The 144,179-nt window shown below is 41.8% G+C and overlaps 2 protein-coding genes across 3 annotated transcripts; both read right to left on the reverse strand.

The window, feature by feature from the left end:
* Positions 1–276: 276 nt before the first annotated feature.
* Positions 277–23,216, reverse strand: LOC132819178 (volume-regulated anion channel subunit LRRC8C-like). The gene is made up of 4 exons (XM_060830614.1): positions 23,159–23,216; positions 16,709–16,858; positions 1,295–3,602; positions 277–301 (listed from the first exon to the last, which is right to left on the reverse strand). Exons 2-4 carry the CDS (start codon positions 16,854–16,856, stop codon positions 277–279), a joined length of 2,481 nt encoding a protein of 826 aa, XP_060686597.1. The 5' UTR covers positions 16,857–16,858; positions 23,159–23,216.
* A 20,561-nt stretch (positions 23,217–43,777) lies between these two features.
* LOC132819177 (volume-regulated anion channel subunit LRRC8D-like) lies at positions 43,778–99,019 on the reverse strand. 2 transcript variants are annotated; one of them, XM_060830613.1, is made up of 3 exons: positions 98,931–98,969; positions 92,111–92,208; positions 43,778–49,876 (listed from the first exon to the last, which is right to left on the reverse strand). In XM_060830613.1, exon 3 carries the CDS (start codon positions 49,872–49,874, stop codon positions 47,316–47,318), a length of 2,559 nt encoding a protein of 852 aa, XP_060686596.1. In that variant the 5' UTR covers positions 49,875–49,876; positions 92,111–92,208; positions 98,931–98,969; the 3' UTR covers positions 43,778–47,315. The 2 variants fall into 2 exon arrangements, with proteins under 2 accessions (XP_060686596.1, XP_060686595.1); XM_060830612.1 differs by lacking the exon at positions 92,111–92,208 and having other exon boundaries at positions 98,931–99,019.
* Between the last annotated feature and the right edge of the window lie 45,160 nt (positions 99,020–144,179).

Below are 144,179 nucleotides of genomic sequence, written 5' to 3' on the forward strand. Positions count from 1 at the left end.
AGATTAGGTGGATTGGCCATGCTACATGGCCCATAGTGTCCATGTGTTGGTTAAGCTGATTAACCATTGAAAATGCAGAGCTACAGGCATAGGAAGAGGAGGTTGGATCTGGGTGGGTTGTTTTTCAGAGGATTGGTGTGGACGCAATGGGCTGAATGGCCTGATTCCACAGTATAGGGATTCACTGAATGAGCTGCAAATGTGTTGCTGGTCAAAGCACAGCAGGTTAGGCAGCATCTCAGGAATAGAGAATTCGACGTTTCGAGCATAAGCCCTTCATATTCCTGATGAAGGGCTTATGCTCGAAACGTCGAATTCTCTATTCCTGAGATGCTGCCTAACCTGCTGTGCTTTGACCAGCAACACATTTGCAGCTGTGATCTCCAGCATCTGCAGACCTCATTTTTTACTCGAAGATTCACTGAATGACCCTAGTGTTTCCACACATCCACATAGACCAGACTTGAGTTAATCATTCTGGATCTTTGTTCCAATTTCCATCACCCTTAGTAAACACACCTCTTGCATGAGATCCAGATCTTGATACTCTGGTCCCTTCCAGACCCAAAACCCTCTTGCTCCAAAGCTTGCTGACATGGGAATTCATAGATCAACTAGAATGTTCTCAAACGTAGTATTGACAAAAATAATAAAATACTGGCCAGGACCACAATTTATCTCATTATGCTTCAGCAACTTTTTGGACAGCTATCAAACTAGTTCAATTCAGTTTCTTTCTTTCTCTCCATAATCCTGAAAATTTCACTAAGTCTATTACCACGCAACCTCTGTGGCATGTCTCTGTTGAATACCTATTCACGTTTGTCATCTGCAGCATTCTACAACAATCTTCTCATCAACACTACAGTCTCCACAAATGGCAAATATCATTTGCCTGCTTACTAATACACTGAATTTTCAATCTCATTTATAAACACCTGTCTTTCTGCTTCACCCCAATCTCTAAGTCCTCAAATTCTCTCTGCTGTTCCTGTTCTGGGTCACCCTCCGTCCATCTTTAGCAGGATCTAAAATCAGCTGAACATCATACTTCTCTGCTCTTGTTCTTTCTTCTCCCTCATAACTGTTCTGCCACAGCTGGCATTTTTTTTGACAGAATCAAGTATCTTGAAATATTTTACTATTTTAAGTGCAGGATCTGGTTTAGAAAATAAAAGTGTAATTGTTGAATAAAATACAAGGATCTATTGCAACAGTTACATTTCTGAAGTGCACAAAAATCTAAGAGAAACTATTCATTTAATTAAAATAATGAATTTTACACACTGTTCACCTAGATTCCCTGTTTAGAAACTCTTCTCTAATGTCATATGGCAGTGTGTTGAAAATATCCTCTTCTACATTCAACTGACTCCTCTTCAAACATTGGCACTTCACTAGCTCAGGTGGCAAATACTGCAGTTTGTTCCCTTTCAGATCCAATTGTCTCAGTTGTGCCAAATTTTTCACCTTAGGTGGAATGGAAGTCAAAAGGTTGTACGAAAGTATCAACACCCGAAGTTTTGTACAATAAAACAGCTCCAAAGGTAGCTCAGATATTTTGTTACTTTCAATGTCAAAATAATGAAGATCCTCCAGCTGTTCGATTTCAATAGGAATGCTTGTGATATTATTATGACCGACTTCAAGATGTCGTAACCCAGTAAGCTTGAAAAGATTTGAGGGAAGAAAAGTAATATTATTTTTAGTTAAAGAAAGCATTTCCAATGAACTAGCCTTGGCAATATATAGAGGAATCTGCGTAATTTTGTTGTGATGGAGTTTGAGCGTGGAGAGTTTGTGAAGATGCTGGAAACTAGCCAGTTCTTCTAATGTCCTCAGGTTGTTGTCTTTGAGATCCAATTCCTGAAGATTGCTCAAGCTAAATATAGCACTTGGGATCCTCTCTAGATCACAGTTATACAGCTTTAGAACTGACAGGCAGAGCATTTTCCTGAGGCCATTAAGAGTGGTAAGTTTTTTGCCCTGATTGTGAATTGTGAGGTGTTGAAGGTGATGGGCAACATCAATAACTGCAGCAGGTACTTTGGTGACATTGGACTTAAGGTGCAAAGACCTAAGACGTTCTAAATCACATAATGATTGCAGGACAATTGAAGTTTTATTGTCAATTAATAAGTTTCCTTCCAGATACAGTACACGGAGATTTTTTAGACAGTACATCCACTGTGGTATTTCAAAAGCATTTGCAAATCGAACTCGTAAAATTGCTATCGTGTCTTTTAAAAATGCAAGTGCTCGATTTTCAACTTTTATTATACAGTTGTACACCCACAGTTCTTGGAGTGATGTTTGCTGTGAAATGGCTGCACTAATAGAAACATCCTTGATATATTCCAATTTTAGTACTTGCAGGTTATAAATATCATAAACATTATTAGGAATACCAGGAAGCATAAAGAGATGTAATTCAGTTTTGTTGTCTTCATTAGTAACGATACGTTGCTGAAGCTTCTCGTGTGTCCATTCATAGCTGAGGTTCAGTTGACGGAGTTTGTTTTCACTAACATCAGAAAGAAATACAGCAAACTTCCTAGCATACAGTTTATCATATTGGTCAATCAAATGCAGTAAAAATGCAAAATCATTCTTCACGTCAGGAATGTCATCAATCCCAGTTTCTTCTCTGACATATGCAAATGAGTATTCTTTAAGTTTAAAATAGAAGATCCAGTACAATGTGTAGATACAAGTTATACAATAAATGAATATGACAACTACATACACGATAGACAACATCCTGAATATCCTCCAAAGACCATGGATGCAAAAAAATTCTGTGAAGCCTGTGATATGAATTTTATCTATGCAGTGCACAATGTGCTTCATTTGAGGAATTCGAGTTACAAAATAGGCAAGAACTAGAATTGTTTGAACAGTGCGTAAAATAGTTTGTCTTATGTACATCATATAAAGAATATGACCTTCTTCTGTGTGCAGACGAAACTTTTTGACCTTTTCAAACAATGCTTTTGCTTGTTCACCCTCCTTTTTATCTAGGATTTTCACTGCAGCATGACCATAAACACCACCTCCAACAGTTTTGAAAGTCTTCGAAGGAGGTTTGCACAATGACGCTTGTGCATCATTCTCACATACTCTGTCACTACTGGATTCCTTTTGTCCCAGCAAAAGGACGGTATCAGAGGACTGCTGTAAATTTAAAGAACAAGACACAGATGGTTCTGTTGATAAAACAGTTCTTTGTGGAATCTGCAGATCTGAATCCTCATAAACAGTTTCTGAAAGTGCCTTAGTAGTCCATTGAGAGTCTAAACATTTTCCAAGTATTGATATAAAATGCTCAATTTTGGAACTTGTTCCCGGAAATTTGAACCAAAAGTTACTGCTAATCAAAAATATAAGTGTGTGAATGATAGCTATGTATGGGAAATATTTTGAATACCATTGAATTGCATGGTCATAACAATATTGATCCATTAAATTGTATTGTTCACGATCCAAATCAGTCTTAAATCCAGAATCAAAACTATTTAGTTTACGACCCTTAAGAGCACTTTTGTTCCACTGCATAGTTGTCATTGAGAAGCCTTCTGGCACAGGGACACAGATTATCTTGTCTGTCGATATCTGTTTAAATACAAAAAAATACATTTTGGATAAAATAAATTTGCTATAAATCCAACAAACTATACAGAACTGTCATTAGATGCTGGAGATATCTACTTTTGGTTTAACAATATTTGATAAAGAGATGAACAAAGTTAGAGCAATAAAAAAACAACAGCAATATGGATGCAAAATTAACTGAATGACTGAAAACAGGATAGTGATAAACTGTAGTATTTATGGACTGGAAGGAAATGAGGCTTCCAAGGGGTGGATATTATGATGCTTGCTGTTCTTGATATATATTAATAACATGGGCTTTGGTGTGCAGAGTACAATTTCAAAATCTGTGGATGACGAGAAACTTGGAAGTATTGTGAACACCGAGGTGGATTGTGTTAAACTTCTTAAAAGCATAGACAGCTTGGTGGAATGGACAAGTAAGTGGTAGATGAAATTTAATGCATTAAAAGGAGAAATGCTTAATTTTCATGGGACGAAGGGAAATAAAGGGTACAGTTCTAAAGGTGGAGCAGAAGCAGATGAATCTGGGGATAAACATGTACAAATTTTGAAGGTGGCAGTGCAAATTGAATGAGAGGTCAAAAAGTATTTGAGATCCTGGGCTTTATTAGTGAGGGTATACAGTACAAAATCAAATAAGTTATAAACCTATGTAAAATACTAGGTCAGCTTCAACTGGGATAATGTGTCCAGTACAGGACACAACATTTTAGGAAGAACCGTGAAGACACTAGAGAGGATATAATAAACAGCCATGAGAATGAATCCGGGAATGAGACACTTTAATTATGCAGATAGATCGGAGAAACTGGGATTGTTCTCCATGGAGAAGAAAGGTTGAGCAAAGATTTGATTGAGGTATGCAAAACCATGAGAGGTCTGGACAGATTAGACAGGTAAACATTGATTCCATTAGTGATAGGATCAAGACTAGTGATAGAAAACACTAATTTAATGTGAAAAACAAACAATGGCAACTTGAGGAAAAATCTTTTTATGCAACACATTAGCTAAGATCTCGAATACACTGCCCATGATTGTGTATGAGGAAGATTCAAGTGTGGTTTTGAAAAGAGATTCGGATCATTATCTGAAGAGGAAGCATTTGCATGATATGTAAAAGGAAGTGGAGTGGCACTGAGTGAAGCCAGCACAGACCTTAATGCCCATATGGCCTTCCACTGTTCTGCAAATACTCTTTGATCCTATATTTCTATGTCTTAACAATGTGGCATCTTTAAAGTACTGCAATTTTGACGAACTTGTGATCTGCATCTGCATTTCCTTTTGCATTTATAGCAAGAACAAAGAGGAACCTCCAATTTGTATGTAACACAGCCATGATTTGTCTTATAAATATACTGTATGTATTCATCTGATGTCAGTTTTACATTTGAAAATATAAATATTTAAAGGAGTTTCATTAGGACCACTGACCGTTGTAGACCAGGAAGACAATTCAGCTGCAAATTACATTCAAAATTGTGCTGCTTTTGAGAAATGTTTTTACATAGTAACATAAAATCTAGGAGCAGAAATAGATCATTTGGCTGACCAAACAAGCTTTGCCATTTTTTTTGATCATGTCTGATCATCCAACTCAGTAACCTGATCCCGCTTTCTCCCCATATCCTTTGATCCCTTTGGTCCTAAGAACTACATCTATATCTTTCTTGAAAGTCTTCAGGGTTTTGGCAGAGAATCCCTCAAGCTCACCATTCTCTGAGTGAAGCAATTCTTCCTCAAGTCTGTTCTTAAAAGGCCTACTCCTTATTCTTAGACTGGGACCCCCGGTCACAGTCATCATGTCATCTACCGGTCATTGGGCACATCTTCCTGCACCTACCCTGTCTAATTCTGTTAGAATTCTATTTGTTTCTCTCAGATTCCCCTCATTCTTCTAAAGTGTTGTGAATATAGTCCTTACCAATTGTTTCTCTCTGACTGTCAGTTCTGTCATCCCAGGAATAAGTCTGGTAAACCTTCTTTGCATTCCCTTCTATTGTCAGACAGGGAGTTAGTTGTTCAGTTGGTTGGATGGCTGTTTTGCAATACAGAGTAGTACAAATGGGGTGGATTCAATTCCTGTACTGAATTAGGTTATCATGAAGTCAAGTCATTCTCAACCTTCCCCTCACCTGAGGTGTGGTGATCCTCAGGTTAAACCCCACCAGTCCTTGCTGTCTAATGACATAACAGCCCTATGAGCAAGTTGGACTCTGAAAACTTAACTTTTACCAATAGCCAGAAAATCTTTTCTCAGATAAGGAGAACAAAACTGCACATGAAACTCCAGGTTTGGCACTACAATATCCTGAACAGGTGCAGCAACACATGCCTGCTCCTGTACTTAAATTCACTCTGCATGAAGGTCGACATACCATTCGTCTACTTAACCGCCTGCTGTTCCTGCATGCTTACTTTCAGTGACTAGTGCACAAGGACAACCAGGACTCCTTTCAGTTCCTCTTTCCCAATCTACCACCATTTAGATAATAATCTGCCCACTTATTTTTATTCCTCAAATTTATCCCCAAACCGGCCCTGAATGCTTGCGGTCAGTTAGTGTCTTTGAACATCATTTAAAAATAAAACATCACATTGAAATATTCTGTGATACATTTGAATAATAACTTGGAGCTTATCAATATAGCTAAAAATGGGATGATCACAAGATCAAGCATTTTAATTTATGTTAATCACACTACCCACAAATGACCTAGCTTTAAATATCTGAAAATGTCTTTAAAAATCAACAAATTTCCATTTACTAGTGAAATTGGTATGGTCAGTTTTTCAATAGTGTGTTCTTTATAAAAAAACATTAGAAGCGTTTAAAAATTGCCTTGCATCTAAGAAAAATGTTCATTTTAAGAGTTTTAATTATATTGTCATTATCATTCTATTGTGACACATTCATTCATTGTCCATCTCTTTTCAACTTACTACTTGATCATTTTAGTCGATATGATTCAGTTTTGTAAGATGACAAAAAAGTGTGCATAATAAAGTTGAACCCTGCAAGTAGTGTTTTGTAAGGCACTAGGAGGCAGCATTACCCTTCACAGCAAATTCCAATTTCAACTAAGACTCAAAATCAGTATGGCTTTTCTACTAAGGAATAGAGCAAACATGTCACTTCCAGCTCTCTTGTTCTAATTTATCTATCTGATAAAAAGAATGAATAAACCTTCTTGCACTAATATGGCATGATTTGCAACCTCAGGACATCCCAAGCACTTAAGGGCAAATTAAGTACTTCTGAAGTGTAGTCATCAAGTGTAGTAGGGAGGGAAAAAAAACACACACAAAGGAGAATTACAAGAGTTTTAGGACCAGTTCTGTTGACTCAGTGTATAGTACATAAGGAGTTGGGGGATAAATAAAAAATTTAACCAGATAGTGTTCCACAATTTTTTTTAAAATAGAGTTTCTCCAACATCTCTGTTTCAGTAAATGACTACATGTAATGAAACCCCGAGCAGGAGGTGATCATAGACAGGGAGGTGCAGAGCAAGGAAGTGAAACTGTTGTGTTGGGACCTCCAGCAACATGTGGCAATGACGACAGAGGGCACTGTGCAGGGCAGCTGGAGCAGTTCAACAGACTTTGTCTAGAAGAAAGGATGTCTTTGGGAAGAGGTCTTATGGGAAAAGAGATCAAACAGGTCCAAACTAAGTGTTTAATTCTATTTAAGTAGTGCCTTCCTTCTTAAACATTAATTTTCCTTAATGTTTGTGATGATCTGATGCCAGTGGAATAAAGACTCCTTGCTTCATTATCCTTGAATTGTCGGTATACTCAAATTTCTGATGTAGTTGGCTGTATTCTATAATACATGAATCAAATTATGGCAAACAGGTTGTAAGGTGCCTGGCCAAAACAGAGTAGATGATTCAAAAGTTGAAACTGGCAATGTCCATGAGGGAGGCTGAAGTTGCTTTAGTATCATTGGAGACGCAAGGATTGCCAAAGCAAATTGGCCCTTCAGACAAATCCAGACAGAGGCTTCTGGATACATTCCTTAATACTACAAAGGAAGGATGCAGCATACCTATTTGTATATTTCACTTACTAATGAGTAGGAAACTGGACTGATTTGAGGGGAGATCAGGAGAACCTGATGATCCACGTTTGAAGACTGGATTGAGGATACAATGCTGGTATGGTGTCCTGGAGCCTTAACATAAGCAAATAGGTATGTTTGTAGTGGAGCATCTGTGTAGGAAAGCTCAGGGAATGCTGGGCAGAGGATCATAGGAAGAAATTGGACTTACAAGGCCAGAAAAGAAGCTACGATCAAGGAGATGAATGTCAGCATTGACTGGGATGTAGACGTTTGGCTGAAGAGACAGGCAGGGCAGATTGTAGCACAACAAGGGCAGAACTAGTCCTTGCTCCAAAGAGATGCTTGAATTGTGACAGGGATGGGAACTTCGAAAAAGACTTCTTGCAACAACCACAGCTATCAATGCCATTATTGCAAAGGCCTTACCTTCTCAACAGACATTAAACTATTTGGCCTTCCCCGAAGAGCCAAGTGGGAATTTGGACAAGGTTCCTTCAGGAAAAGGTTCAGTCTTATGTACAGAAATAAAGACTTACCCTACAGTGAATGTGAAATTTGGCAAAGTAGAAGCACTGTGCCAAATTGACACGGGATTGAGGATGTCAATCGTTAACAAGCAGTATTTTTTGTGAGCATTTTGCTGAGGCTGTGAACTGATTGATGTTCCTTTAGCAGAAAGTAAGGACTGCAGATGCTGGAGATCAGAGTAAAAAATGTAGTGCTGGAAAAGCACAGCAGGTCAGGCAGCATCTGAGGAGCAGAAGATTCGACGTTTCAGGCAACAGCCCTTCATTAGGAACAGCCTCATTCCTGATGAAGGGCTGCTGCCCGAAACGTAAATTGTCCTGCTCTTTGGATGCTGCCTGACCAGCTGTGCTTTTCCAGCACCACACTTTCAACTCTGATGTCCCTTTAGTCATCCAGGTCTGTGCTTCATGTGGATCAGACATTCACTACCATGGCGACATCAAGCTCTCCATATCTGTCCTCAATCACACTTTTCATTCCCTGGGGTTTCTGTTAGTTCATGATCCAATCAATACTCCAGTGAACATAAGGAAGTCAAAGCAGGAAGTCAAAACTATCCATGATGTTGAGGTTAAATATGTTAAGACATATCCAGATGGCAGTTTGCAAAAGAAGCAAATGTGAAGTGGGGACAAAGGTTTCACACAAAGTGGTTCTGGGTTTGTAATGTGGTACCTGCAAGTATAGTGGTAGCAAGTTCAACTGAGGTATTCAAGAAAGGACTGGATGATTATTTAAACAGAAACAACTTGCAGGGTAATGGAGAAAAGCCAAGTGTTTGCAGCAGGTCAAGAAAGTTGACACAGATACAATGGGCTGATGGCCTCCTTCTGCACTCCAACAATTCTATGATTTTGTACTCCAGGAGTCCTTGGGAAGAATGTGTGGTGATTGCTGTAAGCAGGACATTACAAGGTTTTCAGATAGTGCTTCGGTGTCTTTGACCTTGCTCTGTGCACTCAAGGCATATCAGCTGTAGGGACCCTAGAACTGTTCACATAGAATTAGAACGGATTAGAAATTTATTGTCACATGTACTTTTACATGAAAAATAGTAATAGTCACCCTCCATGACCCCTGTATTAATTGCGGAAGTTATACATAATTAAAAAAAACTTAAGAAAAAGCTCATCCCAGTTGAATTAATGGCTCCTGGGCTTGGGGAAAGCCGATCAAGAAACGATGAAACACCCAGAGCTGCCATTCCAGGATGAGAACGCTATGCTGGCACAAGACCTCATGTCAGGCTGCTGGAATACGGGGCCAGAAGAGTCTGCCAAAGAAGACTGCCATACCGGGCTGAGACCACTTCTCCAAGACAAAAGGTCGCCCGGGCTGCTGGAAAATTTGGAAGCTGACACCAAAGAAGACCAACAGGGACGAGACCTCCACACTAGGACAAAACCGCCACACTAGGAGACCGCCGGGCTGGGCCAAGACTGCCATGCTGGGTCGCTAGAAGCCATCTTGTTGCTTTGATGACACTATGGTTTTAAGAGGAGTATTTTGTCCTTCTTTGAAATGAAGAGATGTTGGGACAGAGGTGATGAGTGGTCTGCACAAAGCCAATAAAGTAAACAGCTTGTGAGGCCTTTTGTGAAGTTTTTAAAAAAAAGTTGGACAATAGAAGCAGCCTGAATGGATGGGGTCAAGCTCCTTTAGAAAAGTATTTTTAGTTTTAGCTTTTGGAAGTTGCTGGAGTCTTGAAGCTGAATATAGAAGCTTTTAATCCTCTCTCTCTCTTCCTGCTGCTAGAATTGCATATGAGACAATCTGTTTTACTGAATTTGCTTTTGTCAAGGGTATGTTTATGGGATGTTACCATTGTCAATTGTCAATTCGTAGTAGTTAATATAATATTTTGTTCAGCATTTCAATAAAGTTCCAGTTTAGTCAATTCCTTTCTTTTATTTTAATTTGGTCTGTATTTTTACTTTTAAAATGAGAGGACATTAGGTCTAGGCTATCTTCTTAATATATTTTGAGGGGGTTTGGTCTGGTCTATAACATTGGGCTGGCAGAAGCTTTCTACTGAAGCCATTATAAGAAGGTAACATGAATCATGATAATAACTCAGTAACTGCAAGCATTAAAATAGCAGAGCGAAACAAAAAGCAAAAGTGGACAAGTAGATGAGGTCCAGGGTCTGTTTTATTTGCCTGTTCATGAAACCATTGTTCATCTAAGCTAATGTTGGGAGTTGAATCTGAGAAGTGATTGCTGGGCCTCTTGCTGAGATATTTGTATCATCGATAGTCACAGGTGAGGTGCCGGAAGACTGGAGATTGGCAAACGTGGTGCCACTGTTTAAGAAGGATGGTAAGGACAAGCCAGGGAACAATAGACCAGTGAGCCTGACGTCAGTGGTGGGCAAGTTGTTGGAGGGAATCCTGAGGGACAGAATGTACAAGTATTTGGAAAGGCAAGGACTGATTCGGGACAGTCAACATGGCTTTGTGCGTGGGAAATCATGTCTCACAAACTTGTTTGAGTTTTTTGATGAAATAACAAAGAAGATTGATAAGGGCAGAGCAGTAGATGTGATCTATATGGACTTTAGTAAGGCGTTTGACAAGATTCCCCATGGGAGACTGATTAGCAAGATTAGATCTCATGGAATACAGGGAGAACTAGCCATTTGGATACAGAACTGGCTCAAAGGTAGAAGACAGAGGGTGGTGGTGGAAGCTTGTTTTTCAGACTGGAGGCCTGTGACCAGTGGAGTGCCACAAGGATCGGTGCTGGATCCTCTACTTTTTGTCATTTACATAAATGATTTGGATGCGAGCATAAGTGGTACAGTTAGTAAGTTTGCAGATGATACCAAAATTGGAGGTGTAGTGGACAGCAAAGAGGGTTACCTCAGATGATAACAGGATCTTGACCAGATGGGCCAATGGGCTGAGAAGTGGCAGATGGAGTTTAATTCAGATAAACACAAGGTGCTGCATTTTGGGAAAGCAAATCTTAGCAGGACTCATACACTTAATGGTAAGGTCCTAGGGCGTGTTGCTGAACAAAGAGACCTTGGAGTGCAGGCTCATAGCTCCTTGAAAGTGGAGTCACAGGTAGATAGGATAGTGAAGAAGGCATTTGGTATGCTTTCCTCTATTGGTCAGAGTATTGAGTACAGGAGTTGGGAGGTCATGTTGCAGCTGTACAAGACATTGGTTCAGCCACTGTTGGAATATTGTGTGCAATTCTGGTCTCCTTCCTATCGGAAAGATGTTGTGAAACTTGAAAGGGTTCAGAGAAGATTTACAAGGATGTTGCCAGGGTTGGAGGATCTGAGCTACAGGGAGAGGCTGAACAGGCTGGGGCTGTTTTCCCTGGAGTATCGGAGGCTGAGGGGTGACCGTATAGAGGTTTACAAAATTATGAGGGGCATGGATAGGATAAATAGGCAAAGTCTTTTCCCTGGGGTTGGGGAGTCCAGAACTAGAAGGCATAGGTTTACGGTGAGAGGGGAAAGACATAAAAGAGACTAAGGGGCAACTTTTTCACGCAGAGGGTGGTACATGTATGGAATGAGCTGCCAGAGGATGTTGTGGAGGCTGGTACAATTGCAACATTTGAGAGGCATTTGGATAGGTATATGAATAGGAAGGTTTTGGAGGGATATGGGCTGGGTGCTGGCAGGTGGAACTAGATTGAGTTGGGATATCTGGTCGGCATGGACGGGTTGGACTGAAGGGTCTGTTTCCATGCTGTACATCTCTATGACTTTGTGTGAACACTTCTCCTACACCCTCAAGTAGGGTTGTCTCATCACTTGTCCTTAGCTACCAGATATCTATTTCCTTTATTGTAAACCAATGTCAATTTTTCTTGGCCAAGGAGCAGCAATACCACATGTTGAACAGCAGAAAAGAGGTTGTAGTGGTGTGCCAGTCGGGGTCTCAAGCCAAATAAGAATATGAAGAATCAGTCTAATATGAAACATAAATTGCTAGCTTTAACGTGGGTAACTCCAAGAAATTCAGAGACTTTCTGATAGGTGCAGAGTTTGCAGTGTTTACTAACATCTGCCAAGCTAGAATCAGAGACTATAATGGGCCAATAAACATCCTCAATTCAGTTGCAGGTTCAGTACAGGAGAGACAAAACTAATTTTGATGCCCTTAGTCAGAGATTGATCAAAGAAGGACAGACTATGTCTCATGCCAATCACAAGCCCAATTCAAAGGCAACATTGCAACCCTGATTTCCTACACGTGGAATAAGATTCGGCACAGTGCTACCGATTCACTTTTGAATGAAATCCAAACCAAATCTAGATAAGTAGATTTCATCTCAAAAGAGGTCCTCCAATGGTGTACTAACTCAGGAAGCATGACTTGAAAGGAACATAATTTATTATTGAACACCAGAATAGAGCTACTACTCTAGGCTAGTCTCAGCCGAGGACAGATAGTTCTGTAGACCCATCCCTGGCTCTACTTTATAAAAGGCCCAGTTCATGGGCAGGCCTTTGCCTGTTATCCAAGGGCACTCGTTCTCAACTCTCTTCACAGAGGGATTAATTAGTGATTCTCCATGGACCTTTTGAGATTATCACTGATGGCTTCAGCTGATTGATTCAACATCAGCAGACAACAGCATTGCTGAAATAGTCAGGAGTGTGGTGCTGGAAAAGCACAGCAGGTCGGGCAGCATCGAAGGAGCAGGAGAATCGACATTTCAGGCAGAAGCCCTTAATCAGGAATGAGGCTTGTGGGCCAGGGCTGAGAGATAAATGGGAGGGGGATGGGGCTGGGAGAATGCGATAAATAGATGAAGGTAGGAGAGAAGGTGATAGATAGGAGGGGAGTGTAGAGAGGATGGATGGGAAGAATGATGGATAGGTTAAGAGGGCAGTGCCGAGTTGGAAGCTTGGGACTGGGATAAGATGGAGAGAGGGGAAATGAGGAAACTGGTGAAATCCACATCAATCACTTGTGGTTGCAGGGTCCCAAGAGGCAGAAGAAGAGGCATTCTCCCTCCAGGCGGTGGCTGGTTAGGGTTTGGTGATGGAGGAGGCCCAGGATCTGCATGTCCTGGTGGAGTGGGAGTTAAAGTGTTCAGCCACAGGGTGGTGGGGTTGGTTGGTGCAGGTGTCCCAGAGATGTTCTCTGAAATGATCCGCAAGTTGGTGTCCTGTCTCCCCAATGTATAGGAGACCACATAGAGTGCAACGGATACAGTAGATGACATTAATAGAGGTACAGGTAAATTTCTGATGGATGTGGAAGGATCCTTTGGGGCCTTGGATGGCAGTGAGGGGGGAAGGTGTGGGCGCAGGTTTTGAACTTCTTGAGGTGGCAGGGGAAGGTGCCGGGAGTGGGGTGAGTGCTGGTGGGTGGGCGTGGATCCAACAAGGGAGTAGCGGAGGAAACGCTGATAGGGGTGAGGAGGAAAATATATCCCTTGTGGTGGGGTCCATTTGCAGGTGGTGGAAGTAACGGAGATGATGCAATGGAGGTTCGTGGGGTGGAAGTTGAGGACCAGGGTGTCCTGCCTTGTTGCTTTGGGAGGAGTGGTGTTCAAGGGCAGAGGAGGAAATGCGCTGGAGGGCATTGTTCTTTACATGGGAAGGGAAATTGCGGTCTTTGAAGAAGGAGGCCACCTGTGATGTTCTATCGTGAAATTGGTCTTCCTTGGCAGAGGCCGAGAAATTGGGAATAAGGGATGGTGTTTTAGAGGAAGCGGGGTGGGAGGAGGTATAGACCAGGTAGCTGTGGGAGTTGGTGGGTTTGTAGTAGATATCCATGGTTAGTCGGTTGCCAGAGATGGAGATGTCCAGGAAGGGGAGGGAGGTGTGCAAGATGGTGCAGGTGGATTTGTGGATGAGATGAAAGGTGTTAGTGACGTTGATGAACTGTTCAACCTCCTCATGGGAGCATGAGGTAGCGCCGTTACAGTCATCGATGTAGCAGAGGAAAAGACGGTGCCAGTGTAACTGTGGAAGATGGACTGTTCCACATACCCGATAAAGAACAGGCCTAGCTAGGGTCCATATGGGTACCCATGGCTCCCTTTTGGTTTGGAGGAAGTGGGAGGATTGGAAGGAGAAGTTGTTGAGGGTAAAGACTAGTTCAGCCAGTCGAATGAGTGTGTCACTGCAAGAGTACCGGTTGGGATGGCGTGAGAGGATGAAACGGAGGGGTTGGAGGAATTTGTCGTGGCGGACAGATGTGTACAGTGACTGGATGTCCATGGTGAAGATAAGGCAGAGAGGGCCAAGGAAATGGAAATCTTGGAGGAGCTGAAGTGCGAGGGTGGTGTCCTGACCGAACGTAGTCGGGGAGTTCATGGACTAAGGGGGACAGATTAGTGTCAAGAGATGAGTTTGGTGGGACAGGAGCAGGCTGAGATAACGGGTTGACCGGGACACTCAGGTTTGTGAATCTTCGGTAGGAGGTAGAATCAGACAGTGCAGGGTTCTCGGCTGATGAGGTTGGGGGCTGTGAATGAGAGAACCCCAGAGGTGATGAGGTTGTGGATGGTCTGGGAGATGATGGTTTGGTGATGGAAGGTGAGATCATGGTCAAGGGGGCAGTAGGAGGAGGCGTGTGTAAGTTGGTGCCTGGCTTCAGCTTTGTAGAGGTCGGTGCACCAAATTACCACATTACTGAAATACCAAAATCCAGCACAACAGCTGATGCGCAAGTCCAAACAGGGATAAAAACTGCTGAGATTCTTGAAAAGGATCACGGAGAAGGATAAGTCCTCTACCAACTGGTTCATGACAAGGAGAGAGGTGAAGCAAATCAACCTTCCTGACAACCTCAAGTGTCAAATGTTGGTGGCAATTCATGATCAACTAACACACTAGGCTACTGAAAAGGTGATTGCCCTGATCAGAATGGAGTGTTACTGACCCAGGAAGGACAGATGATTTTGCAGTCTGCCACAGTCAGCTGATGTTATGGCTTGCATCTGCACATGCACAGGGGCCTTTCCATTAGTCTTATCACTTCGCTATATACAGGGGTTCTTAAAATGAACAAATCTTAGGGTACATTTGCAGCAGGATTTTCTTTTGAAGATTGCTTACTAGAAACAGTGTTTATCTTCCTAACTGTTAAAAATATTTTGTTTGGTAAACTGGGTTTTGGGGTGCATGTCTCAGTGGTTAGCCCCGCTGCCTCACAACACCAGGGTTCCAGGTTCAATTCCAGCCTCAGGCGACTGTCTGTGTGGAGTTTGCACATTCTCCCCGTGTCTGCGTGGGTTTCCTCCGGGTGCTCCGGTTTCCTCCCACAGTCCAAAGATGTGCAGGTCAGGTGAATTGGCCATGCTAAATTGCCCGTAGTGTTAAGTGCATTAGTCAGAGGGAAGTGGATCTGGGTGGGTTACTCTTCGGAGGGTCGGTGTGGACTGGTTGGGCCAAAGGGCCTGTTTCCACACTGTAGGGAATCTAATCTAAAAAAAACAAATAGCAAACATATTTGATCACTCTCCATTAACATATTTGCTATGCCTTGTACTATTTTTCAGGCCTCTTGAAACCGGAGTGACAACTACAATTTAATTTGATTATTCGCTTTCTAGGTCACAAGGTCAGGAATCTAGTTTATAATAGGTTTTCTAGTATTTCTTGACTAGCTTCACTTGTTAAGATGGCTCATGTCGTGGTAGCTCCTTTTTTGAGATCCTGTCCTTTGCAACCTTGTACTTTACCCTATGCCTTCTTTCCTCACCTGAGTGCCCATTTTCTTGGACCATAAAAAATTCTGAACATTTTGGTGGATTTAGCCTCAATTTAATACACGTATAATACACATTTCAGAGTATCTATCTCCTTTCTTGGTTTGTGAGAAAGAGACAGTGATGCTGAGTATACATTAAACACTGTATAGCTAATGGTATTATGCTTAAGACATGTAATACATGGTAGTAATCAAAATCTATCCAACTGCTCCCAGTATCTATTGCTGTTTATGCTGTATCATTGTGAAAATCATGTGATAATGTTATCCTCAAATGATAGAGTTGAAGTAGTCAATATTGACTGATTTTACATTTTATTGAGACATATAAAGATAAGAACAAATTGTGGATAACACAAAGCAGACAGGGTTGGAACTGAATCCTTAATTCCAGTCTCTTGTTTTATAATGCCTCATGAACTCAAAAATAATTAATATCAAGCATTTAAATCCACATTTGAAAAAACAAATCTGACAATCAGTTAATGTACACAAGGTTAATCTCCCAGACTATATGCATTAAAATGAATGCCCACTATAGCTGAGTTAAAATGGTTATTTAAATTCAGTATTGTTGTAACAGATGTAGATAAATTACTCACTTATGATAGGCACATGCTACATTTTTCATTGTTTAAGGCTTTTCAAACACTCTGCAGGTAAAAATTTATAAAATCATTTTGAAACCTGGCATTTTCTGTGAAACATCATTACAGAAACAATCTGGTTGGAATGGACATTTAATCAACCAGATAAAGTGGAACAACACAAATCCTATATTATATACATATGTGCCAATACAAACAATGTGTTACCTGCAATGTCCCACCAAAAACTGCTACCATAAGCATCATAATAGTTAAATAATCTGTGAAAACATCCCACCATGGTTTTAAGATTTTAAATGTAGTTCTTTGGTCTCCAAAATACTTCAGCTCAACCACTGAAAACATACCTAAAATGAACAAAAAGATATTGCTAGTTACAGAAATCAATGTCATCCAACATTTCATTACAGCAATGTGTATTTACATAGCATCTTTAACAGACAAAACAACCCAAGATATTTCATTAATGTGTTATCAAACAAAATTTTACATTGAACTATTTAAGGAGATATTAAGGAAAATGACAAAAGTCTTATCCAAAAAGGCAGGTTTTAAGGATGATTTTTGTCATTTATATAAATGATTTAGATGTGAACATAGGAGGTATGGTTAGTAAGTTTGCAGATGACACCAAAGTTGGAGGTGTATTGGACAATAAAGAAGGTTACCTCAGAATACAGTGGGATCTTGATCAGAAGGGCCAATGGGGTGAGGCGTGGCAGATGGAGTTTAATTTAGATAAACATGAGGTGCTGCATTTTGGAAAGGCAAATCAGGACACGACTTGTATACTTAATGGTAATGTCATGGAAAGTGTTGCTGAACAAAGAGATCTTGGAGTGCACGTTCATAGGGTTCCTTGAAAGTAGAATCACAGGTACATAGGACAGAGAAAAAAGGTGTTTCATATGTTTGCTTTTATTGGTCAGTGCATTGACTATAGGAGTTGAGAGTCATGTTGTGGCTGTGCAGGACAGTGGTTGAGCCACTTTTTGAATACTGCATGCAATTCTGGTCTCCCTGCTATTGGAAGGATGTTGTGAAACATCAAAGGGTTCAGAAAGGATTTACAAGGATGTTGCCAGGGTTGGAGGGCTTGAACTATATGGAGAGGCTGAATAGACTGGGGCTTTTTTCCCTGGAGCATCAGAAGCTGAGGGGTGATCTTATAGAGGTTTATAAAATCATAAGGGGCATGGATAGAATAAATAAACAAAGTGTTTTCACCAGAATGGGGGGAATACAAAACTAGAGGGCACAGGTTTAAAGTGAGAGGGGAACAATTTAAAAGGGACGTTGGGACAACTTTTTTAAGCAGAGGGTGGTCAGAATGGAATGGGCTACCAGAGAAAGTGGTGGAGGCTAGTACAGTGTAACATTTAAAATGCATCTGGGTGTATATATATAGGAAGGGTTTAGAGGGATATGGTCCAAATGCTGGCAAATGGGACTAGATTTATTGAGGATATTTGATTGGCATGAATGAGTTGGACTGAAGGGTCTGTTTCTGTGCTGTACATCTCGGTGACTGAATGCCTGTCTTAACATAGGAAAGAGAAAAGAGGCAGAGAAGTTAATGGAGGGAATTCAAGAGCTAAGCAACACCAGCAATGAGTTGTGTAAAATCAGTGATACTCATGAGGGTTGGATTTGTAAAACACAAATATACCAGAGGTTTGTGAGATGTGAAGAGATTGCAGAGTGAGGGTGAGATAGAACAGGTAGGAATTTGAAAGCAAGGGTTAGAGTTATAAAAATTGAGTTCAGTTGTGCTCTTCTCACCTTGTTTATTTAATTGTTACAGTCATACTCTAAACATTGTGCAGTGCTTAGTGTACTACTTTCAAAAGGACATGCCATGTTGGAGGTCTAGAGTTGAGCAAGAATATTTCTATAGAATTAGAGGAATGTAGGAAACAGAGTTTTAGGAAGAGAAATTTTACAACGTAAACTTATTTTCATTGGTGAAAACAAAGTTGAGAGAATATGCACCTTGGCCTTAGAATGCTGAATGGAATGGATAACACAAACATAAGCTGATTATTTAGAATTCTAGAATCCCTACAGTACGGAAAGGGACCATTTGGCTCATCAAGTTTGCACTGACCCTCCAAAGAGGATCCCATCGAGACCCAGCACCCTACTCCATAAACGCCTCATTTACAATGACCAATCACTTCATTTGCACATCTTTGGAGTGATGGAGGAAACCAGAGCACCTGGAGGAAATCTATTCAGACAGTCACCTAAGGTTGCGATTGAACCTGGGTCCCTGGCACTGTGAAGCACCTAATTTAAATTCTAGCTACAAATCTAAGAATGAGTATAAAGCATAAGTCCTGGACAAGATTCAGAATATTCTACCCATCACCAAACCATTCCTAATGCAGAACAGACTTCCAAGTAAAGAGATAATGGCATTACCCAGGAGATAGATTGATTTATGAAGGCTATGTACTACAAATGATAATCATGCTTCATTGATTTTTCACAGTGCTTGGAAAACAAGAAATTATAGTTATCTTATTTTAGTCATTTTACCAGACAGGCTGAAATTAAATACAATTCACAAGGTCAAAAACTGTACACAGTACATAGAGATCTCAATGTGAAGTTTGACATAAAACAGAAAACACATATGTCACCCCAATTCAATAAAGGCCTGAATTCGTTCTTTTCACAAATTCATTGACCTGGGTTCAAAACTTACTGGGGCAAATGACTTAACATGAAGACAGCATGCCAATTATCTTTCAGAACAGGTAGACAACAAACAATCTGTACACAAAGGACTGTTAACAGTATATATAGACCTTATGCATGGATGCAAATCCTGACTAACCTCCTATTGTTCCATTATTTGTTAATGCTTCTGTCAGCATTTGGCTTTGAAATTGTCTTGCTAATATTGGGAATGAAAATCATGCACATAAACCTGTAACAATCTGAATATAAACTCTGACCTCCAGGTAGTCTGGAGATTTAACTCTCAAGTCTCCCTAACTATTGCATATAAAGCTTGCATTTATCAACTGGTTATGATAAACACTGTATTAAAAATGGAGATGATTGAATATAGGAAAAAATACAGTTAAATATATAACCAAGTAAATATGTGTAATTCATTACACATAACATGCACTATGACGGCACACACAGAATAGAAATGAGAAATCAGTTAAACATTATAACATAATCTATATGAGCAGACAAGATTTACAATTATGTTACTGAAGGATTTGAGTTATAAGGAAAGGCTGGATAGGCCTTGAAGTGTAGGAGGCTGAGGGCATGACCTTATAGAGGTTTATAAAATCAAGAGGGGCATGGATAAAGTGAATAGCCAAGATCTTTTCCCCAGAGTAGGGGTGTCTAAAACTAGAGGCATAGGTTTAAGGTGAGAGGGGAAAGATTTAAAAGGGATCTGAGGGGTAACCTTTTCACACAGAGGGTGATGCATATATAGACAATAGACAATAGGTGCAGGAGTAGGCCATTCTGCCCTTCGAGCCTGCACCACCATTCAATATGATCATGGCTGATCATCTTTAATCAGTATCCTGTTCCTGCCTTATCTCCATAACCCTTTAATAAACTTGAAAGCTCTATCCAACTCTTTCTTAAATGAATCCAGAGACTAGGCCTCCACTGCCCTCTGGGGCAAAGCATTCCACACACCCACCACTCTTTGGGTGAAGACGTTACTCCTTATCTCTGTCCTAAATGGTCTACCTCTTATTTTTAAGCTGTGTCCTCTGGTTCGGGACTCACCCATCAGCTGAAACATACTTCCTGCCTCCAGAGTGTCCAATCCTTTAATAATCTTATATGTCTCAACCAGATCCCCTCTCAGTCTTCTAAACTCAAGGATATACAAGCCCAGTCACTCCAGTCTTTCAGCGTAAGGTAGTCCCACCATTCCAGGAATTGACCTCATGAACCTACACTGCACCCTCTCAATAGCCAGAATGTCTTTCCTCAAATTTGGAGACCAGAACTGGACACAGTACTCCAGGTGTGGTATCACCAGTGCCCTGTACAGCTGCAGAAGAACCTCTTTGCTTCTATACTCAATCCCTCTTGTTATGAAGGCCAACATACTAATAGCCTTCTTCATTACCTGCTGTACCTGCATGCTTACCTTCATTGCCTGGTGTACAAGAACACCCAGATCTCTTTATACTGCCCCTTTACCTAACTTGACTCCATTTAGGTAGTAAATTGCCTTCCTGTTCTTGCCACCAAAGTGGATAACCATACATTTATCCACATTAAACTGCATCTACAATGCATCTGACCACTCACCTAACCTGTCCAGGTCACCCTGTAATCTCCTAACATCCTCGTCACATTTCACCCTGCCACCCAGCATAGTATCATCAGCAAATTTGCTACTATTATTACTAATACCATCTTCTATATCATTAACATATATTGTAAAAAGCTGCGGTCCCAGCACTGATCCCTGCGGTACCCCACTGGTCACTGCCTGCCATTCCGAAATGGAGCCGTTTATCACCACTCTTTGTTTCCTATCAGCCAACCAACTTTCAATCCAAGTTAGTACTTTGCCCCCAATACTGTGCGCCCTAATTTTGCTCACTAACCTCCTATGTGGGACTTTCAAAAGCTTTCTGAAAGTCCAGGTACACTACATCTACTGGATCTCCCTCGTCCATCTTCAGAGTTACATCCTCAAAAAATTCCAGAAGATTAGTTAAGCATGATTTCCCCTTCATAAATCCATGCTGACTCTGACCTATCCTGTTACTACTATCTAGATGTGTCATAATTTTATCCTTTATAATAGACTCCAGCATCTTTCCCTCCACTGAGGTCAGACTAACTGGTCTATAATTTCCTGCTTTCTCTCTCCCACCTTTCTTAAAAAAAATGGTACAACATTAGCCACCCTCCAATCCTCAGGAACTGATCCCAAATCTATCGAACTCTGGAAAATAATCACCAATGCATCCACGATTTCTAGAGCCACCTCCTTCAGTACCTAGGGATGTAGACCATCAGGCCCCAGGTCCCAGGTCCCAGGGGTACAGCAGGGATCAGTGCGGGTACCGCAGCTTTTTACAATATATGTTAATGATATAGAAGATGGTATTAGTAATAATAGTAGCAAATTTGTTGATGATACTAAGCTGAGTGGCAGGGTGAAATGTGAGGAGGATGTTAGGAGATTACAGGGTGACCTGGACAGGTGAGTGGTCAGATGCATGGCAGATGCAGTTTAATATGGAACAAGCTGCCAGAGGAAGTGGTAGAGGCAAGTACAATTGCAACATTTATAAGACATTTGGACAGGTTCATGGATAGGGAAGGTTTTGAGGAAAATATGCCAAATATAGGCAAATGGGACTAGTTTAGTTTAGGATACCTGGTCGGCATGGGCGAGTTGAACTGAAGGGTCTGTTTCCATGCTGTATGGCTCAATGACTCAATACGGAGGTCATATAAAATACAAAAGCAAAACTATAGAAGATGGAAAAGCAAGATGCTGGAAATCTGAAATATAAACAGAGATGTTGGGGTGTAGGTTTGCTCGCTGAGCTGTAGGTTTGATATCCAGACATTTCATTACCTGGCTAGGTAATATCATCAGTGGCGACCTCCAAGTGAAGCCCGCAAAGCTTGTGAAGGTTTGTAGCTCAAGTTGAGGTTTAGGGTGTAGGTTTGATATCCAGATATTACCTGGCTAGGTAACAGCATCAGTGACGACCTCCAAATGAAGCTTCATTTCTCCCTCTGAATGTTTCAGATTACATTAGATTCCCTACAGTATGTAGAAACAGTCCCTTCAGCCTAACAAGTCCACACTGAGTTTCCGAAGAGTAACCCACCCAGACCCATTCTCCTACACTATATTGACCCCTGACTAATGCACCTAACACTACGGGCAATTTAACATAGCCAATTCACCTGACCTGCAGGTCTTTGGACTGTGGAAGGAAATTAGAGCACCCAGAGGAAATCCACGCAGACACGGGGAGAATGTGCAAACTCCACACAGTCGGCCGAGGCTGGAGTTGAACCTGGGACCCTGGTGCTGTGAGGCAGCAGTGCCAACCACTGAGTCACTGTGCCACCCCATCTTTTTTTTTAAAAAAATCAATTTCCTACTCTCTGACCAACCCATAATTTATCAAAATGAGAAAATCATACTTTGCTGTTTTCTGAGCACTGTAAAAAATCAATGAGACATGATTATTGTCAAACTCTAACATGGGAAAGAAAGCAGCAGACCAGAAAGAAAAAAGTTCTCTGATTCGATTATTTCTGCAATTTAATCTATATACTTAATCCCCTTTCAACCAAGTAAATTAAGTTAAATCGGTGTAACCAAACATTTTATTTTATTCGTGACAGATTTAGTGACTGTAAAACGTCAATAGTTCAGGATTCCTCATGTTGGATCCACAATGTAACTATTATTTGTTGTACTTATACCTCATAAATCAACTCCTAATCAGCTATTCATCTAATTCTCTCCTTGATAATGTCATTACTTCTTTATTTGGAGATCAATTGATGAAATATAAATAGATTGGCAAAATAACGTTTCTCTTATGTTGTGGTCCTTATTCATCTCCGTAACAATGCCGTTATCTTTCTATTTGGAGACGGTAAGAGATTACCTTGGGACCTATGTTTCTCTCTCTCTCTCTCTCTCTGAGCAGCCTTATGAACCGAGTGGCCTTCACCCGGCTCTCGCGCGCGCCGCCGGCCGACGCTCTTTAAATTTGAAATCTAACGCTTCCCCTCGCGCCCGAGGGAAAGAGGGAAAACGTAACGCAGTCATTAAAAAGGCACGCGCTGTTCCCCCCTCGGTGGCTGTGACGAATTGAACGAACCACCTCCGCCATCTTTTTGGCGGGCAAGTCAGTCGCCTGCTGATTGAGGGTGGTGACGGTCATATCAAAACAAAAGGGCGATTCTGGCAATGCGACATGTGACAATTTGAACCAGCCGTTTCCGCCCTCTTTGTTGCAGGCAAAGGGGGCTGGTTGTAGATTGACTTTGGGAAGGCACCTTGCCCATCAGGATGTGAGCCAGGTACAGATGGTAGGCCCCACCTTAATGTAGTGATAGAAAATGTTGACCTGCATTTAGAACCGCATACATTTCTTCATGGTATAGACAAATAGAAGGCCAAAATGCCCCAAATTTGTCCGGTGTCAAAGTTCTCGAGGGATGGGAACCTTTCCCCATTGCCTCTACTCAAGTATTTTTCTACTTCCTTTTTGAAAGCTAACAAAGTTGATCCTGGGATGGTGGTACTGAGCTGTGAAGGTAAAGTTGGGTAAACTAGGCCAATATTCTTCTGATTTGGAGATGCCAGTGTTAGACTGGGGTGTACAAAGTTAAAAATCACACAACACCAGGTTATAGTCCAACAGGTTTAATTGGAAGCACTAGCTTTCGGAGCGCTGCTCCTTCATCAGGTGGTTGCTATTCTTCTGATGCTCTTCTTGCTATGCTCAGATATTCTTCTAAGTTTTGAAGAGTGAGAGGTGATCTCATTGAAATGTACAAAATACTTACAGGGATGGACAGGGTAGATGCGGGTCAGGTGTTTCCTCTGGTCTGAGAGTCTAGAAATGGCAGCACAATATAAACATCCATGCCAAAACCACTGAGGTTTGAGATGAGGGAAAATTGTTTTACAGAGGGTTGTGAACCCTTGTAATTCATTACCACAGAGGGTAATGCAGATCAGTATTTGAGTAAGTTTAAGATTGATAGATTTATGGTTGCCAGTAGTGCACAGAGTTATGAGGATACAATAAGTAAAAGGTATTAAAATGTTTGATCAGCTATGATCACAATGAATGGTGGGGCAGACTTGACAGGCAGAATGATCTACTCCTGTTTTTGTGTTCTTCTATTCCTAATATAAATTGTGTTCATCAATTGTTTGTGGACTACTTCATGCTCACCATACACAAAAAAAGCCCTTCAAACTGTTGTTATGTTGACAAACAAAGAACAATACAGCACAGGAACAGGCCCTTCAAGCCTGTGCCACACATTTTGCCCTTCCATATTAAAACTGTCTTCACTTACAGGATCCACATCTCTTTATTCCCTTCTTATTCAAATGCTTCTTGATGCTGCTGTTGCTTCCACCACCTCCACTGGCAGTGCGTTCCAGGCACTTTGTGTGAAAAACGTGCCTGTGTCTCTTTTAAACCTCCCTCTTCCCCCCACCCCCACACACACACACCTTGAACCCTTGCCTTTTAGTAATTGACCCCTTTACCTTGGGAAAAAGCCTCATTCTTTCCACTATATCCATGCCATTCACAGTCTTATAAACTTCCATCATGTTGTCCCTCAACCTCCTGCATTCCAGTGAAAACAAACCCTGTCTATCCAACCTTTCTTAATCACTAAATGATCATGTAAAACTAATCCTCCACTCCAGCTGCCTATGAATGGACATGAGCTTAAGGACACCATTACTCCAGCAATCACCATCGAGATTCAATCTAAAATATAAGCATGAATCAAGGCTTTCAGAAGAAGACTTGCTAGGAGGAAGTGAGCATTCTGTTTTCCTGCAAATTATTTGTAGCATCTGATAATCAAAATATTCCTTTTCAAAATTTCTTATTCTTTTATTTGCCATAAGATTGCCCATCATACATCATACAGAGTCAGATTCTTGTTGAGACAGATACCTTCAAGTTTACTAGCAAGATTAACTCTTTGCACAGCTCCAGTGTCACAAACACAATCTGGAACAAATTACTGCAGATACTGGAATCTGCACTGAAAACAAAAAATACTGGAGATCACAATGGTTCAGGTAGCATCCATGGAGACAAAGCAAGCTAACATTTTGAGTCTCAATGACTCTTCATCAGAGTCATTGAAATTGCTGATGAAGCTCTGCACTTCACGTCAGCTCTGATGAAGGATCATCTAGATTCAAAACATTAGTTTGCTTTTTCTCCATGGATGCTGCCTGACTCGCTGTGATCTCCAGCACTTTTTTGTCTTCACACAGTCTGGAGTCTGTGCTTATTGATGTTGCTGTACATTATTGGGATTGGAATAGGTGTATATTTTTAACCAGTGTAGAAACAATGTGCCAAAGGGTTTTTTCTGTGCCATTGATCTCTATGACTACACACATATAACTGACTGGCTGAAAACATTACAATAATTCTATTATACAGAGAGAGTGACTGAGAGGCACCTTTATACCAGAATGTCACCTATCATGATGCCATGTAACTGCCTTGATGATACAGGACTATTTGGTCTGGAATCTTTGCCACAATACAACATTCCCATTTTTCCCCGTTAAAGAATGTAAACATGTTGGCATATTGCCTCTATACATTCAGATAATGTTTTAATGGATGTACAATGCAACCATACCTAATCCTTATAAAGTTATGATTGGGTGATGCAGCTTCACTGTCACTGTAGATGGATGTACATAATTTGTCATACATACACGGTTATTGTCTGGCATGATATCTTCAGATTCCAAGTTGTCATGTGGAGACTTGATAATCATTTTAGATAAATCATCTATTTTGTTGCAGACCATTGCACATTACAACATCACCTAAGCAGGACACAATGACACTCATTCCTGATGAAGGGCTTTTGCCTGAAACATCGATTTTCGTGTTCCTTGGATGATGCCTGACCTGCTGTGCTTCTCCAGCACCACTCTAATCTTGACAATGACACAACATCTTGTCATGAATTCATGTGTTCATGCAAAATTTTGAACTCCTATGCTTTGTTCAGATTCAATTTGGGATAACTGTCTTTATTATTTGGTCTTTTTCCAACAATATCTTGTGTACATGTGATTGGCTGGTGAGAATGTGCGGGGGAAGAACTGCATATATCTGTCTCCCAAACATGGGAGCTGCCACTGAGGGTAAATATTGTCCAAACACAGTAGCATATAGATTTAACAAAGCAATTTCAAAATCTTGACAAGATGTTTTACATTTCATAAACACAGATTTTACAATACAAACAGTACTGCTTTCTTCATTCTTGTATGGATATGAGGATTGCTGGCAAGACTGACATTTGTCACCCATCCCTAAACTGCCCTTGAACTGAATGGCTTGCTAGGCCATTTCAGAGGCAGCTAAAAGTCAACTACATTGTTTTGAATCTGGAGCCACATGTACACTGAACCAGATAAGGGCATCCAAATGGGTTTTTACAACCCGTAAGACATGGGAGCAGAAGCATTTAACCCAGAAGCATTCGGCCTATTCAGCTTCAGCACTCAATAAGATCATAGCTAATTTGATAATCTTCAACTCCACGTGCCTGCCTTTTACCCCTAACCCTTGATTCCCCTACTGATTAAAAATCTATCTCATCTTTGAATGTACTTAAAGACCCAACCTCAATAGCCCTCTGAGGTAAAGGATTCCACAAATTCACTACCCTCTGAAAGAAACAAATTCCTTCTCATCTGTGCCAAAAAAAGGAAGACCCATAATTCTGAGTTAATACTCTCTGGTCCTAGACTCTCCCACAAGGAGAAACAAGCTTTCTGCATATAACCTATCAAGTTCCCAACAAAGTTCAATAAAGTTGCCTCTTGTTCTTCTAAATTCCAATGAGTACAGGCCCATGTTACTCAACTTCTACTCATATGATAGCCCTCCATATTTGGAATCAGCCTAACGAACCATCTCTGAACCGCCTCCAAAGCCAGTCTCTTTTCTTAGTTAAGGAGCCCAAAACTGTTGACAATATTCCAGCTATGAAGAAAGGAAGAAGGGAGTTTGGTGAAAGTCACCAGAATGTCCTTGGTTATGTAAATTATGAGTCACAACCTTGCACCACTGCTCAGATGGAATCTTATTTGGAAGGAGAGTTTCTCGAAATTGTTGGGTTGACAGAGTTGACTTGATTAGTTGATTGATGTCCAGATTAATACCAGTCAATATATGGATTAATTCATCTATCCCTTGTTTATTTTCTGCACCCATGAGAAATATGTGTACATGATCCAACGTGTCTTGATGCAGCTAAAAACTGGATGATCTGTGTGGACAGTGGAAATCAGAAACAAAAACAGAAATTGCTGGAAAAGCTCAGCAGGTCTGGCAGCATCTGTGGAGAGAAATCAAAGTTAACATTTCAGGTCCAGCGACCTTTCCTCAGAACTCTGAGTTATGTCTTGTTATAGACCTTATGGAATTATGACTTGGTTGCTTTGAAGATTATATTCTTCAAGAGTTTTAGTTTGTTTCTGAATGACCAAAATGAATATAATAACCTAGGGACCTACTGGATGTGTTCAGGCCACTTACCCAATGATGATCTTTTTGAACTGTTGCAATGGTCATCATCTCAAAATCTATGAGATCGCTGCTGCAGTCTGGAATCTTTGGTGTTGCACCTGACAGATTTGTTACCTCTTGAATCATAATAATATGTGGCTGGTCATTTTGGCCGGAGACTTTAACTGCATCATTGATGTGACTGGATGATCCAGAGGCATTGCCAGCAAATTAGACACCATATCCAGATTCCTGATGGAAACAGTGAAAGACGGCAAACTGCATGATGTATATAACACCCCTGCAGATGGAACGCAGTGCAAGATACTCCTTGTCGTGGCCAGACAGGATAGATATCTTGTTTCTGTCTCAAATATTCTCAGTCAGATCCACTAACATCAAGCCAGTATTCTTCTCTGACCATTGCCTCCTGTTAGCCGACTATCAGCTACAGCGGGCTGGTAAGGAAACGTGGAAGCTGAGTGTGCAACTTGACCCCAGATATATTAGGGAGCTAAAAAGGGATTACACAGGTTGGAGGACCATGAAGCCCCTCTTTGAGTCTCTAGCAGATTGGTGGGAAAATGTCAAAGGGAACAGCAAGAGGTTTTTCATCCTCCAAGAAGTTCAGAAAGCAAAAGAAAGAAACAGGGAAAATTCTCCAAACTACAGCAAAGCATGCAGATGATGGGAGTTAATGTCATGAAGGATCTCCAAGAGATGCAGAACCAGCAAGCCTCACTCTTTGCCTCAGAGACCTCCAAGTAATCTTTCAGTCCAGGGTCTGCACCATGGAGTATGATGAGACCTGCTTGCATTTCTTCCAGAAGGTGCCCAGGGAGACCTCTGTGCTCAGTGGCCTGAAATTAGCTCGGTAAGGTCATCTCAGTCTGACATCCTAAGGATCAGCAAGTTATAACTAATGAGCTGACCAAGACCCTTGAGTCCTTCAAAAAAAAACTCCTAGAAGCAACAGCTTATGGGCAAGTTGTATTCAGTTCTGTTGGATTTGATTGACCAGGACCTGCTACAGGTGTACAACAGGACGCTGCAAATCCATGAGGAAAGTTATCTTCACCTTCATCGACAAGTGGAAGAGGTGAGGGCAGAAACGATAAATTGGCAATAAATCTCACTGTTGATTATGGATTATAAATTGCTGCCTCAGGTCATCGCCAACTGGGTCAGGTCTGCTCTGGGACTGGTGATTCACCCTGACAAATCCTCATAACCATGATATGTCACAGTTATGGCTGTCAGAGTTTTCTATTTGTATTGTCAATTCATCTGCTTTGTTATGAATTCTAGGTGTATTCAAATACTGTGCCTTTGTTTTATCATTTACTACTTTTGTAATCTCTAGCCCTATCTACTGGTACACTCTTAGGCTTCTACACTATGTCCCTTTCTGTCGTGCTCTGATCAACATTTCCTTTACTACTAACTTCCTATCTCGCCATGTCTTAGAACATAGGAACAAGCCATTCAGCCCATTGAGCCTGCTCTGTCATTCAATAAGATCATGACTGATTTGTGGCATAACTCCATTTGCTTGCCTTGGGCCCATATTCCATGATACCCTTGCTTAATTAAAAAATATCTATTTCATATTTAAATTTAACGATTAAATTAGCATTGATTGCCGTTTGAGGAAGAGGGTTGATTTTCGTACTATCCCAAGGCATAGTCTATGTGGGGTTTAACTAGTATTTTGTATGTTTGCATCCTTATACTGCAGCCTGTTAAATATGAAGGCCCACATTCCATTAGCCTTCTTGACTACGTTCTGCACCTTTTTGTGGTATTTTAAAGAGCTTTGCACCTGAATTCCCAAATCTCATTGGACATCCACTGTATTTAACTTTGCGCCTTCTAAAAAGAATGCCCTTATCTATGCTTTTTCTGTCCAAAATGGATAACCACACACTTGCTTTTATTAAAAACTATCTGCCACAGTTTTGCCTTTTACCCAATCTATGAGTATCCTGTTGTAAGATTATGCTGTTGTCAACACTGTCTATAATGCTGCCCAATTCTGTGTTGTCAGCAATTTTGGATATTTGACTTTTTAAGCCATTGTTTTAGTCAATAATGAATATTGTGAATAATTGAGGCCCCAGGATCCCTGCAAGACACCACTAATCAGGCCCGACCAATTTGAGTACTTACCCAATATTCCAATTCTCTGTTCCCTGCCACTTAACAAATTTCCTATGGATTAATTCACCTATCCCTTGTTTATTTTCTGCACCCATGGGAAATATGTGTACATGATCCACTAACTTGACCCCAATTCCGTGGGCTTCCTTAGCTAACAGTCTCCTGTTTAGAACTTTGTCAAAAGCATTCTTCCCATATAAACAACATCCATCGACTCACCTCTGTTCACCAACTTTGTCACCTCTTCAAAAAACTCAAAGGTTTGTCAGACATGACCCAACCTTCACGAATCCTCCTGATTAACACATTTTTCTAGGTGATCGATTATCCCATCCTTGAGTATAAACACTAGTAATTTCTCCACCAGGGATACCGAGCTAACTATACAGACTATATGAGGCTGTCCATTGGTAAAGCTCCTACTTTCCTCAGTATTGGTGCCAATGCCCCAGGAATTGAAATCCTGAGATTATTATCTCTGATTCTATTTTTAATTTAGCCCCGAGCTGCCAAATGGCAGCAATATTACCATTATTTAAATGGTTCCTGCCCTGATTTGCCTTTCCAAAATGCAGCCCCTCACATTTATCTAAATTAAACTCCAGCTGCCACATCTTGGCTCATAGGCACTTCTGATCAAGATCCCGTTGTAATCTGAGGTAACCTTCTTCGCTGTCCACCACACCTCCAATTTTAGTGTCATCTGCAAAAGTATAAACCAGACCTGCTATGTTCACATCCAAATCATTTACGTAAATGACATAAAGCAGTGGACTTAGCACTAAGCCTTGTGGCACTCCGCTGGTCACAGGCCTCCAGTCTGAAAAGCAACCCTCGACCAGGCCAGGCTAGGATGGCAGTCCCCCTCCCTAAAGGACATCAGTGAGCCAGATGGGTTTTCCTGACAATTGACTATGGATTTATGATCATCATTAGACTTTTAATTCCAGACCTTTATTAAATTCAAATTCCACCGTCTACCATGGCAGGATTCAAACCTTTGTCCCCAGAACATTACCTGAGTCTCTGGATTAATAGTCTAATGATAATACAACTAGACCATCACCTCCTCTCATTCAATATGATCTGGCTACGTTCTCAACTCTACTTTCTTGTCAGTCTCCAAAATCCTTTACTTCCCAATTGATCAAAAATCGAACTCAACTTTAAATAAATCCAATGATTCAGCCTTGATCGTCTTCTGGGAAAGGAATTCCACAGGCAGCGTGCATATAACATTGTCGAGAGTGTGGTGCTGGAAAAGCATAGCCGGTCAGGCAGCATCCAAGGAGCAGGAGAATTGATATTTCAGGCATAAGTCCTTCATCGGGAATCAACATATAACATTAGTTTGGGCTCACCTAGAGTAGTGTGTTGAATGTTGATCATTTTATTTGGAATAATGTGAGGGCATTAGAGCAAGTGCAAAAGGCCATTTGCAGTAATGTTCCAGAGATGAAGTACTTCAGTTATATGAATAGATTGGTGAATCTGCAGAGGTTCTGTTTAGATAACAGAAGCTTGAGAGGAGTTCTGTTTTCGCTGTTCAAAATCATGAAGGGGTGAGCAGATAGAGAAAAATTAGAGCCAATTAAAGTGATTGGCAAAATAATCAGCTTGAGGGTATGGCAGGAACAAATTCAAATGTGTCTTTTGAAAGGAATTTGGATATTTATTTGAGGAGAATGAGGCTACAGGGAAAAGGCAGAGAGTGGGACCTGCTGAGTTGCTCTCACAGAGTTGTCATGGACAACTGGCAGAACTGCCTCTTTCTGTGCCGTAACCATGTGATGATTCCACTGCACCATAATGGACCAGATATTCCGACGGAATCCTGAGGCAGGCTGCTCCTCAGTTAAAGTCCCTCATTTGTAATTCTACTTATCACAAAATGGGAATGTAGGGGAGGGAATCGTTTGGAGGGAATGATTAAGAAAGCAGTGGTAACTGGGAGAAGCACAGTCAAAGCGATAATCTTGGTTCTCTGCTGCCATTAGCAGAGTCCTGGAGGCTGTGCTGCCTTCCTGTTATCAGACTTTGGGATATGTGCTCTAGGCTAGAAGGATTGGGAACGTTCAGCACTCACGGTCATCATATCAATTACACAGTTAGAACTAAAAAAGAGGTTCTGGTGAGAGAGCATTGGCAGCTCGGGGCTAAATTAAAAATAGAATCAGAGATAATAATCTCAGGATTTCAATTCCTGGGGCATTGGCACCAATACTGAGGAAAGTAGGAGCTTTACCAATGGACAGCCTCATATAGTCTGTATAGTTAGCTCGGTATCCCTGGTGGAGAAATTATTAGTGTTTATACTCAAGGATGGGATAATCGATCACCTAGAAAAATGTGTTAATCAGGAGGATTCGAAAAGGTTGGGTCATGTCTGACAAACCTTTGAGTTTTTTGAAGAGGTGACAAAGTTGGTGAACAGAGGTGAGTCGATGGATGTTGTTTATATGGGAAGAATGCTTTTGACAAAGTTCCAAACAGGAGACTGTTAGCGAAGGAAGCCCACGGAATTGGGGTCAAGTTAGTGACATGCATAGGAAATTTGTTAAGTGGCAGGGAACAGAGAATTGGAATATTGGGTAAGTACTCAAATTGGTCGGGCCTGTCTAGTGATGTCCTGCAGGGATCTGAGTTGGGGCCTCAATTATTCACAATATTCATTATTGACTAAAACAATGGCTTAAAAAGTCAAATATCCAAAATTGTTGACAACACAAAATTGGGCAGCATTGTAGACAGTGTTGACCTCAGCATAATCTTATAACAGGATACTCATAGATTAGGTAAAAGGCAAAGCTGTGGCTGATAGTTTTTAATAAAAGCAAGTGTGAGGTTATCCATTTTGGACAGAAAAAGCATAGATAAGGGCATTCTTTTTAGAAGGCACAAAGTTAAATACAGTGGATGTCCAATGAGATTAGGGAATTCAGGTGCAAAGTTCTTTAAAATACCACAAAAAGATGCAGAACATAGTCAAGAAGGCTAATGGAATGTGGGCCTTCATATCTAACAGGCTGCAGTTTAAGGATGCAAACATACAAAATACTAGTTAAACCCCACATAGACTACTGTGTGCAGATCAAGGACCATGCCTTGGGATAGTACGATAATCAACCCTCTTCCTCAAACGGCAATCAATGCTAATTTAATTGTTAAATTTAAATATGAAATAGATATTTTTTAATTAAGCAAGGGTATCATGGAATATGGGCCCAAGGCAAGCAAATGGAGTTATGCCACAAATCAGTCATGATCTTATTAAATGACAGATGGGCTGAATGGCCTATGCTTGTTCCTATGATCTAAGACATGGCAAGATAGGAAGTTAGTAGTAAAGGAAATGTTGATCAGAGCACGACAGAAAGGGACATAGTGTAGAAGCCTAAGAGTGTACCAGTAGATAGGGCTAGAGATTACAAAAGTAATAAATGATAAAACAAAGGCACAGTATTTGAATACACCTAGAATTCATAACAAAACAGATGAATTGACAATACAAATAGAAAACTCTGACAGCCATAACTGTGACATATCATGGTTATGAGGATTTGTCAGGGTGAATTACCAGTCCCAGAGCAGACCTGACCCAGTTGGCGATGACCTGAGGCAGCAATTTATAATCCATAATCAACAGTGAGATTTATTGCTAATTTATTGTTTCTGCCCTCACCTCTTCCATTTGTAGATGAGGGTGAAGATAACTTTCCTCATGGATTTGCAGCATCCTATTGTACACCTGTAGCAGGTCCTGGTCAATCAAATCCCACAGAACTGAATACAACTTGCCCATAAGCTGTTGCTTCTAGGAGTTTTTTTTTGAAGGACTCAAGGGTCTTGGTCAGCTCATTAGTTATAACTTGCTGATCCTTAGGATGTCAGACTGAGATGACCTTACCGAGCTAATTTCAGGCCACTGAGCACAGAGGTTTCCCTGGGCACCTTCTGGAAGAAATGCGAGCAGGTCTCATCATACTCCATGGTGCAGACCCTGGACTGAAAGATTATCTTGGAGGTCTCTGAGGCAAAGAGTGAGGCTTGCTGGTTCTTCCCATCCTGGAGATCCTTCATGACATTAACCCCCATCGTCTGCATGCTTTTCTGTAGTTTGGAGAATTTTCCCAGTTTCTTTCTTTTGCTTCTGAACTTCTTTCAGGATGAAAAAACCTCTTGCTGTTCCCTTTGACATTTTCCCACCAATCTGCTAGAGACTCAAAGAGGGGCTTCATGGTCCTCCAACCTGTGTAATCCCTTTTTAGCTCTCTAATGTATCTGGGGTCAAGTTGCACACTCAGCTTCCAGGTCACTGTTGCTGATAGTCGGCTAACAGGAGGCAATGGTCAGAGAAGAACACTGGCTTGGTGTTAGTGGATCTGACTGAGAATGTTTGAGACAGAAACAAGATATCTATCCTGCCTGGCCACGACAAGGTGTATCTTGCACTGCGTTCCATCTGCAGGGGTGTTGAATACACCAACAAGGTGTATCTTGGGTGTTAAATACATCATGCAGTTTGCCGTCTTTCACTGTTTAAATCAGGAATCTGGATATGGTGTCTAATTTGCTGGCAATGCTCTGGATCATCCAGTCACATCAGTGATGCAGTTGAAGTCTCTGGCCAGAATGACCAGCCACATATTATTATGATTCAAGAGGTAACAAACCAGTCAGGTGCAACACCAAAGATTCCAGACTGCAGCAGCGATCTCATAGACCTGCTGAGCTTTTCCAGCAATTTCTGTTTTTGTTTCTGATTTCCACTGTCCACACAGATCATCCAGTTTTTAGCTGCATCAAGACACGTTGGATCATGAAACATATTTCTCATGGGTGCAGAAAATAAACAAGAGATAGATGAATTAATCCACATATTGACTGGTATTAATCTGGACATCAATCAACTAATCAAGTCAACTCTGTCAACCCAACAATTTAGAGAAACTCTCCTTCCAAATAAGATTCCATCTGAGCAGTGGTGCAAGGTTGTGACTCATAATTTACATAACCAAGGACATGGTTACATTTTGGTGACTATTTCACCAAACTCCCTTCTTCCTTTCGTCACAGCTGGAATATTGTCAACAGTTTTGGGCTCCTTAACTCAGAAAAGAGACTGGCTTTGGAGGCGCTTCAGAGATGGTTCATTAGGCTGATCCCAAATATAGAGGGCTATCATATGAGAAGAAGTTGAGTAACACGGGCCTGTACTCATTGGAATTTAGAAGAACAAGAGGCAACTTTATTGAAACATACAAGCTTTGTTGGGAACTTGATAGGTTATATGCAGAAAGCTTGTTTCTCCTGGTGGGAGAGTCTAGGACCAGAGGGCACTAACTCAGAATTAGGGGTCTTTCTTTGTTAGGCACAGATGAGAAGGAATTTGTTTCTTTCAAAGAGTAGTGAATTTGTGGAATCCTTTACCTCAGAGGGCTGTTGAGGTTGGGTCTTTAAGTACATTCAAAGATGAGTTAGTTTTTAATCAGTAGGGGAATCAAGGGTTAGGGGTAAAAGGCAGGCACGTGGAGTTGAAGATTATCAAATTAGCTATGATCTTATTGAGTGCTGAAGCTGAATAGGCCGAATGCTTCTGGGTTAAATGCTTCTGCTCCCATGTCTAACGGGTTGTTGTAAAAACCCATTTGGATGCCCTTATCTGGTTCAGTGTACATGTGGCTCCAGATTCAAAACAATGTAGTTGACTTTTAGCTGCCTCTGAAATGGCCTAGCAAGCCATTCAGTTCAAGGGCAGTTTAGGGATGGGTGACAAATGTCAGTCTTGCCAGCAATCCTCATATCCATACAAGAATGAAGAAAGCAGCACTGGTTGTATTGTGAACTCTGTGTTTATGAAATGTAAAACATCTTGTCAAGATTTTGAAATTGCTTTGTTAAATCGACTTGCTACTGTGTTTGGACAATATTTATCCTCAGTGGCAGCTCCCATGTTTGGGAGACAGATGTATGCAGTTCTTCCCCCGCACATTCTCACCAGCCAATCACATGTACACAAGATATTGTTGGAAAAAGACCAAATAATAAAGACAGTTATCCCAACTTGAATCTGTACAAAGCATAGGAGTTCAAAATTTTGCATGAACACATGAATTCATGACAAGATGTTGTGTCATTGTCAAGATTAGAGTGGTGCTGGAGAAGCACAGCAGGTCAGGCACCATCCAAGGAACATGAAAATCGAGGTTTCGGGCAAAAGCCCTTCATCAGAAATGAGTGTCATTGTGTCCTGCTTAGGTGATATTATAATATGGAATGGTCTGCAAAGAAATAGATGATTTATCTAAAATGATTATCAAGTACCCAGATGACAACTTGGAATCTGAAGATATCATGCCAGACAATAACCGTGTATGTATGACAAATTATGTACATCCATCTACAGTGACAGTGAAGCTGCACCACTCAAACATAACTTTATAAGGAATAGGTATGGTTGCATTGTACATCCATTAAAACATTATCTGAATGTATAGAGGCAATATGTCAACATGTTTACATTCTTTAACGGGGAAAAATGGGCTAGGGTTTCTGGATGTGTTTTTTCTGCTTGTTTGGGTTTATTGCTGAAAAATATTGAACTACAGAAGCATTCATCCCAACATCCACAAACAAAGCTGCATCAGAACATTATTTTAATGAGCCAACATGCCCTGCAGCACAGAGGAACTACACAGAGCAGAGGAAAATCACTTATAATATGTACTAAAAAAGAATGGGTACCCAATGAACACAGTCTGCCAATTTCTCAGGAACAAACCCAAACAAGAAGACAAAACACGCCCAGAAACCCTAGTCACTCTACCCTACATCAAAGACATCTCTGAAATGACTACCAGACTACTCAGACTCCTTGGCATCATGGTAGCCCACAAACCCACCAACACACTAAAACAGCAGCTAATTAACTTGAAAGACCCTATACAGACAACAAACAAAATTATTGTCATTTCCAAAATACCATGAAAGGACTATAACAAACAGTATATTGGACAAACAGGCAGAAAACTAGCCACCAGGATTCATGAACATCAACCAGCCACAAAACGACATGATCCTCTCTCACTAGAATCCTTACATACGGATGAGGAAAGACACCACTTTGACTGGGACAACACATCCATCCTAGGACAAGCCAAACAAAGACACACACGAGAATTCCTAGAAGCATAGCATTCCAACCGTAACTCTATCAACAAACACATTGAGTTAGACCCCATTTACCACCTGCTGTGAAAAAGAACGGGAAATGAGATCACTACCAGAAATTACGTCACCACAGGAAATGATATTACCACGCAAAGGCGGTTTATGGGCGGCACGGTGGCACAGTGGTTAGCACTGCTGCCTCACAGCGCCAGAAACCCGGGTTCAATTCCTGCCTCAGGTGACTGACAGTGTGGAGTTTGCGCATTCTCCCCGTGTCTGTGTGTGTTTGCTCCGGTTTCCTCCCACAGTCCAAAAATGTGCAGGTTAGGTGAATTGGCCATGCTAAATTGCCCACAGTGATAGGTGCATTTGTCAGTGCTAAATTGCCCGTAGTGCTAGGGGCAGGGGTAAATGTACGGGAATGGGTCGGTGTGGACTTGTTTCCACACTGTAAGTAATCTATAAATCTATCTATATACATAAAAAGCAGGAATCAGCAGCAGTGCTTCGCCAGAGGCCCACTGAAGATGTTACCAAGTAGGTTAACAAAACTCTGGAAATGAACCTTCTAGCTCAGCGAGCAAACCTACATCCAGGTTGACTATCCCAGGCAGTGAAGGCCTGCAGGTCAAACCATCCCTATGCATGGATGACTTTGCCATTTCCTGCTCAGATCCCCTGTCAGTGCGCAGGCTCACAAGCATCTCTGATCAGTTTAAATTGAACTCTGGAGCAAAGGTAAAGCAAGAGCAAGGCCATGTTCTTTGGGAAGTGGAAAGGACCTCCATAGTCAGCATGTAACTGTGTGCAGGATTTACCCATCACTCCCACGAACGTGGGAGAGCTGCAGGCAATCATTTTTGACTTTGTTGGCATTCTGGGTACTGCCCATCAATGCAGCTATGTCTACATCCAATCCTGGCTACCTCTGATAACTTCTCATCAACATCTTCATTTTGGAAACCCCAGATTCTGATGGAATTCAGCCAGAATCTGGTAGTGACCTTTGCTTGGTACAATCACTCTTGCTCCCTATTATAATATATGCCCATAAAGGTATTGATGGAGCTTCATGACTGAAAATGTGATGCCAAACCTTCTTCTCTATCTGGATGTAGTTACACTCTGCATTAGCCAAAGTCCTGGATGCATACGCTACTGGGCATTCCTCTCTGTTGGGCCACCTATGAGCTAATACTACCTTGATACTGTATGGGGAGGCATCACATGTCAATACCAGATCTCGCTTGGGATCATACTGTGCCAACACCCTCGAGGTTAATAACGGTTTCTTCACTTCCCTGAAAGTTATGACTTGGCTGCACAACCATTTCCAAAGCTGACTCTTCTTAAGAATTCATGCAAAGGTGCCAGGATGGAGGCCAGGTTATATATGAACTTAATTCACCAGCCCAAGAAAAGACCTAAGCTCTAGTACAGATGTGGCAGGTGAGGCACATTCGATCCCACTCACTTCTATGTGGATGTATCACTAACTGGTATGGCACCTGTACCATACAAGATCGGAGATGGTAACAGAGAGTGGTGAATTCGGTCCGGACAATCACAAAGGCCAACCTCCCATCTATAGAATCCATCTACCAGGCCCACTGTCAAAGAAAGGCTACCAGCATTCTTAAGTATCCATCTCACCCTGGCAATGCTTTTCTACAACCTCTACCATCAGGGAGAAGGTACAAAAGCCTGAACACATGCACCAGCCGGCTTCAAAACAGTTTCTACCCTACTGTTGTTAGAATACTGAATGGACTCACAAACTCTTCGCCTGTACCTGTGTTTTTGTTTTTGCCACTGTTTACCTATTATTTACTTATCTATGATTATCTGTTTGTTGTTAACTCTGTGATCTGTCTGTATTGCTCACAAGACAAAGCTTTTCACTGTGCCTCATGTGACAATTAATTCAATTCAAATTTATCATCCAACGGGTGTTTATTTAATTCTGTCACGAGATGAAGGCGGCGCTGGCTGGGCCAGCTTTTATTGCCCATCCCTGTTTGCTCAGAGGATGGTTACGAGTCAACCATATTGCTGTGGGTCTGGAGTCACATGTAAGCCAGACTGGGTAGGGATGGCAGTTTCCTTTCCTAATGGAAATTAATGAATCAGGTGGATTTTTTCTGACAATGAACAATGGATTCATGGTCATCATTAGACTCTTATTGGCATATAATTTTTATTGATTTCAAATTCTGCCATCGCCTCTCCTAAGGGTGTTACCTGGTATTGTCCACTCTGTAGCCTATGGAGGTCACTTCGGGGTGCCCAGAACACACATTTTTCTCTTTTGAGGTGTTTGCTTGCCTGGGAGAAACATCTAAGGTCTATGTCCAAGTTCTCTAAGTGTTTTTTATTGGTCTTCCTGGTTATTAATATGTCATCTAGATAAATGGCGACCTGCGGTAGATCTTGGAAACTGTTCCCCAACGTAGCCTGAAAAATTGCAGAAATGAACAATACGCCCAAATGGCAGGGTTGTACTTTGGTACAAACCCTAATGGGTATTGATTCTACATTACTTCAGGGAATTGCAAGTACTCATGGCTCATGTCCACCTTTGTGAAAGACAGCTCTCATCCCACCCCACCTCGCCTGTTTTGCATATAAATCCCCTATGTTAGGGATTAGGTACTTAACCACCTATGAAAAACAGATTACTGTTTGTTGAAAATCCCTATAAAGGGCTTCACAATCAGTACAACAGATGCTGCGCATTCTGGACTGGGATGATGATTCCTTCACTTCCCCGCCTCTGATTTCAGCCTCTACTTTTTTACAGAAGGCAAAAGACACTAGACGGGCCTTGCAGAATCAAGGAATTGCTTCCTGGTCAAAATGCAAGGGGGCCTTGGCTCCTTTGATACTTTTTAGGCATCCAGAAAAATTTCTGGATATTTAATAAGGACTTCAGTAAGGCAGCCATTTTCTAATTAAAAAGTGTTGAGCCGATCAAATGAATCTTTCTCAACAATTTCACCCCACTGAGCATGGACTCAAGCCTCTTACCACAATCAGTGGTAAATGAACCAGCTGCTTCTCATTAGATTGGGTTGTGCAATTTGTGTAATTCTCTTCCTCAGAAAGCTTTGGTGGCTGCATAATTGAATTTATTCAAGCAAAATTCGACAGATTTTCGAGACAGGGGAGTCAATGACAATGGGAGGAATAAGGAAAATGTGGTTCAAAGCATCACCTGATTAGCCAGATTCAAAGAGTCAAATGGCTCAAACCAATGACTAAATACTATGTAAATTCATCTTTGAATTCCTCCAACATTCATGTCATCTGAATGTCGAAGATGCAGAAGAATTTTAATTATAAAATATTAAAGCTGAAAAGGGATTCTTTTCATCAAAAGAAAACATCTGATTGAGGTAAACAATATTGAAAGGCTTTCACAAGGTAGATTTGTGAAAACATATCCACTTCTGAATGATTCAGTAACTAGACAGTATAAGCCTATCACAAACAAAATGGTTAGAACATATTTTCTCTATACTTCAGTGGTTAGTACACAGGAACTTTTTAGGAAGTGCATAAAGTAGAAATTTTTAAAGGAACAAGTGACTAAATATTTGAAAATATAAAAGTTTGTAGAGAAAGCATGCAGAATGACCTGGAGAACCAACCCAGGCACTTCTCTATTTTAAACAGTTTTATTATTGTACAATACACGCAAGGTATTTTTTGATGGAGGGTGGTAGATGCTTGGAACACACTCCTGGGGAGGTGGTAAACATTGTCATCATACCTATGTCTAAGAGGCATTTAGACAGACTCATGAACAGACTAGAATAGAGGGCTATGGAACATATGCAGGCAGATGGAATTTGTTTAGAATGGCATCATTGTCAGCAGAAATGGTGGACCAAAGGGCCTGTTCTTGTGCTATTAGATTGGATTCCCTACAGAATGGAAACAGGCCCTCCCACACTGACCCTCTGAAAAGCAACCCATCCAGATCCATTCTCCTACTCTACTCTTGACTAACGCACTTAACAGTATGAGCAATTTAGCATGACCAATTCACCTGACCTGCACCTCTTTGGACTGTGGGAGGAAACCAGAGCACCTGGAGAAAGCCCATGCAGACATCCAGGGGAGAATGTCTATGTGGAGTTTGCACAGTCTCCTAAGGTAGGAATACGAACCCGGGTCAGGCCACAGTGCTAACCACTGAGCCACCATGCCACTCTTGTCATACAATCTGGATAATTTTTTATCTTTATGGGTACAACAACACAGATTACTACCATGATTAATTTGCCCACACCAAAAGCAAACAATATAATGAGTGGGCCGTTGTCAAAGCTTTGCAAATCAGTACTTCACGGAAAATTCCAATGGTCAATTTAAACTCTGGCTTACATGTGTTTGATTTTTCCAGTAGCAGGGCTATCCCAGGAGGACAAAACCAATAGTTGTTGCTGTTATGATCTAAAGACACAGCTCTTATTGCTGGTCTGGAAAATAGACCACTTGCTAAGTGATTTTTCCAAGGATTAATCAACAGAACTCAATATCTTAGGTTTGTAGGAAGACAAGAAAAAGGAGAAACTATGCAAGCAGTTGAGTGTTATGTCCACCTAATCTAATGTATTCTATTTTAGACTCCTTACAGTGTGGAAACAGGCCCTTTGGGCCAACAAGTCCACACTGACCCTCCAAAGAGTAACCCACTCAGACCCATTTCCCTCTGACTAATGCACCTAACACTATGGGCAATTTATCACGGCCAATTCACCTGACTAGCACGTCTTTGGACTGAGAGGAAACCGAAGCACCCGGAGGAAACCCACACAGACGTGGGAAGAATGTGCAAACTCCACACAGGCAGTCACCTGAGGCTGGAATCGAACCTGGGACCCTAGTGCTGTGAGACAGCAGTGCTAGCCACTGAGCTACTGCGCTGCCCACATTGATAATTGGAAATAATTGTAGCAGAGTTCATCTTCAATAACTTGGTTAATGAACTAGCTGGGTGGTATAATGGTACACCCTCCCTGGAGAACCCACAAATTTTATTTGGAAATTTATTTATTTGACCAGTCTGTGTGATGGGAGACTGCTCTGGTGGCTTGCTGTTCAAGTAGTGAGAATTGAACCCCACCCCAACCCCCAGACCCCAAAAGAATAATGTTGTGGGTGCAAAAAGAATAGCTTAGAAAAGTTTAGATAGGAATAACCAGAAAGAGTCAAAACAGGGACACTGTGTGACAATGACATTTTTTATGTGTATACTCAGAAGTGCTTAAAATCGATCAAGTGAATAGGTAGAAAATAATAAATGAGAAGAAATCTGTGTTGGAGTGATGCAGGAGAGAAAAGTTAATTTGGGGAGATGAAGTAAATAAACAGAATTCATTTGAGTAAATCATCTTTATTGTATTACTATAATTCCATAATACATTTTGGTATGCCATTATTTTGTTGCTCGATCTTTTGCTTCTGAAAACGTTTAAAAAAAAATCCTAAGCTACACCATAAAATTCTTCTCATCTTTCTCGTCTTCTCCAGTAGTTTGGCTGTTTCTCAAGAGTTGGCACTGTCGAATTTGCTAAGTCAAAATTTGATAAGGTAAAATTAAACTGGGATTGACAGAAAACGTGCCTGCATTCGAGGTTGTACATCAATCTCCAACATAGACCATTACACCTCAGTCCTAATTGCACAACTGACTCCTGTTTACCATTATAAACGTGCGATTTGGAAGGGTCTCCAATCGTTGGATGTGCTGTTTATATTTGTTCAATAAAAGCATGGACAACAGCGGAACATGAAATCCGAGGTAGCGACATCAAACAAAAACGCCCATAAGACTAACTGTGCCTACTCAATTTCTGCACCAACTTCCCTAACCTTTACTGGAATACTGTGGCTTCTATGTTGAAGCTCAGAGTGCAGAAAAAATATTAACACTGTCCTCAAAATATGCAACATTAATACTAAGGCATTCAGATTGGATCAAGACATCTTTGTTTTTCTGCCATTTCCTGCTGTCAATACCATTAACAAAAACAGGACCAATTTCACCAAATAAAAAAAGTTTCAGAACACCAAGGTTAGAAATCGGGTAGAACTTATACTTTAACAAGACTCCAATGGGAAGGATAGCGTTAATTAAGCAATAGTTCATTACTGACTGCTAATCAATCAGTAAACTGCTTTTTAATACTTTACACAAATGGCAGACTTTAATACGTGTAAGAATCTACTCAGTAAGGAAAAAACGGATTCATCTCAAACCAACTTAGTGCATTTTTAGTCAGTGAAGCTTGTAAATACAGACATTGGTTTTGGTCTTTTTGGGCGTCTGTCTATTCACAGTTGGAGGTAGGAGCCAGGAACCAGACTGCTTCGGGTACATTTCACGGACTATGCCAATGAATTTGCACTAGAGGGCAGTCATAACCTTTATGATAAATGCCCTGCTTGTATAGCAGGACACAGGAAGTGAAAATTTCAAGCACCTTTGAACTGAAAGCAACGGAGACTGGTTTGCTTAACAATTAATTGTGCATTGCCTTCAAGTCAGAAATGTTTAACGAGACATATGTTGGTTATCACACCTTAATTGAAATAATTGGCTTCTGACAACCAAAATGTGAAACATTTATATATAGGCATGCAAGAGCTAAACCAACACTGTTCAGTAATTTCTTTAAGTTACCATGAATGAGTGATTATAAACTCACAAGGAGAAATTTATCTCAGAAGTGGCAGAATACAATCAGAAATCCATTTGATACAGCACTTGATATTGCATTCCATTGATTATAACAGGACTGAGCATCAGGCTGGATGGATATTGGGTAGTCATTTCGATAATGTATGTTTTATTATCAGATATCAACATCTTTCTCAATATCTTTCAAACATCCAAGATGTATTAGCAGCGAGAAAAAAAACAACTCTACAATGCAGTACAATCAACCCAAACATATAGGATGTGGGTTCACATTCAATCAGGTCATTTAGAAATAAAATTTTTAAAAAAAGAGACCTTTTATTTGCACTACAATTAACATGCAATTGTTCAGTACGTAAAAATGCCTCTGTCCATAGTGTCGAATTGGTGTGCCTGATTTAAACAAAAATAGGTCATTCCCCAATTTGAACAGAGCACTGACTGTCAAATTCTGAACTAGAATTTGGGTCATTTGCATGTGTTTTTTGTGCTTGGAATGTTGCCACATAACTGATTAAAAAATATTCTTGCACACTTGTCATGGCTTTGCATCTATGTAGTAAACGGACGTTCAAATAAACTGTGTGGCATAGAGTGTGGCACTTTACACAACCTTTCAGCACATTTACTTTTCAGACTTGAGCGCTAAAATATCTCAGCTAGCTGGGAGATGAATTTTCAACATGCGTGCAAAGCCAGTTTTCTGAACCAACCAGGTTTTTGTGTGTCCAAAGAGGGCATAAGAACCTATGTCCTGAAGTAGATAGATGCTGATTGTTGCACTACAGATCTGATCTGGAATCAACTCAGCATGAGAACAGATCGCATTCAGCAGGACTCTATATACTAACAATTCCCTGAATTCTTACCTATAGTTACATAACGTGCAGCCCAGTTGACTCAATTTGACTATGCCAGTTCTTGTGCTCCATGAACCTCCTCCCCTTGGTTGCTGTAACTCTACCATTTTCTCTTGTGTACTCATCTGGGTTCCTGTTAAATGCATTTACCATGAAGGATCTGCCGTCCTCTTTCTTTTTCTGATTGCACAGTGTGTTTGAATAAACTGATCTGATTTTACCAAGATTCAAGCACAGAATATCAACTAAAAGAAAACTCCAATTGACCTACATTCCTCCCATATCTACAAGCTAGCACAGTTTTTTAAAACTTGATTTCATCACTTTCAAAATGCAAGTCTTCTTAATTGCAGATTTTTGTCATCTTGACTGCACGTTGCAAGGACCTCAATCTAGGGTCCAGGTCATTATGTTAGTAGTAGCAGGACAAACTGTAAACTTGTTTGTATGATATTGTTCAGTTCAGAGATTAATGGCAGTATTATTACTAAGTAATTATGAATTGTGATTAAAAGATTATCTATTGGTATCACCAAAGGTAATATGTTCAAAGATGTCCAGATTCTAGAAGTAAACATTAGGTCTGCGAACATCGGAAGAAAGATTTCTGTCTGACAAAGAGCCTGTAATCTAAAACTTTTAAGCTTTTACATATCTGGATGCTGATGGACCAGTTGTGCATTGCTTTTTGTTTTCGATTGTTCAGTAAATTAACAAAATAATTATTCATCATTTTTTGTAAAAGAGTAAAGGACTGTGCAGTACATAAATGTCTACATTGTGCCACTGATTACACTGCAAGTAATGACTCATTTTTATGAAGTCCTGAAAACATGAAAGGCACTATACATTTGCAATTTCTTTCCAAGATGCAGTTTTGAACAGTTGGAAGCACCGACCAATGATATTGATCTTATTGTAGTCCCATCTTGGAACAAAGTAACGGTCTTTCTTTCAGGCTCAATTCCTCATTAACTCCGACATCATTGAAATTCTAATCTCATCTTCTTTTCCATAAATCAACAGATCTTGCTGAGAGAGGTTCAGCAGTATGGATTATTCAGTTGCAAGGGTACAGAGACATGGAAAAACACAAGTACCAAACAAATGTAGACAGAACGGTGTGGATTCCCGCTAGGGAGTTCTATTGTGGCTTTTACAGAGATATGATAACAAGATCAAAGTTCCCCTTCATTCATAAATCTCTGCAATTTATGCCAATTAACAAAACTATTGGAACTATATTTTTCTCGAGAAAAAAGCTTTTTTAAAAAACCAGATTTATGAATTCTTATGCCCTTCAGCCAGCTAATAATAGGCCATTAAAAGCTTTGCTGGGATTTTCCAACACTTAAAAAAGCAGAAGAGGCCAGAGAATGTGTTTTTCATAAGTACTGAAAATTTTGTTTTAATCCCTGCTAGCAGGGACCTTTAATTTAAAATGAAGTATTTGGTATAATTTCAGGTCTCCCTCAGAACCAGGCACACCATATCTTGGCAAAAGACAGCCAAGGGGCATCTCAGAGCAACTTCATTTACTTTCAGAAAACCCAGTGTGTCTGTAGATTGCTTTTGAGTTGGCCAAGTAGGTGAAAAGCTACAGGTTTTCATCTTTCCTTTATGCCCCCCTCCTATTCTGACATCTACCAAGGGCTAATAGCGACACCAAGATAAAACAATACTGTCATAGAATCAATCTGAAACACTGGACACCAACCTTGATTAAAAAGTTTATCAGAAAGGGGTTTCTAGGTGTTGAGGTCCAACAGGACTGAACACCAGTTTGCTAGGCTGAAGACACCTCTGAAAAAGGCAGGTACATTCAACATAATTTTTAAAAAAAAGGTGCGTAGCACTGCTCAGAGAGCTTTACTCAAAATTAGACTCCTTAGCCCTACCTCCTTTTAAATAAGCAAATAGAAAATTACTTTGAAGTAAGTTTGTTTTTCTTTATTTAGAAACAAGCTGAAATTGGTGCTGGGAGCCAGACATTGTCAAGTTGTGTGCGCTAGACGCCACAATTTGAGAACCTGCAACTCAGCCCTCTCCTTACAGGAACAATGGACAAAAACAGATGATGTGGTACCAGAAAGACACAGAAATACAGGTTTTAATGTCCAATGTAACAAATTTCTGATCATAAAATGGCGACTAAAACAGGAAAGGAACCAAGCTGCAGGATCCTTCAAGAAGGGAAATGAAATGAAAAGAAAAATTTAAAGTGGACTAATGCTCCACTCACAAATCTTGTAAAGGCCAGCTCAGCAGAGTTGAAAGAGGCCATGCATTTGGAGCGAGACAGCACTCTTGGACAGGATATAAAAATCAAAAGTTTTCTTTTTAAAACGTCAAGAATAAATTAAATCCATTTACAAAACAAAAATATATGAACAAATATTCCATCATTCACAGACTTGGGTAAGACAGCCAGTGACCAACAGTTAGTTCATTGGTTACAATTTATTACAATGATTTGAGCGTTTATCAGGGCAAAAAAAAACTAGCATCACCTTTAACTAGTTTTTAAACACTTGCCATGTTTATGTACCTTGATCTATTTTATACATATTTTTCCAGTTAACAAGCAAATATTCAGTCCTGAAGCTGCTACAATAATTTATATTCCTGTGCCGAATGTCGAGTTTGAGTTAAAGTCTTGATTAAAGAGGTCTTTAATCTCAGGGGGCAGAGTGTCAAAGAGGTGATCCTCAACGACAAGCCCACTTTTCTTCAGAAGGCGGCAGTGGACTAACTCTGCTGGAAGTCTGTCCAGGCAGTTCCCTTTCAGCTCCAGCTGTGAGAGCTGCACTAGCTGGCCAATCTTTTCTGAAATGGAAGTGATGCAGTTTTGGCCCACATTCAAAACCCGCAACTTTGTGCACTTAAAAACCTGCTTTGGCAAAATTTCCACTCTGTTTCCTGTCACTGCAAAATACTGTAAATTCTGGAGGGACATGATCTCCACTGGAATGACAGCAATAGAATTGTGACTTACATCGAGATATCTCAGCTTCTGCAATGTGAAGAGTGCCGCCGGGAGAGATTCCAGTTTATTCTGAGAAAGATAAAGCAGCTCAAGATTCTTCACCAGGCTGATGGATGAAGGAATGGTGATGATTTTGTTGTGCCACAGCTTCAGGCATGTCAAGCGCTTCAGATGTTGAAAACTTATCACCTCTTCGATTGTGCGAATATTGTTGGATTTCAAGTCCAGTTCCTGCAAGTTGGTCAAGCTGAAAATGGCATGTGGAATTCGTTCCAGCTCACAGTTCTGCAGCTCCAGCTCAGTGAGATTGATCATTTTCTTCAAACTGTTCAGAACCAAAAGTTTTGTTCCATCGTTGTGAACCAGCAGAGCAGTGAGATGAGGTGCAACATCAGTGATGTTCGAAGGAATTTTGGTCAGATTGCTCTTCAAATGCAAGATCTTCAAGTGCTTCAATTCTCGCAGCGACTCTAGAGCGATCATCTTATTATTTTCAGCGTTCAGATTACCAACCAGGTAGAGTTCACGCAGGTTTTTAAGCAGATAGACCCAGGTGGGAATTTCTGCAACATCCGTGAACTTGATGTGCAGGTACCTAAGGTGGTCCCGGAGGAAGCTGAAAGCAGTTTGCTCCACTTTAGCTGGGCAATGGTAAAGGTGCAGCTCCTGAAGGTTGGTCATTTGGGAAATTTTGGCAGGAATCTTTGCCTCAGGAATCAGCTCCAGCTTCAGTATCTCCAGCTCGGTCATGTCAAACACTGCATCAGGTACCCCGGAAAGCATGAACAGGTGCAGCTCTTGCTTGTCCTGAGGATTCCTAGAGACGTGCTGTTTGAGTTTCTCGTAAGTCCACTCATGGTTCAAACTGAGTTCCCTCAGTTTGTTTTCACTCACCTCTGACAGGAAGACTCCAAAGCGCTTTGAGTAAAGTTGGTCATACTGGTCGACCATATGTAGCAGAAATGCAAAGTCATTCTTAACATCTGGAATGTCACTAAAACTACTTTCTTCACGGACCTTTTCAAACGAATATTCCTTCAAGGGCCGCCTAAACAGCCAAAACAAAGTATATATACAAACCAGTCCATAAACACATATGAGTGCAATATAACTAATTAATAATTTTCGCAGCATAAAAGCCATGTTGTGAGTACAGTAAAACTGAGCATATCCGGTCAAATGTTCTATCGCTGGTTTGCAGATATGATTAAAGTTTATAGAAGTCACAAAAGTCAGTGTATAACATAAAATGAACATTAACTTCACCGTCTTTATGACTGTCTGGACAACATAGAGTTTATATATCAAATCACTATCTTCTACATGAGCACGAAATTTACGAACCTTTTCAAAAAGGGCTTTAGCCTGTTCCCCATCCTTCTTGTCTAAAATAGTCATGCTGGGAACTTCGATGACTGGTTTCTCAGCAGAAAATTTAGGTCCAGTCCTGGATATCATGGGCGTGCTGGAGCTGGGGCTCTCTTCCTCACTACCAGTTGATAAATGCTTTGCCACAGAGGTCTTAAAACGTTGCTTATTCTCCTCAGAGTCCTCACACGCCGTTTCAGAGAGTGCTTTTGTGGTCCAGGGTGACTCAAAACACTTCCCCAGAATGGAAACAAAGTGCTCGATCTTTGAACTGGTCTTGGGGTACTTGAACCAGAAATTGCTGCTGACCATCAGGATGAGTGTATGGATTAATGCAAGATAGGGAAAGTACTTGGAATACCAGGGCAAGGCCACATGGTAGCACATCTGATTGATGAAAATATATTGCTGATACTCCAAATTCGTCGGGCGCCCAAAGTTGAAAGGGCCTTTGCTTCCGGAATGCTCTCCATCCTCAGGGTGGTCAGCCGACAACGGAGGCACGCCCTCAAAGGCTTCCCCAGTAGCGTGATTCCGGCTCCCTCTTGAAGACATGGCGCTTTCTAAATCTGGCATGACGGATGTTTTGGGAACTTTTGCAGGGCTCTCGGTGGTGCTGCGTTGGCTTTCTGACCTCTCCTCTGGTAAGGGCTCAGGAAGACATACGACTTGATCTTTGGTCAACTGCATGGTGCCAGCGAATATAGCAACCATGAGCATTACAATGGCTAAATAATCCATGAATACATCCCACCATGGTTTCAGAATTCGATAGGTTGCCTGTATGTCATTAAGAGATGCAACTTCTGTGAGGGTAAACATTCCTGCAAAATACATTAAGAAAAAGGTAAATTAGGGATCGGAGCAAATAGCTGAGTCTTAACAGCGACCCACTTTGAAATTACAAATGCACTCCCCTGCTGGCAGTTATTTGGTCAGTTTGACAATGCAGCATGCTACTAAGCCACAAGTGTAATCTGATGTAATTGGAGACAATCGTCGAAGGTTTCTCCATTAAAATCTAGAAGCTGTCAAAAGATTTACTTCAGCTCTCTCAGATGTGAATCTCTGAACAAAAGTCACATTGCTGAGTCAGACAACCCAATTGAAGGAGGTCGGTCATAACATCAATGAGGGAGGACCATAAGCCAATTGAACTTACTTTAACAGAGCATCAGATCAGAGACAGTAGAATCTTTTAATTTAATTCAGTGCAGTATAGAGCAGATATGGTCAGTGATGGATAATGACAGTTTAAACAAACAATTGGCTTCAATTAGAGCAAACATTTACCTACTACTAGAGTTATAAACATTGGACAAGAGGAGATTGGAGGTTAAAAAGTCCCAGAAGTATTGAATGGCCAAGGGTAGAGATGGACAGCAAGGAACGTCCTCAGGAAGTAACCTCCCAGTGGCAATCTTGTAAAGAAATAAATTAGGGTATTTACATCCGCAGTAGATTCCCTTTAATGGATTAGTCGAACAATTGCTCTTTCATAAAATTATTTAACTCCGTAGACAGAGTGTGCTGGTACCATTTACTTAATAATAGATTCCAGTGTTTTCCCAATGAAAAGTATCAGGCAAACTGGTCAGTCATTCCTTCATTTTGCTTTTCTTGAACAAACATTTTAAACATCATCTTTTACACGTTTTCTAGGAATAAATGTATAATTTTGTTTAATATGCACATTATTAATTCTGATATTTGTAATCTCATGTTAGAAGCTCATATATAATACTATTTTTAAAACTTGTTCAAGCAAAGAAACATTTGTGGAGAAAATGTTTTATAGGAAAGTGAGATTACGTACAATTATTAACGGAAGTTGATAAAGATTGCCCTCATTCCACGTGTCTGATGTTATCTTGCGCAATAAAAAAAAACTTCATCACAGCCCAAACTGTGACTCAACAGAAATAATTTTGGCCTCTGCTACAATTGGAGCAAAGTGCATTTGCAATGTACTAAAACAGAAAACAGCAGTGACGCAGGAATAATTCCTGACAAAAGTCAATTTGAAACCTTCAGCTGCTGATGCCATTAAGACAAAAGAAATCAGCATAACTCTAAAGGGGGTACACCCTTCTTGCTGATGGTTTTTCTCTTTTCACGACATTTGTTCTTGGAAATGGTCAGGGGAGTAACGTGACTTGGCGTTTTTCATGTGACCTGATAACAAGCATGGACAGTAACAAGGGTTTAATCTTGATCTATAACTCCCCAAAGGGAAGGATACAGACAGTGGCATGAAGAAATACTCCATTGCATTAGGAGGGTGAAGGTATTAAGTGACATGACCGTGGATCCATATTGCTCCCTTCTGTTCCTGATAATTGTAAGTGAACTGAAGTTGCTGGGAGGTTGCAAGGTAGTCTATTTCTACTGGCTAGGGGCAAGGGATTGACTTTTATCTCAAAGTAGGATGTGAAGATCTTACAAAAATAGTACAAGATTGGTGCCTGGGCTGACAACTTGCATTTGGGTAGTGTCTTTAAAAGGTAATAAAACATTCCAAAGGACTTCACAAAGGCATTATAAACAAAATAAAAGCACTGAGCTACATAAGGTGGCTTTTTGCTGTGTGGTCAAGAACTTAGTCAAAGTGGTAAGTTTTAAGGAGTGCCTTAAAAGAAGGAAAGTGAAATATGGGAAAGGTGAGCTAAGGGCCTTAGTAAGCTGAAAGCCTAGCCACTAAGAGTGGAGCAATTATGATCGGAGATATTCTGACAACGCACATTATCTTAGTGGGTTATGGAACTGAAATAGCTTACAGAAATAAGGAAGGATTTAAAAAAAAAGAGAATTTTAATATCAAGATGCTGTTTAACCAGGAGCCAAAGTAAGTCAGTGAGTACAGAGATAATGGACAAAAGCAATTCAGAGCAAAGTACAACATGACAGCAAAGTTTTGGATAATCTGAAGTTTACAGATATAGGAGACTGACTCAAAATGCTTTAGAATAAGCAGATCTTGAAGTAAGCATGCGGATGAACGTTTCAGCCACAGAGATGCGGAGGCACCAGTGGATCTGAAGTACCTTATCCAATTACAGAAGTCAAAGGAGGTGGTTAGAGACAGTACATCTATGTGGTTAGATGCTCATTGAAATGTCAAACATGACCAGTCTGGTTCAGCCACAAGATAGTTGTTAGACCAAGGGATAGAGGCTGTTTTTGTTAGAAAGAAGAAGGTTGAGAGGTGACTTAAGAGAGACATATAAAGATAATCAGAGGGTTAGATAGGGTGGACAGAGAGAGCCTTTTTCCTAGTATGGTAACAGCAAGCATGAGGGGGCATAGCTTTAAATTTAGGGGTGATAGATATAGGACAGATGTCAGAGGTAGTTTCTTTACTCAGAGTAGGAAGAGTACGGAATGCTTTGCCTGCAACGGTAGTAGATTTACCAACTTTAAGTACATTTAAGTCATCATTGGACAAGTATATGGACATTCATGGAATAGTGTAGGTTAGATGGGCTTCAGATTGGTATGACAGGTCTGTGCAACATCGAAGGCTGAAGGGCCTGTACTGCGCTGTAATGTTCTATAATTGGTGAGTAATAAGTGGAGTTTGTAGTAGAATCTAAAGTTTTTAGTCTTTGCAATATTTACCTGGAGGAGATTGGAGCAGACGCTGTCATCGAAAATACATTTATCCTTGGTATATCCAAGGGTCCAATTCCAAAGACCAGTTTCCAGCCAGTGAATATAAAACTTTTGTTTTGTCATGTTGTGACAATAAATGGGACTTTGCTTTTAAGACTAAGTTGGGAGTGGTTGTATTAGCTGGGTCTGGGAGGTTCAAGTTTTGGTGGAGGTGGTGGTGGTGGGGGGGGCTGGAATGTTGTGTAAGAGATTAAATCAAAACGAAGCAATGGTAATTGCCTCACAATGCACCATGTCTAAATAGCATGAAGGAATAATTTGCCAAACAAAACAGGTCACCGGATTACACTGCCAAAAAAAGCAGTTGAGGTCAAATCCCCAGGGGCAGGAGTTATGTGCGATAATTCAGACTCTTCAACTTCAAGCTGGGAGATGACCTTTTCGGAGATACACAGAATACTTAACAGGATAGTCAAAGTAAACTTCAAATGTCAACACAAGAGCACAGTTACGAAAGACTTGATTTCAGCCAAATGTTAGCAAGCATTTCTTAACACAGTGTTTTTAATGGGTGAAGTAATACAAGAATTGTTGAAGCTTGGACATTAATCTGACAATGGGATGACAACAGAGCAGATTAGATTAGATTCCCTACAGTGTGGAAACAGGCCCTTTGGCCCAACTAGTCCACACCAACCCTCCGAAGAGTAACCCACCCAGACCCATTTCGCTCTGACTAATCCACCTACCACTGTTGGTAATTTAGCATGGCCAATTCACCTGGCCTGCACATCTTTGGACTGTGGGAGGAAACCCACACAGACATAGGGAGAATGTGCAAACTCCACATTCTCCAAACTCTTGGGCGGCACGGTGGCACAGTGGTTAGCACTGCTGCCTCACAGCGCCTGAAGACCCGGGTTCAATTCCCGACTCAGGCGACTGACTGTGTGGAGTTTGCACGTTCTCCCCGTGTCAGCGTGGGTTTCCTCCGGGTGCTCCGGTTTCCTCCCACAGTCCAAAGATGTGCGGGTCAGGTGAATTGGCCATGCTAAATTGCCCGTAGTGTTAGGTAAGGGGTAATGTAGGGGTATGGGTGGGTTTCGCTTCGGCGGGTCGGTGTGGACTTGTTGGGCCGAAGGGCCTGTTTCCACACTGTAAGTCTAAGTCTAAGTCCACAGAGAGTCGCCAGAGGCTGGAATCGAACCTGGGACCCCGGTGCTGAGAGATGGTTTACTGGCATTCGCCTGTGACTTCCAACAAATTTTTATCTGGCAGTTTTTAAACATTTAACAGCAGCCCAAAGTAAAATATTTATTGCTGGAATGTTGAGACAAAAAAAAACTTTTGCATTCTTCAACTGGAAGCCCATCTTTGCAGTCAGATGCTTTAACATGCCGAGAGTTTAGCTGCATGACAAATGCATGGTGCCATCTCCAACAGTGCTGCTCCAACAATGTCCTGATGTACTGAGTAACAAGAAATCAGTGAATGGGCTCTACAATGATGTCATTACATTATAATTACCTGTTGCAGCAATATGACCACAGCCACCCAGCCTCTTATTTTACACTCAATGCTCCAGAAACAGGACAGGATGGGGTATTGCTTGCAGAATTCACTTACTCAAAATTTAGATCCAGTTAAGAGACTGAAATGGCTTTATAGATGGATTTGGGTAAAAACATATGGAGAACAAAGGTGCAGGATGAAAGTTACCTGGACACTCTGGAAGCAGGAAACATGTTTCCACTGATGGGTGAGTGCCGAACCAGAGGACACAGCTTAAAAATACGGGGAAGACCATTTAGGACAGAGATGAGAAAATTTTTCACCCAGAGAGTGGTGGCTGTGTGGAATGCTCTGCCCCAGAGGGCAGTGAAGGCCCAGTGTCTGGATTCATTTCAGAGTTGGATAGAGCTCTCAAGGATTGTGGAATCAAGGGTTATGGAGATAAGGCAGGAACAGAATACTGATTGAGGATGATCAGCCATGATCATAATGAATGTTGGTGCAGGCTCGAAGGGCAGAATGGCCTACTGCTGCACCTATTGTCTATTGCCAAGTGTGCCTGTTGGAAGGCCAGCCTGCAGCCAGAATGCACTACAGGAGGGCATTTAAAATTGTACTCTTTGAGGAAGTACTACCCTCGGCAGCTACTGACCAATCTGATGAGCCGGTAGCATCATCACTCATGGCGGTGACAGCGCTCACTGGTGGACACTGCCAGGATTGCAGGAGAAAGTCTGAAGAGGTTCTAGAGATTAGAAGATTAGTTACGTAGGAGTTACATTTGTTATTTAGCACACCAACAACTTGCCCTTCACTTTGGTAGTTTCAAATCTGAACAGGTCAGTCAGCATTAATTAGAGTAAGGCAAATTTTGACAATATGAGACATGCACTTTCAAAGTTGATTGGAGTAGACTATTCATAGGTAATGGGACGACTGGCAAGTGGGACGTTTTCAGAAGTGAGATAATGAGAACTCAGAGGCATTATGTTCGCGTTAGAGTGAAGGGTAATGCTGGCAGGATTTGGGAAAAATAGATGAATAAAGATATTGAGAAAATGTCATCATAAATTCAGACAACTGGGATCAAGTTTATCTCTTGAAGAGTTTTAGGGGTGCAGAGGCATTCCTGAGAGAGGAAATCAGAGGGCAAAGAGGGGATAAGAGAGAAGGTTATGTTGCCAAGGCTAGGGATAATCCAAAGAGATTCTACAAATTCATTAAGTGCAACCAGGGAGAGAATAGAGCTGCTTACAGTCAACAAAGTTGCCTTTGTGTTGAACCTCAGGAGATAGGAGAGACATGAAACAGATATTTTGCGTCAGCTTTTACTGTGGAGAAAGAAAGAGGCGCTAGGGAACTCAGGGAAATTAAAAAAAAGTCCTCATTACAGAAGACAGAGTGCTGAAAGTCTTAAAACAAAAGTGGTTAAACATCTGGGACCTGATCAACTTTGTGGGAAGTTAGAGAAAGAGATTGTGGGGCCCCCTAGCAGAGATGTTTATATCATTCTACAGCATGGCACAGGTGCCGAAGAACTGGAGGGTGGCTCATAAGGTGCCTTTATTTAAGAGGATCTATAAAGGAGAAGCCTGGGAACTGTACACCATTGAGCCTGACATCGTTCATGGATAAGTTGTTGGAGGGAATTCTGAGAGATAGGATTTACATGCATTTGGACTGATTGGGGATAGTCAGCATGGCTTTGTGCATGGGAAATCATGTCTCAAACTTGGTCGAGTTTTCTTTGAAGATGTAACCAAAAAAGATTGATGAGAGCAGAGCGGTAGATGCTGTCTACATGGATTATAGTAAAATCTTTAATAAGATTCCATCTGGGAGGCTAATTAGTAAAGGTAGATCATATGGGATTTAGAGAGCTTGTGAATTACGTACAAAAGTGGCTTCATGATGATGGGGTGGGGGGGGGGGGGGGTCGGTCCTTGTTGCATTGGGAGTGGTGGGGTTCAAGAGCGGAGGTGCAGGAAGTGGAGAGAGTGTGCTGGAGGGCATCAATGACCACATGGGAGGGGAAATTGTGGTCCTTGAAAGAAGAGGCCATCTGAATGTTCTATGGTGGAATTGGTCCACCGGGGAGCAGATTTGGCGGAGGAGATGGGAATAGGAAATAGTGTTTTTACAGGAGGTGGGAGGTGTAGTCCAGGTGGCTGTGGGAGTCGGTGGGCTTGAAGATGTCCATATTGAGTTGGTCACAGGAAATGGAGATTGAGAGGTCCAGGAAAAGGAGGGAGGTGTCCGAGATAGTCCAGGCAACCTCGAGGTCAGGGCAAAAAAGATACTCGTGAAGTTGATTAACTGTTCAACCACTCTGTGGGAGCACAAGGTGTCACCCGTAAAGTCATCGATGCAGCAGAGGAAAAAGGTGGGGAATGGTGCATTGTAGCTGTGGAAGGTTGACTGTTCCATGTACCCAAACAGGCAGGCATAGCTGGGGCCCATGTGGGTACCCATGGCTACCACTTTGGTCTGGTGGAAGTGGGAGGATTCGAAGGGGAAATTGTTGAGGGCAAGGAGCAGTTCAGCCAATTGAATGAGCGCGTCAGTGGAAGGGTATTGGTTGGGACAGTATGACAGGAAGAAACAGAAGGCTTGGGGGTCTACGTTGTGGATGTGTACAGGGCCTGGATGCCCATGGTGAAGACAAAGCATTAGCAGCAGGGGAACTGAAAATCATGGAGGCGGCAGACGGCATGGGTGGTATTCCCGAATGTATGTGGGGAGACCCTGGACCAAGGGGCATAGGACAGTGTCAAGGTATGAGGAGATAAATTCGGTGGGACTGGAGCAGGCGGAGTTGATGGATCAACCGGGGTGGTCAGGTTTGTGAATTTTGGGTAATTGGTTAGAATGCCTTGATGTTGTGAAAGGGGCATTGTAAATACATGCCCATCTTCTGGCATATTGAAACGAGTAGGCCGTCAGCCCATTGAACCTGCTCCACAATTCAATATGAGCTTGGTTGATCCGGTCATGCCCTCAAATCCATTTTCCTTATTGTTCCTTGTAGCACGCAGTTCCCCTCTATTTCAAGAACCAGATCATCTCAGCTTTGAATATAAATCAATGGCTCAATCCCTACAGCTCTCTGGAGTGGAAAATTCAAAAGATGCATTTATTCAAAGAAATTCCTCCTCAATTCAGTCTTAAATATATGACCCTTTATTCTGAAATTATGCCTCAGGAGGGGGAAGAGCCTCTCAGGATTATGTGGTCAAGCGCCCTGTATGATAAGAAAGAGTAAAACCCAAATACCTAACTCCATTCAATCTAGGACTTAGCCTGTGCATTTGCTGGGTAAGAAAGTGATTCTGTACAAACCTCATTTGGTTTGCAATTGGCATCAGACTTAAATCTACACAGCTTCGATTCCACAATTGGTGTCAACTACATTGGCTGGATTCATACCTGGCAGAAAAGGTCAATAATTTCAGCTACAGGACATCACTGCACAAGTTAGTCAGGATGGATATTTTCTAAACAACTTATTTGAAGATGTTATGATACATCTCTGGAGCAGGAGATGCTTGAACCTGGACCTCTTGGCTCAGAAGTAGGGACAGTACCACTGAGCCACAGTCCTTTTAATTTCTTCAGAGTAGTTTGAGATTCCTAATCTCACCCTCCACACCCAATGTGGGTGACATGGCCTGAAGTCATGACCAATCCATCTCCCGCACTTCTTCCATCTCCTCTTCCACACCTTGCCAAAACAACAGGATGCTTCTTGTCCTTCCATTCAACCCTGCTCATCTCTGCTTATCTCTGCATTCAAAAGGATCACTCTTTGCCACCTCCAACAGGATGCTATCGCCAAACCCATTCATCATCTTCCCTCCACCATCAACATTCTGCAGGCAATGTTGCCTTCGTGAATAGAACTAGGAGTCAAAGGTAGAGTTGGTCTCCTGTGATAGAGTGGAGGCTAAAAATAAAGGGACACCCAATTTAAACAGATGGGGAAACATGTTGTCTGAGGGTTGAGTGTGTTTGGAATCTTTTCTTCAAAAAAAAGGTACTAGGTGCAGAATCTTTAAAGACGGGGGTAGATCCATTCTGGTTTACCAATGGAGATGAAAGATTACTGGAGATATGCACAAATGTAAAGTTGAGGTTAAAATCTGATCAGCCATGATCGTATTGAACGACAGAGCAGGCTCAAAAGGGCTGAACGGCCTCCTCTTGTTCCTTATATGTACGTTTATTTTGGAGAGAAAGTTCCATCTTCATATTGAGAATAGTCTCAACTACATTGTGTAGCACTGTTACGGTCACAAATGGACTAGACTTCAAACCAGATCTAGCAAATTCTAGACAGGGCATCCATGAGGTGCTGTGGGCCATCTATAGAATTGTACTCAGTCTGGAAGGACAGCAGAAACATGGGAACACAATCACCTGTAGGCTCCCCTCTAAGCCATTCACCACCCTTACGTGGGAGTATGTCGTCATTTCTTCACAATTGCTGGGTCAAAATACTGGAACCCCCTTCCTAATGGCATTCTGGATCTACTCCTCCTCCTCCTGTGCATGGATTGCAGTGGTTCAAAGGGGCAGCTCATCACCACCTTCAAGAGCAACTAGATGGACAATAAATGCTGCGATACTCTCACTCCGTACAAATTTTTAAAAGTCTCAGTAACTAACCAAACGCAACAACAACAACACATGTCGTCTACAAAACCAAGTTTCTGACCTTTCCAGTAATACCATCAGCTGGGATAATAACATTGGGGTCTTCACAGGAGTGACTATCAATCAAGGATGTGAACTGAAGGCTTTGCTACCCCAGGAACCAAAGCAGTCAGTCAGCACAGGGGAAGTGGCTGAGCAGGGCTTGGTGTGAGATACAATGGAGGCTGACTTTTGGATAAGCTGAAGTTTACTGAGGGAGCAACATGAAAAGCTAACCTAATGGCTGCTTCTTGAAGCAAATGAAGGCATGGCAGAGGACGTAAGTAGCAGAGACCCAGCCATTATGCAGAAATCCTGTACTACAGCTGCTGGATCCTTGTAACGTTGCTGGTGCAAGATTACTTTCTCTATTTTCATGTTTCTTGGTCTCTTTTTTTCCTATCAGAGAGTTAGCATAATGCACCCATCATTAAACAATTAATAGCATCATACTTTCATCTTTCTTTCCACTTCGTTTCATGCTTTCGATTCTCAGCATTTCCCACGCAGGATGCAAGATCTGTCCTCCAGTTTTGTTGTTGTCTACTTTTAGGGAGGAATTTGTTCAAAGAAAAAAAATACTGCACATCCCAAATCACACTCAAGTTGGGGGTAATGAATCTTGAATGGTACAAGGGTTGAGGGGTAAGTAATGGGTACACCCACAGCATTGTTAAAAGATATGTTTCTGGATTTTGACGCATTGGCAAAAAAGGAATGGCTGAGATGGTTCCACGTCAGGATGGTAGGCAACTTTACGAGGGAACTTGTGTTGTGGGTGTTGCTAGGCTTGCTGTCCCTATCCTTCTAGTGGTAGGATTTGAAAGGTGCAACTGAAGAAGCCTTTTCAATTTTTAATACAGTATAAAATCTACTCGAGCCAGTTAAGCTGGTCTAGCTAAAACAAAAAGAAACAGGAACTATTCCACATGTACAGATAACATCCATTTTGATTTGCTTCAGTGATGATTACAGAATCATAGAACCTGTACAATGTGGAAGTAAGCCATTCAGCCCATCGAGTCCATAGTGACCATCTGAAGAGCACCCCACCTCCCTACCTTATACCTGTAACCCTGCATTTCCCATGGCCAATCCACCTCGCCTAAACACCTTGGACACTATGGGTGATCCACCTAATGTGCACATCTTTGGACTGTGGGTGGAAACCCATGCAGACATGGGGAGAAGGTACCAACTCTGCACAGTCGCCTGAAGGTGGAGTTGAACCAGAGTCCCTGGCACTGAGGTAGCAGTGCAAACCACTGAGTCACTGTGCAGCCGCATGGAATTATGGAGGAGAGATTTCCCAATGGGTGACTGACATTTCCTTTATTGGTTCTTTGCTCTCCTAAGCAGAGTCAAACAAATGGACTAGATAGCTGCAAATGAACCGCAAACTAGAAATGTTTAACACAGGAGGTAAGGGCACAGTAACAATTTAACAATTCCATTAACAATTACAGTAAGAGTTCCATTGCAAAAGTGAATAATTGGTATGCCAGAAATCTAAACTAAAAAACAGTAGTAGTCCAAAATAGTCAGTACATGTATTCAGCATGAGAGAGAGGCGGAGTTAGGCAAGAACTACCATGTTATTTAAATGACCAGCCTTTGAATAAATGGGTGCTTTTCATAAGGGATCACAGTTTGATTACAGATCAAAGAGAATATTGGAAAATGAATTGTCTTTATGGTGTAATGAATACAAATACCAACCAAACAAGTGGGCGGCACGGTAGCACAGTGGTTAGCACTGCTACCTCACAGCGCCTGAGACCCGGGTTCAATTCCCGACTCAGGCGACTGACTGTGTGGAGTTTGCACGTTCTCCCCGTGTCTGCGTGGGTTTCCTCCCACAATTACAAAGATGTGCGGGTCAGGTGAATTGGCCATGCTAAATTGCCCATAGTGTTAGGTAAGAGGTAAATGTAGGGGTACGGGTGGGTTGCGCTTCGGCGGGTCGGTGTGTGGACTTGTTGGGCCGAAGGGCCTGTTTCCACACTGTAAGTAATCTAATCTGCAAGTAATCTAATCTGAACCACTGTATCCGAACATCAATTATCCAAATTTCTGATCATCCAAACAAGATCACAAGGTCCTGTAAATGCTTCCTTTGTTTACGATCAGATATCTGAACAAAATGTCCCCCACCTGTCTTGTTTGGATAATTGAGGTTGTTCTGTAGTTGTTTTTATGGGACTAAGTATGTGACAGTTTTAGATGTATCGAATGGGAGATTTTTATTTCCAAATGCCATTAAAAGATTTGGAACTTTATGTCACCTAAACATGGCTCCTGAAGTATATTTATAATGGTTGCTAGGTGATTGGCAACAAGGGTGTAAGGGCAGACAGTGGGACCAACCATTGGCATCAAGTTAGCTCGGAGCTATAAAGGAGTCATGGGGATGGGAGCCAGAAGGTTGGCCATTTTTATTACAGTATCTCAACACTTTACAACTGGTGGCTGCCTCCAATCTACACCTGGGGCTAGTGGGTACAAATCTGTCCCCTAGCCACATGATTTCCCTCAAAAAAAATCACAATCATGCCATTTGAGGCAATTATGCTCGATTTACTTTGGTAACGGGATGAGCACATGTGCAAGAAGCTTGGCAGCTGTTTGCTAGCTGATCTCTCAGCTCTATTAAAGACTCTTTCTGGCAGGACCTCCTCCAGAGAAAGAGGTGAAAGTCCCACCTCCAAACCCAGTGTGACATTGCTGCAGGTCAGCTGACAGGGTTATGAGTGGGCTTTGTAGGCAAAAGTGAGGACTGCAGATGCTGGAAACCAGAGTTCAGATTAGAATGGTGCTGGAAAAGCACAGCAGGTCAGGCAGAATCCAAGGAGCAGGAAAATTGACGTTTCGAGCAAAAGCCATTCCTGATGAAGGGCTTTTGCCCGAAACATCGATTTTCCCACTCCTCAGATGCTGCCTGACCTGCTGTGCTTTTCCAGCACCATTCTAATCGAGACTGGAGTGGGCTTTGTGCCCACTTCACCTGCCACATTATCTTCCACCTTTTAATTGGTAAGGGGAGAAGGAGGGGAATATCACAAATCATGCTGCCTATAAAATCCAGCTATAGTTGTGACTCACTGGAAAGCTGAAACATATTCATTTAAAAATAATGAAAAATAGCTTAATATTGAAGTCAACATTAATAACTTGGTATTAGGAGAAGATATTGAGATACCTATGTAGTACCAAGGAAGTGCCACCTTTTTGAATGAGATGATAAAGTCCGCCATCCAGTGCCCACTCAGTTTGACCTAAAGTGGCACAATAGTACTACAAGATGAGGAATACAATAATTTTTGCCATGTCCTGGTCAACGTTTATGTTCCAATCAGCACTATAAAAAACAATATTCGCCATTTCATTTAGCACGGTTGCATAAACACTCAAAAGATTCCTTATTAGAAGAGAAATTTTCTTGCAACTTCTAAACAACTAAGTTTTCAACATTACTGACTCTCAACAGCAAATCCTACCCCAAACATTCACCATACTACATCATCCATGGAATAAGTTATATTCAAACCAATTCACAAGTGTTACGACATTTAGATTAGATTAGGTTAGATTCCCTACAGTGTGGAAACAGGCCCTTCGGCCCAACAAGTCCACACCGACCCGCCGAAGTGCAACCCACCCAGACCCATTCCCCTACATTTACCCCTGCACCTAACACTACGGGCAATTTAGCAATTCACCTAACCTACACATTTTTGGACTGTGGGAGAAAACCGGAGCACCCGGAGGAAACCCACGCAGACACGGGGAGAACGTGCAAACTCCACACAGACAGTCGTCTGAGACGGGAATTGAACCCAGGTCTCTGGCGCTGTGAGGCAGCAGTGCTAACCACTGTTCCACCGTGCCGCCCACATTTAAATAACCTTGTGTCACATCTGTGCTCTTGACTGCTCGGTAGGAATGATGTTAACTGGAGTAATTCAGAAAAGTTAAATCTTGTGACTGCATATCAGATCTCAACTTGGAGATAAAGGCACAACAGAACTTTTTCACCTATCTTCTAGCATGAGAGTGATTGAAAACGAGGTTGAATGCTTACATATTTATTTTCCCACATTTAGGTTAATTTTACTGATCACCTCTCAGTAAAACTCAATACTGTCATAGAGTCAGAGAGATGTACAACATGGAAACAGACCCTTCGGTCCAATTCGTTCATACCGACCAGATATCCCAACCCAATCTAGTTCCATCTGCCAGCACCCAGCTCATATCCCTCCAAACCCTTCCAATTCATATACCCATACAAATGCCTTTTAAATGTTGCAATTGTACTAGCCTCTACCATTTCCTCTGGCAGCTCATTCCATACTCATACCACCCTCTGCATGAAAAAGCTGCCCTTAGGTCTCTTTTATATCTTTCCCCTCTCACCCTAAACCTATGCCCTCTGGACTCCCCTACCTGTTCCCCCCCCCAAACCCAGGGTAAAGACTTTGTCTATTTATCCTATCCATGCCCCTCTATAAGGTCACCCCTTAGCCTCCGATGCCCCAGGGAAATTCCCAGTCTATTTTACCTCTCCCTTAAACTCAAATCCTCCAACCCTGCCAACATCCTTGTAAACATCCCAAGAGGTTTTGCTATTGCAATTTACCACAATCCAGATGCTCTGGTGGCTGAGTGCTTCAGACTATTTGCTCATTTAAATTAAAAAAGGAGCATACAATTAGACATTGCTTCTGAAGAAATGTAATAAGTAATAAAATGTACTCTTCACCCTCCTCATTCTTATTACCTAATTACTATCGGGGAAGCACTATAGCTTTTCAAGGTGTAACCAGACACCCTGAAATTGCATACAATTCACGATATGCCCAATATATGTAATGTTTCTTCATATACTCACCAGCCCATTCAATCCAATCTGCTATGCAAGATCAATCCACACTGAGCTTCATGAGAAGTTCAAATTGACTGGAAGCAGCAGAACAACAGTTTGGCTTTAAAGTGCTTTTCTCACAGATAGTGCTGTAAGCTGGTTCACACGTCACAAGCTTGTGTGAAGCCAGTTAATTGCAAATTTGGCAAAACTTCTGAAATACAGCAACCCATTTTAACGGTTGTCTGTAGGAGGTAATGATCAATTTCACTGGCCAGCCTAGAGTTCAAAATGCCACAGCTCAGAAAGAATTTGTAACCACAGTCAAGAGAATCCTGCATATGTTGCAAAACTCAGGAATGTCCAGCACCTCATGATATTCAACCATGTCTTTTGTGACAACATGCTCAGTCTCAGTTAAAATCAATCAATTTCCAGCTGGATCACGAACTTCTTTGTCTCCTGCAGCTCCACAACTGAAGTAAAATGACCAAGGGCTAGGCTTGGGAGGTTGCAGCAACCAGAAATGTTCCATCAAATTTCATAATTTGTCGGCAATGAAGAAAGATGAACAATCATTCTAATGAGAGAACACAAAAATTGATGCAATTCTGGAGACCCAGCCATCTGTTAATGGAGTAAGCTGGTGAACTCAATGCCTTTTGGCTCCTAATCTTTAGGAGGTACTTCACTATTCTATCCTTTGTCATAAAGATTTCAATAGGAAGCAAGGTTAAGGGTGTCCTTTATTCTTATTCTGGAGCTGGTAGGACAGCAGTTTCTCCTCACAATCAAAGCATATATTCAAACTTAAAGTTTTACTAGTTTAACTTACACTGGATTGAACATGTAATATTTCCTGAACTGGTCACAGATTTTTGTTTTCTTTTCTATCATCTCTCCCAGGCGTACCATAACTATAGAGTCAGAGCACAGAAAAATTACCTTCGGTTCAACTCATTCATGCTGTATCCTAAGCTGAATTAGACCCATTTGCCTGCATTTGGTCCATATCCCTACTTTCCTGAAGGTCGTTTAAATGTTGTAACTGTACTCACCTCCACCACTTCCTCTGGCAGTTTACACCACCCTGTGTGAAGTAGTTGCCCCCCCAGGTCTCTTAACTCTTTCCGCTGCTCATCTCAAACCTATCCCTGCTAGTTTTGGACTCCCCTACCTTGGGGAAAAGACCTTGGCTATCCACCTTATCTATGCTTCTCATGATTTTATAAACCTCTATAAACGTCTCCCTCAGTATCCACAGAAAAAAGTCCCAGCCTATCCAGCCTCCCCTTATAACTCAAACCTTCCAGTCTCCGTAACATAGTTGTACATTTTTTCTGCTCCCTTTTAGTTTAATAACATCCTTCCTCCAGCAGGGTGACCAGAACTGTACAGAGTACTCCAAACAATGGCCTCACCACATCCAGTACAGCCCCAACATAATGTCTGAACTCCTATACTCAATATGTTGACCAATGAAGGCAAGCATGCCAAAGTGCTTTCTTCACCACCCTGTCTACCTGTGACGCCATTTTCAAGGAACTATGTCCGTGCACATCTAGGTGTCTGTTTGACAACACTCCACAGTGCCCGACCCTTAACTGTGCATCTCCTGCCCTGGTTTGCCTTACCAGACTGCAATACCTTCCATTTATCTAAATTAAACTCCATCTTCCATTCGTCAGTCCATCGACCTAGCTAATCAAGATCTCGTTGTTCTCTAGGATAATCTTCTTAGCTGGTGATTATATCACCCATTTTGGTGAAACCCACAAACTTATTGACCCTGCCTCCTAATTTCTCATCCAAATCATTTACATAAAAGACAAATAACAGTGGACCCAGCACTGATCATTGCAGCACAGTCTTCCAGTCCAAACAACAATCCTCTACTACTACCGTTTCCTACTGTCAAGCCAATTTTTTTAATCCAATTGGCTAGTGCTCCCTAGATCCCATGTGATCTAACTTTACTAAACAAGCCACCATGTGGGACCCCATCAAAAGGGTCTTGCTAAAGTCCATGTAGACAACATATACTACTCTGTCTTCATCTAAATTCTTGATCACCTCTTCAAAAAAAAGTTATCAAGTTTATCAGAATTGATTTTTTATGTACAAAGCTGATGATCCCTAATGCCTTCCCAAATGCATGTAAACCCTGTCTGGCAGAATCCCTTCCAACAACTTAATTTCCAGTGATGTTAGGCTCAGTCTATAGTCAGGTCTACAGTTCCCTGGCTTTTCCTTGCAGCCTTTCTTAAATAGTGGCACAACAATAGCCACTCCCCTGCCTTCTAGCACCTCACCAGTGGCTGTTGATGACAAATACCTCTGCTGGAGCAACAGCAATTTCTCCCCTAGCTTCCCACAATGCCCTTAGGTACACCTGATCAGGTCCTGGGGATACTGCCCATTAGATGGTGAAGGTTTTATAGATTGGATGTACTTTTGTGAACCTTCTTAGATTATAGGCATGTGATGTGATTTTCATAGAAAGAGATATGAGATGGCATTGGTCATACTCAGCACAAGGAGATAGAAAAGGGTGGGCCTGGTACACAGAGGGAAATCTATAAAGGGGCAGGGCACAGAATTACTGCAGTGAACTTACCAAGACACATGGTAATACATGAAAAATAAAGTTCGAGACTTTGACAGAAAAGTCCAAACCACTGCACACAGTGATCTAATTCCACACATAAGTTAAAAAGATATCTTACATGGATGATGCATGGCTTAATTCTCCTTTTTTAATCTGGACAATAGATCTCTAATTAAATTGAATTCAAGAGTACATCCCTCTCCTCCTGACCAGACGTACTTCCCCAAAGGCATTCCCTTAAATGGCACATAATTAGTGAAGCAGGCACAACATACTGGAGCTTTTTAAATCTACTGGGCACTGATTCATCGATGACAGTAAATATTGCTAAAAGGAGTCTAAAATTACACACTGGGGTTTCTGACACAAGCTCTTTGCTGATGCATTAAACTCAAAGTTGCTGCCAAGAGGAAAATAAACGTCAAATGTTTACAATGGTAACCCAAATATGAACATGTCAACGTTTGGTTAGAATTCACATTTTTAATGCAGGCAGAGCATTTAGATGAGGAGCTGCTAATACTGTACTTCCTTCCTTCCCTCCCTCCCAGGTGAGTAACAGTCACACCACAAGACTAGCAAAAATGCCACATTAAGCTGCAGCATGTGTTACCTGGGATCTTTGAGAGGCGTCCCAGCCAATTTACTACACTGTACAACAAAAGCAGTCTTGGATACGCTGAGGATTAACGATGAGTTAGGGCACTGATGATCGCCCACATCTTGTGTGAGAACAATTAAAATGCATCAGATTATTATTTAACAGGTTGCCGGTAGTCAGGACGCTAAAAGTGCCAGGAGTTCACAGAGCACAAAGCAGCTTGTGTTAATAACTAACTGTCAGAAAATCTGGTTTTATTGACATTCACATCACGAAGTTGCACACAAGCAAGGCCATGAGGGAGCTGACCGCTCAAGCAAAAGAAATTAAAAGTTGGAGAAAACAGTGTTTTTTTTTAAAAGCAGGCTTCGGGATAATTTCGGAGAAACTACTGCCTCTCGAAAGAAGGCACAAGCAAGATCATTTCCACAACTGGAAATTCCAATAAATTCTTCATGATTCAGGAGTCATAATTCATCTTTTCCCTGGCCCCATTAGTATTCCACTCAAGGCAATAGGAGAGAAGAGAACATAATGAATTATTTCTGAAGCTTGCTGCAAGACTGAGGAACTTGGTCTATGTACCTTTAAAAATAAACGAGCAGCCACGCACATAGACAAGATCACAAAAGTAACCAGGGGATGAAAGTCAGTCATTCTACTATTCTCACTTACAACAACAAAACAGGAACTTGGCAAAATCTGTACCTGTCATATGTCATTACAAAACCAGTCAATTTTTAATGATCTTCTAGTCAAAAAGTACAGAACTAGAGTTGTGATTTTCCTATAGAACAGAATCATTTGAACTGGACTCAAGTCACAAACTAACACAAACAGAATGCTCTTTTAAAAAAAACAAATTTGAAAAACCACAAAGAATTAAAGGTTTTAACAGAAATGGATGGTTAAATTAGGAAAAAAGTCGATATTTCTCTCAGAAAACTGGGTCATGTACAATGGACTGTTATAGAATGCGACAGTTCAAAGCCCCACCCTACAGGCTCTCCAAAGATGTTACTAAGACTTTGGGACCTTTTCTCCCATGGGCTTTATAAGATACCTGAACATGAATACAGGAGAAAGCGAGAGGCTCCCAGTTGCCTGTTCAGGTGCATGTGAGGTCACATTACACAACTGAATTAGCAAAAGGAATTATCCCACTGTCACGGTTAACATACGTTCCTCAGCTAAGACCCACACACAAAAAAACACAATGCTTGGAATCTTATTCCTCTGTATTGGACCTTCCTGTGTGTGAATGGAGTGAATATTTGTTCACATGTTAGTCTTGACTGAAATTCAAAATGAATTATTTTTAAATGTGGGTCAGAGAAGTGCAATGAAGAGTTATATAATGAAAAATCTCCAATTACATAAAAAACTAACTGCAAATTTTTTTAAAAATTAAGAGCTCGATGCTACTCTATTCACAATATTTCAGTAGAAGCACTTTCCCCAGGGTTCCTCAGCAGATAGCATAGTGTGCTGATGGGATGGTTGTTTTTCAGACTGAAGCCAAGTCTACAATGGCATCCCCAAGGTCAATAGGATTTTCTCAATATATACCTACAGCCAGGGTGCACTTTCACTGCAGACATCATGAACCTTGGAAACATAGCAAACGGCGAGGTGCACAGTAACAGGAAGAACGGGCATGCACATGACCAATGTAATTTAGTGCAGGCAAGTGTGAAATCAGGCATTTGGGAAGATGATGTATGGATTAGAAACAATACAAACTAAACCATATAATTTTAAAAGCAAGTTTAGGAGCAGAGAACGTTGGGCATTGTGAACACAAATATTACAAGTTGGAAAGGATAATTGAAGATCCATGGCTTTTTAAAAAGAAGGCAGACAGTATAGAAACAAAGTCTTGACTCATTAACGTCTCCAATCTTTCCTCATGCGATCCTCCCGCACTATTTAATTTTAAAGCCTCCCTACAGCCATACTTAAATAATTTGCCAGGACAGAAGTCGCAGAATGATTCGGGTGAAGACTGTTCTTTAGGTACAAGTTCCAGTCTCCCCATGTCAAAACCATAGTCTTTTAGCCACACATTCAAATCCCGATCTTATTTATCGCAGACCAATGTGATTGCGGCAGATGGTTATCCAGGAATTACCACCTTTGTGGCTCTGCCTTTTTATTTAACTCCTTGTTATTCATACTCGCCCAGCATACATAGAGCACAGGAAAGGGCTAATCAGCCCATCCAGTCCACACCAGTCATCAAGCATCTATTTTAATCCTATTTTCCAGCTCTTAGCTCATAACCCTGTTTGCTCATCTAAACAGTTGTTAAATATTTTGATAGCTCCTGCCTTTGCCACCCTTTGAGGCAGGGAATTCTGGAGTCCCACCACTCTCAGAATCCAAAAATAAGCTTTTCCTGAAATCCCTCCCAAATCCCCTGTTGATTAGCCTAAAATTGTGCCCCTTGGTTATTCACCCCTCCACTGTGGGAAATAGTTTCTTCACTATCTACACCCCTCATAACTTTGCACATTCAGATCACCCAGCCCTCCCCCAGCTTTTTCTGCTCTAAGGAAAATGACCCCAGCCTATTTAGAACAAAAACAGAAATTGCTGGAGAAACTCAACAGACCTGGCAGCATCTGTGGAGAGAAAGAGTTGGGTCCAGTGACCCTTCTTCAGAATGGGCTGTAGCTTGGAAAAGGTTGCAAGATATTCTCAAGAGAGGGATGGGGATAGGAGTACATGAGAGGTTATCGGCCTATCTACTCTACCCAGCATCATCTTTAGTCCTACCTGTATCTGTGGTGCCCATGTGAAATACTACAATTGAATCCTCCCTCTCCAGTCTAGATATCGTTAAAGCTGATAGGACACAGGCAATACTGGACTTTGAGGCCCATGCTCTTGGCTTCAGAGAATGATATTCATTCTTCTAGCTATGCTGCCCCTACCTCAATCTTTTTAACTCTCCTGCACTAATGCAGTGATGAGTCTGCTCATCCTTCCTTCAACTCTTGCCCACACTCACACCAGCGACAAGAACATCAAACCTACCGGCAAGGCTCCTTCATTGCTTCCTTCTGGATTCCAGACGCCTCCCTCACTTCCACACACACGTTCATGTAATTCAAAAGATTCTAAATAGATATTACTATTTGCAAAAGCTAAAATACAGTGTGCTTTGGATAGAATTTCAGTCATCATTCCATGCCAAACCCATGCAGTCAAAGAAGCCGGAAGGTTACCTCAGGCAGATAGCATTAGAAAACCCAAGACACTCGAGATGGATTTCCATAAATAATACAGGTGCTGTTCAGGAACTCACCTTTCCATCTAATTGACAGATAGAATCAACTTGCCTCAGGCTCTTGGTCAAATAGTACATTTTGTGGTTTTCAAGAATCCAATTAATTATCATTGATACACAACGAAGGATGCGTAATGAGAACTGGTCCTGGATAGCCAAAGGATAACAAGGAAATATGTGGCAAACGGTGGCCATGGTTTAATTGGATTCGAACACAAAGCAAGTTTTTAAACAATTTTCAAAGAACATTAGACAGTTCATTTATATGGTGTCTCTGACATCCTCATGACATTGCAAAATGCTTCACATGTTATGCTGATTATCCCATGTAACCCAAATGCAGTCTCCAATTTAAGTACAGAAATGATACACCTGAAGTTAAGTACATTTAACTATTTATGAGATGCTGCTTGAAGGATAAGTGTTGGCATGTGATCTTTTATGTCCAATTGAATCAGCAGACTGACTCTTGGATCAAAATCTCATCTAAAAGAACAATTCCTCAGTACTATAGTGAAGTATCTTGACCATAGAATCCCCACAGTGGAGAAGAGCCCATCAAGTCTGCACCAAAACTCCAAGAGCAACCCCTTGTAACCTGCATTTACAATGGCTAATCCACCTAACTGCACATCCTTGGACACAGGACAATGCATTTACAATGGCTATCCACATAACCTAACCACATCTTTGGACTGCAGGAAGAAACTGCAGCACCCAGTGGAAACCCACACAGATATGGGGAGAACATGCAGACTCCACACAGACAGTATACCAAGGCTGGAAATGAACCCAATACCCTGGTGTTGTAAGGCAGCAGTACTAACCACTGAGCCACCGTCCCCACCATTGCATCCTCAGGTCCCTGGTGTGGAGCTTGAAGTTACAGGCTTCTGAGGTGAAGGCAAGAGTGTTCTTTATCTGGTCTTGAAGCGTCAGGGGCCTGATAAAAATATTTGACTAGAAAATTTATTGAGAAGAAAGGAGACCTACATAATTCCTGCTCAAAGATGATGTCTCAAAAGCAAATGCTTTGTGGATGATGAGAGATTAGAGGAAGATTTTCTTTATAAAGGAAACAAAATTAAGCACAAGAGCAATATTAGGAACAGTACAGAAGGTGTCAAAAAACAAAATGGTACATAGTGGAAATCCAAACAAAAGTAAATTATCTTTGAAGGCAAGAAAAGTAGGTTAGTAAAAATAAAAATGAGATGAGAAACGACCACTTAGGAGATTAGGGATCATAACTATTCTATAAATGGAGACTGGTAGAGATGTTAAGTACTTTGCCAAAGTTTAAAATTTAAAAGTTAAAGGAAGTCCAGAATAGCCCCAACCAGATACAAAGAATACAAAAGTAAAACTGAAAGTAAAAAAAAAACTTGAAAATGATGAGAATAGGCAATATATATCAGAAATACAGAGGGGTCATTGTAAAGATACCTAAATTTATTTTTCCCAATTTGGAACTGTACAAAAGGACAGGAGAATGGAGTAAGTTAAACCTCTATTTAAGGGGGGGGGCGGTGGTGGTCAATAAACCAGGAATCTGTAACCAATTAACCTAACCTTGATGGTGGGTAAACTGCAAAGCTCAATGAGCCAGTGGGATAGTCAAAAAGGATTTTTAAAGGGGGGTTGGTTTTGGAAGGAACTGAGGAAGAATGCAAGAGAATAGAAACCGTTTAGAAGAATGCGATAAATAGAAGCAGGCAATGTTAAAGGCAGACACATTTAGTCAATAACATAAATTAAATGGTTAAGATTCTTGGGAGAGATTGAAAAGTGTAGAAAGATGGGTGCTGCAGCCATTTTTGGCTATAACTTCTTTGACTGTGCAGAGACACTAACCCATGGAATGTCATACCTGAAAACGCAAAGGGAACTTCAAACTACAATCCTTTAAAAAGGGAAAGAGGTAAATCACAGCCTCATGAACTTGTGACTACAAAAGATAAAGAGGGATTAATGAATCACGGTGGCACAGTGGTTAGCACTGCTGCCTCACAGCGCCTGTAGACCTGGGTTCAATTCCCGACTCAGGCGACTGACTGTGTGGAGTTTGCACGTTCTCCCCGTGTCTGCGTGGGTTTCCTCCGGGTGCTCCGGTTTCCTCCCACAGTCCAAAGATGTGCGGGTCAGGTGAATTGGCCAAGCTAAATTGCCCGTAGTGTTAGGTAAGGGGTAAATGTAGGGGTATGGGTGGGTTGCGCTTCAGCGGGTCGGTGTGGACTTGTTGGGCCGAAGGGCCTGTTTCCACACTGTAAGTCTAATCTAATCTAAAAAAAAACCCTTGCTCAACAGCATGCCATCTCCTGTGAATTATATTCCAAACAGCAGACACATCTTGTATTTTTCTCTTTGAAGAATGCATAAGACAGGAGTTAAACAAAGAGATGGAGGTACAGTGTAGCAAAGAAGGGAATAATAATCAACTTGTGACAGGAAGGGTAGAAAATATGTGCAGAACAGTGCAGCAAAAATTAGAACTAGAGTAAATAATAGTAGTAAGAAGTCAGAGTTGAAGGCATTTTATATAAATACATACAGCATTTGTAACAAGATGTCTGAGAGGATGCCAAAGAAATTAATCTGACTTGACAGATATTACAGAGAAGTGGTTGCAAGGTGACCAAGACTGGGAACTCAATACTCAGGGCAATTCAATGTTCTGGAAAAATAGGCCAAGAAAAATTGTAAAAAAGGAGGTGGGTTTTCTTGCTAATAAAAGGAGTGTATCAGTATGGTGGCGAATTGAAATATAGGCACAATAGTTTGAGATCTGAAATCGGTTTGTGTGGAAATAAGGAATAGCGGGGAAAGACAGTTTTGCTGGGAATGTCTGTAAACCCTTAAAGAGTTTTCTCAACTCTAAATCAGAAAGTAGTGGAGGTGTGCAAGACATGCACAACAATTATCATGGGTGATTTTGATCAGCATACTGACCAGAAAAAAAAACAGATGAGCAGAGTAACATGGTATTTGTGTTTATGTAGAATTCATCAAGGTTGGTTTCTTAAAGCAGAATTTCCACAGGAACAAATATCTGAGACCTATTGTAGAATGAGGTATGAATAAAAGGAGATCTCAGAGTTAAAGGTCATGAGATGTGACCCCAACATTGTAGAATTTTGAATTTCATTTGAAAGAAAGATTCTGAAGTTCAAACCAATATCCTCAAAATTTAAATAAGAGCAATTACAGGAGGTATGAAGAAAGTTGTCTAGAATGGGCTGGGAAAATCAACTAAGGGGAAAATCAGTGGATGAGCACTGATAAAACACATTTAAGCAGATGCTTCATAACGCTCAGCAAATCACTTTGGAACACGACCCTTCCAGGAATGGTAACAGGGTCTTCCAGAATTGTTGTCAGAAACCTCTAGAAAATCTCTTCTTTCTTCCCTCAGTGTTACAACTTCTCCACTTATCAAGATAACCGAGGCTCCTCATTCTTAGAGCCAATTCTCACCTCGCATGCCTTCACATCCTTCCCTAAAATACAGTGCGCAGAATTGAGGGGGAAACAGCGCTTTATAAAAAATGCTCATTATAACATCTGGGATTGTGTATTATTTATAAATCAAGGCAGAGCCCAGGATCCAGCATGTCTTACCAAACACTTTTTAAATCCATCCTGCCACTTTCAGTGATTTGTGCACATTTACTCTAACATTTTTCTGCTCCTGCACTTCTTTCAGAATTCTAGCTTTTATGTTCTCACCCCATTCTTCTTACCACAATATATCACTTCACATTTCTCTGCATTATATTTTGCCTGCTACACATCCAGCCATTTCATTTGTCAATGCCATTTTGTCATTTATGGCTATTTTCCAGAAAGCCCACAATATTTCATTATTTTCATCCTCAAATTTTAAAATAGTGCCCTGCACGTCCAACTCTTGCTCATTAATATACATTTAGAAAAGCAACAGCTGTAGTACATATCCTGTCAAAAACAACTGTTTATCACTACCTATTTCTCATCACTTAACCAACAACACATCCATTCATTTTATTTCATAGACTTTAATGTTATTAATAAGCTTCACCCTCAGCATTTAGTGTTGAATACCAAAGGGTATCCAAACAGGGTGCTCCAGCACAGAGTGTCTGGTCTCTCTTCACTGCCTGGCAATCGCCCATTCCCTCTGTGCAGGCACAGCCTTATGCTAAGAGGTATTTACTTCAAAAGCCCGCACTCCACAAAGCACCAGGCTGACATCAGCTACTGCTCAAGCTCCCGTTATCTGCAAATCAACCTGCTTGGAGGGGATTACATATTTCTGCAGCAGATGGGACTTGAACTCTGACCTCCTGATCAGAGGCAAGGACATGACCACTGCACCATGCAACACTACTGCTCAAGTTCCCTTCCATTAAAAAAAAACATTTTTGAATCGACTCCAGAGATGTGTCATAACATCTTTCAGTAAGTGGGATTTGAACCTGAGCCTTCTGGCCCAGAGTCAGGGCACTACCACTGCACCATAACAGCCTTCCTGGTCAAGCTCCAAAACCTGAAGTTAAAACTGACCCACCTGAAGTTATTTTCTGCACACTAATCAGCCAGAACAAGGGTGTTCCAGAAATAAATTAGCAATGTTTTAGGATATGTTGAGCTTGACGTTTTACTGTTAACTTGTATATTTTCCATGTTAGTTTCAGATTTCTTGCACTGATTGTACATAACTTCAGAATATATCTGAAGTGATTTGAAACATGTTCCATGAACATCACCATCTTCAAAATGATAGCATCCAGTATTAGTGCTAAAGTCAGGGCTGAAGCATTTGATGGAAGTATATACTGAGTCAATGATTGATCTCAGTCTCCCCTCAACTCCCCAGTATCAGAGAAACCAGCCTTCATCCAATCCAATATGTTCCGCATGAAAATTTGAAAACACTGGATATAGTGAAGGTTACAAAAGAAATGGGCTAAGCTGTTCCAGACCAGCTGCAACATGAGCATCTACCAAACAATGTGCCAAACAGCCCAAGATTTATCAGTAAGACAATTACTGCCCTAGTCTACCCTAAATCATCAGCAAAATGGTGAAGTATGGACAACATTGCCATTTAAAAAAAACTTATTCACCCACCAAGACCATTGCTTCCAGACAAACTGGCACCCATGGTGTGTACAAAATATGATTCAGTTGGCTACAAGTCACTCATTAGTCTGTGGAGAGATAACCAGTTGTTGATGGCAGAGGCTGCTAACAACTATGTGACTGGCTCCCAGGGAGCTGGACAGCTTGTGGGTGTGAATGATATTGCCAGAAGATTTTGGGCCGCTGGATGGATGGTGGTGTATTTTTTCTCTGCAATAAAGATCATTCAAGCATGAAGAAAGGCTATTTATTTTCCCTCACCGCTTACTGTAAGCTGTTGCTTTTAACTGATAAGTCAGAGACTAAAGTTGTGAACCAGTAACTCTGAACCTGACAAGAGGAAGCATCTGGAGAACAGAAAGACTGACAAACAGGAAGCCCTGACAAAACATAAGGATCATCTTATCCTTCTTTTGACATCCAAAATATGAACACATTTGTTGCTTTTTTATATTTAAGGCCTACTTTGCAGAGACTGTCATTAGATTTTTGTGTTTTTTTAAAAAAGTTTTGGACTGAAGTGAGAAAGAATTGTTTTTAAAACTAACATTTTAAGAGATTGCTGCATTTTTGAAAAGCAAATAACCTGATACTTATGGTAAGCATTGTGTAAACAGCTGTTTGAACAAGCCCGGAATTGAAGTGAAATAATAAATAAAAGAACTGCAGATGTTAGATTGGAGAGGAAAAAAAACAAATTGCTGGCAAAATTCAATGGGTCTGGCAGCATCTGAGGAGAGAAAGCAGAGTTAATGTTCTAATTTTGGTGACACTTCACCATGGAGAAAGTAAGGACTGCAGAAGCTGGAGATCAGAGCTGAAAATGTGTTGCTGGAAAAGCGCAGCAGGTCAGGCAGCATCCAAGGAGCAGGAGAATCGACGTTTCGGGCATAAGCCCTTCTTCATGCCCAAAACGTCGAATCTCCTGCTCCTTGGATGCTGCCTGACCTGCTGCACTTTTCCAGCAACACATTTTCAGCTCTGACACTTCACCATATCAGGAATTGAAGTTGTGAACAAATTAGACCCAAGGACTTTTGTACAGATGCAATCAGATGGCAAAAGGAAGTCAACTGGTCTATGGACTAGTGACCAGTTATTGATGGCAGAAGCCTTCTGCCGACCAATGACCATATGATTAGTTACCTGAGAACCAAACAGCGTGAGGATGTGAACAAGATAGAGAGGAGTCTTTTGATTTCTGCCGGTACAGGAGTCAAGTCTCTGTTCGCTGCAGTTAAAAACTTCTTTAAACCTGAAAATAACTAGTTCATCTTTCCTTCAGTAGTTGTTGTAAGCTGTAACCTTTAACTGATGAATCAGAGAACCTTTCTAAATGAACCAGCCATCTTCTGTTTCTTACAAACTAGTGGAAACATCTGAAGAGGGCTGAGCACATTCTGACCAGCATAAAGAATCATCTCAGCAATTCGTTAATAGGAACCACTAAATCGCCTTGCAATTTTCCTGTCTATAACTTATTTTTCCTTGTCTGTTTGCATGCCCACACACACTCACACACACACACACACACACACACATATACAATCGAAGAAGTTTATAATGAGAGGAGAGTTTTAATTTATAGTATTATACAGTACTTTATAACTGCTTGCTTGCAGCAAGGGGGTAATTACTTGAAATAAATAGTAATCTTGTTAAATACAGAAACCAAGTCTGCGCTTTCTAACAACCTGGGTCTATAAATCAGGGAAGTTGGAGAATTTTATATGCCTATTGTAAGAAAAAAACCTCCTGTTGCCTTCCACTCTCGGAATAATTGGACTTGATTTCCAATATATTTCCCCAATGAGCCAGGACAACTTGAAACTTTTGGATTATTTTAGAGAGAGACTTTGATTGCTCTCATTTGGATTACCTCAACTAACTTGAGTTTATTGCGGGTGTACATTTTAGCTGGTTTCCACTTGCTTTGATTTGGAAAGAGGAAGGACAAAGTTTTAAAAGCATTATTTTTAAAAGGCATTCCTGGGCGGCACGGTGGCACAGTGGTTAGCACTGCTGCCTTACAGCGCCAGAGACCTGGGTTCAACTCCCGCCTCAGGCAACTGTCTGTGTGGAGTTTGCACATTCTCCCCGTGACTGTGTAGGTCACCTCCGGGTGCTCTGGAATGTGCTGGTTAGGTGAATTGCTAAATTGCCTGTCGTGTTAGGTGAAGAGGTAAAATGTAGGGGAATGGGTCTGGGTGGGTTGCTCTTCGGAAGGGCTTGTTGGGCTGAAGGGCCTGTTTCCACCCCGAGTAATCTGAGAATGATGACCAAAGCTTGGTGACCTAATGCAATGTTGTACAGCACTGTGAACTATCATGCACTGGACTCTATTCACTAGGATTCCAGTTATAAATAAAATGTGTCACAAAATGAATCAGTTTGATAAATATTGTCACATGTAAACGTACTCCCACTTCCTAAAGTGTTCTTTTGGCTTTCTTCCGGATAAAGAAACAGGGCCCCATTCCTTCCAGACACTGGGCTGGTCGTTAACACAAGTCTCTTTATAGGAACTTGTTGTTCACTGTAACATTTCCTACACGACAATAGCAAGTGTACTTCAAAAGGTATTCCATTCATTCTAGAAGCATTCAGATGTCAATAGGTTATGAAATACATTATACATGGAAGCCCTTTTTAAATGTGCCAAGATTGCTTTCTCAAAACAGAACAGAGTAAAACTGACTATTTGGTGCTAGAAGTGATTTTACTTGGCTTAACAGTCAAGACTACTGAAATGAAGTTTTTAAATAACCTTCAGAACTATCTTAGAAGGGAAATTTTAATTCTGTCAAGTTAAGCTACAATCAACCCAGGTAAGAGGGACACTGGGTTAACAACGCATTGGGGGGGGGGGGGGGGGGGGGGGAGCGGCGGTGGAGGGAAGAGAGAATGGGAAGGAGAAAGAGAGGTGGTGTTAAGGAGTAGATGTTAGCTGGACATAGACCCCAAAAGGAGAGACGGGGACAGTTGGACAGACAAAAGGAGTGGATAATAATCAGCTTAGGAAAAGGAATATTTACTATAATGGGGACTGTTAGTGGCTAACAATGTGTTGTGTGAAATTGAAGACCATGTGATAACAAGGCATGGTAATGGGTAAGGGCGTGGGAGAAGTTGCTTCAAGCCCTAAAATTGCTAAACTCGAGATGGAGTCCAGAAAGCTGCAGGCTTCCATGCAGAAAATGGGATGCTTTTCTTGTAGCTTGCGCCGAGTTGCACTGGAGCACTGCAGTAAGCCTGAGACAGAGATGATGGTCAAGAAATAAGGTAGTGTGTTGAAGTGGCAGGCCACTGGAAGCTCAGGGTCTTGTAATGGACTTCAAATAAGCCTCAATTTTGAGCACTGGGAATGGAGCAAATTCAACTGGACCATGAGTTGTAGGAATAGAAGTAGGCCATTTAGCCCATTGAGTCTGCTCTCCCATTCAATGAAATCATGGCTGATCTCATAATCCTCGACTCCACCTTCCTGCTTTTTCCTCATAACCCTCCAACTCGTCATTAATTAAAAATCTATCTCAGCCATGAATATTCTTAACTATACTCTGGTGAGATATGGTGGCGTAGGGCTTCTGAGCTCAGGGCTCATTCACTCTTTTCATTTTTTTTCCCCCCCCTTCTAGTTTATTTTTCTTCCCTCTTGGTGAAGAGCTTGGTCATCATGATAACAGAATCAGTGAGCAGGCCCAACAGCACAAACTGGAGTAAACGCAGCAGCACGGGCAAATGTCGATGGCAGAGGCGTGTTAATGTTCCCTTGCGCCAACTCATGGCAGAGACTCATGGGCCCCACTATGTGATGCAGCAGCATCAGTGGTGTCTGCACTGGCAAGCTCCAGCAAGGACTCAGTGGCAGCAAGATGGTGCCAAGGATTGGCAACTTCTGATCCTGTAGCAGCAGGGTGACGATGGGGGTTTGTATCTGTCCACTGGATTCATGACGTATGGCCCATAGCCCAACACTTAACAAGGAGAACTATAAAATTGGACATGATTTGAAGATGCCGGTGTTGGACTGGGGTGTACAAAGTTAAAAATCACACAAGACCGTAAAGACCATAAGACATAGGAGTGGAAGTAAGGCCATTTGGCCCATCGAGTCCACTCTGCCATTCAATCATGGCTGATGGACATTTCAACTCCACTTTCTCGCATTCTCCCCGTAACCCTAAATTCTTGATGTCACAAGGAATTAATCAATCTCTGCCTTGAATCTCTGCCAACAGGTTTCACTATAACCTGGTGTTGTGTGATTTTTAACTTTATAAAATTAGACTTTTTACATCTTCATTTTTCTGCCTTCATATTCTATGTTTTGGTTTCTTTCTCTGTGTTTTAAGATGGTGCTGGACAGTGGTGATGCTATACAACATTTTTCACTATATTTTGTACCAAAATACACATGACATTAAATAAATCAAATCAATTCAGCCTCAACAGCCCTCTGAGACAGATAATGCCACAGATTCACTACCCTCAGGAGAAGAAATTCCTCCTCATCGGTCTTAAAAGGGTTACCACTTACTCAGAATCATATCCTCTGGAGCTAGAATCTTCCAAAAGGTGAAGTGCATTTAACCTGTCGAGTTTCCCTAGAATCTGGTTTTTAGATTAGATTACTTACAGTGTGGAAACAGGCCCTTCGACTCAACAAGTCCACACCGCCCTGCTGAAGCGCAACCCATTCATTCCCCTACATTTACCCCTTTACCTAACACTACAGGCAATTTAGCATGGCCAATTCACCTAACCTGCACATCTTTGGACTGTGGGAGGAAACCGGAGCACCCAGAGGAAACCCACGCAGACACTGGGGAGAATGTGTAAACTCCACACAGTCAGCCAGTCGCCCGAGTCGGGAATTGAACCCGGGTCTCTGGCGCTATGAGGCAGCAGTGCTAACCACTGTGCCACCGTGGTTTTGATGAGTTTGCCTCTCATTCTTCTAGAATCCAATGAATACGGGCCCAATACTCAACCTCTCTTCCTAAGGCTGCCCCTCCATTCCCACAGTGGGCCCACTGAACTGGACTGCCTCCAATGTTAGTACAGCGAGGTTTGTTTTAACCAGCATCTCCTGAACTGGCAATCTTGCCAAACCGGCCAAAATTATACACCTCAAATTCCGCAAGGTTTATTGCGTTATTCCGTCCAATTATTACCGTTTTTAATCGAGTTACTTACCTCCGTGTAAATGTACTTGCTGTTCAATTGAGTGGCCATGTGAAATAGCAACAGTTCATTCAATTTGTTCTCAAATTCCAATCTGTTGCGATATCAGAGTAGCAAGAAGTCTCTCTCCCAGTAAGTTTTATTTAAGGCAAAGTCAGATTATTTAAGTGATTTATGCTATAAAAAGGAGAACTGTGATGTGTATATCTCCTGCATTACTTTACTATCCGGGATATTTGATCAACCAATGCACTCCAGAATCCATTGGTGCTGGATAATAAAAAAAAAGTTTGCTAAATATCTTTCCTTAGGTAGAAAGGAGGCCCAAAACTGTTCACAGTATTGCATCAGTCAGATCGCAGCTGTCTTTGCTAGTTTCATAAACATAGGTTAACATCTAATTCTTACCTTGAATCTCTGATAATGCTGCTGGGCAGAGGCTAGGCACGTCTCCACAGATACAGAAAGGAGATCTACTAATACCTCATCAAAGGCTGTACATGATCCTATGTTGCTCATCAGGAACGATGACAGAAATCTGGAAGCAGGGGCTGGATTTGCTTTTGGAAGATTTCTGTCTGTGGAAGCGAGGGGAAGGAGGAGGCCAGAAGTACTTGAAACTTTTTTTGGTTATATGGATGATTTGCCATTGTATGTGGTGTCTGTGGCTACCCTTTGCATGCAGAGCACAGCTGGACAACAGACCACACACAACAGAGATGTGTCCCTGCAGAGTACCCGGAAACCTAGTTTAAAAAACATGCACGTGGTTACTGAAGGAACTTGGCAAGTCATGAGAATTATTCTGTTGTTTAAATATGCTTCATTTCCATGGTGCTTAAAAGAAAACAGTGAGACCTTTATTTCTCTACGGTTAGATGTAGTAAAGAATTCATGAAGAATTCACTGATAACATCATTACTCATAGCTGACCTATTAAGAAAGGCTCCCTTTTTTTTTGCCAGAATGTACCTGTGGGGAGATAGCCTGTTAGGGGTAAATATGGACCAGGATAAAAGAGCTCCAACTGCAGAGCCTGCGTTGTGTCACAAACCTTTGGATCTCATGAGTAACCTTGAATTTCAACAGTACAAACAGTGCATCAAAAGCAAGCACTGAATTCCTGCCAACGATATGCAGATTGCAGAAGCAAATTACAGCATATGCTGGAATCTGTACTGGAAACAAATGCTAGAGATCACAGCACAGTAGACAACGTTCTTAGAGAGAGAAAGCCAACTCTGAGCCGAGATGGCTTTTCATTAGATTGCACTTTTCATAGTCCCATTAAGCTGAACCTAGCTTCCCAGAAATGAGATAATGCATTGTTAACACTGTCTCTATCAGTAATCTGATGGCATCAATCACATGATGATCTACTTTGTAAGAGAATAGTTACCAAGCTGTAGAGGAAGTGTGTGCATTAATTGGTCTTAATAGCCTGCAATAGTAGAATTAGAATTAAGAATTTATTGTCATTGTATTTTTCTTGTAAGTCATGATTGAAAAGAAAAGCAGTTCCAATAACAAACAGTGCTCAAATCTCAACATTCAGATATCCAAGTGAGGGTTGAACCCCAAAAATATTAAAACGCTGTTCCCACTGTTAATATGTTTGACAGCAATACTCAGAGAGAAATTTCTACAACAAGGCATTCATGCACAACTTAATGCCATATGTAAAATTGGTACTCCACTCTGTAGAGTAATAGGGTAGGGGAATGGGTTACTCGGAGGGTCGGTGTGGACTTGTTGGGCCAAATGGCCTGTTTTCACACTGTAGGGATTCTTAATTAAAACTCAGTAGTGAAGCTGAAATTTCAGACATAAAACATTCCCAAGTGCTAATCTTTGCCATTCACTTCCAAAATTCAAGAGATGATGACTTTGTAAACATCCAGTCTCTCGGCCACTTTGGATAAACGTTTAAATCTGCCTTACAAGGATCCCACAGAGAAAAAAGTTATAATTTTTACATATGAGAAAGCAGTAGTCATCCATAAGTAGTATTACATGAATATACAAATTAAATCAGAACACATCCAAACTCCTCAAAAGCCTGCCCACTATCGCCAAACGCAAAGTGTGGAGTGTAAGGGAATGCTCGTCTGGATGGGTGCAGCTCCAATAAAGCTCAGGTTCCACAGTATCTCCAGGATAATGCAGCTGATCTATCACCTTCAATATTTATTCCCTCAACATCAATGCTGTGGCAACATAATCCACCACCAAAAGGTAAACTACAGCAGCGCACTAAGTTTCCTCCAACAACACCTTCCCATGACCCCTTCCATCTAGAAGAAGAAGGGCAGCAGGTACATCAAGACACCACTATCATGTTCAAAGTTCCTCTCCAAGCCACTCCCCATCCTGACTCAATTATACCACTGCTCCCTCACTGTCACTGGGTCAAAATCCTGGAACTCAGGATTTCAATCCACCAACTGTAGGGTAGGTAGTTCAGTTGGCTGAATGGCTGACTTGTAATGCAGCAAAGCAACAGCACAGCACAAGAACGGGTCCTTCAGCCCCCACCATTCAGGTTCCACAACAGCCGAAGTCATCATGAAGATCCTGCCCTCTCAACCTTGCCCCTCACCTGAGTTTAGGGTGGCATGGTGGCTCAGTGGTTAGCTCACTGCTGCATCACAGTGCTAGGGACCTGGGTTTGATTCCAGCTTCTGACGAATGTGTGTGGAGTTTGCACATTCTCCCTGTGTCTGTGAGGGTTTCCTCCGAGTACTCCCGTTTCCTCCCACAGTCCAAAGATGGGCAGGCTAGGTGGACTAGCCATGGATAGCATAGGAGAACTAGGTCTGGGCAGGATGCTCTTTGGCAGGTCAGAGCAAACTCTAAAGGGCCAAACAGCCTCTTTCAGCACTGTAGGGATGCTATGATTCTAAATGTTGCCACCTTCAGATTAATCTAACCACCAGTCATCTTCCTTCAATGCAACAGTAGCCAGACAGTCCCCTGGGACTATGGTGACTTCACATTCCTTGCCTTACTGTAGGGATCTGCAGCCTAATAATGAAAATCACACACAACATTGCTCAATTATGGGGGGAGGCAGGAGGTCTCTCTGAACTGACAACAGCATCCTGTTAGTGGGAAATACCACTCACATAGCCACAACATAGTAACAGTGTGAAACAGCTTATTTAACTGGTTGCTCAGATTTTTCGGATAGATTGCAGTGGTTCACCACTCACCTCAAGGACAATTACGGATGGACTTTAAATGCTGGTCTTGGCCAGCAACACTCACAATCCACGAATTATTTTTTCTTAAAATGTAATCAGCACTGGCAACACCAGTGACTCAGTTCTCCTAACTGCTGCAGAACAAATTAAGATTTATTAACCTCTGGTAAACTTGTTTCTTGTTTAGGACATAACCCAAGCACCTTCTACAACGGAGTCATTTAGGAATTCAGATCTCTCAGAATTTCTCTTCCAGTTGCAAGTTACTATTTTTTCACTACAAGTTAGTGGATGCAGGTACAAGCACAAGTGCTTAAAGGACATTTGGATAAGCTCATAAATAGGAAAGATTTGGAGGGATATGGGCCAAGCGAAGGCAGTGGGACTAGTTTAGTTTGGGAACATAGTCAGCTAGGACTGGTTGAACCAAAGAGTCTGTTTCCATGCTGTATGGCTATAAGTGAATTTTCTTGAGAAATGCATCTTCATTTATCCCAGTCTTATTACATTATTGACCATTAGCAGCAGCAATTGAATTTGTTGCAATTCTCACTTATTAGACAATTAGCACAACAGAAGGGCAAGATTTTAATTTTTTTTCCTTTAAAATCAAGTTGACCTCAGATACCAGCAACCCAGGTTTAAGAGGAAGCTTTCTTTCATAGATCTGCAGAGTCTCTATTAAAAGTCATCATCTTGGTCAAGTAAAAGGAAAACCTGGAAACTTTAACTTTACAAGTCACCTGACAGAATCTAAACAAGTTTACAATGCAGCCTCAAATAAGATCAAAAAGTTTGCATTTGGTGTGTACCCTCAGCATAAAACATCCCCAAAGTGTTTTATAGCAACATTACCAAAAAGTAAATATCCCAGCCACTAGATGTGTACTTTAGAGAATAAGATGGGAGCAAATGCCTGCAACATTTTTGTTTCAAAAAGCTGACAGTTCTAGCCCAACTTATTTTTGAAAGGGCTGGGGATTTAAATGACTTCAAATCATCACACTTTCAACTCTACCTGCCCTTTACAAATGCACAGATGGGGGAGTTTTGGCTCCCACACTCTTGGTCAATGTCCTTAACTGAGCAAAAATAAGGTCTATCCGAATTCAGCAGTATTTTCAAGCTGTCCAGAAGATTAATGTTTTGCACATTTACAGCTCACGTCCTAGCTCCTTTCTCCTCCTGATAAGAATTGTACTGGCCAAAAATGGGCATAGGACTAATGTATCTTGGTCCTGCAACCAATTTTAAAATGTTGTAAATAGTCGTCTGTGCTCTGCAAACATCTGGCCGCTTACATCAAACAACCAGTCTCCTGCAAAGACGGGGTCAGTCAACAAAAAGGACAGGAAAGGTCAGTGGAAAAAGAAGGAATGAATGAGAAATGGCTAGGAGAAATGCTTAGTGTCACACTGGCTGACGAGAGGCATACCATCTTCTCCATGATATGGAGATGCCAGTGTTGGACTGGGGTGTACAAAGTCAAAAATCACAACACCAGGTTATAATCCACCGGGTATCATGCTCAGCATTTTAACTAGAACAGGTGTTTTACCTATCATAGGCAGGAGGGGAATGGAAAACATGTTGCACTCAAATATTTTCCCAGATAACCACCTGATGAAGGAGCAGTGCTCCGAAAGCTAGTGCTTCCAATTAAACCTATTGGACTATAACCTGGTGTTGTGTGATTTTTAACCATCTTCTCCATTACATGGCTGGTGTGGACATCAGGAGAAACAAGTGACTGAGGTAAGTCATTTTATCGCCCTGTCCTTTTCCTTCCTGTTTCCCCACAAGGACATGGCTTTTCATAGACATCACTCACCTGTACTGAAAGGGATTCTCTTTTCAAACAAACAGGAAGCTCAGCTATTTATCCATTGCCGAGAGTCCACCCATTAGAGATCAAGACACAGCCAGGTTAGAAGAGTTTTAAAAACCATAAAAGGTTAATCATAGTGCGAATGACAGAATTTCTAAGTTAAAACAGAGTTGATACAGATGAACAGGATGTAGAATGGTGAAATGTTCTCAAAATAGATACTAGAGCTGGATCTGAATTCCATCGATTACCCAAAATAGGTTGGTCCAAATTTCTACTTCTTGTCTAGATTATATCAGAATTCACTGTCACTCAGTTATCACAAGTGATCTAGTCAGTTTACTGCTTATTGGACAAGCTGTGGATACAAAGACAGAACAGAATTGATCAGAGGCAGATTACAACATTATCCTGAGGCATACTACTAATTCTAAAAGGCCCAAAGACATAATCTTATCCATACACAACACTATAGAAAGCAGAGGATTACTTCAAAAGGCTGTGTATGTTTTGAGATGTGCAATGTTCAACACTTGTTGGAGATAACACACACGAGACTAATTCAGGGTAGTGTCTTTCAGACAGATATAACACGCTCAGCATTTTAACTAGAACAGGTGTTTTCTTTATCACAGGCAGGAGGGGAAAACATGTTGCACTCAAATATTTTCCCAGAACCACAATTTCAAAGAGAAGAATGTAAATATCTTGATGGCTACATCGATATAAATATTTATTTTTCTATTGCTTTGATAGAATGTGAACATGCAACCAAAGCCAGATTCATTTCACCAATATTTCAATTTTCTGATGTGGAGTGTGCATCTTGGGAAAAAGATGGATTACAAGATGCAGTTGGTTTGGATATTAGCCTTTCACCTGTCAACAGGGTCGAAACCTAACAGAGGAGATGAAAGTCCCACTGCTAACACTAAAGCAATGGGTCTTCAAATTAAATAGGAGCTTTCAGTTTTACCAACCATTGATAGCAATCTCTCAGGTCAACAGTAACTGCCTTACCTGTCATGTGACCTATTTCTTACCATGAGCAGAACTTATTTTTGTTTTCAGTTCTGCTTGTGGTTTCAAAAAAAATTACTAAACGAAAGGCAATTGTTGAAAATTGGACCTTATATGAACTGAGTAGTGTCTAATATAAATGCACAGGTGAACGTGGACCAATACAATACAGTTCAGAGGAAGGGTTACTCAATCTGAACCGTTAACTCTGATTTCTTTACACAAAATGCTGCCAGTCCTGCTGAGCTTTTCCAGCAACTTCTGCTTCTCTTTCCAATAAAATACAGGTTTTCCTCTCAATCTTACTGTCGTTCTGAATAAATGTAATTTAGAAATGCAAAAATGAAGTCTCAATGCAATACTTTCAATATTCCCTCATTACTGCAATTAAGTGCACAGGTTTTGTAAAATAAAAATCGCATCTTTTCATCAAATCCCCTGCTGGGATCTGCTACCCAGGTTGCTGAAATCATATGCTTTCTTAGGACTCTCAATAGGATAGTGTCCCAAGTTGACTTGTTGAACTTGAAAACATGACGACTGTACCAGGACTAGTCAGCTTCAAAGTTTTCAAAAATCCAACTTCAAAAGTGATACTTTCTTTTAATAAAGACCACATTGCACCTACTACTCAGCTGATGGGGGGAAAAAAAGACATTTAAAAGCAAGGCTACACTTTGCTTTTGAAGTCACATTGAGGTTGTACAGGACATTGGTGAGGCCTCTTCTGGAATACAGTGTCCAGTTCTGGTTATCCAGTTATTGGAAGGATGGGATATTATAGGATAGGAAGGAAGGATATTATGAAACTGGAGAGAGCTCAGATGAGGTTTACCAGGATGTTGTTAAGTATGGAAGGTTTGAGTTGAAAAGAAAGGCTAGATAGGCTGGGACTTTTCTCACAGGAGCAGAGGAGGTTGAGGGGCAGTCTGAAAGAAGTTTATAAAATAATGAAGTATCGACAAACTTAATGGTTGTTGTCTTTTCTTTAACATAGCGGATTTCAAGATTGGGGGCACATTGTTAAGGTGAGAGGAGAGAGATTTTAAAAAGACATTAGAGGCAATTTTTTTCATAGAGGATGGTTTGTGGGTGGAATTAACTTTGAGAAAGTGGTGGACATGGGTACAATTAGACTGTTTAAAAGATATTTGAATAGATACATGAACAGGAAAGGTTTGGAGGGATATGGGCCAGGAGCAGGCAGGTGGAACCAGTTTAGTTTGGGATTAGGTTCGGCATGGACTGGTTGGGCTGAAGGGTCTATTTCTGTGCTGTGTGACTATGACACAGCCTTCGATTTATACTCCACTAAATACCATGGCTAGCCTTTTTTTAAAAAGATCAGGTCATTGCTTTCAGAAGATTGTGTTGTTCAAGCTGGAAGTGTGCTGGCTACATCCTTAATTAAAAATGCTATAAATACATGCCTCAGGACAGTTAATTTAGATATTTATTTGTCTCATCCAATTAAGTTACTAGAAATGTTCTGGAATAAAAAGGTGGGGACTTCATGTAAACAAGACACAAAAAGAAAAATTCTGCATCAAGCCTGCAATGTGACCAATTAAACCAGGTCTTCATATCTCAAGGGACTGACATCTTTGAAGCAGCATTCCATTTTATGTATGGGTCCAATAATTGTAACAAATTAACATTACTGCAAGGTGATAGATACATAAATAACACATGGTTTTAATATGTTCTACTTGACTAAATTAATGTGCAAAAGTGATTTAACTTTGCATCGAGTGTCATACTCATCAAAAGCAAAAATAATTAATTATTTGTATAAATGTCATCTTAAGTTAATATTAATTCCAACAAAAGAAGAATTGTTAATATTATGCCTCAGCCAACTTGTTTACAGAGATGGAGCATGCAATAACACACACACACACACACACACACACACACACACACACACACACACACACACACACCCCAAGTTTAACTGGAGCAAACCCACTGAGCTGTGCTTTCAACCACAAAGACATTCCACTACTGCAATGCACACCCACACCTTCTGGAACATCGACCCTGCTTTAGCTGCTGAAACTCTCAACCACGTCTTTGTTATCTCCAGCCTCAAACGATTGTAGAGTACTTCTAGTTGGCTGCCATGCCCCTAATGACCCTATAAACCTGTATAAAGGTCACGCCTCAGCCTCAGACACTCCAGAGGAAACAGCCCCAGCCTATTCAACGTCTCCCTATAGCTCAAATCCTCCAACCCTGGCAACATCCTTGTAAATGTTTTCTGAACATTTTCAAGTTTCACAACATCCTTCTGAAAGGAAGGAGACCAAAACTGCACACAATATTCCAACAGTGGCCTAACCAATGTCCTGTACAGCCGCATCATGGTCTCCCAATTCCCAGACTCAATACTCTACCAAAAGCCTTTGTCACTATCCTATCTACCTGCGACTCTGCTTTCAAGGAGCTACGAACCTGCACTCCAAGGTCTCTTTGTTCAGCAACACTCCCTAGGACCTTATCATTAAGTGTATAAGTCCCACTAAGATTTGCTTTCCCAAAACGCAGCACCTCGCATTTATCTGAATTCAACTCCACTTGCCACTTCTTAGTCCATTGGACCAACTGATAAAGATTCCGTTGTAATCGGAGGTAACCTTCTTCACTGTCCACCACACCTCCAATTTGGTGCCATCTGCAAACTTACTAACTACACCACTTATGCTCACAACCAAATCATTTATAAAAATGAAGAAAAGTAGTGGACCCAGCACCAATCCTTGTGGCACTCTACTGGTTACAAGCATAAGAAAACGAAGGAAGTAAAGTTTACCCCTTTCAAGTCATGACTGGGGAATTAGCAAAGCAAAGAAAAAAGGTATCAAAAAAGGTTAAAAAGATTGAAGTTCAATTTGACAACGTGTAGAGTCGTGATGAGTAAAGGAAGAAAAGTTTTGAACAAATAGGACTGACTGAATAGCTAAGAAACAACAAAAATTCAATACAAGTATATTAAACAAGTTCAGAGTCCACTGAGCAACTCCTTCCCAACAATGAAGAATCCAACAAGTACAGTGGTCATTCTCGTGCTGATAAACTCAATGAAAGAGGTTCAGTTCCCACTCAGTAGAAGGAGTTAGAAAAATACTACACAGGAGCGTTAGCAAGAAATCTTGAAAAGCAAGAAGGGTTTTTGACAAATATCCATTTGGAGGAAACAGATATGTAAAGTACCTGCCCAAACATACCCATCAGCTGCCATCACACAGGAGCCAAATGAAAAACTCATAATACTTGGAATGCAACACCAGTGGGCGGCACGGTGGCACAGTGGTTAGCACTGCTGCTTCACAGCGCCTGTAGACCCGGGTTCAATTCCCGACTCAGGCGACTGACTGTGTGGAGTTTGCACGTTCTCCCCGTGTCTGCGTGGGTTTCCTCCGGGTGCTCCGGTTTCCTCCCACAGTCCAAAGATGTGCGGGTCAGGTGAATTGGCCAAGCTAAATTGCCCGTAGTGTTAGGTAAATGTAGGGGTATGGGTGGGTTGCGCTTCGGCGGGTCGGTGTGGACTTGTTGGGCCGAAGGGCCTGTTTCCACACTGTAAGTCTAATCTAATCTAATCTAAAAACCACACAGAATTTGAAACTAATATCTCCTAAGTACATCCTATCCACAGTTCTCACAGACATGACTGTAACCCAAATAGTAATCAGGAGACAATCTACTATTAAAAGGTTACACTAATCAGAATTGGAGGCAAGTCAGGGACAATTTACAGCTAGTGGCAGACTGACCACACTTTCTGATGATGTGGAAAAGTTGCTCACGAAAGCCTAGTGATCTCTGTGGGGTGGGATTCTCCATCCCAAAGGCAGTTTCAAATCAGGCACCAAGTCAGGAGGATCCTCCAGATGTCTAGCAACTCTGATGCCAGCCAACTGGTTAAATATTCACCTCTTGTCACAAACACCAAACCAGGAAATTGAAAGCACTTTACCCTGCACTTATAATTAAAGATGGTGAAATAGATGATAATGATTTGATCGAATTTAAAATAACAAAATTTAGAAGTATTATCTGTGGAAATAATGGCCAAAGAAATTTGCAAATTTAAGTTTAGCTTTACAGAGCCAGTCCAGGATGTTTAGTTTTTTTCCAGAGACTAATGCCTAACATTGCACCATCCACTGTTCCTGATACTGAAACAGATCATAAGACCGCACAGCAGAAATTAGGCCATTCAGCCCATCAAATTTGCTCTGCCATTCAATCATAGCTGACAAGTTTCTCATCCCTATTCTCCCCATAATCCTGAATCACCTTGATACTCAAGAACCTATCTATCGGAGTCGTAAATATACTCAATGACTGGCTTCCACAGCCTTGTGTGTCAGCAAATTCCATAGCTTCTCCACTCTCTGGCTGAAGAAGTTTCTCTTTATCTTGGTTTTAAAAAGGTCTTCCCTTTAATCTAAGGCTGTGCCCTCAGGTCCTAGTCTCTCCTACCAATGGAGGCATCTTCCCAACACCCAATCTGTCCAGGCCATTCAGTATTATGAATGTTTCAATTAGATCCACCCTCATCCTTTTGAATTCCATTGAGTATAGACCCAAAGTCCTCAAATGCTCATCATATGTTAAGCTTTTCATTCCTAGGACCATTCTAGAGAACCTCCTCTGAACAAGCTCCAGGACCAGTACATCTTTCCTGAGATTGGAAACCCGAAACTGCACACTATACTCCAAATGTGATCTGACCAGAGCCTTACACAGCCTCAGAAGTATATCCGTGCTTTTATATTCAATTCCTCAAAATAATTACCAACATTGCATTTGCCTTCCTAACTACTGACTCAGTCTGCAAGTTTACCTTGAGAGGATCCTGGACTAGAACTCTCAAGTCTCTTTGCACTTCAGGCTTCTGAATTTTCTCCCCATTTAGAAAATGGTCCATGCCTCTATTCTTCCTACCAGAGTATATGACCTTACACTTTCCCACATTGTATCTATCTGCCACTTTGCTCACTCTTCTAACCGGTCCAAATCCTTCTGCACCCTCCCTGCCTCCTCAATTCTTTGTTTTACTGCAAATGTAGCCAGAATGCCCTCAGTTCCTTCTTCTAGATCACTAATGTATAAAGTGAAATGTTGTGGTCCCAACACTGAACCTTGTGGAACACCACTTGCCATTCTGTGAAAGATCCTTTTATCCCCAGTCTATGCCAGACAACCAATCTTCTAACCATGCTAGCATGTTGCCTCTGGCACCATGGGCCCTTATCTTACTCAGCAGCCTCCTGTGAAAAGCCTTGTCAAAGGCCTTCCTGAATGCCAGGTAGATAACATCCATTGTCTCTCCTTCGTCTAGCAAATTTGTCAGGCCTGACCTCCCTTTGATGAAACCATGCTGACTTTGCCCTATTTTACCAAATATTTGCCAGTATTCAGAAATCTCATCCTTCATGATGGACACCAAAATCTTGCCTACAACCAAGGTTAGGCTAATTGGCCTGTAATTTTCCATCTTTTGCCCTATTACCTTTTAAGCAGGGGTGTCACGTTAGTGATTTTCCAGTTCTCTGTGTTCCTCCCAGACTCTCGCGATTCCTGAAAGCCCACATCAGTTTACAGCAAGACCTGGAACAATATCTAGACATGAGCTGATAAGAGGCAAGTAACATTCAGGCCAGGCAATGACCATTTCCAACGAGAGAGAATTCAACCATTACCCCTTTGGAATAGTAGGAGGGATTACCATTGTAATTGGCTTTCAAGCACTCCGAGATGTATGACAGCATAGCTGCCGGCATTTCCACCCAAATCAAATAGTTAGAAACATTCAAACTACACTCCAGTTCTTCAGAACATGACCCAAGCTAAGTACTTCACCACAAGGTTGAGGGAGTGCTAGATTGCTAAAGGTAACCATCCTCTGTTTTATATGTCATCCATCTACTGAGATTAATGTACAAAAGATCCCAGGGTACCATTCAATTTTTAAGGGGTTTTCCTTATAATCAAGGTAGACAAGCAGGAAGCTAGAAGAGCACAGCAAGCCAGGCAGCATCAGGAGGTGGAGAAGTCAAAGTTACAGGTGTAACCTGAAATGTTGACTTCTCCACCTCCTGATACAGCCTGGCTTCTGTGCTCTTCCAGCTTCCTGCTCATCTACCTTGGATTCCAATATCTACAGTTTTTTTTGTCTCTTCCTTATAATCAAAGCAGTATTCCCCACTCTGCAAATACCAAAAATAGACTCACCAACAACTGTGTAATGAGAAATAGAGTTTACATTGTGAAGCATTAACTCTGCTACCCCCTCCATAGATGCTGCCAGGCCTGCTGAGTTCATCTAGCACTTTTGTTTTTCATTCAGATCTCCAGCACTTTGCTTTTTACCAACAACAGATTAACAGTTTTAACAACATTAATTTGCTGTTTGCAAGACATGACAAATTGCTGCTTCTGCCTACTTCATCATATAGTGGCTGCGTTCCAAAGGTAACCCATTAGCGTGTAAAAAAGTTAGGACATCCCAGGGCGTGAAGAGTGTGCTAGACAAATGCAAGCTCTTTATTGGACTGAAAAGGTCAGTAAAGCTTTAGCAAACTTGACCAATAGATGAATATTGAACTGCAGGAACATAACGAGATGCATCAGAATAGTTTTTAAACAAGTGATCATTGGTCATAACAGCGAAAATACCAGTGAGCTAGATTGAGAATTGAGATAAATCACAATTTAGAGAGAAAAAGAGAACAAGGACAGCAGATTGAGATACTGTTCAAATACCTGCATCATAATGGGAAGATGAATTCTAGCTGGTCCACACAGCTCTCAAAACTCCCTGGTGAACAGACACCTGGAAGTATTACGGTCATTAAAATATATTTGTAAATGGAATGTTTCTTTGAGAAGGTGACCAAACAGGTAGATGAGGTGTATATGGATTTCAGTAAGGCGTCAGATAAGCTTCCTCATGGTAGGCTAGTGCAAAAAAAAATACAGAGACAAAGGATGGAGGGTGATATATTGGTTTGGATCAGAAATTAGCTAGCTGAAAGACGACAGAGGGTGGTGGTTGATGGCAAATGTTCACCTGGAATTCAGTTACTAGTGGTGTACTGCAAGAATCTGTTTGGGGCCTCAGCTGTTTGTCATTTTTATACATGACCTTGATGAGGGCATAGAAGGATGGGTTTGTAAATTTGCGGATGACATGAAGGTCGGTGGAGTCGTGGATAGTGTGGAAGGATGTTACAGTTTACAGAGGGATATTGATAAGCTGCAGAGCTGGGCTGAGAGGTAGCAAATGGAGTTAAATGTGGAAAGGTGTAAGGCGATTCATTTTCGAAGGAGTAACAGAAAAACAAAGTACTGGGCTAATGGTAAGATTTTTGGCAGTGTAGATGAGCAGAGAGATCTGTGTCCATCTGCATAGATCCCTGAAAGTTGCCACCCAGGTTGACAGGGTAGTTAAGAGAGCACACGGTTTGTTAGGTTTATTGGAAGAGGGATTGAGTTTCGACACAAGGTCATGTTGCAGCTGCACAAAATCTGGTCCGGCCGCGCTTGGAGTATTGTGTACAGTTCTGGTTGCTGCATTATAGGAAGGATGTCGAAGCTTTGCAAGGGAAATTTATTAGGATGTTACCTGGTATGGAGGGAAGATCTTATGAGGAAAGGCTGAAGGATTTGAGGCTGTTTTTGTTAGAGAGGAGAAGGTGAAGAGGTGACTTAATAGAGACATATCAGAGGATTAGATAGGGTGGACAGTGAGAGCCTTTCTCCATGGATGGTGATGGCTATCATGAGGGGACATAGATTTAAATTGAGGGGTGATAGATATAGGACAGATGTCAGAGGTAGTTTCTTTATTAAGAGAGTAGTAGGGGCATGGAACGGCCAGCCTGCAACAGTATTAGACTCACCAACCTTAATGGCATTTAAATGGGCATTGGATAAACATATGGATGATACTGGAACAGTGTAAGTTAGTTGGTCTTCAGTTTGGTTTCACAGGTCAGCGCAACATCGAGGGTTGAAGGGTGTGCACTGCGCTGTAATGTTCTATGGTTCATACAAAAAGAATGACAGAACATATCAAAGTGAAACGATCATTGAAGTTGGAGTTTCTAGTACTTTCTGGCAGAATGAAGAGTGGGAGAAACCATTTTCTCAGTGGAGAGAATCGCCTCAACACGTGAGTTAGGCTACTCACGGGTGAGGTCGGGAAACATTTCTTCACACAAAATGAAGGACCGTAACAATTTGGAACATTCTCTCTCAGGGGCAACACCTGAGGCTAGGGGGTATATCGAAAACTTCAACATAGTAGCAGCTGTATATCCACTATCTACAAGATGCACTGCAGAAATTCACCAAAGATCTTCAGACAACACTTTCCAAATACATGACCACTTCCATCTAGAAGGATGAGGGCAGCAGATATATGGGATCACCACTACCTACAAGTCCCCCAGTAAGTCACTCACCATCCTACTTGGAAATATACCGCTGCTCTATCACTGTCACTGGATTAAAATCCTGGAATTCCCTCCAGGGCATTGTGGGGGTCAACCCAAAGCAGGTGGACTGCAGCAGTTTAAGAAGGCAGCTCACCATTACCTTCTCAAGGACAACTAGGGACTGGCAATAAATGCTGGTCGGCCAGCGACACCCATATCCCACAAATGAATAAATTTTAAAAAATTATTAGGCAAGAGTATTAATGTATTATGGAAAAAGAGAAAAAAATAAGCTAAGTGAGTCAACATACAGAGCAGGCATAATCCAATTGGATGACAGTAGTTTAAATGGGCTGTATTGCCTTTTCCTGTTCCGAAGTTTGACAAGTAGCACAAGAGTTACAGTTTTTGATCAAGGAGCCCTATCAAAACCAACATCCATGGGAACTGTGGGAAAGGGTTCCAATGGTTGAAGTCATATCTGACACAAAAGGAAGACATGGTGGTTGTTGGAAGTTAATCATTTCAGCTCCAGAACATCTCTATAGGAGTTCCTCAGGTTTGCATCCTAGGCTCGCCCATCTTCAGCCGCTTCATCACTAAGCTTCCCTCCCTCAGAAGGTCAGGAATGGGGATGTTTACTTGTGACTGTACAGAAGAAACAGAAGCTCGCAAGGCAACCTTATAGGAGTTTATAAAATAAATGAGGTGTCCAGATAGAGTTAATGATAGCTGCCTTTTCCCAGGGACGAGGGATTTCAAGACTAATGGGCTCATCTTTAAAAGGTGGGAGAAGAGAAATTTAAAACAAAGACACAAGGGGCAATTTCTTTCCACAGAGGGTGGTTCATGTGTGGAATAAACTTCCTGAGGAAGAGGTGGACGTGGGTAGAATTACAACATTTAAAAGACATTTGGATAAGTATATGAATAGGAAGAGGTTGGAGGGATATGGGCCGGGTGCAGGTAGATGGGACTAGTTTAGATTGGGATTATGGTCAGCATGGATTGATTGGATCGAAGGATCTGTTTCCATGTTGTATGTCTCTATCACTTTATGAAAAGGCACAGCACAATGGAGACATTTGATTGCAGGGTAAGTTGTGACAATTTAAAGGAACAAATTCCTTGGACAAGTTAACCTCACATATTGTCAAGTCTGATTGCAGCAGTATTTCCAGAGATTAGATGGTGCATGTACTGACTAAGTCAACCAAGGGGACAAAAGCTGTTACAGATTGTACAACCTAACTGGATAGATCATACCTTGTTAAGACCAAACCAAAGAAAAGTGGGTTTTCACTGAAACGCAAGCACGTAATACTGGAATTTTGGTTTTTACAATAAAATAGAAATGTTATCATGCAAAAGGAAAGACAAAAAATACCCACATTACTTACGTAGCAATTTTAAAGCTTTCAAAACACAGATTAAAGTAAATGCCCATCAATTCCAAAAGCAATCCTTTACAAAAGAAATTCCTTTCTCAATCATCTTATACAAGCTTAATTCAAATGCATTCACAGCAACTAGCCACTCAGGTGATGACAGGTATTGCATATTTAGGTTGCAAAAAAAAATGCAGATTTATTACAGTGCAAGGGTGGCCATTCAGCCCACTGTACCTACACTTACTGTCCATCTCCTGCCTTTACCCCATACCCTTGAATATTATTTGACTGGAAACATTTAATGTCTCAACTGAATCTTTCTCCACAAGGCTTCAAAAGGTAATGCATTCCATACCTAGCCTACATACTGTGTGAAAAAGGAATTTTCTCTCCTCACCCTGCCATCCCCACCACATTTGTTACATTTGCAAATCACTTCAAAATCTGTGTCCTCCAGTTATCAGTCCTGTTATTACTGGGACCAGTTCCTCCCTATCTACTCTATCCAGATCTCCTGATTGAGAACTTCTATCAAGTCACCTCCAAGTCATTTTCTCTTCAAGAACAAACCCAAAAACTTTGCAATCGACTCTCATAACTGAAGTTTCGCAACCATTTTTGTATACCTCTTCAGCACTCACTCTCTATTGCATTCACATCCTTCCTACGGAGGGACTGTCCAGCTGAAGTCAAAAATGTGTCTTGTAGAAGTTCAGCATCACCTCGTTGCTATTGTGCTTTACACTCCTATCAATAAATCCCAGGATACTGCCTGCTTTATCTACCTCTCTCCATCTGTCCCACTACCTTCACGATCCATACACAGATATAACCAGGTCCCTCTGCTCCTGCACCTTAAGCATTGTAGCGCCTATTTTATAGCGTCTCTCCATTTAGTCAGTTCTGATATAACACGATAGTTTAGCTCTTGTGTCATCGCACATAATAAGAAAATCACACAACAGCTGTTCCATTTAAACCCATGGGATGGAATTGCATCATTGCCAATACAGGTAAGGAAAGTTCACATTCTACAAATAACAGTCTAAATTCTTCAATTGCCTTACAGCCAATTAGTGTTGAAGAACTACACATTATAGCAGAACCAGCTGAACAGTATTCCCTTTCAATATTCATCATCTCACACTTCTCCACAATGAACTTAATTTGCCACCTATTTGCCAACTCTACCAACTTGTTGATGGTTTTTTGGAGTTTCACCCTGCCCTCACATTTTATAATGTGACCAAGTTTTACATAACCTGTAAAAGGTTGGAACTGTCCCCTCCTCGTCAAGGTCTAGCTTATTAAGATACATCAGGAAATGCAAGAATATCAATGTCAAACTCTGGGGAACTCCCTGACATGTTAGCATAACCCAAAACATATCCATTGACCTTCATTCTTGGTTTCCTATCCCTCCACTTTGCAACTGACCCTTTCATCCATCACATATACCTTTCCTCGCAGGTCTGTTGCTAAATATAATCGATGTGATTTCTTCACAGAAATTAACTATGGACAACAAGCGAGTGAATGCAACATTAGCACAGGAACATCAACAGGAGTTGACCCATTTAGTCTCAAGGGACAAGATATAAATAAATGGTCTAATTCTCATATCCCTTAATACTTTCAGTTAAAACCAGCCCATCAATCTCAGATTGAAAAATTAACAACTGATCTAACAACAATTGCCATTTATGGAAGAGTATTCCCAAATACTCCCTCCCATGTGTAGAGAAAGGTTTTTCCATTTCACTCTGAAAAGGTCTAGTGCTAGGCATATTCTTGAATGATCAGGAAAAGCTCATCTCTTATTGGTTGGCCAGATTAACTGTGAACTCAGATCATCTCATTCTTCTAAACTCCATGAAATGCACCATCGGCTGGGTTATTTGGTTTTGTAATTTAGTCCCTAGAGCTCAGCATCCTTTTGGTAAAGTGTTAAAGTCTTTCCAAAGGCAAATATATTCTAGCTCTTCTACATACTTTCTATGTTTCTATTCTTACCGTGGCATTGTGCCAGAATTGCTCCAAGTACGCCAGGTGTGGCGTAGCAGAGCCAGGAATTAAAATGGCTGACACCAGACTTATACCTTTATTGCTCCTACATGCTACAGAAGATTGGTCGTTGAACAGAGCTTCATGATGTGACAATGGCTGTGAAAGCAAGTTGGTAGCAAGGACAACTGCTAGATGCAATGAGTCAAAGTTGCTGGTTAGTCCAAATCAGTTACGATGTGTGCAAAAATGACATGCAGACTCTGGGGCCATGCATAGAAGAAAGGAAGTGGAAAAAAGTACACAAACAGGGAATTGGCCTGGTTTACAGGAGCAGTGGATAGGCTCTGTCTCACACACTTTAGTTAAACAACAAGGAAGATCCCACCCCATTATATGAAGTCCCTGCTACAATAAAGTAATAATGAAACAATGTGAATGATACAGCAGTACCGTTAAATTCCATTTCACGCAAACTCAGAGGTGGTCGACTTACTTGGTTAACTGGTCAACTGCTGCTCACCGTCACCAGATGAGGCTGTTAAAGTGTCTGTCCCATTCTGAAATAAGTACACAGCTGCAGAGGTGTGCTTTTGTTCAAACTTGCCTTGCCAGAGGGCAGGGTACCTAAAAGAAAGCAGAAAACTCTAAACAAAAACTGGATTACACAATCCTAATTCCATTGAAAAGCATTCCCTGGTTGAAAATGTTTACTTTTATTTCTCTCTCACTAGTATGGCATTTGATGACAACAAGTGTTACAGATTTTAAATTAAATTACTTGAAAATTTCCACTCATACTTTTTTTTTCAAACAAAACGCCGCCCATTATTAAAAACCAAATGCTGTAAATCAGACACAAGAACAGAAATTGCTGGAAAAACTCAGGAGGTCTGGCAGCAGCTGTGGAGAGAAATCAGAGTTAACATTCTGTGTGGAGTAATCCTTGCTCAGCTTCCAGCGGTTTCAGTTTTTTGCCGCTCATCATTGATGAGCTAACATAAAATTATTGGCTGTCTCTCAACTACTCAGGGTTTCCACCAGGGCACTTGAAATGGCCACTTCAGAAGGGTAGAGTAGAATTAATGAATATCTTGGTCAGAGTGTTCTGCAGAGCCGGAGTGTGCAGGATTTGCTTGATTTTCATGACTTTTCTCTAAAGACGGGATGAATTACTGACATTCTGGGTGACCTTGTTACAGCGATTACAAATAGCAGTGTTTGGCCAATGGAAGATATTGCTGATGGAAATGCTCCAACACTATTGTATGTAGTTGATACCTGTGTTGTGGTGAACCTCGGGCAGTGTGTGTGTTGACAACAACTGCTATCCGGAGGTGGTGTAGCTGATTTGTTGGTGAATTTCATCAATCCTGGCCCTCCAGACGATTGCTGATGAGATGAGAATTGCGCCAAAGCTTTGTATGTCCAAGAACCTTCCTTACAATTGCTTCATGAGGATAGGTCTCCAAATAGCTGAGAGAAAGGTCTTCAAAATCTGGACCAGCATCAGACAAAGCCAGAACCTTCCATACTATTTACACACTACTCTACAGTGGCTGTTCACCTCAAATACCCCATACCCTCTGGTGTGAAATATCATTTAGCTGGAAAACAAATTCTACCTTGATTACCTCCGTGCAAAAGCTAATAAGTGATCAGCATACATTTCTATGATTTACAGTTTGTGGATGAAAGTGGCGTTGTTTCTTGCTCTGCTGTGGATTTGCAAACTACTCTTCAAGTCTACTTACAAAAAAAAACTTGGCCCTTTCCTTGAATGCTGCCAAGACAAAACATTATCAATCCGCACCTGGTTCACCAAATGTACGTGAAAGGGGGCTCCAGAACGTACAGTTAGTACCACACTGTGAAGATTATGTCACCATCATTTCAAACATTGGAGATTTACCTCACAGGATTCTCACCTTCATGGTTTACACCTGCAGCACTTGCCATGATACTAACTGCAGGTCAGGCATCTAGTTTTCTGTGCACTGCAAATCCAATTGTTTTGATTGTTGTTTTAATTTCTACTCCAGATGCTCAAAAATATAATCGCCTGGCTGACAGTGAAATGCAGAGAGAGATTTCTGCATCACCGGAGGTATGACCTGGTAAAAGATAATGAAACTTAGGCCCTCTACTCCCCGTATAGATGTAGATGTTAAAAATAACCTTATTTGAACAAAAGCAAAGGTCATCTGCCCAGAATATCCTCTAAAGCTAAAATTTATAAAATAAATTTGTGCAGAATGTTCCAACATTCCCAAAGCCAAATAAACAACATTGCTGACTTCAGAAGGATACAGAAAACAATAAAGATGAAATGTTTAACAATTCCACAAATGGGAATGGTTTCAGTTTCCCAAATCTTTCTGACCTACACAAAAAAAACTGCAACCTTATTTTAGAAAGGGAAGCCTGTGGAAATGGTAACTAATAAAAGGGAAAATCTGGAAAAGAAATAAAGTACCCTTAGGGCTCATGGTAACATCGCTTCACATGTTAACTGTAGTTCAATGGGGCTTGGCTCTCAGGCAAAGTCTGGAGTCAGTTGCCATGACACCTCAGTGCTGTACTGTCCTGTGAGAATGCTACATGGTCAGAGGTGCCAGCCTTCGGACAAGATAAATATCAAAGCCCAGATTCTCTTGAGAACGTACAGACAAGCTCTTGTTATGCTGAAGAGATCAAAATGCAGCACCGTTTTCTCCAGTAATCAGGCTAATACTTATTTGATCATTATCACATGAATGCTTCTGAAATCGATTTTGAGGTGTCGAGTTGGACTGGGATGTACATAGTTAAAAATCAAACATCAGGTTATAGCCCAACAGGTTCATTTGGAACACACTCCTTCATCCACCTGGAGCAGGGCTCCAAATACTAGTGCTTCCAAATAAATCTGTTGGACTATACCCTGGTGTTCTGTAATTTTTACCTGTTTATGAAAGTCAGTCAGTCAGTCATTAAAAGCACCAATTTCAAAAGAGCTTCAATGGCTGTGGAGTATTTTAAGAAATCCAGTGGATCCTGATGGATTCTACATAGAATCAAGCTCTTTCTGCCATGGATCCCTCTGCCATTTGGAGGATTAATACATTTTGCAAAGTTATAGGGCAAACAAAGAACAAACCACTCATCCAATACATCAGATATGACAATGCACATTTTCACCATTAAGAGAATCCAATAGCCAGAATGCAAAAATTCACTGTGTCCTTGAATGGTGAAAAGTACAATGATACCATCCAGCCAGTGCTCTGCACCAAGGCTGTCATACAAACGATCCATTCCAGTCTTCTCCAGAGGTTCCCAGCATTACAGATGCCACCCTTCAGCCTGTGTTCACTGCATAAAACATCAAGAATGAGCTAAAGGCCCTGCAAAGGCAACAGGCCCTGACAACGCTCCAGCAACAGTATTGAAGATTTGTGCTCCAGAACTGGCCACACCCCTAGCCAAGTTGTTCCAGTACAGATACTGAACTCCAACAACAACCCAGTAATGCCCCGTCCAGCAAGAAGCATGATAAATCCAAACAGATCAATTACCGCCCCATTGGTCTACTCCAAATGATGGACGAGGCCTGCAATGCTATCAAGTGGCACTTACACAGCAACAACTTACTCAATGCCCAGTTTAGGTTCTGCTGGGTCACTCAGCCCCTGACCTCATTACAACCTTCACCCCATTACAGCCAAAATAACATAGCTGACAAAGGAGAGGTTAGGCTGCCTGCTTTTGAAATGAAGGAATCACATTTGTTATGGACCCATACCAGACTAGACCCCCCCCCCCACCCAAAATGTTTTAAGAAGGTGCCTATACCCCAAGTTTTTCTTATTTTAACTGGTAGATGTGAAGTGTCATGTTCCAGATGTAATGCATCTGATCAAACGACTCAAAATGTTAAGCAAAACACAATTTATTTAAACACTATAGTTAAAATACAAACAGAAGAGAGAGAAATTTAGAATAACTTAACCGAATAATAGATACAGTACCCATTATTGTATGGGCACAGTAACTGCTCCAATTCAGTAACATCCCATAAAAACACCCCTTGGCAAAAATTCAAATTTAAACAGATCCTCACATACAAGAACCAAAGCTTCTGCTTAAAACTAAAATAAAACACCAGAAAGCCTGGTCGGCTTCCATTATTCCAACTTTTAAAAAAAAAATCCAAGGCCTCAAATCGTTTATTTTCTTAGAGACTGCTCCTTACCTCTACCTTACAACCTCTCCTCAAAACAAGAAGGACAAAATAACCTGCAAATCAGAGAGAACTCCCCACTAGTTGGAGCTATACACTGCACAACACTAGATAGTTGTGAGTGTTGGGAGTCTCATTCCAGGTCCGTCACTGCAGGAGTTCCTCAGGGTTCCAACCCAATCCATTTTAATCTGCTTCAGTCACCTTCATGACTATACATTGTTCAGCACAATTAGGGGCTGCTCATACATTGAAACAATTCATATCCAAATGCAGCAAAACTTGGACAACAGCAAGGAATATTTGTGACAAAAGTCGCAGGCAATGACCTTCTCCAATAAGAGAAAATCCAGCCATTGGCCCTTGATGTTCAATGGCATGGTCATCATGGATGTCCCCTGCTGTCAACATCAAGTGGGTTTTCTCTGAACAGAGGCAAACAACTGAACAAACTATAAAATACTGCAACTACAATAGCAGGTCAGAAGGTGGGAAGTTTGCAGCATGTAACTCACCTCCTAACTCCCCAGATCCTGCCCACCATCTACAAGGCACAAGTCAGGTGTGTGATGGAATCCTCCCTACTTATGTACAGCTCCAACAACACTCATGATGATGATGTATTATCAGTAAGCTACTAATCCAGGTAATGTTCTGGGAATTCAGATTTATAACAGATGGTGGAAATTGAATTCAATAAATATGTGGAATTAAAAATCTTAGGATGGCCACAAAAACATTGTCAACCCATCTGATTCAGAAATGTCCTTTAGGGAAGGAAGCTGCCATCTTTACCTTATCCAGTATACATGACCTACAACAATGCCTTCTGGGTAATTATAGACAGACAATAAATGCTAGCAAAAACAAGGTTGCTCCTGTTGGTGACATGCCAAATTAATCAATCTGTCTGTTCCTGACAGGGACATTTATTTTAAAAAACATTAATTCACAGGACATGGATGATGGGATAGTGTAGGGGAACGAGCTGAGAATAGTTCACAGGTTGGCACAACATTGAGGACCGAAGGGCCTGTTCTGTGCTGCATTGTTCCATGTTCTACGTGCATTGCAAAAGCATTTATTTCCCTGACCTTAGTGGCCTTTGAGAAAGTCGGTGCTAATTATATACGTCAGATACAGGGGATACAAGCCATATAGTGGGGAAGAGTAGATCAGGATGACCAAATATTCTGCATTTTAAACACAGTCTCATGCATTCTGGGATGAACCACACCTCATCTTCCACCAGGCAGCCTACAGACTGGAGGACTCAACATTGAGTTCTCCAATTTCAAATATCCTTCCTTCCCAGCCCCTCCCCATCCCTTCCACTGGTCCCTGCCATAACCGGATTCATTGCTCCCATTGACCAACCAGGTCGTACCCTCTCCCTGTCGTCACCTACCTCCACTTCACCACCCTGTCCCCTTTAACTGCAGCTCCCTCCCACACCCACCCCCAATCCTGAAGAAGGGTGATACCGGAAACGTCAACTTCTGCACCTCCTGAAGCTGCCTGGCTTGCTGCGTTCTTCCAGCCTGTCTACCTAGGAATCCAGCATCTGCAGGTTTTTTGTCTCGCACCTCCCTTCTGAGGCACCACGTGGGAGGTGGAAACTGAGGGTTTCCTATTTCCTTTGCCTCTTTGTTCTTTGCGCAACAGAGTGCCGCACGGCAGCCCCACCCATCAACCAGTCCAACAGGCAAAGTGCCCTCATTTCCACAGCAGGTCTAATTACCCTGGAGGGTGTACAGCTGGAACTCAAATGTGCCTCATGTTTAAAAAGACTGTCCAACTTGTTGAACACTTTAATATGTATCTTGTATTTTATTTCAGATATCCAGCAGCTATTAATACCACAGACTGATCACATAGCTTTACCATTTTAAATGAAGGCCCACAGCTCACCATCTGGCAGCGGGGGAAGGGGGGGACAGCTGGAATTTTGATGTGACAGTAGGGGTGGGGGAAAGAGAGAGAGGAAAAGGGAAGTGATGGAGGGGTAAAGAGGAAAAGGAAGATGGTGGCGGGGAAAGGGGAGAGGAAAAAAAGGAAGGAGATAGAACATAGAAGGATACAGCGCAGTACAGGCCCTTCGGCCCTCGATGTTGCGCCGACCGAATCCTACCTAACCTATACTAGCCCAATAACTTCCAAATGCCTATCCAATGCCCGCTTAAATGACCATAAAGAAGGAGAGTTCACCACTGATACGGGCAGGGCATTCCATGAACTCACAACCCGCTGTGTGAAGAATCTACCCCTAACATCTGTCCTATACCTACCACCCCTTAATTTAAAGCTATGTCCCCTAGTAACACCTGACTCCATTAGCGGTATAAGGTTCTTAGTATCTACCCTATCTAAACCCCTAATCATCTTATACACTTCTATCAGATCTCCCCTAAACCTTCTCTTCTCCAATGAGAACAGCCCCAAGTGCCTCAGCCTTTCCTCATAAGATTTTCCTACCATTCCAGGCAACATCCTGGTAAACCTCCTCTGCACTCGTTCTAAAGCTTCCACATCCTTCCTATAGTATGGTGACCAAAACTACACACAATACTCCAGATGAGGCCTCACCAGAGTCTTATACAACTGCAACATGACCTCAGGACTCCGGAACTCAATTCCTCTGCCAATAAAGCCCAGTACACCATATGCCTTCCTCACAGCACTATTTACCTGGGTGGCAAATGGGAGCAGGGAGGAAAAAGGAAGGGGATGGGGGAGGGAGGAAAAGGAAATGGTGGGGGATGATATTGGCAAGGACGTTTGGTGTTTTTTGCATCTGCTTCCACATCTCCCAGACACAGTTGGCTCTGCTATAACGTGCATTCCTTCAATGTGAATTGGCTATAATGCGATTGAAGAATTTAGACCTTTATTTGTAGAATGCTAACTTGCGTTGCTCTAACACGACTCCAGTCCCATTGGTTTAAATGGTGCTGCTGTTACGTGGTTTTCTTATAAACGCTGGATCGCATGAGAACGGAACTATTACTTGGTATATCAGAACAGACTGTAATTAACATCAGCAACAGAAATGACAATTCACACAAGTCAATTCAATTTAAACAAATTTAAAATCTCTAAATAATTACTTCTTCTGTCTCCATTATCCAAGGACAGCAGCATGACATACACTACCTGCCAAGACTCTTTAGGCTAGAGAGACTGGAATCCAAAATAGACAGGCAAGAGGCTGGAAGAACACAGCAGGTCAGGCAGCATCAGGGGGTGGAGAACTCAATGTTTCAAGTGTAACCCTTCTTCAGGACTGGGGGTGAGTGTGGGGGGAGCTGCAGATAAAGGGGTGGCAGGGGCAGGGTGGGAAAGTGGAGATAGATGAAGATAGGCAGAGGGTTCAACCTGGTTTGTCAATGGGAAGAATAAATCCAGCTGACGGCTGGGAAGAATAGAAGGGAGGTGGAGGGACTGGGAAGGGAGTCGGAGGATGGGAAGGGAGGTTATTTGAAACTGGAGAGCTCAATGTTGAGTCCTCCATGATGTAGGCTGCCCAGGTGGAAGAGGAGGTGATCTTCCTCCAATTTGTGGTTTGATTCATTGTGGCAATGGAGGAGGCCAAGGATGGTCATGTTGGAAAGGGAGTAGGAGGAGGAATTAAAATGGGCGGTCACTGGGAGGTCAAGTCAGCCCCTGCAGGCCCAGTGGAGATGCTCAGCAAGATATTCCCTTAGTTTACGTTTGGTCTCCCCGATGTAGAAAAGACCACATCGAGAGCACTGGATACAGTAAACTAGGTTGGAGAGGCAGGTGAACCTCTCCCATCATCTTTAAATACGTCCGCCAACTCCAACCAGACACCACCACCAAGGACATCTTCCCCTCCCCATCCCTCTCTGCCTTCCAAAAGAACCTTTTGTCAATCCTTGATTAATGCCACTCTCCCCACCAGACAGCACCCCACCCCACCCCCCGAACCCCCAGGTACCTTCCACTGCAACCCAAAAAGATACAAAACCTGCTGATACACTACCCCCTCATCTGCATGCAGGGCGCCAAACCGTCCTTCCAAGTGAGACAGAGGTTCACCTGCCTCACTTCCAACCTAGGGTGGCATGGTGGCTCAGCGGTTAGCACTGCTGCCTCACAGCACCAGGGTCCCAGGTTCGATTCCAGCCTCGAACGATTGCTTGTGTGGAGTTTGCACATTCTTCCCGTGTCTGTGTAGGTTTCCTCCGGGTGCTCCGGTTTCCTCCCACAGTCCAAAGATGTGCAGGTCAGGCGAATTGGCCATGCTAAGTTGCCCATAGTGTTAAGTGCATTAGTCAGAGGGAAATGGGCCTGGGTGGGTTACTCTTCGGTGTGGACTTGTTGGGCCGAAGGGTCTGTTTCCACACTGTAGGCAATCTAATCTAATCTAATCTAATTTCCAGTATCTCGTACTCCTGCAAACTGGAGGAAGAACACCTCATCCTCTGCCCTGGCAGGCTACAGTCAGACGACTCAACACGGAGTTCTCCAATTTCAAATAACTTCCCTTTCCATCCCCAACTCCTTTTCTAGTCCCTCCATCCTCCCTTCCTTTTCTCCCAGCCATCTACTGGATTCATTCCACCCACTGGTCAATCAGGTCATACCCTTGACCCATCTCTACCTATCCACACTTCACCACCTTGCTTAAATCGGCGACTCCCCCCTACACTCACCCTCAGTCCTGAAGAAGGGTTACACCCAAAACATCGACTTCTCTCAGCCTCCTGCTTGTCTAGCTAAGACTCCTTTGACAGCACTTTTCAAACCCACGACCATATTCATCTAATATGAAAGGTCAGCAGATACATGGGAACATCACCACCCACACGTTCCCCTCCAAACTACTCACCATCCTGAATTTGAAATATCAATCGGCATTTGTTCAGTGTCTCTGGCTTAAAATCCTGGAACTCACTCCCCAAGGACATTGTGGGTCCACCCTACAACACATGGGCTGCAGCGGTTCAAGGAAAGAGTTCACCACCATCTTCTCAAAAGGCAGGTAGGGATGGGCAATAAATGCTGGCCCAGCCAGTGATACCCACACTAAAGTTCTGAGCTGTCTTAACACACATCTTTGCCTCAATTTGGAGAGCTGAACGTCATTGTTTGGTTTCCATGCCAGCTAAACATACAGTTTACAGACTCTGCAGGAAAGATGCAGAGGAGGGTAGGGTGTGTCCTCAGTTTTCCTTTTGTTCAGCAATGCCTCAGTGTGTAATACAGGCCCATGAACACTTCTAACCCTGTAGGACATCATGCAAGCAACTATGGCTCAAGAGAACATGGACAGTGAGCATTAAGGGGATTATTTAATATCACAGCACAGTGCCATTTTGCATTCACAAACTGCACTCTCTCACACAAAACAGAAACATGGACATCAAGAGTAATTGCCTCTTCCCACCCAGACTAGCGGAGATGAGCTAATGTGCCTGGGGCCATGAAACAAATTGGAACCTACCTGATCAGTCCAACAGCAACCCATGTTAGAAATTTCATCAGAAATTTCAGAACTCGGTGAATCATAGCTGAGTACATGCATTTATCCTGCATTTCAAAGCAACAACAACAAAAGAATCCATTTGTAACAATCTTTTCTGTCACAATTCAGTATTTCACTTGCCTCCTCACGGTGAAATTAATAATATGGCATTTGGACTTTTTCTCCTTGAGCAGCTCACTTATTTATTCATTACACAAATTCATTGGTCAAAGTGTACCAGTGCCAAAATACTTATATATTTATTCAAACAAGCAACTGTTTGAATATTGCTGCCTCATTTGGTAACCGGAAGACTGCACTTTCAAGCAAAACAGCAGCTTAGCTCACGCACCAGTTTCAGAGATCAAAAGAGATCTTTTAATACGTAACAACTGGAAGCTTGTTTTCCCAACACAGTCACAGTTTCTACTGCTGTACTCTTGTCGGTTCAAACCTTACCTCAAAAAAATGTTGCTTAAACCCTATTAACCGAAAAAATTGTGAAATCGAATGCCCTAAATTGAAATTCACTGTGTCACTATGATTTCTGGAATTGCAATTCTAACAATTGTTTAAGTTGCAACTTCTTCAAATACAAAATGTTTTACATTTCTAAAAGAAATAACATTCAATTTTTTTTGCATGTGGTTTTGACTTCACTGGCATTTTCCCTTTGCAAGCTTCGCTTCTCTAGGCTAGCCCAAACCCTCACACATAGAAATTAAGAGTCAATAATACAAGCTACTAAAACAAAACCCATTCACAGGTTTTTACACCGAAATAGGAGCAACAGTAGGTTATTCAGCCTTTCAAACCTGCTCCTAGCATGATTGGTAATCCAACTCAATAACCTGTTCCTGCTTTTCCAGAGGTGATGAGTGTGGAGCATTGTGCCACTCATACCCTTCCACCACCAGGCCATGGGTGTACAACTGTTGAAAAAAGCTGAGAGATAAGCCAGCAGTATCCAATGCCGAGGGATTCCAAGATATGCTGCTGAAGTTCACCAATACATACTGATAAAGCTTACTTGCCTAAACAGGCAGCGATCTTCTTGTGGTTTGAGGTTCTGGTATCATCCAACCAGTTAAAGCTTGGACTCTCAGTAGTGCACTTGGGGAGATAATTGTTTTTTCCCCACCCCCCCCAAAGAGATAAGCAGTATGCAGAGGGATCTGGGTATCGTGGTACACAAGGAAAACATTTGTACAGCAAGCAATTAGGAATGCAAAATTATATGCTAGTCTTATGGAAAGGGAGTCAGAATATAAAGGTGACAGTTACATAGGGATTTGATGAGATCACATCTTAAAGTATTTCATGGAATCCTGGTCTCCTTATCCAAAACCTAGAAGATACAATGAAAGGGTTATCTCAGGACTAGTGATTAAATAGAATGGGCTCATATTCCCTGCTATTTAGAGACATTTAAAATCTTTTTAGAGCTTGAAGAAGTGAGTGTCGAGAAGGATAAAAGATTAACTATTCAGGATGATGATGAAGAGAAAAATCTCTGATAGCAGATTTAACCCATTTACAGCATTCAAGAAGGGAGGGAAGGAGGCAGGCAGGAAACAAGATAATTGGCCTGTACATTCCTAATGTGTTATGGGGGAAGAAGGTAAAAATTGATTAAGGACAGTGCAACTGAGCATTTGGGGAAAAAAACCTGCACAGTTTTGAGAAAGGCAAATAATGTTTAAACAATTTATTGAAACTTTCTGAAGGAGTAACATGCTGTGGATAAAGAGGAACCCCACTGATATAATATACTGAGAATTCCAGAAGGCAGTGACAAGGATTGCACTTAAAAAGTGCAAAAGTAGGAGCTTGTGGTGTAAGGGGGTAATGTCACAGCGTAGGTTGGGATTGGCTGGATGGCAGAGAAAAACAGACCAAAATGGGTCTTCCTTTCAGATCAGCAGGAGGCAACAAGTTGGGTCCGGAAGGGTTTGTGTTGAGCTCTCAACGATTTATCAATGACTCAGATGAGAGGATTGAGGCCTGGTGGCTAAACTTGCAGAAGACACAAAGAAAAGGAAGGAAAACATTTTGTGAACAGAACAAGGATGCAGATCAATACAGACAAACGTGAGTGCACAGAAGAGAACAGGTGAAAGAATTTGAAGTTACTGACTTTGATAGGAAACATAATAAAAGTCGTGCATTACATAAAAGTTAACAGCTGCAAATTTCTGAGATGTAGAGGAATCCAGGTGTCAACTACACGAGCCACGAAAGGTTAGTACACCAGTACTGCAAGTGATTAAGGTTGCTAGGAACGCTGCCTTTTATCACAAGAGAAACTGAACATTGTTGAAAAAGGTGCAAAAACAAATTGCAGGAAACACTCAGCAGGTCTGGCAGCATCGGAGAGAAATCAGAGTTAATGTTTCGGGTCGAGTGACCCTTCCTGCGTTCAGAGGAAGGGTCGCTCGATCTGAAAGGTTAACTCTGATTTCTCTCTACAGATGCTGAGCTTCTCCAGCAGTTTCTAGTTTTGTGCCTGATTTACTGCGTCTACAGTTCTTTTGTTTTTTATTGAAGAAAGGCAATTGTGTTTCAGTTATGTAGGATATTAGTAAGACCACATCTCAAATACCGTCTGCAACGTTCCTTTCTTAAATTAAGCAAGGGCATAAATGTATCACAAGTGATTCAAATGAGTTAATAAATATATGGGCTGAGTTTAGAAGTGTGATGGGATTGAAATTTATTAGATTAGATTACTGACAGTGTGGAAACAGACCCTCCGGCCCAACAAGTCCACACCGACTCGCCAAAGCGTATACCACCCAGACCCATACTCCAACATTTACCCCTTACCTAACACTATGGGCAATTTAGCATGGCCAATTCACCTAACCTGCACATTTTTGGACTGTGGGAGGAAACCGGAGCACCCGGAGGAAACCCACGCAGACACGGGGAGAATGTGCAAACTCCACACAGAGAGTCGCCTGAGGTGCGAATTGAACCCGGGTCTCTGGCGCTGTGAGGCAGCAGTGCTAACCACTGTGCCACCGTGCCGCCCACTGACATTCTGAATGTCATGATAAGGTTGACATGGAAAGGATGTTTACTCTTGTGGATCAGGATCATATTGTGGGAAATGCTACTTTAAAAATTGGGAGAGGGGGTGGGGGGGGATTTCATTATGTTAGGCCAAAAGTGAGGATTTCTTCTCCCCTCTGTGCGACTTTGGAACTCTGCCTCAGAAACAGGGTCATTGATTATTTGTAAGGCAGAGGTAGATGTATTTTTATTAGCGAAGAGATTCAGAGGTTAGTCAGGGTAGGACATAATGTAGAATCAAAACAAAAAGAAGTCAGGAATGGTCTTATTGAATGGCACAATAGAAATGAAGGGCTGAATGATCTACCTTTGCCCCAATGCTATGTTCAATGAGGTTAGCAATCACTGGAAATCATTTTAAACAATGTTTTTAAAAATCTGTTAGTGAGTTACAGGTACTGGATGAAAGTATTGCAAAGCAAGAATCAACCACATTGTCTGGAATTCCATGCAAGCCAGACAAGAGGAGAAAATAAGTCATCCTTACTTGAAAGGCATCAGTGAACCCGATGGTTTTAATGATAATCAACATGGTCAACATAGGGGATGTGATGATCTAGTACTACTACCACTGGACTGCTAATTCAGAGATCCAGGTAATGTTCTGGAGACCTGGGTATAAACCCCATCACAGCAGATGGTGGAATTTGAATTCAATACAAATCTGGAACTGAAGAGTCTAACAGTGAACATGAATCAATTGTTGTTTTCAGCAAAAACACATCTGGTTCACTAATGTCCTTTAGGGAAGGAAACTGCCACCCTTACCTGGTCTGGCCTACACATGACTCCAGACCCATAGCAATGTGGTTGACTGCCCTCAGGGCAATAAATGCAGGTCTAACTAACAACGTCACATCCCATAAAATCATTTTTTTTAAATAAAAAGGCTAGTTTTTTTAATTCCAGATTAACCATCTTCCAAAGTGAGATTGGAATCCTCATCCACAAAACATCAGCTCGGCTTTTTGGATCTCTAGTCCAGTGACGTTACCATTAACCCCCCCACATCCCATATGTCTATTCCAGAGGGTTATGGGTGTGCAGTCACTGAGCACATTCAATATTACAATCCACCAACTTGGATCAAAGTGTATGGCAAGGGAACGAGTTGAGGAGGAAGATGATCAGCATAGATTTTAGTGAGTGGTGCAGCTGGCTCAGAGGATTGGAAGGCCTACTCTTGCTCTTATTACTTATGATATCACATTTCAATAATCAGTAGTCCAGCTGCAAAATCTGGTGTTTCGTTGAATTTTGTACAGCGCTACAATAAACATTTGAGACCACCAGACACAACAATGGTCCCTGCCTACAAACATGATGAATTGAAACATAGCCCAGTTCCTCCATCTATTTGTCTTGTATATTTATTACAAAAAAAACAGAGGAATGAAAATTATTCCTACAGCATTCAAAACCTATACGTTAATGAAAACTGGAATGAATGCTATTATGATTCCAGCTTACACCAGACAGGTCAGAAGCCAGACTGAAATCTAGCTTGATATGACTGCTAAACAATTAGCAAGATTGCCTTTTACTGAAACACATGCATAGAATGCTGCAGATTTAGCTTCAATAATAAAAACAAATTCATTACAAAAAAGATAAAATAGAGAATACACCAAGCTTTTAGGTTAGGGATATTTTACCTGGCGCATTAGATGCTGAAGGGCAACTTTATAAAGTCATGAGGGGCATAGATTGGGTGAAGGCCAAGGTTTTTTCCCAAGGATTGGGGAGACCATAACTAGGAGGCATAGGTTTAAAGGTGAGAGGGCAAAGGTTTAAAAGGGACCCAAGGGGCAACTTTTTCCACACAAAGGTTGTTGCTGTTTGGAGGGAGCTGCCAAAGGGAAGGGTAGTGGCTGGCACAATTATGACATTTAAAAGGCATCTGGATGGGCATATGAATAGGAAGGGTTGAGGAACATGGGCCAAATGCTGACAAATGGGACTAGATTTATTTAGGATATCTGGTCGGTATGAACCGAAGGGTCCGTTTCCATGCTGTACAACTCAATAAACACAATTAGAAAGATTTAGAACATAGTAAAAATACAATCCCATTTAACTCAACACCATTATGTCACAGTATTCAAAACACCAGAGTTTGCTTGCTTTGCAAGCACAATTTACAAGTTCAACTGAGCAGTTTATTTCAATTCCTGGTCTCTGTTTGGTAGCTTCTTCCTGGATCAGTCACACAAGTGAGGTTAAGCTTTCTCAGTATTAATATCGGATTCAAGAGTTCTAACCAAACACCTCTGGTCACACTAAAATAACTTATTTCCTAACAGTTTCAAACTAACTCCTTTCCCTGTGAGAAATGGTTTCATCCATGTAACTTCAACCCTATGTCTGAATGTCAACTACAGAATTAGAGTCTGAAGCTTGAACAGGATGGAATGATGCTCATTTGAAGAGCCAGCGTTGTCACAATGGACCATATGGCCTTGTTCTGTGCCATAGCAATTCTACGATTCTGTGAATCATGCCATCTCCAAATTGCTCACAAATTTCCCTAGTTGTTATGTATTTCCACCCCCCCCACCCCAAGCAAAAAAAAAACTCATCCTTCTAAAACAGAAAGCACACTAATGCCCATCAACGTTTAATTCTGTCTGCTCATCAAATTCACCCAGGGCCACCAAATCCTATCATTCCCAAGGTAAAACAAAACCATGGCTCCATACTGACAAGTTAATAATTAAAACCCCTCAAACACGGATCAAAACACATATGCTGTTTATTCACAACCCATACATATTTTAATATCATTTATTTTAAAGTCTATTACCTTACAGCTCAAAGGCTCAAAGTTAGCAAACAAAAGTATTAAGTTTTTAAAAAAAATTACACCAGCCTTTCACCCTTCCAAGCACCAACCAAATAGGCTTTTTTTTTAAGGTGTTTCTTTGGCATCAATAATTCTGGAGAAAGTTAAAAAGCATTAGTGTAAACTTGTTGCCATTGTACACCCTTGACAAGTAACTATCCAATGAAGTCAAATGCTTCCTCTTTTTGTTTCTTTCATTTTATTTGGGGTTACTTCAATGCTGCTTATTCACTCTCCTCCATCTCCTCCCAGCAGTTAACCATTCCTCCTTACATCCTACTGCATTTAAGCCTCTTGCAGCAACATCTCTCAATCTGGCCTTAGGACTTTCTCTTCTTCTTCCTGGTGATCCTACGTCCATTACACACAATCACATTTCTTCACTGTCTCTGCAACAAACAATGATACTATTTCAAGGACTTTTCAGCTATTCCCTATTGGGCTCCCACAATTTTTACTGACCTGAGTATTAGTTCCTGATCTCATCCCTCCTTGTCACTCCATTTCAGCTTCGACATTTCATTAGTATCACGAGTATCCAATGCCTCTTACCTACACTGTGCTCTGCAATCTGTACTCCCCCTTTTTAATCAATCAATCTGTTCATTGAGAAACACAGGGTTTAATTCATTCTTATTGGCTTATTTCAGTGAATTGTGGATGGTATAGCGAATCGCCATAAAAAGTGTTATTGTGATTGCAAACAGCCGACAGAGAATTTCACAGAGTCAGACATGGTCAAACAGTGGTTTTGAAACATATTTATGGAGTACAGAAGTCAGGGCCAGAAGTAAGGATTAACCAGATGCATTCACCACGAACAAAAGTTCTAACTCAAGAGTGCATAGGATGCTGGAGTTGTTTGAAATATAGTTTCTTTTACAAAGGGCATCATATGAAAACTAAATGATACTCACACTTAAGGGTAATAAAATGTTACTTTAGAAACAGAAACTGAAAGGGGCAAATGTTACTTTAGTTGCTTAGGGCTTAAAGCAGCACATTATACCATAAGTGGATTGAATATTGATGCTATTTCACTTAGAAGTCATCAATTTTAAAAAAAGTACATGGTCTGTCAGTATTACCAGTTATTTATACATCAGATAATGACTGCCTTTCAAAATTTTCTTCTTACATACGGTTATTTAGAAGCAATAAAGTCATAGAGATGTACAGCATGGAAATAGATCCTTCGGTCCAACCTGTCCATGCCGACCAGATATCCCAACCCAATCTAGTCCCACCTGCCAGCAGCCGGCCCATATCCCTCCAAATCCTTCCTATTCATATACCCATCCAAATGCCTCTTAAATGTTGCAATTGTACCAGCCTCCACCACTTCCACTGACAGCTCATTCCATACACATACCACCCTCTGCGTGAAAAAGTTGCTCCTTAGGTCTCTTTTATATCTTTCCCCTCTCACCCTAAACCTTTGCCCTCTAGCTCTGGACTCCCGACCCCAGGGAAAAGACTTTGCCTATTTATCCTATCCATGCCCCTCATAATTTTGTAATCTCTATAAGGTCACCCCTCAGCCTCTGACACTCCAGGGAAAACAGCCCTAACCTGTTCAGCCTCTCCCTATAGTTCAAATCCTCCAAACCTGGCAACATCCTTGTAAATCTTTTCTGAACCATTTCAAGTTTCACATCATCTTTCCAATAGGAAGGAGACCATAATTGCACGCAATATTCCAACAGTGGCTGAACCAATGTCTTGTACAGCTGCAACATGACCTCCCAACTCCTGTACTCAATACTCTGAACAATAAAGGAAAGCATACCAAACACCTTCTTCACTATCCTATCTACCTGGGACTCCACTTTCAAGGAACTATGAACCTGCACTCCAAAGTCTCTTTGTTCAGCAACACTTCCTAGGACCTTACCATTAAGTGTATAAGTCCTGCTAAGATTTGCTTTCCCAAAATGCAGCACCTCGCATTTATCTGAATTAAACTCCATATGCGACTTGTCAGCCCATTTGGCCAAGATCCTGTTGTAATCTGAGGTAACTTTCTTCACTGTCCACTACATTTCCAATTTTGGTGTTGTCTGCAAACTTACTAACTAATACCTCCCCGTGTTCACATCCAAATCATTTATATAAGTAACGAAAAGTAGTGAACTCAGCACTGATCCTTTTGTCACTCCATTGGTCACAGGCCTCCAGTCTGAAAAACAACCCTCCATCACCACCCTCTGTCTTCTACCTTTGAGCCAGTTCTGTATCCAATGGTTAGTTCCCCCTGTATTCAGTGAGATCTAACCTTGCTATTCTATCTCCAATGGGGAACCTTGTTGAATGCCTTACTGAAGTCCATATAGATCACATCTACCACTCTGCCCATATCAATCCTCTTTATTACTTCTTCAAAAAACTCAATCAAGACATGATTTCCCACACACAGAACCATGCTGACTATCCCTAAAGAGTCCTTGCCTTTCCAAATAAGCGTACATCCTGTCCCTCAGCATTCTCTTCAAAAACTTACCCAGTACTGACATCAGGCTCACTGGTCTATAGTTGCCTGGCTTATCCTTACCACCCTTCTTAAATAGTGGCATCACGTTAGTCAATCTCCAGTCTTCCGACACCTCAACTGTGACTATCGATGATACAAATATCTCAGCAAGAGGCCCAGCAATCACTTCCCTAGCTTCCTACAGAGTTCTAGGGTACACTTGATCAGGTCCTGGGGTATATTGAACTAAGTATTAACAAAATTAAAACTTTGCATATTAGGAGGAGGAATAATCTTTGTCTAGAATGAAGGGAACTGAATATTCAAAGGAAGGTGTATAGTTCCATCACTTTCATTATCATGGCGATATGGAGAATGATGTCTTAGAAATACCTAATTAAAATTTTACTTTTAGTGCCTAGGAATCTGAACAAGGTCCTCCATTTATTTATGAAAAGGAAAAAAATCACTGACAATTTTAAAGTAGATCAATGTCTGGAAGGATCTCTCAGGAGGAAAATGCTGGTGGACGTGAGCAAGGAAAGCAAGCAGCAGGAACCTGTTCCCTCTCTTTTGGAAGTGGAAAACCAAAATGCACTTTATTGATGATTTCAGTTCCAGTCCTGATACGTAGGCTTCCCTAGTCTTGCACTTTTCATTATTTTTTCCTTTCTCCTTGGGGAAATAAGCCTCCCAATATCTTACCTTATTTACATATTCTTTGTTTATCTACCACTTCTCCCCACTGCTTAACAGACATGTTGCATCAGCTCTCAATCACTCAGATGATGACTTTCCTCTGTTATTTTCTGCTATCTGCCTTTCCCTTTAGATCGTAAATGAGCCAGTTAATCCTTTGCTTCACCATATTGAAGCAAGGCTCAAGTCTGAAACGTAGACTTGTCTGTTATTCCCAGAGGCTAAAAAGAGCTGTTGTGTGCTTTGTGATTCCTGTTTTTAAATAAGAGATTATGGTACCTAGTCAGAACAGCACAGTTGATATCCTGTAATTATTGCTGAAAATGTGTTGCTGGAAAAGCACAGCAGGTCAGACAGCATCCAAAGGGCTCATGCCTGAAACGTCGATTCTCCTGCTCTTTCGATGCTGCCTGACCTGCTGCGCTTTTCCAGCAACACATTTTCAGCAATAATCGCCAGCATCTGCAGTCCTCACTTTCTCCTCGAATACTGTAATTATTGTCATTTTGTCACAATTTAGGCAACACAATTTTAAACAGTTAACAAATGTAAAAGAACAGCCATCCCAAACAGAAACGGTATGACGTACAAGGAATGATGAGACAAACCTACAACTGGACAGTTGAAAATGAGAACTGCAGATGCTGGAAAAGCACAGCCAGTTAAGAACATCCGAGGAGCAGGAGAGTCGGTATTCCTGATGACGACCTTAAACTCAAATCGTCAACTCTCCTGTTTCTTGGATGCTGCCTGACTGGCTGTGCTTTTCCAGCACCACACTTTTTGACTCAAATCTCCAGCACTTGCAGTCCTCACTTTCTCCCAAGCCTACAGCTGAGAAGTGAATGTTAAAGGGCCTACCTTTAATATATCCCAAATATTAAATGCCACAAATCTCTGCTGGTGGCAGGATAACTGAGAAGGTTATTAAACAGCGTACAGGATCATTGGCTTTATTGGGAGAAGCCCCTAATGATCGACCTTCAGAAATAACTGCACAGGGCCCAACTATTAGAATGTGGATGAGACTTGCTAAGGAAGCAGTGATGGAAACTGTAAGAGGTTTATTTCAACAAGTAGCTATTTGAAAGAGTAACTTACAAGTCAAATATTTCATCCAAAATATCAACATCAGACAAATGGCAGCCTTCTGTATTTGCAAAGTCTCCTGTCCTGTACAGCATTGGATGCTAGGTGGTGCGAATTAAGTATTTTGGCAAAATTCAATGAGGCCAAGTGACTTCCTGATCAAGTTTTTTCCTTGTGCTTCTCAATTTTTCCAAGAGTCGTGAATTCTCAGCCCCATAACCAGCCACACGTGCTACTAAGTTACTGAATTACAATGTGGCTATTGTACATCATTGAACGTACAGGAATACTTGAAAATGTTAAATTTCACATCATGAAGGCAAGACATTGTCTCAGCCTTAAGAGAGAAAAAAATCCGAGGAAAATAAACTGGTCAGGACTATATTGTAACAACTTCTCAACTTGAGAACACACAATTCGCCACCCTAAGTTTTGCATGGATCTGGCAAATTGTTTCTTTTTGCGATAGTAATACGGAATAATGTACATTTTGTCAAAAAGTTGCAAGTTAACGCTACCCGGTGGTGATACAAAACCAAAGCCACTTCAAGTACTCAATGTCATTCTGCCCTAAGCCTGAAATTTCACCCCCCAACATTTCCTACCTCAAAAAACTCGACGAAAGTCAAGTTTTTTTCAAAAAAAGCGAAACCTCATCAAAACCTAGCTGCATTAAACCGGCTGACACTTTTTTTTTCTCCTTAATCAGCAAAATATGATGCAATTCGCTCTTTAGGTCAGACTATAATCCCCGCTCGATTGGTTAAAATGTGACTGTGAAAGCTACTGGAGAGAGAGAGAGCGGTATCAAGCTCACTGCAGGCTCCATTCACATTGCTATAACCGCCATGAACAGACACTGAAACTCAATCCCCAGCTAAAAGCAGAGCTTCTTCTCTCATTTTCCCACCTCCCTTGTCCAGACTCTCGGCCCCCAAATACACACCCCCCCTCCCCCAAAAAAGCTATGAAAGGGGCTGGTGGACTAACAGCTTAAGATGAGCGGTGGAGCCAGCCGGCTTTGATGCTGCAATAGAACCACAATAGACACAGACGGCTACAGCAAACAATTTCTCTGCAGTCTTGTCCATGTACTTACCGAGTGGCAGGGCAGTGGCGAAGAGTTGTCGCTGTCTCTCTCTATCGGTTTCCCCCCGTGTCCCTCTCTCTCACTCTCCCCCCCTGTGTGTGCTCTGAGGGAGGGAGTGAATGAGGTCTCTCTCTCTCCCTACCCGGAGCGGAGCGCTCCCCTCCCGTGTGAGAGCGCCAAGAGTAGGCGGGTGACCAAATCCATTCTCCCCCCTTTCTCTTGCTGCTGCTGCCGCCGCCACCGACGCGGAGTCCCTGTTTACTTCCTATTCACACACAGACAAAAATCACTAAAACGCATTAAGCAACTGTGGGGAGACGGTTGTGGGGGAGATTTTATATAAAACACACGCGCTTCCTTATTATCTAACGTGACACAAAGAGGCACCACTTTCATAAACAATTTTTTTTCTAATTATTGCTGAAACCTGTCTTATTTCTAGGTCGGGACCATTATTGAGTTTTTCTTTCCTTTCGAGTCCCAAGTTGTACTTTTTTTTCTTTGAATGGGGAGGGTGGGGGGGGATTGTGTTTTTTAATATATATATATTTTAAAAGGCTCAATTCTCGGATTGGCTGGCAGGCGCGGTTTGACTAGTCAGAACCTGTTCCAGTCGGAACCGACCGGCTTCTGCCACGTTTGGTGTAATCTCAAAGAGAGAGAGAGGAAAGCGTTCTGAGTAGAAAGCAGTATTTCCCAGTGCAGTGGCTGGTTAACTGTCGCAAACTGGGCTGCGTGTAATGCAAGGTGCATTGTGTTATTTACCCCAAACTCTCCCACCCACACACCCCCAAGGCAAAAGTGTTTCTTGAGGGAACAAATAATCAACTTTATGTGCAGAGATAGATTACAATAACCACCTCTCTCTCTCTCACACACACACATACACAAAATGCTTTCAATATTCAAGGCAATATTATTGAAATGCACCAGAAGTTAAAAGGAACATGCGTTCTCTCTCTCTCTCTCTCCCCCTGCTGCCACGATGTTTGGTCGCTGATGACAATAACAAGATACACAAAGACTCAAATTGCTCAGGGCGGATGTTGGCTGCCGCTGTTGAATGTTTAGACTGAGACTGTTCGACACCATCGCCCCCAGGGCTCAGACTGTCAAATCTATTTTTTATATATATATTAGTTAAAAAGCACACAACACCAGGTTATAGTCCAACAGGGCTTTTGCCCGAAACGTCGATTTCGCTGCTCCTTGGATGCTGCCTGAACTGCTGTGCTCTTCCAGCACCACGAATCCAGAACCAGGTTTATTTAGAACCTGGCTGTTGTGTAATTTTTAACTTTATCCAACACCGGCTCCTCCAAACCGTGGCTATTTTCCCCCCAACGTTCATTTTTAGGTGAGCGTGCTATTCACCTTTCACTCGGATGCGTGAACACGGGAGGAACCGTCTGGTGCAATCCCCTAGTTGGACGGAGTGGTTAGGTCATGAGACGAATTACTGGATAACGGGTCAACCGGAGGAGGGGAGGGGGCCCTTTTCACGAGGGATTGGTACCAAAACTTCGGTCTGTGCACTTGGGATAATAATTCTACAGCCAATTAAATCACACCCATTTTCCATCATGATTCCCAGCATTGTAAACGGGAGGGGTGCTGTACACTAGAGTACGAGGATAAGGAAAGCTCATTGTACAGGCCGGCCAGTAAGGATAACGCAAAATAAAAATGCATTCAAAGATATTTAAACTGACAGTAGCAAAATGTGAAGGAGATGAAGCTAGAAGTTAATAATCAGGCCTGGAAGCCCCAATGCAGATTTATAAACACACAACACGCCACTGAGTCATTGCCTCAGCGTTACCTCATAAGCTTAATTTCATTTTTTTTAAAAAAACGCCTTAACATTGATAATTGCAAACAACTCTATTGTCCATTTTCTCCAAAACGGAAGAGCCTTATTTACATCCAAATTGCCTGTATGTCTTTAAACAAAAAAACTAAATAAAATACAACTGTACACAAATTGTACAAATCCCTGACCAACCTGGGAGATCTTCATAAGTGCCGCCACTATGTTTCCGTGTGACCTGGCAGGGATTTCCCTCTCAAGGGAAACACTTCTTTTTTTTAAAAACAAAACCGCCAGATGCGATCCAACACGACTGATAAAAAGACACGACAACTGCGGGTTAACCCAATGCGATTAGACGATTTGAGTTTTAATCCTTCGAGAGAGTTCGAGGAAATTCAATCGGGGGCCGGTGATTCTAAAAAGGTTCCCGGAGTGAGAATCAGCCTGTGAAATCCGGGCTGGAAATGAAGTGGAGTAGAAATGAAACGGCGCATTGTAGGACGAACCATATTCCCACAAACTGCTCCATCTTTTGCCCTTCATCAGTTTCTAACTCGTGTTGTGAATTGGGACTGAGTGCTGCGTTAACTTCTGCTCACGACTCTTCTTTCTCTCTCTCACTGGCTTCGCCAAATGACTAGCAATGGCAACTTTGACTTTCCCCTCCCTGAGAGGGTGTCTGACAAAAAATTTCCCTGGGCCCACATTTACACATGGATAACAGGAGGCTCAAGACCGCAACTCGACTGTTCGAAACCAGAATGAAGTTACAATTCGTGACCAATAGAGATTCACGAAAAGTAATACTTTGAAACTGAGACTCTGCCCCCACCACCTCCTCGTCTGGGGATTTCAGGGACGGTGTATCACTCAACGTGACTTCAAACGCATCGTGTTTAATAAAGTCACAGAGGTTTGCAACGCAGTGGGGGGAAAAAAGGCCCTTTAGCCCATCTAATCTGCGCCATTTAGAAACAACCACCTCACAACCTAGGGATGTGCAGGCTACGTGGATTATCCATGGGAAACGCAGGGTTATTGCGATTGGAGGGGAGGGGCTTGGGTGTGGATGCTCTTTGGAAGGTCATTGTGGACTTAATGGGCCGAATGGCCTGCTTCCATACTGTAGGGATTCTATAATTCTATTCAAAACCCAGCACCCATTTTCCAGCACTTGGCCCTTAGTCTGCCACGTGCAAGGACATATTAAATACTTTATAAATAATAATGAGGGTTAATGTCATGCATCGGCCTAGACAATGAGAGTTGCCAATGTATGTGAGATGGGCACATTCAGGATAAAGACTAATATAGTGTCCATTCATCATGTGTGCAGTTTATTGTGGTGCTACCCACAGGTTCCTGCTACCAGGAAGTTACTATCAGGAAAGGCTGGATAGGTTGGCTTTTGAAATGATGGTAAGGTTTAATAGGCTCGATATGGAGCCTCAGTGTAGGAGTGGAAAGGGGTACAAAACTAAGGGTCTTAAAGATGAATTGGTCACCAGTAAAGAATTCTGTAAAAACCTCTTTGTCTTGAGTGTGTTTAGAATTGAAATTTCTCCCACTAAAATGGCCAAGGTGAAGAGCATTAAATTAGGTACATAAACTAAACAGGTACACAAGGGAGAAAACATGTAGGATTAAATTACTACTGTGAAAGGCAGCTGTGTAGAGGATTAAAGGCTAACAGACCATTTAGGCTAAGTTGTGTGTTTCTGCAGTGAAAGCGATGTAATTTATTAAATTGTCATGCCACATGCTAGTTACAGTGCAGAAGCAAACCATATGTCTCTAAAGGTCAATGCTGCTGTGCATTGCTTCACATTAACCTCCGCTCTGCTTGCTGCAGCTCAGAGCAGTGTCCTAAGCCCTACCACCTTCAACTGCTCCTTCAACAGGCTCTCGTTCAAAACGTCAGAGTGGAGAGGTTTACTGGTGATTGCACAAAGCTTCAGCATCATTCACAACTCCTCAGATACTGATGCAGTCCACATCCACACCTAGCAAGACCTGGACACCATTCAGGAGGTTACCATTGACCAGAAACTCAACTGGACACACCACATAGACACAGCGGCTACAAAAGCAGGTCACAAACGAGGACTACTACGGCAGGTAACTCACCTCCTCACCACCCCCCACCAAAAGCCCATCCACTATCCACAAGGAACAAGTCAGTATTATGATGGAATACTCTTCACTTATCTGGATGACTGCAGCTCCAACAACACTCAAAAAGCTTGGCACCACATCTACTGATATCCATTCCCTCCATCACTGATCCTCAGTACCAGCAGTGTGTACGATCTACACTGCAGAAATTCACCAAAGATCCTCAGATAGCACCTTCCAAACCCACAATCAATTCCATCTAGAAGGACATTGGAAGCAGATACATGGGAACACCACTACCTTCAAGTTCCCCTCCAAGTCACTCACCATTCTGACTTAGAAATACATTACTATTACATCATTGTTGCTGGGTCAAAATCCTGGAATTTCCTCTCTAATGGCATTGTGGGTCAACCAAAGCAGGTGAACTTCAAGAAGGCAGCTCACCACCACCCTCTCAAGGACAACTAGGGACAGGAGAAAGTGAGGACTGCAGATGCTGAAGAAGGGCTTATGCCCGAAACGTAGATTCTCCTGCTCCTTGGATGCTGCCTGACCTGCTGCGCTTTTCCAGAAACACATTTTTCAACTAGGGACAGGCAAAGAATACTGACCAACCAGCAATGCCACATCCCACAACAATAAATAAAAAAAAGTTTGCATTAATACATAGCAATAACATGTACAACACATGCCAGGCAATGACAATCTTCATTGACAGAATGTAACCAATTCTCCTCGATGTTCAATGGTATTGTCATCACCAAAATCCTTTCTTATCAATATTTTGGAGGTTACCATTGACTAGAAACTGAACTGTAGTTTCCATATAAATACAACAGTAGGTTAGGAATTCTGTGGAAAATACCTCACCTCCTGACTCCCCAAAATAAGAAGAGTCCACCATCTACAAGCAACAAATCAGTAGTGTGTTGAGTGTCTGGAACAATGAAGATCAAACAACACAGAGGAAGCTCAACACACAAGAACCAAACAACCCAATTATTGTCACCGCATCCAACACCTTAAACATTTACTCCCTTCACCAGGAATGCAGTGGCAGAAGTGTGTAGCAACTAACTTTGCTTCCCAAGAGAGTACTTTCTAAACCCATGATCTCAACCACTTCAAAGACAAGATAAGTAGGCAGTGAAATATCACCATTTGCAAGTTCCTTTTGAAGGCACACATTATGCCCTGAAGTGGAATTACCAGCATAGCTACACTGTCAGTGATTCAGAATCCTGGAATTCCATTCCTGACAGCACTGTGGCTGTACCTACACGAGATGAATTGCAATGGTTCAAGGCAGCAGATCACCACCACTTTTTGCAGGCAATTTTTTTTATTCCTTCATAGGATAAGGCTTTTATTGTCCACCCCTAAGTGCCCAGAGGGTTGTTGAGAGTCAATCACATTGCTGTGGGTGTGAAGTCACATGTAGGCCAGACCAGGTAAGGATGGTAGTGAACCAGATGAGTCTTTCTGACAATAGATAACAGATTCATTAGAGTGTTATCTCCAGATTTTGTTTGTAATTGATTTCACATTCCACAATCTGCTGTGGCAGGATTCGACTCTGGGTCCCCAGGACATTATCTAGGTTTCTGGATTAACAGTCCAGTGATAATCCCACTAGGTCATCGCCTCTCCAATTTGGGATGGGCAACAAATGTTGGGTTTGCGAGGATGCCTATTTGCATGGATGAAAATAAAGAACAGCTTATTACCATATCCTTTCTCCATCCAATGCTCTTCTGAAACGTTTTTAGCCTCAAGAACTCCATTTAGTAGTCTGTTCAATATTGTAACCTTATGCGAAGAAATATACCTGCTTAGAATTTTGACTTGTACTGTCTAAATTGTATCTAATAACCTAATTACCCAAGATTGGCAATGAGACACAAAGATTGCTGATATAGCAAGTAGTGCAGACAGGAGCATAACATGTCAAGGAGACATTGAGCAATTGAGTGGGTGTAACTATGGCAGATGGATTTCAAGCAGGAACGCATGAGGTCATCCATTTTACGACCAGGCTAAAACGATAGAGGAGTATTTTTAAATAGCAAAAACAAGGACAGTGGTGATCCAAAGTTAAATAGGGGCACGTGTACGCAAAAAAAAACTAAAACATAGTCAGGTATTTTTAAAAAATTATAAACAATATAAACATATTCCAGCTCTTTGGAAAAGATTAAAAAGAAAATTTTGTACATGTACCAAATCTTGGTCACACCACATTTAGAGTAACAAGTACAGTTCAGAGCATTCCCTCTTAGAAGGAGTTGTTCTTGGAAGGAGTACAGTGTAAATTCATCAAAATGCTAACAGGCTTTCAAGACTTAGCTAATGAAGAAAGATTGCATAAATTAGGCTTGTACTTGATCAAATCGAGGACGTTAAGGGTGATTTGATTGTGGTTAAGATTCTGAAAGAGATTGATAGGGTGGGAAGAGACATTTCCACCCATTTGGGGGATGTCAGGGACAGGAGGAGATAATCTCAAAATTAGGAAAGATATCCACACATAGGATGGTAGAAGTATAAAATTCTGACCTATAATAAGCAATTGACATTAGCTCACTTATAAATTTTAAATTGGAGAAGGACTGATTTTTGCAACAGGTTAGGGTATGAATTCACGGCAAGTAGATGGAGATCAGCTTTGATCCCATTGTATGATGAACAGATTGGAAGGGGTTGAGTAGCTTGCTCCTGCTGTGATGCTCAATTTTGAACTCCCCACAAAGTGGAGCTTACCCTATTGTTCCCTTTCAGAAGTAAGTCTCACATCCATTTTCTTATTCTAAAACTACTTTACCATATCATATATGCTGCCCATCCAACAGAGATGAGAAATAGACCAAAAATCAAATTTTGAGGTGATGTTGTTAGTGTGCCAGTCATCAACTGAACCATTCGAGGAGAACTAACTGCAGAACACACTGGATGCTTTGGAGTACAATTTGTTCCCTTATTTTTCTGACCTCAAGTATAAAATATGTACCAAATGTAACATAAAGAATAAATTTCATATGTTTTGACTACATTAGGAACATTTAAAAACCAAAAGAACTGCAGATTCTGTAAATCAGAAACAAAAACAAATTGCTGGAAAAGCTCAGCAGGTCTGGCAGCATCTGTGACTGGTGACTTCAAGCAAGCCAACCTAAGGAAGGTGTTGCCCAAGTACCACCAGAACATTACCTGCTCTACCAGGGGCCCGAACATTTTAGACCACTGCTACACCGCTGTGAAAGATGCCTACCACTCCATCCCCCACCCTCATTTCAAAACTCCGACCACAATGCCGTGTTTCTTCTCCTGGCTTACAGGTAAAAGCTCAAGCAGGAAACCCCCATCTCCATAGATACATGCCCAGCACTGGTCGGAGGAGGCAGAGGATCACCTCCAGTGCTATCTGGAATCGGCTGATTGGGCCACATTCAAACATCCGCAAGTACCTTGGGTGAGTACGCCACCACCGTCACAGACTTTATCATCAAGTGTGTGGAGGACTGCATACCGAGGAAGTCAATCCAGGTGCTCCCTAACAGGAAACCCTGGATAAATCAGGACAAACAGAACCTGGGGCCTTCAGATCAAGAGATCCACTCAAATATAAGGAATCCAAGTCTGACCTTTGCAGAGTCATTAAGACAGCCAAGGACCAATACCAATCCAAACTAGAAACCCCTACAGACACCCAGCAACTATGGCAAGGACTGAATGATATCACAGCTTCTAAAAAGAGACAATGCAAGATAGCAGATGAAGACACATCCCTCCCAGATTGTCCCTATGCTTTCTATGCTCGCTTTGAGCAGAATTTCAGCAGAGAGGTAACACCTACTCTGACAAGTCCTGACGAACCTATCCCAACAGTCACTGCATCAGAGGTCAGATCAGTTTTCCTTCATGCGAATCCAAGGAAAGCAATGGGACCAGACGGAGTACCAGGCCGTGCACTCAGAACATGCACAGATCAATTGGCAGAGGTCTTCTCGGACATCTTCAACCTCTCCCTGCAGTAGGCCACTGTCCCTGCCTGGTTCAAGAGGGCCAACATCATCCCTGTGCCTAAGAAGGCTCATGCAGCATGTCTCAATGACTACCGCCCAGTGGCCCTAACTTCAGTGGTCATGAAGTGTTTTGAAAGGCTGGTCATGGCATTAATCAACTTCAGCCTCCCCACTACTCTTGACCCACTCCAATTTGCCTATTGGACCAACAGATCCACATCAGATGCCATACCACTTACCCTTCACTCCTGTCTAGAATATCTTGACACCAAGAACTGCTAGGTAAGAATCCTACTCATTGACTACAGTTCAGCCTTCAACACTATTATCCCCTTGAGACTGATTACTAAACTCAGTGATCTCAGACTGAGCCCCGCTCTCTGCAACGGGATCCTCAGTTTCCTAGCCCACAGGCCACAATCAGAGAAGATTGGAGAAAATATTTCATCCTCACTAACACTCAACACTGGAGTCCCCCAGGAGTGCGTACTCTGGCCCCTACTGTACTTACTGTATACCCATGACTGTGTTTCCTAACCTGCAATCTTCTTCCTGACCTCTCCGCCCCCACCCCACTCCGGCCTATCACCCTCACCTTGACCTCCTTCCACCTATCGCATCTCCATCGCCCCTCCCCCAAGCCCCTCCTCCCTACCTTTTATCTTAGCCTGTTGGACACACTTTCCTCAATCCTGAAGAAGGGCTTATGCCCGAAACGTCGAATCTCCTGTTCCTTTGATGCTGCCTGACCTGCTGCGCTTTTCCAGCAACACATTTTCAGCTCTGACCTCCAGCATCTGCAGTCCTCACTTTCTCCTGTGTTACCAAATAACAGACTAATGTCATTTACAAGTTCGCTGATGACACCACCCTAGTCAGTTGAATCTCAGATAGCGACGAAACAGACTACAGATGGGAGGTGGAAGATCTGGAAAAAATTGTGCACTGAAAACAACCTTGGTCTCAATGTCAGCAAAACCAAGGAACTCATTGTTGACTTTTGGCGGCATGTTATGCATCCCCCCTACACATTAACAGCACAGAGGTGGAATGAGTGGAGAGTGTCAAGTGCCTGGGAGTGGTCATCCACAACAAGTTTTCTTGGGCTCTTCATGTGGATGCACTGGTTACAAAGGCCCAATAACATCCCGTCTTCCTCAGGCAGGTGAGGAAATTTGGCATGATGGCGCATACCTTTGCCAACTTTTATAGGTGTTCCATAGACGTATCACTACCTGGTATGGCAACTGCACTATTCAAGATCGGAGATGGTTACAGAGAGTGGTGAACTCGGCCTGGATAATCACAAAGGCCAGCCTCCCATCTATAGAATCCATCTACCAGGCCCGCTGTCAGGGAAAGGCTGCCAGATTCTCAAAGATCCATCCCACCCTGGCAATGTTTTTCTACAACCTCTACCATCGGGAAGAAGGTACAGAAGCCTGAACACATGCACCAGCGGTTTCACAACAGATTCTACCCAACTGAATGGACTCACAAAATCTTAACATTTGCCTGTACGTGTGTTTTTGTTTTTGCCGGTGTTTACCTATCATTTACTATCTATGCTACTTAACTCTGTGTCCTGCCTGTATCGCTCACAAGACAAAGCTTTACACTGTACCTCTGTACACGTGACAATAAATTCAATTCAAAATCAGAGTAAACGTTTTGGGTCCAGTGATCCTGCCTCTGAGAAATTTCTGTTTTTGTTTAGGAACATTTAAGTTGATTTTTTGAAAACCAGTTCTGTCTTGAAAATTCTTTCTGTTCCTACAGATCAAATTATACAATGGGTAGCTGGAATTACAGTGACACAATCAACATCGGAATGAATTCATCAAATCATCAATACAATTCAATATACAACTATTTTTTCTGAAGTAAATTCATAGTAGACTAACTTGTTTCTTGGTCCACAGAAGCTACCAGTTTCTCCAGCAATTTTTTATTTATTTCAGACTTCCAACGTCAGCAGTACCTTGCTTTGATCGCATGAATGTGGAATATATATCGTTCAGTTTACTGGAGAATGGGAATTGTCCATCACATCTATCCAAGTTCCAGTTCTAGCGATCTGAAAAGCGAAGGAGCTTACAAATACATTCATAGAGTCATAGAGTCTCAGAGATGTACAGCATGGAAACAGACCCTTTGGTCCAACCCGTCCATGCCGACCAGATATCCCAACCCAAGCTAGTCCCACCTACCAGCACCCAGACCATATCCCTCTAAACTCTTCCTATTCATATAACCATCCAAATGCCTTTTAAATATTGCAATTGTACCAGCCTCCACCACTTGCTCTGGTAGCACATTCCATACACGTGCCATTCTCTGTGTGAAAAAGTTATCCCTTAGGTCTCTTTTATATCTTTCCCCTTTCACCCTAAACCTATGCCCTCTAGTTCTGGACTCCCCGACCCCAGGGAAAAGACTTTGTCTATTTATCCTATTCATGCCCCTCACAATTTTGTAAACCTCTGTAAGGTCACTCCTCAGCCTCTGACGCTCTGGGGAAAACAGCCCCAGCCTGTTCAGCTTCTCCCTATAGCTCACATCCTCCAAACCTGGCAACATCCTTGTAAATCCTTTCTGAACACTTTCAAGTTTCACAACATCTTTCCGATAGAAAGGAGACCAGAATTGCATGCAATATTCCAACAGTGGCCAAACCAATGTCCTGTACAGCAGCAACATGACCTCCCAACTCCTGTACTCAATACTCTGACCAATAAAGAAAAGCATACCAAATGCCTCCTTTACTATCCTATCTACCTGCGACTCCACTTTCAAGGAGCTATGAACCTGCACTCCAAGGTCTCTTTGTTCAGCAACACTCTCCAGGACCTTACCATTAAGTGTATAAGTCCTGCTAAGATTTGATTTCCCAAAATGCAGCACCTCGCATTTATCTGAATTAACTACCACTTCTCAGCCCATTGGCCCATCTGGTCAAGATCCTGTTGTAATCTGAGGTAACCCTCTTCGCTGTCCACTACACCTCCAATTTTGGTGACATCTGCAAACTTACTAACTGTACCTCTTATGCTTATTTATGTAAATGACAAAATGTCGAGGATCCAGCAATGATCCTTGTGGCACTCCACTGGTCACAGGCCAGTATGAAAAACAACCCTCCACCACTACCCTCTGTCTTCAACCTTTGAGCCTGTTCTGTATCCAAATGGCTAGTTCCCCCTGTATTCCATGAGATCTAAGCTTGCTAACCAGTCTCCCATAGAAAACCTTGTTGAACCTCACTGAAGTCCATATAGATCACATCTACTGCTCTGTCCTTATCAATCCTCTTTGTTACTTCTTCAAAAAACTCAATCAAGTTTGTGAAACATGATTTCCCACGCACAAAGCCATGTTGACTATCCCTAATTAGTCCTTGCCTTTCTAAATACATGTACATTCAGTCCCACAGGATTCCCTCCAACAACTTGCCCACCAACGACGTCAAGCTCAGTGGTCTGTAGTTCTCTGGCTTGTCCTTACTACCTTTCTTAAACAGTGGCACCACGTTAGTCAACATCCAGTCTTCCAGCACCTCACCTGTGACAATCAAAGAAACAAATATCTCAGCAAGAGGCCCAGCAATCACTTCTCTAGTTCTAGGGTACACCTGATCAGGTCCTGGGGATTTACCCATCTTTATGCGTTTCAAGACATCCAACACTTCCTCCGCTGTAAAACGGACATTTTGCAAGATGTCACCATGTATTTCCCTACATTCTATATCTTCCATATCCTTTTCCACAGTAAATACTGATGCAAAATACTTGTTTAGTATCTCCGCCATTTTCTGCGGCTCCACACAAAGGCTGCCTTACTGATCTTTGAGGGGCCGTATTCTCTCCGTAGTTACCCTTTTGTCCTTCATGTATTTGTAAAAACCTTTTGGATTCTCCTTAATTCCATTTGCCAAAGCTATCTCATGTCCCCTTTTTTCCCTCCTGATTTTCCTCTTAAGTATACCCCTCCTGCCTTTATACTCTTCTGAGGATTCACTCGATCTATCCTGTCTATACCTGACATATGCTTCCTTCTTTTTCTTAACCAAACCCTCAATTTCTTTAGTCATCCACCATTCCCTATACCTACCAGCCTTTCCTTTCACCCTAACAGGAATATACTTTCTCTGGATTCTCGTTATCTCATTTCTGAAGGCTTCCCATTTTGCAGCTGCCCCTTTACCTGCAAACATCTGCCCTCAGTCAGCTTTTGAAAGTTTGTGATGAAGGGCTTTTGCCCGAAACGTCGATTTCGCTGCTCCATGGATGCTGCCTGAACTGCTGTGCTCTTCCAGCACCACTAATCCAGGATTTTGAAAGTTCTTGCCTAATACTGTCAAAATTGGCCTTTCTCCAATTTAGATCTGGTCCATCCTTTTCCATCACTATTTTAAATCTAATAGAATTATGGTCGCTGGCCCCAAAGTGCTCCCTCACTGACACCTGAGTCACCTGCCCTGCCTTATTTCCCTAGAATAGGTCAAGTTTTGCATCTTCTCTAGTAGGTACATCCACATACTGAATCAGAAAATTTTCTTGTACACACTTAACAAATTCCCCTCCATCTAAACCCTTAACAATATGGCAGCCCCAGTCTATGTTTGGAAAGTTAAAATCCTCTACCATAACCAACCTATTATTCTTACAGATAGCTGAGATCTCCTTACAAGTTAGTTTCTCAATTTCCCTCTGACTATTAGAGGGTCTATAATACAATCCCAATTAGGTGATCATCCCTTTCTTATTTTCTCAGTTCCACCCAAATAACTTCCCTGGATGCATTTCCAGAAATATCCTCCCTCAGCACAGCTGTAATGCTATCCCTTATCAAAAGCACCACTCCCCCTCCTCTCTTGCCTCCCTTTCTATCCTTCCTGTAGCAATTGTATCCTGGAACATTAAGCTGCCAGTCCTGCCCATCACTGAGTCATGTTTCTGTAATTGCTATGATATTCCAGTCCCAAGTTCCTAACCATAACCTGAGTTCATCTGCCTTTCCCGTTAGGCCCCTTGCATTGAAATAAATGCAGTTTAATTTATTTGTCCTACCTTGTCCCTGCCTGCCCTGACTGTTTGACTCGCTTCTGTTCTCAACTGTTCCAGCAAGTAAGCTTAAGTAATTTCCTTGCTATTTTTAAATTTTTTTTCTGCATTTGTAACTTGCTATATGTACATTACTATTGACTGTCCCCTTACCTATATCAAAGCACATGTTAAATTCTTGCCTCAGTTTTATCTTGGCTATATTTCAAAGAGGCACCCATGTACAAACAGGCTATGTTTTGCTTTGTCCAGTCTTGCCAAAGTCTGACAATTGGTGTAATTTAAGAGAATGTAGAAGCTTATAGAGTCACAGAGTCATACAGCACGTAAATAGATACTTCATTTCAACCAGTCCATGACGACCATAATCCCAAACTAACGTGTTTCCAACTGCCCGTGCTTGGCCCATGTCCCTCCAAACACTTCTTATTTATGAACTGATCCAAATGACTTTTAAATGTTGTAACTGTACCCGCATCCAAAACGTTCTCTGGAAATTCATTCCACACTCAAGCCGCTCTTTGTGTAAAAAAGTTGCCCTAATGTCTTTAGATCCTTCTCCTCTCATTTTAAAACTATGTCCACTCGTCTTGATATCGGCTTTTGCCCGAAACGTTGATTTCGCTGCTCCTTAGATGCTGTCTGAACTGCTGTGCTCTTCCAGCACCACTAATCCAGAATTTGATATCTTCCATCCTTGGGAAAAGACACCTTCCATTCACCTTTTCTACACCCCTCATGATTGTATAAACCTCTATAAAAGGTCACCCTCAACATCCTACACTTCAGGGAAAGAAGTCCCACTCTAAATAGCCTCTCCTTATAACTTAAACCTTCCATTCCCAACAATATACTGGTAAATCTTTTCTGAATTCTCACCACCTAAATAATAGCCTTCCTATAATAGGGCAACCACAATTGGACATAATACTCCAGAAGAGGCCTCATCCTGTAAACCTCAAAATGACTTCCCAAATCATATTCTCAATAGGACCAATGAAGGCAAGCGTGCTAAACTACCCTGCCTACATGTGATGTGAAATTCAAATAATTATGTACCTACACCCTTGGATTTCTCTATTCTACAACAGTTACAAAGCAACTTGACATTTTTTTTAAACAGTATCTCAACACACTTCAAAAGTTCTTAGATCTCAATGGATATTGTGTTGTAAATAAAACCCTGTTATTCCTGGAGTCAGTGCAAAAGTTTGATTTCATTTGAAAATGCATATGCAGAATTCCCCAATTTACCTGTCTCTTAGATCCATGTTAACAAAGCATGGACCAGTTTCTGTACTCAGCAAGAGTGACCATTTATTACAAGTAAATAGACTAACTACAAATATATGGGTAAAAAATGAGGTCTGCAGATGCTGGAGATCACAAAATGTGTTGCTGGTTAAAGCACAGCAGGTTAGGCAGCATCCAAGGAATAGGAAATTCGACGTTTCGGGCATAAGCCCTTCATCAGGAATGAGGAGAGTGTGCCAAGCAGGCTAAGATAAAAGGTAGGGAGGAGGGACTTGGGGGAGGGGCGATGGAGATGTGATAGGTGGAAAGAGGTCAAGGTGAGGGTGATAGGCCGGAGTGGGGTGAGGGCGGAGAGGTCAGGAAGAAGATTGCAGGTTAGGAGGGCGGTGCTGAGTTGAGGGAACCGACTGAGACAAGGTGGGGGGAGGGGAAATGAGGAAACTGGAGAAATCTGAGTTCATTCCTTGTGGTTGGAGGGTTCCCAGGCGGAAGATGAGGCGCTCCTCCTCCAGCCGTCGTGTTGTTATGTTCTGCCGGTGGAGGAGTCCAAGGACCTGCATGTCCTCGGTGGAGTGGGAGGGAGAGTTAAAGTGTTGAGCCACGGGGTGGTTGGGTTGGACACTTTAACTCTCCCTCCCACTCCACCGAGGACATGCAGGTCCTTGGACTCCTCCACCGGCAGAACATAACAACACGACGGCTGGAGGAGGAGCGCCTCATCTTCCGCCTGGGAACCCTCCAACCACAAGAGATGAACTCAGATTTCTCCAGTTTCCTCATTTCCCCTCCCCCCACCTTGTCTCAGTCGGTTCCCTCAACTCAGCACCGCCCTCCTAACCTGCAATCTTCTTCCTTACCTCTCCGCCCTCACCCCACTCCGGCCTATCACCCTCACCTTGACCTCCTTCCACCTATCACATCTCCATCGCCCCTCCCCCAAGTCCCTCCTCCCTACCTTTTATCTTAGCCTGCTTGGCACACTCTCCTCATTCCTGATGAAGGGCTTATGCCCGAAACGTCGAATTTCCTATTCCTTGGATGCTGCCTGACCTGCTGTGCTTTAACCAGCAACACATTTTCAACCAACTACAAATATATGTTTATTTAATAATTGTTTAACTATTTGTTAAAACAAACCCATTTGAGCTTCTGTCTTACATGCACCTACAAATAGAAACAGGATGAAATATAAGGGTCTAATGGGCGGAGGGGAAAGCTTGGGAAGGCATTTCAAAAAATCTTGACTTGCTGGGTTTGTTGTGATGATGCTTTTATTTCTCAATGTTGCATTAGTCTTCCTTCTCCAGATTCCACTTGCTTGCAAGAGACATAGAGTGACTGGTCTGCACTTAAGGTCTCTAACTTATCAGTTAAGAGTCATAGCTTACAGCTACTGATGAAAAGGGAAATAGACCTGCTATCTTCAGGCCTCAGAATTTTGTTTTACTTTGTAAAGATCCAATCGTTTTCCTGAAACAAAACAACACACCCTCATGCTGTTCAGCTCCCTGCAATAACTGATCACTAATTCATGGACTTATCCAATTACTTATTGACAACTAAAGATAAAATTCTATATATCCCTTGACTCCAGCTTATCTGCAATCTAGGCTTTGACTTGAACTGCGGCTGTGTAAACAGTACTTACAATAAGGCAGGTTACTTGCTTTTAATAAAATGCAATCTTTTAAGAATCCTTGGCTTTTGAAAAGTTTAAAATTCCCCATCTCAGTCCACAATCAAACATACAGAAAAATGAAAGTATGCAGTCTATCAATCAGAACTTGGATGAAAAGATATACAGGTGAAGGACAGATAGGTCTTCAAGATGGAGAGATGGACTGAATTGCAGATGAAGATCAAACCTAACCACCTATTTTCAAAATTGCTTGGAAGTAAAAAATTGGAGAGGTTTAAGATTATGGGCATTACAAGATTACCCATGATGTGGATTTAAAAAGTTACCAATGCATATACATAAAAAATAAGTCAAGCAATTGTGGTCATTGCTGAAAATAACCCCTTCCAAATAACCTTGCCACTTGTGACAGTAAGTAAGCAGACCGCTCTTATCTGGTGCACATTTGAAGTAAAACTTTCCATTCACTTGTGAAGCTGTAAAATAGTATGGTTTAGTCAGAATCTGGGTGCCAGCAGTGTCTGATTTGTCCTAACATTTTACTAACCTGCGAACTTTGGGCAGAACAGCAACAAAATAGAATGGAAAAGAATTGGAAGAAGAAAGCAGAAATGAAGGAGCAGCATGAAGAAAGTGGAATATTACCAAAGTAAACAATAACACATGTTAACAAGGTCAAACATGGTCTAGTTTTGTTGACGACCTTGAATATAGCAGCCAAGTAGTTCACAATTCAGATTCAGGTGCCGGGCAGGAGCAAGCAGCCATAGCTCTTTATGCTTCTTGAAGGGGTAATTGCTCTTGTTTTTCCATCCAGAAAAGTGAAATTGCATTCCTCAGACAATAAGGTGCCGGTTATAAGATTAGGACGTGAGAAGCCAGATTATCTGCTTTTGATAAATTGAAAGCAGGAGAAAGAATTGCCAGTATATCTTAAAAACACAGCTCCTCCGAACAATTCCAGTGACACCAAAGAATCTAATTCTGATGCAAGACTCAAAGCCACAATCCAGAGCATACTTCCATCTAAAGATCACAAGTTACTTTTGCATGAGAAGGCAGTTTGGCCCATATTCATTCACAAATTCAGATTAACATTCAAGTCTGAAGGCTACTTCATATGCAGAAGATGAGAGGGGAAATTAAGTTGGCAGGGGCGGGGTGAGCTCAGATCTCTCCTCTATCTGTAGAATGCATCGGGAATTGCAAATGGAAATTAGATTAGCAAATGGGACTGGATTAATTTAGGACAATTGGTTGGCATGCACAAATTGGATTGAAGGGCCTGCTTCTATACTGTGACTCTAAGTGGGCGCAAGGGGGTTTGGGGAAAGTTTCCTCCCCTTCTCCCCCAACAGGACATCGAGTTTACCTCGGAGACTGAAAGTGGGCTTGTTGGTCCATTATGAACAATATATGGAATCAAAAGAAAAAGAATTAATTTCTCCACAACATAATACAAGTACATTGTGGCCCAAATAATTGATTTTTAGAAGAGATCAATTAACATTGAGATGGAACAAATTGACTTTATTTTAGAATGTTGTTGATTGTCTCAGCTGCAGTGATGGAAGCTATCAAAAGATGAGCAGAATTTTGAGAGCAGAGTGTGGTTTGGCCTGAAGCCTCCTCATACAACACAGAAATTCTTAATAATGAAATGCTTTTTAATTTTGCACATGTTTATGAACTTAAGGAGCCAATTTATGAATAGCCTACACAGGAATTTCTGGGTTCTTATGGAACAACAGCTTAGATGAAATCTTTACAAGTTTGGGGGGACGGGGGTGGGGAGAGGGGAGTGGGGGGTGGGGGAAGGGGTGATGGCTGTCCTCACACAGTTGTTCCCATGCACATGATGTGCAGAGGTAGAGTGGGAAAGAAAGTGCTCCCTCACCCCGAAGAGCCTGCGGCCTGCGTGTCATGCAAGGACAGCAGAGATTCTCATTGTGGTTTTCAGCTGCAGTTCTGTATCTGGGCAGTCTGCTAATCACTGAAGAAAGTCCTTTAAAATCAGTCCCAAATTTGCCTTCAAGCTAACACCAATAATCGATCACAGGGGTGTAAATTAAGACCGAATATTTGTGTTGTCACTTTTTCTGTTCTCACTGTCACTGATTCAGAACACAGACACCGTAATGAACACATTCCAAATCTGATGCTACCTGTTTCATAAAATAACACCAGCTACAGCAGATGTTTTTACTTCACATTTCCAGGAAAATGCTGAAGAAATTCAGGTCTGGCAGCATCTGTGGAGCGAGAAGCAGAGTTAATGCTTCAAATCCAAGATGATTTCTCTTCAGTCCATAGTCTGACTCCTATAGAATGATGGTCATACCTGTGGCTAACCTGCAGCTTAATCTTCTTTAACACCCAGATAAACACCAGCACTGGGCTTATTGTTGTTGAACCTGTTACCTGCCTGGGTTAACTCTGCCTGCAGAAGTTCACACCTTATTCTGGAGGAAAAGGTCACAAACTAATGTTTACTTACTAGCATTTACCATATTTCAACTTTGTTTGCATGTTATAATTCTCCTTTTGCCTTGCTGGAATGAACTGAAAGAGGAAAGGATAGTGATTATATGCTCTTATCCAGATATGCCTCCTCCTCACCCCCACAGCTCAGTGAGGATTTGGAATTTTTAATTTAAAGTTGCTCGCAATCATTTAGTCTTATGGACAGCTGATGGGCCAATTGTAGTCATGATTTGGAGATGCCGGTGTTGGACTGGGGTGTACAAAGTTAAAAATCACACAACACCAGGTTATAGTCCAACAGGTTTAATCGGAAGCACTAGCTTTCAGAGTGCTGCTCCTTCATCAGGTGGTTGTGGAGGACACAATTGTAAGACACAGAATTTATAGCAAAAGTTTACAGTGTGATGTAACTGAAATTATACATTGAAAAACACCTTGATTGTTTGTAAAGTCTCTCATCTGTTAGAATGACCATGTTAGTTTCACTTCTTTCATATGTAAATCACAAAACGTTTTTTAAAAGTTACATTTTCAGGTTAATTTTAACAATTGGTATCAACCTAGATAAGATGTTAAGATGTTGAAGGTGTTAGCCCCCTGTGTTCTGTTGTTTGTGCCATATGTTTAGATTGATTCTAATCTAAAAAGTAAGTTAACTGAGTCTTAGATGGATTCATGCAGTTTTTGAGCAAAGTACAATGTAACTCTACAAGTACACATTCACCCCACAAAAGTATATGTGTATGTGTGCATGTGTGTGTGTGTGTGTGTGTGTGTGCATGTGTGTGTGTGTGTGTGTGTGTGTGTATTGAGGGGTTGTGAGTGTCTGTGAGAGAGAGTGTATATGTGGGTGTGTGTGAGAGTGTGAGTGAGTGTAAAGGGGTCTAAGTCTGTGAGAGGGTGTTGTGTGAGGATGGGAGCATGTGTGTGTCTGGGGTGGGGGATTGTGAGTGTCTGTGATAGAGAGTGTATATGTGTGTGTGTGAGAGTGTAAAATGGTCTAAGTCTGTGAGAGAGTGCATATCTGTGTGTGTCTACATGTGTGTTGTGTGTGTGTGTGTGTGTATATATAGTGCAATGGTGGTCAACCCAAGGTCCCGGTTGAGGCCCTCCCTATGGATACCGAACTTAACTATCAGCCTCTGCTTGGCCACTTTTCGCTGCTGCCTGTCCCGAAGTCTGCCTTGGTGGATGGTCACTCGAATGTCCGAGGTTGAATGTTCTGGACCACTGAAGTGTTCTCCAACTGGGAGGGAACCCTCCTGTGTGTTGATTGTTGTGCGGTGCCCATTCACTGTAGCCTCTGCTTGGTTTCCCCAATGTGCCATGCCTCAGGGCATCCTTGCTGGCCGTGTATGAGATAGACAATATTGGCTGAGTCGCATGAGTACCTGTCATGTACATGGTGGGAGATGTCCCCACGTGTAATGGTGGTATCCGTGTCCACACTCTAACACGTCTTACAGTGCCTACTGTGACACGGTTGTATGGAGTTATCCTGAAAGCCAGGCAGTTTGTTACAAACAATGATCTGTTTGAGATTTGGTGGCTGTTTAAAGGTGAGAAGTGAAGGTGTGGGGAAGGTCTTGGCGAGATGCTCATCCTCATTGATAATGTGTTGCAGGTCACGAAGAACATGGTGTAGTTTTTCGGCTCCTGGGAAGTACTGGACAATGAAGGGTACCCTGTCAGTTGCAGCACGTGTCTGTCTCTCAGAGATCATTACGGTTCCTTGCTAAGGCATGTTGGAATTAGCAGGCGATAAGTTGAGCAGTGTACCCCATTCTTATGAGGGCATCCCTGAGTACTTCCAGGTGCCTGTCACATTCCTCCTCATCTGAGCAGATCTGGTGTACGCGTAGGGCTTGTCCATAAGGGATGGCTGTTTTAATATGTGGAAGCTGGAGAATTGTGAGGTTGTCTGTGGGTTTGTGGTAGAGTGTGGTGCTGAGGTGTCCATCCTTGATGGAGATGCATGTGTCCAAGAATGAGACAGATAGTTGAGAGTAGTCCATGGTGAGTTTGATGGTGGGATGAAACTTGTTGATATCACTATGTAGTTTTATCAGTGACTCCTCGCCATGGGTCCATATGAAGAAAATGTCATCAATGTACCTAGTGTATAATGTTGGTTGGAGGTCCTGCATAGAGAAGACGTCTTGTTCGAACCTGTGCATGAAGATGTTGGCATATTGAGGTGCGAATTTGGTCCCCATGGCACATTTGGTCCATGTGTCTGGATGAAGAATTGGTTGTCAAAGGTGAAGACGTTGTGATTGAGGATGTAGGAGGGTGTTTGGAGATTGGCACTTGTTGGTGTTGAGTGTTGAGGCTGTTGCCACAATGCCATAATTGTGAGGGGTGCTGGTGTAGAGTGCTGAAACATCCATTGTGACGAGAAATATTCCTGGTTCGAGTGGTCCATGGGTGCTGAGTTTCTATAAGAAATCAGTAATGTCGCAGCAGAAGCTGGGAATCCCCTGTACAATGGGTTTCAAGATGCTTTCAACATATCCGGAGAAATTCTTACACAGGGTCTGTTGGCTTTGTGCACCTTTGGAAGGCAGTAGAAGTCGCCTACGCGAGAAGTATGTGGGATGAGGGCGCATAGGGAACTCTGAAGGACCCCCCACTCCAGAGACACACACACACACACACACACACACACACACGCACTCACGCACACAAACCCACATACACACATACACATATACTTTTGTGGGGTGAATTTGTACTTGCAGAGTTACATTGTACTTTGCTCAAAAACTGCATGAATCCATGTAAGACAAACAGACTGACAATAAACATTCTGCATCCACAAACACCAACTAGCCACTAAAGGCCATGACTAGCTGCCCCTAGTAACGGTCCACACAGATGACAAGGACCACAAATTCAACTGGGCCAACACAATGACCATAGGACAAGCTAAACAGAGGACAGTCAGAGAATTTCTAGAGGCACGGCACTTATCCATGGACTCCATCAATAAATACATGGACCTAGACCTGATATACTAACCACTGCAATGAACGACTGGAGCTGACAACCGGAAGTAGCGGGAATATAACCAAATAAATTCCAGAAGACACAGTACAGCAGTGCTTCACAGGAGGCTCCAAAGCACTGAAGATATCATCGAGACGGGGGACAAAACACCTGCAAATCGACTTCCCAGCTCGGCGACCATGCCCACAAGTACAGCAGCCAGCAGCCAGGCTACAAATCTTTACACAAACCTTGAGTTTGGGATTATGTTCAGAATGGACTGGTTACACTGAAGGGTCTGTTTCCATGCTGTATGACTTAATGACTGTATGCGCCTGACTACTTTCCAGAATTGTTACTTTGTTACAATCGTAGTTGTTGTATACAAGTGGTCCCTTAGCCTGCTCTGCCCAGCCACCATCTCTCCCTCCTTTGAAACCAACCTTTGATCATTACAGCCATTGTCCACCCTATATATCAGCATCTATCCTTTAGAAATATACACATAGACAAGGAAGAAACCATGGTCTCATTTGATGTAATGGCACGGTTCACTTTTATTGACAAAACCCTAGCCAGAGAAACAATATCCAACCTGCTGGACACACATAACAGACAACAGGACGCTGAACCTATTAACAAAGACAGCATACTTAAACTACTGGACCTGTGCTTCACAACACACTTCACATTCAACAACCAGATATATGAACAAATCAATGGAACACCTATGGGCCCACCGATCTCCAGACTCATAGCAGAAGCAGTAATGCAAAGGTTAGAAAAAACAGTTTTAACGTAATTACAACCCAAACTATGGGTCAGATACGTGGACGACACCTTTGTAATCATTAAAAACACAGAAATAGAGAACACACACCGGATCATCAACGCCACACTCACAGGAATCCGATTCACTAGAGAGGAAGAAAAGGACGACCAGCTCCCATTCCTAGACATGATGGTACAGAGAACACCGAACGGAGAATTCACCACAAAGGTATAGGAAAGCCATACACACAGACCAAGTCCTGAACTATGAAAGCAACCACCCCAACACACACAAACAAAGTTGCATCAGGACATTATTCAAAAGGGCCACAATACACTGCAGCACACCTGAACTACAAAAAGAGGAAGAAGAACACCTACACAAGGTATTCAACAAAAATGGATACCCGCGCAATTTCATCAACAGATGCCGCAGGGAAAGACAACGAAATGAGGACATGCCACAGCCCAAAGGACTGGCCACACTCCCATACATCAGGAGCATTTCTGAACTGACAGCCAGACTGCTGCGACCACTAGGACTCATAACAGCACACAAACCAACAGCCACTCTCAGACAACAACTCACCAGGACAAAGGACCCGATACCCAGCATGAACAAAACCAACGTAGTGTACAAAATCCCATGCAAGGACTGCACAAAACACTACATAGGACAAACAGGAAGACAGCTAACAACCCGTATCCACGAACATCAACTAGCCACGAAACGACACGACCAGTTATTAGAAGTTTAATTAGATTAGATTAGATTACTTACAGTGTGGAAACAGGCCCTTCGGCCTAACAAGTCTGCACCGACCCGCCGAAGCGCAACCCACCCATATCCCTACATTTACCCCTTACCTAACACTACAGGCAATTTAGCATGGCCAATTCACCTGACCCGCACATCTTTGGACTGTAGGAGGAAACCGGAGCACCCGGAGGAAACCCACGCAGACACGGGGAGAATGTGCAAACTCCACACAGTCAGTCGCCTGAGTCGGGAATTGAACCCGGGTCTCAGGCGCTGTGAGGCAGCAGTGCTAACCACTGTGCCACTGTGCTGCCCTAGTAGCCATACAGTCAGATGACAAACAACACGAATTCGATTGGGACAACACCACTATTATAGGGCAGGCCAAACAGAGAACAGCCAGGGAATTCCTAGAAGCATGGCACTCATCCAAGAATTCTATTAACAGACACATCGACCTAGACCCTATATACCGGCCACTGCAACGGACAGCAACTGACAACCGGAAGCAGCAGATTCAAACCAGTATAAATGCCGGAGGAATCAGCACAGAAGGGCTTCACAGGAGGCTCCCAAGAACTGAAGATGTCACCTAGAAAGGGGACGAAACATTTGCAAGAAAAACTCCCAGCTCGGCGAACAGAACCACAACAACGACCACCTGAGCTACAAATCTTCTCACAAACTTTGATCTATCCTTTGTGCTAGAATTTCCTCCTTAGATTGGTCTTGCTCCCCGCCTTTGTTCTTGGCGATTCTACATGTGGCCCATCTCTTCGACCCAGGTTCTTGTTCTACTTTAACATTTAGTTTTTGCCTCATTGCTCATTTTATTTCCTTATACAGCTGGGAAATGTGCTGGGAAATCTTTCTACATTAAGTGCTCTCGTATATTAATAAATCATTGTTCTTGTTCTCAGTAGTCGGTTGCGCACCAGTCTCCACATACAAGCAGATTCTACAAAGATATGCTTTCATATTCACGTAAGGACAGGAATCACACTGAACACTGTACCAGAGGAATCAATTACTATTCCCCCATGCTTAATGCTTATTTTGATTCCCTTTGGAAGAGGCAGTGCAACAATGAACCATCTCGTTTATGAACATTTCAAGCAGTAAAATTGAAATTGATGTTCCCTTGATTTAGTTTTCAGGCTATTTTGTTTATTCTCGCCAAGGAAAAGATGGGAATATTTTGAATAAAAGCAGTATATGCATCCATTTGAATACTGCAGCACAACTAACACAAATGCTCATGATTTCTCATCCAACTGACAAATTGCTACGTCTTGCAAATCTTGCCCCTCTCACCCTAAACCTGTGCCCTCTAGTTCTGGACCCCAGGGAAAAGAGCTTGTCTATTCACCCTATCCATGCCCCTCATGATTTTATAACCTTTATGAAGATTACCCTCAGCCTCCGATGCTCCAGGGAAAACAGCCCCAGCCTATTCACCCCCTCCTTATACTCAAATCCACCAACTCTGGCAACATTCCTGTAAATCCTTTATGAACCCTTTCAAGTTTCACAACGTCCTTCCAATAGAAGGGAGACCAGAATTGCACACAATATTTCAAAAGTGGCCTAACCAATGTCCTGTACTTCTGCAACATGACCTCCCAACTCCTAACCTCAATGCTCTGACCAATAAAGGAAAACATACCAAACACCTTCTTCACTATCCTACTTACCTGCAACTCCACTTTCAAGGAATTGTGAACCTGCACTCCAAGGTCTCTTTGTTCAGCACCACTCCCCAGGACCTTGCTATTAAGTTTACAAATCCTGCCCTGATTTGCCTTTCCAAAATGCAGCACCTCACATTTGTCTAAATTAAACTCCAGGTGCCACTCCT

This window comes from Hemiscyllium ocellatum, chromosome 9 (assembly GCF_020745735.1).
Source record: "Hemiscyllium ocellatum isolate sHemOce1 chromosome 9, sHemOce1.pat.X.cur, whole genome shotgun sequence".
NCBI lineage: Eukaryota > Metazoa > Chordata > Chondrichthyes > Orectolobiformes > Hemiscylliidae > Hemiscyllium > Hemiscyllium ocellatum.

Bases quoted from the DNA above. Each gene is read 5' to 3' on its own strand.
- LOC132819178 (XM_060830614.1), bottom strand. From the start codon at position 16,856: ATGTTTTCAGTGGTTGAGCTGAAGTATTTTGGAGACCAAAGAACTACA. The intron at 3,603-16,708 runs GTTTGTATTGGC...AGATATCGACAG, and splicing joins GACATTGCAGGTAACACATT to ACAAGATAATCTGTGTCCCT. The intron at 302-1,294 runs GTGAACAGTGTG...CGACGTTTCGAG, and splicing joins TTTCTAAACAGGGAATCTAG to CATAAGCCCTTCATCAGGAA.
- LOC132819177 (XM_060830612.1), bottom strand. From the start codon at position 49,874: ATGTTTACCCTCACAGAAGTTGCATCTCTTAATGACATACAGGCAACC.